This window comes from Mauremys mutica, chromosome 5, assembly GCF_020497125.1.
Source record: "Mauremys mutica isolate MM-2020 ecotype Southern chromosome 5, ASM2049712v1, whole genome shotgun sequence".
Classification (NCBI taxonomy): Eukaryota; Metazoa; Chordata; order Testudines; family Geoemydidae; genus Mauremys; species Mauremys mutica.
In genome coordinates, this window is record NC_059076.1 from 130,151,378 (window position 1) to 130,276,012 (window position 124,635).

Consider the following 124,635-nt stretch of genomic DNA (forward strand, 5'->3'; position numbering starts at 1 on the left):
CTCTCCTTCCATGATCATCTTGAGAAGGTAGCTGTAAAGATAAAAACGAGAGCCAACATAATCCAGAAACTAGCAGGTACAACATGGGATGCACCAGCATCAGTGCTGTGAACATCTGCAATAGCACTTGTATATTCAGTAGCTGAATATTGTGCGCTGGTATGGAGCAGATGCAGCCACACACGACTTGTGGATGCCCAACTGAATACAGTGATGTAGTGCGTCATGGGAACTCTTAAATCGACTCCAACACCATGGCTGCCTGTCCTAACATTGCTCCCCCTGCCCCGATACACCTAACTGCTGCAACATTTCATGAAGCGCAGTGAATCCAGGAAAATAGATGCCTTCCTATTCACCAAGACCTTGACAACGCACCCCACCCCCTCCCAGCAATGTCTTTAGTCCCACAAGCCTTTCTGGGAACATTCATTTAGCCTCATGCAATCAGGCTATGATCAGAAGGAGGCTTGGAAAGCAGATTGGGTTAAACAAGACAAAAAATAAACACCTTGTGCCAGATCCTATGAAGAAGGCTCCTGGGTTTGCCTTTCCATGACCATCTTGGTCAACTCTGAACCAAATTCAAACCAACCATGGTAAATGCAGATATCTAATGCAGAAATGGAAAATCAAGGACTCCCCAGTGTGCAAGTGTGGTCCCCCACAACAGGCCATCGAACATATCACTACTGCCCAATTTATAAATATGAAAGAGGCATTGCTGCAATAAATTCTGCTACTCCTGATGTAGCCATTTGGCTCAATCAACTTCAGGTGAAATTGTAGTTACTGCTCTACACCAACCATACGAAAGAAGAAGATTACAGAGCAGTGCTCTGTAATCACTGCCTCCCTGGGATTTTCTCCTACAAGGACCAGCTCCTCTCAAGCTGTTGACCTGCTCTGCTTCATCCCTGGAGTCCTACTTTTCTGTCTCTTCCCAGACTAGATCCTTACCCCCTTCTATATGACTGGGAGTCAGCCTTCTTCAGCATCCACCTCAGGGCCACCTCTTCCTCTTCAGCTGCCCTCTCCCTTCAGGGCTAGCCACAGGAGATGCCTTCCTTCTGGTACCTCCCCTGTCAACTGAGCCCTCAGCTGAGGTCTCTTCAACCTTTTAGGGAGATCACCCAGCTTCTTCCCAGCTGAGCCTACTAATTGCCTCAAGCTACTTAATCCCCAGCTGACCAGGACCAGCTGGAAAGAGCTTGCTGACCATCACAGGTGTGGCTGTGCCCGACTAGCCGTAATGGGCTAGCCAGCCTTGGACAGGCAGTTCATACCTCTCAGGTATGGTTGCAGACATCACTGCACCGGTTACATCTTGAAGGTATTCTTTGCAGCCATAGATGAGGGACTTGTTTTTAAATGGAAGCTGAGATTCTAGTGCACAAGATGGCAACATAAAGGAGGTGGGAGCACACTGTACGCCTATGTATTTTCTTATTTCAAGCCCTGCTTATACTGACCAGTGGGGACTCCTAGACTTCCTCCTGCTCCCATTTAAGTCTGAGTTTTGCTGTTGAGTTCAATGGAAGCAGGAATTGGCCTTAGATTGGCAACAATTCTTGGGTGTTTTCAAAGAAAGGCAAGAATTGCACATCTCTTATGCTACTCAGCTGCAAGTAAAGAATTACAGATTGGGGTAGAGACAATCGGAGTTATATATAGCCTGACTGTTCACAAAAATTCCTAGCTGAACACTCTGTTCTTGATTTTCCTTCTGTGAATGTGCCTGGCTTGGGAAATGCAATGATTTAGGGATGAGGATGACTTGATCAGTAGGAGCAAATGACCAAAACAAAGACATGATAACAGGGCTCGGAGATCAAAAGGTGGCTTTCTGCAAATGTAAGTGTGACATACCAGGATAGAGTCCAGACTGTGGGGGTCTGTGTCACCCCTGCCCTGCACCCTTGGGTGCCTTACAATGCCTTGCTGAAGTAGCTTCCACCTGGGCTGCTCACAAACAGCTGTCCAATGTGCAAGTCACCCTGAGTGTCTGTGTGTAACCACAGCCTGCTAGCCACACTTGGGTTACACTCTGACTCTCAGCAGCCTTGGTTATACTGCAGGGGGGCCCCAACACACCCCCAGATTTCCCCCAGAAATGTATGTCCTGTACTGCCCAGCCCTCTCCTAGATGATACAGACGTTTAAGTCCATTATTCCTGTAAGGGAATAATATGCCAATTTATTATCGCAGTTATTCAGACACTTCATTTTAAACACATTGTATTAGATAACAGTAAAACGAGTCGAACTATGAAGAGAGATTGAGTACAAGTAATGAGGCATAAGTCAGGAATGGTTACAAGACAATGCTTACTAAATGTCTAACAAACTATATCCGATTCAAGCAAAGTTCCTCACCACATGCTCCATCAGATGACTGACCAAACCCTGTAGTTCTGGACCCCTCCTCCAGAGTCCATCACCTGCTTCTTTTGTCTCTTCAGATGCAGTGAATGGGATAGGCAGGGAGAAACGGGGTTGCCTTGGTGTTTGTCCTTCCTTTTTATAGTTTCAGTACCCCTCTTGAAAGACATTTCCAGCTGGGCACTAGGAGATAAAGACTATGTAGAAAGGAGTTCCCAACTGCTTTTTTCACCTGTTTGAACGTCCTTTGTCTTCTCTTCCTGCTTGATGACTGTTTGCTGCTAAATGCAAATTAAGGAGCGCACATATTCCTTTGTTTAGGACAAACCCGTTTGCCAACTTCTGTTTAGGCAGGGCTGTGGGGTTTGGAACATGTGTTAACACCACCTACAGGGAAATCTTAACTTCACATACAATGTTTCCAGGCCTATTTTACCCGGATAATACTGACCAGCAAATTATGAGTTTTCAAAGACCACCTTACAAGGCATACTTTGTACAAAGAGTACTACCATTCTGTGTAGACTGTGAATACAGGGGTATATTCTGCCACAGTAATATTTTACATTTATATAGAACCTATCATTCCAAATGACCCTGAAGTATTTAACAAAGACCTTGTCGATATTCATAGTTTCACAAGTTTAATCTTAAATTGGTTTATCAAATCAAGTTAGTCAACTGGTACAAACAATAGATAATCTTAATTCTATTTAAACCAGTCTTAAATTGATGTAATGTGAATTAATATTTCATCAAATTAAACTAAACTGACAGAAGCCTGGTTTTAATCAAATAATATCTACTCTGTATTTTGCTTTGATTTAACTAAATAAGTTTATTCAAAGTTGCACCAATTTAACTAAAGGGCTGATTTTTATAGACAAGGCCTATTATCTCCCCTTAGAATAACCCAATGGATCTCATTATTTAAAGACCATTGAAATAAATGGAAAGATTCCCATTAACTTTAGTGAGTTTTGGATCAGGCCCATAGGCTGTAAGTTCTTTGGGGTAGGGACCAACTTTTTATTGCATATATGTACAGTGCCCTGCACAATGGGACCTTGATCCTTGATTGGGGCCCTGTAGTAACTACCACAGTACAGATTCTCAGTAATCAGACCTCACTGTCAAAACTCTGATCTAAGGGATTGCGAGAGTGACCATCATGAAGAAGTCAGAATATTGGGAACCCTGCCACTTTTGTTATGGAAGTGTCGATTGTGCCTCCATAATGAAAGAGGTGTTCCAATTTACACTTACAGTAATTCAACCACTTAAGTTTGAAAAATGTAATGTATTCTCCCTGTATTTACTGCATTACTCTGTTAGTACAGACTGAATTGTCTGAAAATGTGTCATTCACTAATATACTGACTCTCTGACATTTGTGTTGGAATGTAAGAATAGTTTTAACATCTAACAGCAATATCACATGCAAGTTTAGGACAGGAAGTGAAGAAGGGTACCCTATCCCCTTGGAACTACAGAGGATAATTTAGTCGGGTGGAATACTGTTATTCAAACTGGAATATTATGAGGATGCCAGAGCTGACATTCCTTTGAAAAATGTTATGAGATCTTTAGGGTCTGATCCAACATACACTGAAGGAAATGGGAAGAGTCCCATTGACTTCAGTGGGCATTGGATTGGTCCCTAACTGATTAATAGTCACTTATCTAATATAAGTGGTCTAGTTCTTGGTTTTATGCCTCAGCAATGTTGATGGCGCCTCTGGCAGCAAAGCTCCCCGAAAACCATTCTATGGTTTGGTGCTGGCTCAGAGAGAAGTGTCACCTACAATGGTTGGAAAAGGAGGGATTGAAGAAATGTGAAAACAAGGTGGTGGTATTCAGATCAACCCCATAGGTACAACTCCTGACACTAGCGAGATGATTGATGGAGACATGTCCCCATCGATGAAGCCATGTTTCATGTAGTTTCATTCCTGATTCCTTCCTACTCCAACTTTAATATGTTTTCTCTGGTAGAGGACAGAGATTGGACTAGATGTCCTTTTTCTTTTCCAAAAAAGCCATTTCCCAGTCCTTGGTAGATCATTATTTCCCTTTTCCATAGATGTCTCATCCCCTATATGGCATCTTGTAGATTATTACAGCCAACTAAAAACACCTACTACCTTGCCTACACCTTTGGAGAGCTAGAGTTTATGTACATAGGCATGTCCTTTGTAGCCACTTGAGAGATCTCTATGAAATTCTGTGGCGGTAACTCGACAAGCCTCTCCCCAATCCTCTCCTCCCCATGCCCGCTCACGCAACCAGGCCATACTCACTGTGACTGTGGCTGGACAGTGGTGTTGTGCAGAGGGATTCCAAAGCTGACATGTCAATAAGCATGTCTGATTTAACTTATGGGAATAAGGGAAGGGAGTTCTGCAATTTATCTTTCACTTTCTATTGTGACTGTAAATACAATGATACATCCATCTGTTTTATCTGTGGCTGCTGCCATTGTGGTTGAGGGGTGCCTCATTGTGACACAGTGATTCATTATTGTGTCAGCAGTTGTTCTCAGGCCTGACATTCATTACACCTAACACATGGTCATAACTGGAATCTAAAAGGCCGCATATAAGATAATTGGAAAACGAATAACTCACTGATCATTAATATTCTTGCATGATGTATGTACAGGGTGTGTATAAAAAGTAATGAATCTGCTAGAATTATATTCTTAATGTGTTTGGCAAGCCATGCATAAACCCAGTCTGCCCTAGATGTAAAAATGTGTATTTGTCAGTCCATATCATCATCAGGCAGAGACAAAGAAGGCCTATTTACATATAAGGTAAAAACAAAGCTATTAGGCAGGGGAAAAGGCAACATGACATCTGCACCATAGGAGAAGAGAAAAACTTTACTGGGCTATAAAGACAGTGGATCTGAACCTCAAATGATAAATAATCGAATCAACTGATTATATACAATATTACTGCATTATAAGATTATCAAGTAAGATCTTTTCTGAAAACTAATGACACATTGGTGATTAATATCATTGTGGAATGTATGTATTAACACTGGGAAATTATGGATACTCACTGATATTATGTTTTCAAGTCTGATCAAATACAGGGAGAAACAGGTTCCCTCCCAGGCAGGAGGCAAGGCAGCTATCTGTCTCCAATGAAATGAAGCAAAGTATGACCAAAAACAATGGAAAACCCATTTACACACAAGTCAGCAGAGGGGTGAGAAACCCACAGGAAAGGAAGAACAGCGTGAGGTCACCTTGAGTCTGGGGACCAAATAGTGAGTTTGGAAAGTTAATAAAAGGCAGGAGAAGTAGTCATCTTAGCAGCCCTCACTAGACAGCCACAAGAGGCCAGAGCTCTAGCAAGCTGAGAGAGATGGGTCCTTTAACCCAGACAGTTGAAGTCACTGTGAATTCAATATTGATGAAGAAACTACGTGGAACAAAGATTGTAGCTTTTTAAGTTCAGTCTTAGCCCTTAGAAAGCCATTTTTGTAACCCCTTCTAACTTTATTCCTTCTACTTGGTATCACTTAACCTATGTCCTTTTGTTAATACACTATTTTATTCCTACAATAAGCCAACTCAATGCTGTGCTCGAAGGGAAGGGTTTATTTACCCCAGTTAAGTTAATAAGCAATAATGTTCTTGTCTCTTTAAAGGAGCAAACAAACCTTATTATTTCTTAGTGTTCCAGGAGAGGACTGGACACTTCAGGGCAGATGGGTCTGGGGAAATTCAAGACTGGGATTGTATTGGGGTCATCTCTGCAAGTAGTAACCAAGGAGGGGTGGATACCAGAGTGGAGCTGTTGTATTATAGGCAAGCTGCTGGGATCAGAGTGCTGAACGAGAGCTGCATAGCACACAGACACTTGGGATTCTGCATGCTTGTCTGTTGGTGACCAGGCAGTGTGCCACAGCAGCAGAACATTTAAAGCATCCAGGATTACAGGCCAGGCAGTGACACCCCCTTACTGGTCTGAATGGCACCCAAGAATGTGACACCCTTCCACATCCATGAAACACCTGACTTGGAGGAGGAGGAGAAAGTGGACTAGGGAGGACTTGTTCACTGAGATCATGCAAGCCAGTGCTCCATTGAACCTTGAGCAGAGGGCCTAGAATGCTAATATAACAGACAACCTGGAGAAGGGAAGAGAAGATCGGAGAAGGAGAGGGAGATGCACCAGGACATAATGGAGCTTCTCTGGTATCAAACACAAAAGCTCCAGATTCTTGTTGACCTACAGAGATCCAATATTCATGTGCTCACCTCCCTTGTCAGTCAATGGCAAACTACACTTCAGCAGTTTCCCATGCTCCCCAGCATTCCACGTGGCATCATGGGCTGCATCCCGGCCCCTACCCCTCTGTGCCAGGGTGCAATAAGGAAAGCCACAGCTTCACATACACAGACCTTTGAGAACCATGGTTGGTGTAAGTTTGGCAGAAATGGCCTGAAATGGACACAAATGTTTTCTGGCATTCTAATTTTAAAGTTCTGTCCTGTCAATTTATTGTAAGGGTTTCTATTGTATTGTTTCTTTAATTGCACATTATTCTTTGCACTGTTTGTTATGCAATGTTTTGTTTTTTGGAAATGTAATCTTTATTACTTCATAACATATACAGAAGAATGGCTAGTGTTACCGAAAGCCCATATTGACGGTAACTAAACAGGACTCCAGAACTCAGGTTCAGCACAAAACACTTTGTAATGATTATAAAGTTACAGTAAATACTGCATCATTTAAGTTGATTAAAAGACAGTGGGATATTCATAAATGTACACCAAGCACTGCACAATTCCTAACAAACTCCAAAACCTCAGGGCCAGGTACAGAACAGCACCTTACTGACGCTGACCATTAAAATGACCTTCCACAGCATCCTTCAGCTGCATAGCTCTGTGTTGAGCTCTAATTGCCCTTGTGTCTGGCTGTTCAAAGTCAGCCAACAGCTGCTCCATCTGCACCTTCCAACCCAAGTGGCAACATTTCCCCTTTGCCTCACAGATATTATGCAGGATACAACAGGCAGCTATAACCACCGGGATGTTTTTCTTAGGGCTTGGCTACACTTACAAATTTGCAGCGCTGCAGCAGGGTGTGAAAACACACCCTCTCCAGCGCTGCAAATTGCGGCGCTGCAAAGCGCCAGTGTGGTCAAAGCCCCAGCGCGCTGTCCGTTATTCCCCACAGGGAGGTGGAGTACGGACAGCGCTGGGAGAGCTTTCTCCCAGCACTGGCGCTTTGACTACACTTAGCGCTTCAAAGCGCTACCGCGGCAGCGCTTTGAAGCGCTAAGTGTAGCCACAGCCTCACTGAGATCTAATCTAGTGATTAGATGCTGCTAGCATCCCTTTAATCTGCCAAAAGCACATTTAACTGTCATCCTGCACCTGCTGAGCTGGTAGTTGAACCTTTCCTTGGAGCTGTCAAGGTGGCCAGTGAATGGCTTAATGGACCAGGGCAGTAAGGTGTAGGCTGGGTGCTTTCTGGATCACTACTGGCATTTCACCAATGGTAATCTGCCAGTCAGGAAAGAATGTCCCTGACTGCAGCTTTCTGAATAGTCCTGTGGTCTTAAAGAAGTGAGAGTCATGCACCTGGCCAGCCCCCACTGACGTCAGTGAAGCATCCACATCACTTGCATAACCATAGAAAAGTAGTCCTTTTGTTGATTTATTCTGTGGCAAGGTGGTCTGGTGCCAATATAGAGATATGCATGCCATCTATTGCTCCACAGCATTTCAGTAACCCCATAGCTGCAAATTCATCCATGGAGCTGCACATGGCAAGAGTCATGGTCCTGCATAGCTGGAGACGATTAGTGGCCCTACACACTTGCATGACAATGGCCCTGTGTAGCAGGGTGGACCCTGCTCCGGGGTTTTAAGGGGTTTAAAATGTGGCCTGACAGAGCTGAGCTGATTGGGGAAGTGGCTGCAGCTGGGGGCCATGCCCCAAACTGAGGAGCAGGGCCTTATAAAAGGCAGGAAAGCTAGGAGCCCTGACAGTCTCTCTTCTGTCTTCAGAGAGAGATGGGCCTAGCTGCTGGGAAAGAGAGACCAGGTACCTGAGTGCAGCAGGGCTGGGAAAGGCTGAGGAGCCGGGGAGCTCCAGCCTAGAAAGCCCCAGGCTGCGGCCTAGCCATGGGCCAATAGGTACTGTGGGTCGCAGAGGGCGGCCCAGGGGTAGGACAAAGCAGCAGGTCTAAACCCTCCTTGCCAGGGATGAGTTGGCTGAGACTGCAGTCTGCCCAGAGTGTGGGGCTAGACAATGACTGGCAGTAGCCATACACTGAGGCAAGGTAGGGATAGAGGGTGAGGGTTCCCTAAGGAGGGGAGACCCAGAGAGACGGGGGTTATTGCCAGGGGGCAGCACCCCAGAGAAAGGGGCACCGGGTCCAGGGAGGGACACGGGGGCCAGATGAACAGGTGGATCACTGGCCTGCAGAGGGCGCTCCGGCGCTGGACGGAGCAAATTCCATGAGTCACCAGCAGGAGGCGCCGCAGGGGTGAGTACCGACCCGTTTACACCCTGATGTGGATTTTGCTAACCACTAGCAATTTGGCACTGCAAGCTTCCACTGTGCGATTGTCACTCGATTCTCAGCTGTCAATGCAGCTCTCATTCTGGTGTCCAAGCATTGGAGGGTTGGTGTGAGCTTGGCATGCAGATCCAGGAATGCAGCCTTTCACAACATCTGGAAGTTCTGCAGTTGCTGCTCCCAAACCAGTATTCTGATGCAATCTCAACAGTCAGTGCTTGTCTCTCCAGCCCAGAAGCAACACTCCATCTTCAGCTGCTCTGTAAATACCACCAATATGTTTGAATTGGTTTTCATATCTGGAGATATACTGATCTCAGAGCTGGAAGGGACCCTGAAACGTCATTGAGTCCAGCCCCCTGCCTTCACTAGGCAGGACCAAATACTGATTTTTGCCCCAGACCCCTCAGTGGCCATTAGCAAGCCAATGCTCAAACCACTGAGCTACCCTTAGCAATCTGTCTTCAGAGAAATCATGGTGTCCTTCATTGTTGTGGTACTTCCTGCAGTTCTGCAAATACTAGGGGATTGTTCGTCCTGTGTCTGCAACATTCAAGACAATAGTGCTTAGCTGTGCAGTCTCCATGCTTCTGTCAGAGTTGGTGGGCAGCAATAAGTGGACGCAGGTTTGTGGGATTTTAAAAGAGGCACAAAATTATAGGATAAAGGATATGGCATTATGGGATGGAGAAATTTGCATGATAGGAACTTGATTCCTAGCTCCCAGAGTTCCCTATGAGACTCATTTCAACCCCACCATAGGCATTGCTCCAAATGTGGTACATGGCACACCGGGATACCTCTCCATGTATAAGGATGAGGCCTTTTCTTGTAGCCATATTGTAAGGTCTGAGGCCTTTTTGCGCAGCCATATTAGAGCAGCAGCCATGAGCTAAGAAGCAGAACGTCACATCCTCACATTCCATCTAAATTACATTAAAAGAATGTAATATCAGGCTGTTAGGAAGGTGATCCTGTCGTAATAGTACCCATCACCACCAGAAAGAGAAACAGATCTTAAGATGGTTAAAGAAAACTTTGTTTGATAGCGTCTGTCTGGCAAGAAATCACTTATCAATGGTTGTGGTTGTGAAATCTATACTTCTATTGTCTTGTCTTTATGGTCCTCATTTCTCTATTGTTTATCTGTATGGCCTCTGTCTGGTTCTTTGATTGTTTCTTTCAGTTATATAACTAATTTTGCTAGGTGTAAATCAATTAAGGTGGCAGGGTATGACTGGTTAAAGAATTGTTTTACAATATGTCAGGATTGGTTAGAAAATTGATTAATAATATTTTAGTAAAATGATTGGTTAAGCTACAGCTAAGGAGGACTCAAGTTTCACTATATAAACTGAGATCCAAAAGGAAGTTCTTTAGAACCAACTCCAGAACACAGCCCCAAGCTCAGAGCTCCCAGACCTCAACACCCTGCCAGTCACAACGTGAAGAAGTTGACCTGACCCTGACTGGCCATCAAGAAAAGTTCATCTGCCTCATTGGCGGGGGTGAGCATTGTATGTTTAGCGTGTGCATTCGGTTTTGGTGATTGCTAATAAATAGAGGTTAAGTAGGATATTACCGTGTAAGGCTCTTTCACTGGTAAAACACCCCATAAACCCTCAAAAGATTATGCCCTGAGCCCTAGGAACTGGATAAGGGTAGGTGCCTTTCCCCTGGAGCCCTAGGAACTGGGAAAGGGTGGATGTGCCTACATTAACAGGGTTATGCCTTGGAGCCCATGGAAGGGTAAAGGTGGATGCCCTAGAGTGTGTGTAACAGAATTGTGTGCAGGTAACACATGGTGCATTGCTCTTTGCATCAACACAAGCATTCCTGGGGAGTATGTGCAGCACAGATGCAAGTAGCCAAGTATGCACACACATGAAGCAATATACTGACTGTGCTGGTTTTACGCTGACATAACTTGTGTTGACCAAAGTTTGTAGTGTTGACATGGTCATATAAAAGGTGTACAGGTCTAATTATAATGGTATAGTTAAGTAGTACAATCCTGCTAGTGTGGACACAGTTATGCTTATATCAGTATAGCTTATTCCCATAGAGGAAGGGGCATAAAATATGCCAGTAAAAGGCATATTATACTGATAATAACTGCGTTGACAGTAGGGTATGTATAGTATACCTATATTGGTAAAAAAAAACCTCTAACTGAAATAGTGATAGTGGTACAAAACCTGTGTTTAGGTCTTAGTGTTTATAAACATTGAGATCCTCAGATGAAAATAGATATTAAGGTGTAAAATATTAACATATCTTGGAGTTATCAGACAACTGCTGACTGGTACTGCTATGAATCACATCAGTAAACAAGTCTTTGGTCTCTGCTGGAATCTGGATGAAATGGCTCTGAGGTTATTTTTCCTGTGCACAGTTCTTTCATTATATTGTTGACATTACAGTGTGTTTAGATTTGTGGAGGTGTCATGTCTTCTCTCCTTCTCATCCCAAGTGGATAATGAGTTTGAATTCACATCATGTGAATGATCAGTTATAGGATATGAAATGATCTGTACAATTACTGCTAAAAATAAACCCTAATTAACTTGCTGAAATACAAAAGTGAAACCTGGTTTATTTATAGAAGGAACTACATCATCCCAGCATATCCTTGAAGGGCTGATATTTAGACTGTCTAGTGCAGCGTTACCAGCAGTTCAATGTGTATATTTCTCTCTTTTTTTCTGCCTCTTCCCTTCCAGTTTGAATATTTCTCTTTGATTTGTAGCTTTCTACTGTGACTCTTCCTTGAAGATCACGTAGGATTGTTCTGACGTCAGCGAGCAAGATAAACTCTGGTACCCATGGTGGGCACTGAGGCAAAGGCCAGCAGAGTGGAAAGGCAAATGTCACAGCTCAGGAGCCAAGTCTTTGATTCAAACTGTGCTGCAAGTGCTGTGCAAGTAAATGAGGCAAAGCATAGCGTATTGCCTCTGCAGGCTGGAATTTAAAGAGCTAGGACATGAATTTAAAGAGACTTGTAAAACATAAATGACTCCAGCTCTGTATCAACATACAGGTTCTGGCAACTGGGATTCATTTCAGCAAATCAACACAATTTGTCATGAGCTGAATTTGGGAGCAGCGTGTGTTATAAATTCATGCACACTCTCAGGAGTACCTCACTGAGCAGGGAAGTTGCTTCAGAACCACTCAGTATTTTTTGACGTGATGATATTTTTAGTGCGATTACAGAGCCAGTTAGGCCCACAATGAATCTGGCTAGAATGAGGCTTTTGTCTAGTGAAGGAGAGGCCAGTATTCATACCACAGTAGGGCACCCAATTAGGCGTCTCAATCCTGTGTTTTAGGCATAATAACTTAGACTTCAGTGCGGATTTGAGCTTCCAGATGTAGAACTGGGCGCACCAGCAGAAGCCAGACAGCACTGGATAGGAGCTCAAGCTAACTCCCTAATGCAAGGGTGGAAAGTACTGCTCCTCAGCATGCTCTAAGTGCTACCCAGGCCCAAAGCCTCAAGCCACAACCTCTTGGGCAATGTTTCTCTTCTCTAATTTGTTGCAGGCTCTATGAACTATAACAGAGCCCCGACAGTTTGCCTTTGGAATGCACCAGATTGTATCCTAATAGCTGATTTTTTCAAATGGTTTCCAGAATACAATAATCTCAGTCCTCCCTCAGCCCCGAGGCAAATTACTCAATCCAAAGCACTATTAAAAGGCAATCAAGCCAAGCAGCCTTGTGAGAAAGTAATGTGTTGTGTTGGAGGTTCCGCTTGCTTGCCAGCATTTATGACATTTGGAATTAGAGCCGTGAGTCAGGCCAGACAAATGGTAGTGCCACCTACTTATTTTCCACAGCTAGGTTTTGCTCTTGGAGAAAACAGCCCTAGTTCAGTTTGCCAGGTAAATAATGAAAGGAGAAAAGAAAAAATAACCTCCTTTGGCAGCTTTCTTGAACTTGACAAACAGTTTCCTGGATGACTTTTCCTTGATTCTTATTTTGAGAGGTGAAAACTGCAGAAAGGTGCTCCTGCTGGAAATGTAGAACGTCAGTGCTTCAACTTAGCATTGCCAGCAGCCAGGGAATAATGCAGGTTTATGATAATAAATAAACTATTAATGGGAGATGTAGTGCACCCTGACACATTATGCCGCACACCATTTCTTTTTTTTTGTCAGGGTGTGAGGCATGGGGAAAATGAGAATTCATTTCTCACTCGTCATTCAGTACAGTGCACTGTGAACTGTATTTCATTGTGTCCGCAGATCAGGTCTGGTCCACAGTCACTGGGAGCTGAATCATGCCCATAGTACCCAGACACTGGAATTTCAGTCTAAATTCCTCTTTGACGTACATTAGCAATATTTAATGGTTAATGCGCAGAACTGGAAGTCTATTCCAAATTCTGCCACTGACTCACTGTGCACCGTTGGGCAAGTCGTGGAAACTTACAGAAGAGTCCACTAATTTGATATCTTATTTTTGAGTGCCCTACTTGAGACATCTTGAGCCTGATTTTCCAGAGTGTTGAGTATTCAAAGTACCCATTTAATTCAGAGAAGAGTTGCTCTGTTCCTCTGATAATTTATCTCTAAAATTGGGCATTAAAAAAAAATGAGGCGCCCATAATTGGACAGTTGAGGAAATGTAGGGCTTAATCCATGCCTCAGTTTACTTATCTGTAAAATGGGGATAATACTTCCTTACTTCACAATGGTAATTTAGGTTTGCAAAGTGCATTGAAAGTCTCAGATTTCCAGAAGGCTTTGCATAAGTGTGAATAGGAGTTGGTGCATACCCTACAATATGATAGGTAGGATGTGCCTTTTATAGGCAAAATTATTTATTTTACAAGATAGAGAAGATTCTGTGATAAACACCCACCCAAATACAAGAAATCTACCCAGAGGCTAGACAGAGATTAGCAAACAAGCCACTTTACAGAAATTAACAAATAGAAATCAACTATTTTTATTCTTAGAATTTATACACACACACACATGCATACACAGAGTCAAACTCACAAAAGGTACGAGAGGCACACTTCATATGCAACACTTGGTCTTATTGTATGTGTCATTATGGCTGAAGATTTGGGTTAAGAACTCTTCCCTGCCATCTTTAGATGCTGCTGTTTGAATTATAGAGCATCTTATGGACAATTCTAGTTCCAGTGCTGGCTGTTGGTCAGTCAGTGAAAGTGGAGTGGCTCTATGCCTAACACTATCAATGAGACTCCTCTCTAATACAAACTACAGCCCCCTTGTAGCAGAGATATGTACAATAATAGTCAAAGACTGAATTGGGAAACAAAAATAGTTTTACTGTATTAAAATGAAGAGAAACTGCACAATGCAATTGTTAACAGTGTACAGCATGCGCTCCCACAGATGACAAGCTTTGAGCTCTCACCTCTCTCAGGGGAGAAGTACTCCATTTGCTCGTTCTTAGACCAGGACCTGGATTACCGATCCCTGTGCACTAACCATGTTTGCTTCAGCCGGCTTGGCTTAGGTTTAGCACCTGCAGTTCTGGCCTTTGGTCACTCTGTATATACACTGGTCACAGCTCCCATACAGACTTAGGTCCTCCTGAGGTCCCTTCCAACCCTGATATTCTCTGATTCTATGATATTCTATGATAACTTTTCAAAACAACGTATCATTTATTCTTAACAAGAAAACCCCTCATAGCATTGGAGAATGAGGATTTTAAAACAATAAAACAGGCCTATCTACCTAGAGCTACTAATCTCCCCCCCAGTGCTAGCCACAGGGGTCCAATTTATTCACACTCCCCCTGTGTGATCTGATCCCCCAGGCAGCTCCTGATAACTGCCCCCCTCACTCAAGAGTGACTTTAACTCTTTAGTGTCATTTTGATCTTGGTAAAACAGTTGTGCAACCTGGCTAGAGCTAAGGACAGTAGGCTCTTTACAGACATCCTGTCTTAACCACCCTGACATGGTTTACCCAGAGGAGTCCTGTCTCTAGTCACTGTTTCATTTCCTGTTTGTTTTTCCTAACAGACTAGATTAACAGCACATAGTCAGACAGGAGACACCCCTTACAGCAACTGGACAATCACACAGCACGTATCGTATTGCTTAATCCATGCATAGCAGCCCCACATCTTTCAGTGATCAAATAAAAACGTCCACATCAGACCAGACCAGTGACCTATCTAACCTGATATCCAGCCTCTAACAATGGCCAGTGCTGGATAGTTCAGAGGAAGGCACAATTCCAGCAGTGCAATACTCTCTACTAGGGAGGCCTATTTCTTACTGACACCAAGCTTAAGCCATAAAATGTGACACACACTGTGGGATAGATCCCGAGCCATTGTAAAATGCTCCATTGATTTTAATGAATTGATTCACCCCGCCTGAGGATCTGACTCTTCGTAGGCAAAATTCTGCTGTTAGAAATATGCAGCATTCCATCCTAAACAACCTTAAATGCTTTATAATAATGTTACTGAGGCCATTCGTTATAAGACACTGTAGAACACAACTGTCAATATAATAGCAGGCTAGTTTGCCTAGTTAGTGGTTTCTTCCTGCCACAGTAATAGCTTTAGTTATAATCGGTTGCTTTTTTCCTCACTATGCTTCCAGGCTATGAAAGCAGCTTCAGTATTTATGTTGTAGCCAATAATGCCACTAGCCTTGTTGTATGTTTAATTCTTTCAAGAATGACTGTGTCAATCATTTTTTCTATGATGCCTATATCTGGATACTGCTCAACACACAAAGCAAATGACAGCTACTTACTTGTCTGATTTTAGTGCATTTATATAGGAATACCACTGTGTCTGCAGGAGTTCCCTAAGATGTGGCAAGAGTATTGGTTATTATCTTACATCAACATTTTCCTCTCCCAACTGCATGGAGTTTCTTAATTAGCACAGAACTCGTGTACGCTGTACCTGTTTCACAAGTTGCATTCCCTCCGATATCAGATGTTTTGTTTTGTGGAACAAATGCAGACTCGGGCATAAAAATGCACAGAGCAGTAAACAGAAGAGGATTTTCCTCTTATTCTAAATGTCAATAAAATGTTAAATTTGGGGGCAGCCATGTTGTACTGTGATCCTTTGAGATTCCCCACACTAAGCAAAGATGGGCCAGGGTAGCACTTACGAGATCTTGAACGTGCTAGAGAAATTTGGATGTGGCTTGGTAGTGGCACTCCCCCCTCTACATCAACATTGAACCAATTGTCAGGATCCCACCAAGGGCAGTCATGGCCAAGGTCAGAGCAGGGGCAAACCTGAGGCTAGGAGTAGCCGAGGTGTTCATAGCCAGGTCCAGGCCAGAGTCAATATCAAGGGTCCAAATCAGAGTCAGGTTTCAGGGTCTGAATCAGGAGAAGTCCAGATAGGACTGGTTGTAGCAGCTACAGAAAATCCACACTTCCCCCAAACACTTCTCAGCATGTCCCAGGGTTTTATATAGGGCAGGGTGCCAATCAGGAGCCATGGCACTGCTGTCTGTCAAACCCTTGAGGTGGAACTTCCCTTGGGCTGTGTCCACAGCAGGTTATGGGAGGTGGACTGCAAGCTGGTTGCAGCTGCTGCTGTGTGGCAGCCTGAAGACATCAGCTACCTGGGAACTCTAAGGTCTGGGCTCTAGACCTGTGGGGCCTTACCCCAATGCCTTGTTATGATGCCAGGAGACGTTGAGTTGCTGACTGCTAGTCTTCCATAAACATCTCATGACACTTATTGTATGAATCCTGGTGTCAACCCTAGTGCCCTGAGCAAATTTCAGCTTAAGGCTTTTCTCCCTGCAGTTCCAATTGTATATGGTATTTCCTTTCATATCTTGAAGTAAACTGCTGTAGTTGATGTTAAACATCTGATGCACTTACCCAAAATGTAGCTCCACTAATCTCTGTGGTCTTCTCCTACTTCAGAGAGGGACACTTAGAGGCCTGATTTTCATCTGAGACTCAATCTAGCTTCTGGCTTCTATTTTGTTTTTCACCTGCAAATAGTTGTGCTCCTATTTTTGTGCTGACATTGAGTTGCCTGTGCAAACAGGTGGTTAGATGGCTAACAACCATTACTGTCAGTACACTGAGAGTATGCATATGCACGTGCAGTTCTTTGGAGGTACAAAATTGCTCCCACAAAAACAGAGACCATTACTGAAAATCAGACCCTAAGTGTGCACAGTGAGTTAAACACACCAATGCAGAATGCTGAAGGAAAACATCTGACAGGGAAGATATAAATGTGCTGGACTCTGGTGACTGAAGGTGGAGGAGAAAATAGTGTTAATCACAAATATTAAAGAAGTCATAACACAGATATCACTTCATTATAAGTGGGGTTGGTAGCACCACCTACCATTAAGGTTCCTCAACACTTCCCATTGTAAGACCCTGTTTTCAGTTATTTATAACTTTGGTAAACTTCAATCCTCTGGGCTGAAGTTTTCCAAGCTGGGTGTCTGTCTGAGGCTAAATTTTTTTGGAAAATTTCCGCCAAACTAGTTCACCTATTTCTGAAAATGATGCAAAGGAAAATGTTTTTAAATGTTTTTCAGTGTTAAAAAAATTGGCAACTTTTTCTTTGGCATTTCCTAACTGTTGAGTACGTGACTTCGCCAACTTCAGAAAGTTATTTTAAACGTAGTGTTTTTGTGTGTGTATAATGGAGTATATATTTAAACAGAACACTGAGTATGTCAAATCTCAGCAGGTTTCACATCTCACAGAAATCTAGTTTTTATTCCTAATGAATAACATTACGTTGTTTGAGCAGAAATTGAGTGATGTTGCAAATAGACATGAGCTGACAGGATGCTGCATCTTAGAACAAAATATGTTTCTTTCCTTTTGTAACAGAGAAAAAAATAATGTAATCAGTGAGTGTATCTTTTGTGGATTCCAGTTAGAATCTCTGTTTACTGCTCAGCTCTCCTCCGATTTTAATAGGCCTCTATCTCAGGACAGGTATGAGTGGAACTGCTGTCTCTCATTTCTTCCCTCTTATTCTTCTGCTGCTGCCACCCTATGAATAGCTTAGTGTTAAGAAATGGCATAGTAACATCAGAGGCAATTCACCACCTCAGGAATAAAAGAGAAAAGCTGGGAGAAATGTAATGGGAATACAAAACACCCGTTGGCCAGGGGATGAGTGGGCTCTGCTGCAAAATGACCACCTGAAGCCTGCAGCTACTTGTCTCTCCTGGAATTAATGGATCAGTTTAGTGGAAGAGCACATCAGAAAAGGCTCCTATAAGAAAGTTAATCCCCAGTAAAGAGTCCATTAGTGACCAGGCAGTTCCGGAGAAAGTATTACCTAGAGAATGACATTCACTGGCAAATTAGACATTGTGGTGGAAGGAGGGGAGTATTTCTTTTTCTTTTAAATTTGTTGCTTTTCAATTTCATTCTTCTTACATGATGAGACTGAGTCAATGGGAGCATCCAATTTACCATCTCTGTGCTATTCATTATTCTGTATACCTCAGCCAGCAACCTGTGGTGAATGGTGATGCAGAACTATGAAGCGCTATTATTACTCTAAGCATTGTGCACGTCAGTGTGAGAGTCTGTCTAGATTATGCTAGGCCAGAGCAAATCACAGCTATAGCACAACAATCATACCAGCCTGGAACCAGACTGAAAATTCTCCACTCATGACTGCATGTTGCCATTAAGATTTCAGTACCATGGACAGGTAATTGAGCATGTTACCAGACAGAATGACGTCTGAAGGGTGCTAGGGCCCTGATCCAGCAAAGCACTTAATCATAGATGTCAATGGGACTACTCACTTGGTTAAAATTAAGCCTGAGTGCTTTTTTGGATAGGAGCCTATAGTATTTGCAGCAGTAATCTGAATGATAATGTATTGGTACTAATAGAGTTTAATTGCCCGGTTTTTAACTGTCCCTGTGTTATACGGGTCTTGGAAACGAGACTAGGGGAAGAAAAAAGATAAAAAATATAGAAAGACTCTGCTAGTTACATGAGGCAAACTAGCTATTATTGAAATATCAAGTATTTGTTGCTTCTATACCTTGATTTGAGTTTCTGTTTTATTGATGGCTCCATGTATTGGAGTTAAGAGCTTGTTTTATGCCATTTTAAAAAGTTAATTCCTTAAATGAATTTCAGTACAATGGGCTAAAGTTTGCTTGTCTTAGTCACACATTTAGTCCCATTTAATTCAATGGGACTACCTACATGAGTATGGAGGTCAAGATTTGGCCTGATGACTAACTAAAGGAGAGGGAAGTCTGGTCTACTTGCCAGAGCACAGAACTGGGAGCCAGGAACTTCTGAGTACTAATTCTGGATCTGACAAATGGTCTCCAATATTCTACTGTTGTCTAGAAAATAGTTTGTAACCTACTGGAAAAGTCGGTGTTTCAGTGTCCTTCTAGTAGCTGGTTCATACTGACAATAACAATTACTCTTGTAGCTCAAGCGGTAGAGGTCTATGCTGGGGGTGTTACTGTCTGCAGATGGGCCATGCGAGAGGACCTTATGGTTGGTTGTGATAAAACTTTTTTTTCCAGTTTTCTTTAAAAAAAAAACCCAACCCATATGGTTATTTCATTCGCACAATGAGAAAGCATCCTTAAAAACAGATTTATAGTTCAACACATTATAACCTGTCACTTATGGGGCAATAAGCAACCAATTACAAGTGTTCCATATTTTGGTCATTTGTCACACATTTTGATTGCTGGTGTCAAATGCAGCTTTGAAGATTGAGAGAGGCACTGGGTCCAACAAGCAAAGATGGTATAGTAAATCTGGCTTCCTTCATTTTCTGGCAGTACGCAAAGCTGCTGCTTCCTGAGACTGAGTGTAAGGTTGCCATTCAGTCCAGCAAACAAATTATTATAGCAGCTGATTCTCTCGGGGTGAGAAATGCATGAGTCAGATGGAGTGCAATCTGCTAAGATTATGAGATGTTTTACCTCTCAGCGTTATGCAAGCAGCAAAAGGGAACATTAAATATTTCAAACCATGGGCTTGCAGAGACAGGCAGGATCAAAAAGGACATTGAGATTTCAGATGAGGGCTTCATCTAATGGCCAAAGGGATCTCCCTAGCAGGAACCTTCTGGGAAATCTGTTTTGAGAGCCCAGTGACAGATTGCATGCGTTTAGCTTTTTAATGGAAATAGCAACATAGTGCTTGAGAATGGTGCTGAATTTCTACAGGTCAGTCACAGGACAGGCAGCCACAGTGTAAACTGTGCCACAGGAGTCTGCTGTTGTGCCTCAGTCCTGTCTTGCCTCTAACTGTACGTCTACACTAAGAGCTAGGATTGTGATTCCCAGCTCCCAGACATATACTCGGACTAGCTGTCACCAAGCTAGCACAATCATAAATAGCAGTGTAGCCTCGGTAGCACAGGCGGCAGCAAGCAGCAGCACTGGCTAACCGCCCTGAGTACAAACCTGCCTGAAACTGGTGGGTATATTGACACTTTCTCAGGGTGCCCAGGACTGCAAGTCACCTTGTTACCCACCTGCCTTCATCAAGAAAGAGACTTGCTGGTGGTAAACTGAGTGTTGGCTCCCTGACACCTCCAGTCTGCTACCCACCCAAACAATCTCCTCTGGGCTATACTAGCTATGATTTTACCTTGTGGGTTTAATAATAGATGCCTTCCTGCCCCCAACCCCCTTTGAAGCATTCTGCTTTAGTGTCCAGCCCCTTATCCTCTGAACACTCACAGAAGCACCAGGTCTTCTGTGTCCCCCCCCACCCCCTCAAGGACGGCATGCGCACCAGCTTGAGTGGTTCAACCCAGGATCAGCTCTTTGTCTAATACCACAACACTGAGTTACATTTATAGTAAAACCAATCACACGTTTATTATCAAAGGTTACGATTTAAGAGCTAGCGAGTAAGGATAATGGAAACAGAAAGGTTATATATAAAAAAAATTCACAACATGCTTTCTAGAGACTAAACAGACTAACCTCCTGTCTGAGGAAGTTTATCTCACCCCAATGTGCTTTCCAGTGCTTCCAATCAGGGCAGGTTGGGATCCCTTTTTCATGAGTTTAATCGCATTGCTCAATTTCACCCTCAGGTGCAGGATAAAGTGGTGTCCTTTTGCCTTCCCCTTTTATTTCCCAAAGTCCATTGTTTGCCCCCAGAGAGAGGGCAACCTTCTGTGGTTCCTTTTCAGGTGTGCTCCTTTCCCGTTGATTCCGGGGCTATGTAAATGAGGCTTCCACTGTATTGGCTTACAATGCTTCATTTACATTTCAACAGAGCTAGACCTCTTACCTCCTGTCTGAAAGAACCCTGTTTTTCCCTTTGGTGCCAAACTTTAAAAACATATTTTCGGTACCTATACACAACTCCTTAAATGTCATCCATCCCTACAGTTCTGAGGATCAAGATGACACAAGCTTTCATTAGTAGAATGACCAGACAGCAAATGTGAAAAATTGGGAAGGAGGTGGGGGGTAATAGGAGCCTATATAAGAAAAAGACCCAAAAATCGGGACTGTTCCTATAAAATGGACATCTGGTCACTCTATTCATTAGCGACCTCACAGGACATCATTTATGGATGAATACCATGCAAGCAGTGTGCTAGATGTAGTGAGTTTGTCAGGCCTGTTTGGAGTTACTGCTGCATGACAGTGAACCCTTTCACAGTTGGCACTGAAGGGTTCTTCACATCACAGTATGTAGGTGGCCTGGCTAAGCTGGGCCTCCACTGACACCACTCACTGCTACTTGTACTCATGCTAGCTTGATGTGTACGCGAGCTGGGAGTCATGCCCCTGGCTCAGAGCGCAGATAGCGCCTAAGGGTATGGTTACAGTAGTGACTGTCATTGTGTGGTTTAGTGCATTGTCCATCCCCTATTGCCCACAATAAAACCCCTGAAACACGTTTCTCAAGTTGAGTAGAGGATGAGCAGCCCTAAATGCCTGAGAGATGGGAGGTAAATAAACACTTAAGGCTGCAACATGCCTCCGTAACCATGCCAGTTTGCAGTGTGGACAATGTTAAGGAGCTTGGATCTGGACTCGCTTCTCCGTAGCTCTCCACTTCCATTCCAGCAATGCACTGAACTCTTTTCTTCCTGACCCCTAACCTGATCTATAAAGGTCCCTGTCCCCTGTATGCACCCGGAGTAGCATGCTGCACTGACCACCTCCGAACAGCTTCCTGCTACACACTTTTTTCCCCACAGCAATACCAGCTTGCCATGGAGGAATTTCTGAGAGCAGCCGCTTGGCCCACCGACCATACCTGGGTGCTTATCAACATCTGGGCAAAGAACACTGATGTGTCATTCCACATTATTTATGAAAATATGCTTATGATATGAATATGACATAACTGAGATATACTTTATGCAAGATGGCTCACGTGAGATCTCATTGGAAAGGTTATGATTTACTGAATGTGATTATCCAATCTGTATGCCTGTATCAGTTCTGTACCTGAAGTTAGAAATATTGACTATATATCTGTATATCAACTATGCTACTTTGGGTGACACCCACTGCTAACATGTCAGATACAACAATGGAAAAGCCAGACAGGGTGGATGGCCCATCAGCAAGGACAATAGACTGAAAAGCTTGGCCTTCCTGTGAACCCTCCATACTGCCACTGACTCATGGATGCTGTGATACTACAGAGTCAGGTGGTCTTGTCACCTGATACTAAAACATTATCTGGGACTTCTTGTAACTTTCCACTGTAAGGGAAGGGGGGTCAAGTTTGGGAACCAAAGGATTCCTGCCTTATGTAAATCCCATTTAAGGGTGGGGAGGAAGGCAAACAGCACTCCTCCTCTCCATGGCCTGGCTGCCCAAGAAGAAAGACTGCAAAAGGGAAGGCAAGGGGGGAGTCCAGTCTGAAAAGGAATAGCACTGGAACTCTGAACCACAGAAACTTTGCAAACTGCCTGCAACAGTATCTAGGGGGAGAAATACTATTTGTAACCAATTTCTTTAGTGAAACTAGCTTAGTTTGCGTGTTTGATTTCATTTGCTTAGTAATCTGCTTTGTTCTGGTTTTTAGCCCTTTTACCACTTAAAATCTGCCTTTTATAGTTAATAAAATTTGTTTTGTTTATTATTAAACCCAGTTTCTGTAATTTCTAACTGGGGGAAGAGGTAAAAAGTGTGCACACCTCTCTCCACATTTAGGGAGTGGGCAAATTTTATAATATATCTTTGGGCCTGCACTCCAAGGGAGGTGGACATCAGAGTGCTGGAGCAAGTCCCTGAAGCTGAGCCTTCCCAGAGCTGATCTGCAGCTGGATGTGGCCTTCCTGTGGGTGTGTTAGAGGAGGTTTTAAGAGCCTGGCTCAGCAAGACAGGTTAAAGGGGGCCCGTGCTGGCAGAACGGGTAGACTCAGTGGTATCTCAGCACATCAGGTGGCTTCCCAAGGGGTCCAACCCCTCACAAACACCACTGTGATGACTCTGGGCAATGGAAGTAAGAGGAAAAGCTGACACTTTGCTACTTCCATCTCCCAGAGTCATCAGCATCATACTCCATTATTGGAGCAGTAGGAATATTCATATTTCCAGTGATATTTCAGAGAGGCTGATGTGGGCAGGCAACCACCAGGCATCAAAGCAGTGCAAGGAATGAAGGAAGCATCTGACGTTCCTACGCAGGAGGGCCAGGGACTCCAGCAATTGGTCTGGCATGGGATATTGTATGTCACCCTTCTATAAGGAACTGGATCAGGTGCTGTCCAACACCCCTGTATTAAGCCTGAAGAGGTTCACAATGTCCTTGTAAAAGCAACAGTATTTGCAGTATTTTCACTCCACTCTGCACTGTGTCTGTAGAGACCCATGCAGCAAACCCTGGCCAGAGCAGGGGGGTGAAATGGTCTCTTCTCTCTGTCTTAGAATGGCAGTCCAGGGTCTCTTTGAAGTTGCCTGAACCAAAAGATTCAGGTGCTGAGCTTTGTCCCTGCAACTTTTCCGAAGAAAGACTCTCTCCACTCTTTGCTCTGTCCCAGCTGAGACCGATGCCGGCTAAGCCTGGTGCGTGGGGTGGTTCAGTGGCCAGTTTTGTAGACACTGAAAATCGCTAAGTGCCCCTGTTAAGTTGCTTGAGTCAAAAGCATGTGCTGCTGCATGGAATTTTTCAAGGAAAGCTCATGCAGTGTCTTTCTCCATCCCTCTCCATTCCCCTGAAGTTTGGCAGGCACAGGGGACACGGCATTCTGGGTCAGCCAGGGTGTTGTGTGTGCTGGAGTAACAGGCTGGGCCTCCTTTCCCCGTCATAGCTGGGAATATAGACTATTTCCATGTTTGTGTGATCCCAGTACTCCAAGCATATTTCAGCAAATGTATCGTGCAATAGAAACCCCAGCTAGTTCTTGAGATTCACCAGCAGTGGAAATCTACTTGGGCTACCATCATAGCTTACCAAACCCCACCGTTCAGAAATATGTCAAGGGGTGATCATTAGCCAAAACATCTCTCTGGATCGCCTGCACAGTACTGGAAAGCCACCTGCTTTTTACATTTCGGTACTTTGAAAACCACAATGTTCTCAAGATATTGGCCAGTTTTTAAAGGAACTAAATAGAAAGCAGCAACATGGTCCCTAGAACAAATTCCCTACTTCACTACGAACGCTTCAGAAGTTACTAACATTGAAAATACATAAAATCCCTTGATATAATAGTAAGATTTTTAATAATTAAAAACTAATAATTTTTTCTCACCATTATTTGTGTCTGCTCCTTCCTCATGGGAGTGTAAAAGCTGGTTGAGAACAAAGGATGTGGAGGCAAGTTATATACCTGGAATGCTCAACAGCATCAACATTATGGCCTTCTACAGAAAAATCATGTTAAGTGGGAGGATTTCTCAGCTATTTCCCAAGGACTAAAATATAATGTTTTTTTCTCTTTGAATTGGCAGGACCTGCGGCTTCCAACAGCAAGCCCATTCCAACAGGAGGCCCGAAGCAGAACCCCAGAGAGGAGGGCATGGGCAGGGAATAGGGACAGGTCTATAGAGGACCCACCTGCTGGGATGAAGAGGAGGAACCAGAAGCACTTGGATTTCTTCTGGGCAAGACAGGACCATTCCCTTGCCCAGGAGAAGACTGGCTGGCTGATTTTTGAAGGAGGAAAGGCATAAAAAGGAATGGGAGCATTCCCTTAATGGAGTGGTTAGTAGAACTGGTGGCTGACAGAGTGCAGTGTCCACCTGCTGCCAAAGCCCCAGCTCCAACCTATCAGGTGCCTTCTCACGCTCCTCTGCCACTGGCTGCCACTATGGAGCACGTATGTCCTCCTACAGAAACCCCTCTGACTGGAAAGGAGGACAATGCTGGATCTTCTGGAATCCAGGAACAGCAGCTTGTACCAGACCCCAAAACTCCTTGGAGGAGATGTACCCGCATTTCCCCAAGAGACCTTTTCACCCCGTATTCACCCCTTCTGAGAAGGAGAAGAGGAAGGGGACCAAAGGCAATAAATGGTGAGTGGTGTTCACTGTGCTCAAGTTATTTTTACAAAATACATTGTTCTGTTTTGCACAATATTGCAGTGATAATAGTTTTCTAATAATTTTACTTTTGCAGTTTTGTTTATACCAGTTTATACATTCCCCCTATTTACTGTGGTTTACTGTTATTCAGAGGTGTTTTTCTCTGACAATAAAGCTCCATCTGCTATCGCTTAGTGTTAAAGTTTACAATTTGTCTGCTTCCCCTCTCATGAGTATGACCTTCCTTGTTGTTTGGGCCCCACACATGGACAGTAAAGGGTGGAATCAATGTCTTTCTTAGTTAGTGTGTTTATTGACCATCTAGACAAAACAGGAGAGAGAGAGCAGTGAGCGTATAAACAATACAGCCGCTAGCATCAAAAGCATCTAACCAACACCAACCTCATAACACAAAGTGGTTGCCCAGCAATAATTGCCTTACTTAATGTGTGCACTCTGACACCTGGGGATGGACAGTAAACAACATTAACAGCAACTCAAAATGGAACAAAACTGTCATAATGCTACGTAGGTCCCTAAATATTTCCCCTCGTTTACATGGACAGCAGGCAAAAGAAAAGGATGATAGGGCATCCCTTGGCATAAGCAAAAGGCTGCTATCATCTTCTCTCTTCCTGCTGTGCCATGATGCATGCACATATGGTGTCCCTAATTTCCTTTGCCTACTGGGACACAAGATCTGTATGCATGTATTTTGGATGTGGCTGCCTGGTAAACAGTTCTCAAACCAGATCTGTCCTGAGCTCACTCGGGACAAAAACACTCTGTTCTGTGCTCACAAATGCTGTGGAGGATGCAGCATGGACTATTATAACTGAGCTTTTCACATTAGCATCAAAACATGCCTGTAAGCATGTCCAATGAGCTTTCAGCCTACCAAAGGCTCATTCCATGACCATTCTGCAGCTACTTAGTTTGAACATGAAATCCCTTTTCCCAGGATCATAGACAACAGGGTATGGTTTCATAAGCCAAATCATGAGCAGGTGTGCAAGGTCCCCCAAAATAACAGTTGGTGCAGATAAAATATACAGGACAATTTTGTTTGTGGGGAATAAAGTCCCCATTTCCACTTTAATTTACATTCCTGATCTCCTCAGCACACTTGCGTCGTGAAGCTTACCAGTGCACCCCACTTCAGTGTTCATAAATCTGCCTCTGTGATCCACAAGGCCTTGCAGAACAATGGAACCTCAGAGTTATGAGTTATGAACACCTCAGGAATGGAGGTTGTTCATAACTCTGAAATGTTCATAACTCTGAATGAAATGTTATGGTTATTCTTTCAGATGTTTACAACTGAACATTGACTTAATACAGCTTTGAAACTTTACTATGCAGAAGAAAAATGCTGTTTTTAACAATCTTAATTTAAATTAAACAAGCACAGAAACAGTTTCCTTACTTTGTCAAATATTTTTTTAAACTTTTCCTGTATATTTTAGCCGTTTACATTTAACACAGTTCTGTACTGTATTTTTTTTTTTTGTCTCTGCTGCTTCCTGGTTGCAGACTTCCAGTTCCAAATGAGGAGTTTGTCTTGACTCTCGTGTTCGTAACTCTGAGGTTCTACTGTCGTACCCTTTCCTGTTCACTTATTCACTTGCCCCTTATGGTGGGACAAACTACTGGGACATGAGTTCCATCAGTGGCCCTGAGCAGTTTGGAAACCCATGCCCCTCAAAACTAGTTATTTTTTTGGGAATGTTACTTACACCAATTACCCATGGGCTAACCACAATGTTACCTGCCTCACAAACCACAACCACTACAGTGGACCTCCCACCCTCAGTTTGGTTTGGCATGGACCTATAGCTGTCCGAGATAGCTAGCGCCACAGGGCAATACCAACCCACTTCTCAAAAGGTATGGCTTCCTTGAATCAAGTGTTCTGGTGCTCAGGGGTTGGTGCAAGCTCCTCACACACCTCCAGGAAGGTCCTGTTTCTCACGAGTAAGACTATGATTCAGTCACGGGTATTTTTAGTAAAAGGCATGGACAGGTTATGGGCAATAAACAAAAATTCATGACCTGTGATGTGTCCATTACTTATATGAAAAATAACTGTTATTAAATCTTGGGGGAGAGGTGCTGGGGAAGCAGTGGGGGGAACAAATGGGGCTGCTGCGGAAGGGGGGGGAACCTGGGGCCAATGGCACCAGTTGCTGGGGGCCATGGACTGCGGTTGCTCCGGCTGACCACCCAGGGACCACTGCTAGGGCCAGCAGACTGTGGCTACTGCAGCCAGCTGGCCAGGGACTGCTGCATGGGGCCATGGACTACGGCTGCTCCGGATGGCCTCGGACCACTGGTGGGCACTGCTGGAGCAGCAGCTGGTGTGGCTGTCCCTGGGGCTGCTCCAGCAGTGGAGATTGTGGAATCTCCATCATTGGAGATCTTTAAGAGCAGGTTAGACAAAAACCTGTCAGGGATGGTCTAGAGAATACTTAGTCCTGCCATGAGAGCAGGGGACTGGACTAGGTGACCTGTCAGTGTCCTTCCAGTCATGTGATCCTATGACTCTATGATTCCCTGGGGCTGGCCAGTGACTGACCGGGGCCAGGGAATGGAGGGGGGAGGGAGATTCCCTGGGCTGGTCAGTAACTGACAGGGGCCAGGCAATGGATGGGGGAGGGAGGATTCCCTGGGACTGGTCAGTGACTGACAGGGGCCAGGGAATGGAGGGGGGAGGGGAATTCCCTGGGCTGGTCAGTGACTGACAGGGGCCAGGCAATGGATGGGGGAGGGGGAATTCCCTGGGGCTGGTCAGTGACTGACAGGGGCCAGGCAATGGACGGGGGAGGGGGATTCCCTGGGCTGGTCAGTGACTGACAGGGGCCAGGCAATGGATGGGGGAGGGAGATTCCCTGGGGCTGGCCAGTGACTGACAGGGGCCAGGCAATGGATGGGGGAGGGGAATTCCCTGGGGCTGCTCAGTGACTGACAGGGGTCAGGGAATGGAGGGGGGAGGAAGGATTCCCTGGGGCTGGTCAGTGTCTGACAGGGGCCAGGGAATGGATGGGGGAGGGGGAGTCCCTGGGGCTGGTCAGTGACTGAGGGGGCCAGGGAATTGAGGGGGGAGGGAGATTCCCTGGGGCTGGTCAGTGACTGACAGGGGCCAGGCAATGGATGGGGGTGGGGGGATTCCCTGGGGCTGGTCAGTGACTGACAGGGGCCAGGCAGTGGATGGGGGAGGGGGGAGTCCCTGGGGCTGGTCAGTGACTGACAGGGGCCAGGCAATGGAGGGGGGAGGGAGATTCCCTGGGGCTGGTCAGTGACTGACAGGGGCCAGGCAATGGATGGGGGAGGGGGATTCCCTGGGGCTGGTCAGTGACTGACAGGGGCCAGGCAGAGCATGGGGGAGGGGGGATTCCCTGGGGCTGGTCAGTGACTGATGGGGCCAGGGAATGGATGGGGGAGGGAGATTCCCTGGGGCTGGTCAGTGACTGACAGGGGCCAGGCAATGGATGGGGGAGGGAGGATTCCCTGGGGCTGGCCAGTGACTGACAGGGGCCAGGCAATGGATGGGGGAGGGGGATTCCCTGGGGCTGGTCAGTGACTGATGGGGCCAGGCAATGGATGGGGGAGGGAGGATTCCCTGGGGCTAGTCAATGACTGACAGGGGCCAGGCAATGGATGGGGGAGGGAGGAGTCCCTGGGGCTGGTCAGTGACTGACAGGGGCCAGGCAATGGATGGGGGAGGGAGGAGTCCCTGGGGCTGGTCACTGAGTAGCTGCCAGGGGCTGAGCGCTAGTGCTGCGGACGCGGAGGGGGCCCAGGGTACAGCCTGGGTGGGGCTGGGGAGAGAATTCCCTGGCTTCCCGCCCACGAAGCAATCCCTGCTTATTGCAAGCACAGAAGCCAATTGCAATGGCCTCCCCCACCGGACCCCACTGAGCAGCGAAGGGCAGGAAGCCCCAGCCCGGCCAGCGGCAGGAGACCGAAGCGCTCGGTGCTTTGGCGAAGACGCGCCCCCGGGTGGCCGTAGGTGTTAACGCCGCCACTTGGAGCAGGTGGGTGGGCGAGTCTCGCATTCTCTCCGTTTCTGCAGCCAGCCCGGGATGTGTAGGCAGAGCAGGTGCATTTTTAAAAGTGGGATTTGCTGAATCAGAGCCGTCCAGGACTGCGTGTGCCCATGTGCTGCAGAAGGGAGGCACCCCCTGGACGCACACTCACTGATGGAGAAGGAGATGCCGCTGTTCCACCTTGCCGCTCTCCTGGAAACAACACGGAAATAACTTCAAGCCAGGAGACTTAGGGAAGGAAAGGTGAGTGCACGTGCACTGACTCCCTTCATTGCCCGCTGTGTTTCACCAGTCACAGGCATTGCATTTCCTCTGGGTCTTGTGTTCTGATGTGTGTCTATCCATCCATTCACTGAACCATTTTCCCCCCAAATCCAATTGCATCAACTGGGATAACACATTCACCTAAACACTTTAATTGGCATGATATGAGGAGGAACAAGGAATTTATAATCTAGCAGTGTCAATATTACCTCATTATTTGTGGTTAGCATCTAAAAGCTGGATTACTACTATTATTTTTGAAAACTTGGAAGGTCAAATGGAGGAGGGAGGAAAGGATGTTAGAAAAGGGCAAAGTAGATTTTCTTTTCTCCAGTCTAAAAGGTACCACAATTAGCAAAAGCTGGCTACACATGGTTAGTTCCACTGTGTTTTATGTTGCAGAGGTCTTAATTAGAAACCAATTTATAGTTAGTACAAAGTTCAGTATGGAGAGAATACAGAATGTGGTGTGTGTGTGGTACATATGTACACAAGCACACATATTGAAAATGCATACAGAAGTGCCTGTTTCTTATGCATTTATTTTAACTATACAGTTGTGTTCATATCCAGATCAAAGACATGTGCACACTGTGCAACTACACTCATCCAAGAAAAAATATAGTATGGACACAGCAGTATGGTTAACAATAAATGTCTGAAATTTAGCCTCTTGAATGTGAAGGTGTAAATTAGAATATGCATATTTCTACCTTTTGGCTTTGGATTTGAAACCCATTTTATTGACACAGACATATTTCAGTGAGTGAAACTTCCTGGGAGCTGGTTATAGCTGAACATATTAAATATAAAATGTTGCATGCCTCACGGATATGAAAAATGTGCTGCTCATATACGATTATCAGGTTTTTTTCCCCATGAAAGGAAAAATATGGATTATGTCAGAAGCAAGCAAGCAAGCAAACAAAAGCTGGTAGTTGTGCTAGATACTGATAGCAAGGAAGGTTCTGATAATGGGAAACGGGGGGCATGGTGGGAAACCAGCTCCCAGGAAGTTTCACTCACTGAAATACGTCTGTGTCGATAAAGTGGATTACAAATCAAGAGCCAAAAGTAGGACTATGCATATTCTAATTTACACCTTCAAGTTTCAGTTGCTAAATTTCAGAGATTAACCTGCCCCGGGTATAGTATGAAGGATGTTTGAATGTCTGTGTGAACAGGGAATGTTTGGCTGTATGTATGAACAGTCACACATGACCCCCTGCTGGACTAGAAGCTGAAGGCTGTGCTATCTATGGAAAAGTAATTTTCCCCTGAGGTCTTGGATTTTGACGTACGAGTTCAGCTAACCTTCAGCTCCTCCTAGACTATTAGGAACTGAAGTGCCTGAAATTGGAAAGAACATCTGCTCTATAGTTCTATAAGAACTGAAAAATTGACTTAAATCTCAATGCCACGGTTATTTGGAGGTTCTTAATTCCTCAGAGAGATTCCTCCAGTAGCTATCAGTACATACACCGGCACAAGTTCCTCGTGACTTGCACTGACTGTCACTGGATTTGCAGGTGAGTTTTAAAGCATTGGCTTGAAGTGAAAAAAGCCTTAAATGGTTGGTGTCCTGCAATCTGAGGGACTGTCTTGCTCGTCTGGCATGTGATACTGTGACAGCAGTAATCGCGTGAGGCAGCTAAGCTAACAACCCTCTAGTCTGATAGAGAGGGTGCTTGGGGCAGGGCATTCTCACTGTAGGAGCCTATGTTTTGAAGAGTTAGTGATTTTGAGTGCAAAGTTTGAGACATCTTGAAAGAGGCTGATTTTCAGAAAGTATCCTTCATTTATTTGCTCTTTCAAAAATCAAGCCCCTTTGAAGCATCTCAAATGGGACACCTAAAATCACTAGTCACTTTAGAAAATATGGGCTCCAGGGTCTGGAAGTTGCTTCCCCGTGCGGTTTTGCCAGAGCATCAAAAGTCCTAGGCTTTGGAGTGTTTGATGGGAGGCAGGTGTCGGGAAGGAATTGACTTTGGTTTGTGGCTGGAGAGTTGTTTTGGCAGGTGGGCGAGGAAGCATTTCTGAGGGCCAGGCTTGATATTTTGCAGATGGGTTAATACTGTGTGGGGCTGGCTGGTGTTAGGTGGGCTTCATTTTGATTTAATGCATCACATTTTAGCAGGTGCCTCGTGTGACATGCCAGGGTATAATCCAGACTAATGAGCAGCTGTGTCACCCTGCCCTGCAATTTTGGGTGCCTCACAATGCCTTGCTGCAGCAGCTCCCAGCTGGGCCACTCACAAACAACCTCCAGTGTGCAAGTCACACCCTGAGTGTCTATGTGTAACTGCAGCCTGCCAGCCACACCTAGTCACACTCTTGCTCTCACCAGCCTGGGTTATGCTTCAGGGTGACCCCAACACACCCCCAGCCCTGAATTTCCCTCCAGAAATGTATGTCGTGTACTGCCCAGCCCTCTCCTAGACAGTACAGGATATTTTAAATCAATGTATTCCTAAAAAGGAATAAGATGCCAGCTTATTATCTCAAATAGTTATTCAGACATTTCAATATAAACACACTGGATTAGAAAAAAAAACAGTAGAACGGGTTTGTTAACTACAAAGAGAGATTTTGAGTACAAATAATGAGGCATAAAAGTCAGAAATGGTTATAAGAAAAATAAAGATAAGACATTTATTATTATCTTACTTAACAAACAATATAAGATTCAAGCAAAGTTTTTCACCACATGATTTCAGCATCTTACTGACCAAACCCTGTAGGTCAGGACCTTTACACCAAAGGCCAATGAACGCTTCCTTGGTCACTTTCAGATGCAGTGAATGTGATAGGAAGGAAGGGGGGGTTGGGTATTTGTCCCTCTTTTGTATAGTTTCAGCCCCCCTCTTGAAAAACATTTCCAGTTGGGCATTAGAACATAAAATATCTATGTGGAAGGATGTTCCCTGATGGCTTTTTCTCACCTGATTGAGCTTTCTCTGTTTCCCTTCCTGCTTGATGACTCTGTTTACTGGTTATGTGCAAATTAAGCAGAGCATATATTCCTTTGTTTAGGAGAGACCTGTTTGCCAACCTCAGTTTAGTCAGGAGTGTGGGGTTTGGAACATGTGTTAATAACATCATACAGTGAAATCTTATAATGTCACATAGAATGTTGCCTCACTTATTTTGTCAGGACAATATTGACCAGCAAATTATGAGTTTTCAAATGATACCTTGCAAGACATGCCTTGTACGAAACTGATTACAATAGTGTAGAGGGTGTGAACCCAGGGGTGTATTCTGTCACACCTAGAGCTTCTCCAAGAGCTCGGAAGGTTGGGTTTGGCTAGTTGAGTTTATGGAAGTGAATTCTAGCTGCTGTGACATATGTATGCTATTAGCTTGTGACTGCAATGTCAGCTATGGATAGTACCAGAGCAGCAGTACGTGTCTACTGACCCTCTTCAAATGTGTTTGCACTAACACTTTGACATGAAAATGGAGCAATTCAACATTATCAAACTGAAACGGTTTGATGTCTCCAAATCAAAATTTGTGGGAATTTCCATTTTGTGGTAAATTTCAGTTTTTCATTCTGAGTCAGAATGAAAATAATTGTCAAAATGTCAGACATTTTCCCCAAATGGAAATTCCATTTTCCAACTCTCTAGCCATGAATACATATTATACCACCATTCTGATCACAACTGGGAACCTCTACAGATAAGAGCATAAACCTCTACAGCTTGACCTCAAGGACCAAATTCCATGACTAGGAGCTGTAACAGACCCATATCATTGCGTGCGTGTGTGTGTGTGTGTGTGTGTGTGTGACATATCACATACTGAACAATGGGTTATGTATGTATCCAGCCTAGGCAAAAAAAAAATCTTCTCATCCACCTTGATAATGACCAAGATGATAATGAGAAAATATTTTACTTGCCCATCAAATAAGATTACTCAGTCCAGGTGAGCGGGATTAGCAAAACTGCTTTAATTCTAGATTCCCACTGCTTCTTTTTCCAGCGTTCAGTGCTTTTTCCCTGTATCAGGCTTCACCTAATGATGTGCTTTTCATTCACAGGAAGGCTTTTAATTTTCATGATGCCTTTCAGCCAGTGTGGCACATATATAACATTATCGTTGGGTACAAGCCCCCCCAGGAATCGGTAACAATGACACAGAGAGGGCAGATTGCTCAGGAGGGTGCGTGGGACTTTTTAAGTGAATGAGACATAATTATAGTTTTCATCTTTTCTTCCATAGACCTGGAATTAATTTGCTTCAAAGCCTGTGTTTTTTTCTTCTCTGCTTCAGCTCTGAACACTGGGGGAAGATGCTGATGGACAAAAATACATCATCGCTCGCCAACATCTCCTCCACTGCCCTGTCCTGGGTAAGAGGTGATGGCAACTGGACAGGGGCAGGCATTGGTCCCCGGGAGGTGGCTGTTGGACTAATACTAACCTTTATAGACTTGATCACTCTGTTTGGGAATACAGTGGTTTTTATCTGCCCTGTGGTGGAGAGGAGGCTGCGTACCGCAACGTACATGTTTATTATGTCCTTAGCCATGGCAGATCTCCTCGTTGCTTGTCTGGTCATGCCATTTAGGTAAGAACTGCTTGTAAGGTAAGACCTGCTAGTAATGCACTTATTTGATGGCAGTCAGTAGGGCTTAGTTCAGTGGCTACTATGTAGGAGGCAAGTCTAATGGTCTAATAAATGGTGCATAGAAAACAGGATGCCTGGGCTCCAGTCCCAGCACTGCTACAAACTCACCATGGGTCAATCACTTCACCTTCCTGTATCTCAGTTTCTCTACCTGTAAAATGGGAATAATGACGCATACATTCAGGGTACGTCTACACTGCAGCTAGGAGCCTGCTTCCCACATGAGTAGATGGACACATGCTAGCTCTGCTTGAGCTAGTGCCCTAAAACTAGCAGTGTAGCTATGGGTAGCGCTAGCAGCAGCTTGAGCTAGCTGCCTGAATACATACCCATAGGGTCCAGACAGGTCTGCTCTCAGCCGGCTTGTAGTGTAGATGTGTTCTCCCTCCCTCAGGGCCCAGTCTGGCATTCCTTGTGAGCCTGCGAAAACCACTAGAGGCAATGGGAGTTTTGCGTGCTCAAGGAATACAAGATCAGGCCCTCAGTTAGTTCCAGTCTTCAATTTAATAATTATAATGTTTCCATTAAGATAATCTCTTGGATCAGATTGTTCTCTTATTTACACTCGTGGAAATCAGGAGCAACTCCACTGAAGTCAATGTACCTAAACCAGTATAAAACCAGGGTGAGAAAAAGTCTGAGCTCATATATTCAAAAAATGTCCTAACCGTGTAGCACATAACACTTATATTATTAACTTGACATATTTTTAAAGATTAAATTATACATCCTATTTTTATCGCAGTAATACCCTCTTTAATATTTCTTCTAGCCCAATCCAAACACCAATGGAGGAGGGGAGTGGTGTTCTTGCAAAATAAATGTTTTACCTACATAAACAGAACAGGACAATTGCTGTCATTGTCAGCTGTCTGGATCTGCATGTGATTTATAAATTGAAGATTAAAAATTTTTGTTTTGTTTAAAGCTGTCTGCATTGAGAAGGCAAAAATGATCAGGATTGTTTCCCTTTATTATTGTACTTTGACAACAAATTCATGGCTCTAATTATTGACATGAGGCTAAAAAGACTAACGAGGGATTAGACCAATTGCTTTAGACCTTTTAGGCCAGATTCACCACTGTGCTCTGACTGCATTCCTCTCCTCTGGTGAAATGAAATGGCCATAAACCCACTTTAACCAGCTGGTTAAATAGAGTTTGCATCTGCTTTCAGACATCAGCAATGCAATGCAGCCAAAGCCCACAAGTGAATCTGGCCCTTTTATTTAAGTTTAAACCCTGATGTGTAAGAAGTAAGACAAAAATGTTAAAATAACGTGGAGAATGGATTTCCCAGCAAGGAGAGAGTTACAAATTGAGTGGAAGCCTGTTCAATAGCTTCAGAGGAAAATGAAAATGGTGTTAGAAGAGAGTTAAAGTTACCCTTTCCAAGCACATGAACAGACTGTCATAGTTTCAAACTCAGGAAATCTCAGTTCAGTTTCCAACTAGAGCGGCTTGAAATATTTTCTATATACTGTTTTACCCTCGCTGAAATGTTTAACGGAGATGCAGCAGTTGGTACAAAACTTTCATCAGGAAGGTTTTTGGGCACAGGGGAAGAGTGTGACTCTATACCTGGGAGGTTAGCATACCTGGGAATGGGAGGTGGGAGACCAATGGTCAGCTCCCTGCTCTAACTGATGTAGAGTGCGCTGGACTGAAAGACTGTGCTCTAAATCAGGCAGAGGAGGGACATGAACTCGGGGTTCCTGCATCCCAGGTCAATAACAGGATCCACATGCTTCTGTTTTCATGCAAACGTTCAACAGTTTGGGTTTCCTTCCAAAGCAGAACATAATCAAATTTCAAAAGCTTGAATATTGCCTCAAAATGCAATGGTCCGGTAAGCTCTTGTTCCAACATCATCACTGGCACCATGCTTCTATCTCCTCCCACTCTTACATCTGCTTTGTTGGGTGTATGAATTCCAACAGCTCCAGCTTTGGTTGCATGATGAAATAACCCACTCCCCTCCTTCAGGCCCATGGGAAGTCATTGGGAATATTGGCAGTGACTTCACTGGGAGTAAGGTTAGAGGCTCTGCATCGTTTACATTGGGGTCCTCATTATGTGCTGTGGTGGGGTTAGGGGAAGCATGTCAGAGCCCATGTTTGGTATACAGGCTCTGTACTGAAAAGGGCCCCCCAGATTTGTCACAAGGCAGTTCCTTGCAGATTGAGGCTGGCCAGGTGCACGTGACTAGGGCACGGTTCAGGATCAAGCCAAAATGGCACAAGAACAGGAAGTGGGGAGAGTGGGATCGTGATTTGCTGCCTGGCCTGAGAGGCAGGGTGGGTGGCGTCAGGCAGTAGCTGGCAGTTACATACTTGTTGCAGTGCGAGGAGGCTGCCAAGCTGGGCCTACACACCTGATGGCTCCCTCCAGAGAGGGGACTGGCTGTGATCAGTGCTCTGCTGTTGCAAGCTCCCCCTAGCAGTGGGAACACAAGTGAACTGGGGAATCCCTAAGGCCAGGGCTGAGCTGGTGCTTTCCTGATGGTGCCCATGACAAAAGGAGCCATGTTAACGCCAGCTGCCTGGAGCAGGGAAAGCAGCATGACAAATAAAGGATAACTAATAACAGCTGTTACAGTGTACCCAACAGGGGTGTGCTTCCAGCAGTCTCTCTGCCAACCCCCATTTCCTCAGGCTTGTTGGTACCTCCATGTCCCTGTTGGAGTCCAGAGCAGACTCTGCTACCTCGGCCAGTTTAGTCTCCCTCTCTCAAGACTCCACACTGGAAGGGAGGGCACTGCCTCCCCCTACCTTCTGCTCTGTGCTGAGGGCCTTTCTCCAGCATGTCTCCCTGCCAGTTTGCAGTAGGGACAAGTCATAAAACTATAAGGGACTTTGAAAGGTCATGAAGTCCAGTCCCCTGCCTTCACAGCAGGACCAAGTACTGTCCCTGGCAGATTTTTGCCCCAGATCCCTAAACAGCCTCCTTAAGGATTGAACTCCCAACCCTGGAATTAGCAGGCCAATGCACAAACCACTGAGCTATCCCTCCCCACTAACTCACCAGAGCTGGAAGTGGAACCTGGGTCTCCTGTGGTGGCGGGTTAACAAGCCCCACCTCCTCCAACAGATAAGTCAGGCTCCCTGCTCCCACCCAACTGACAGGTTCTTCCTCTCAATCCAGCCCTTCCTCCCCAGCAGATTTTCTTCCTCTCACTCTATGCATGACCCTTAAACACACTGCAGTCCTCTGGAGTTCCCACATTCTTCCTGCGGCCAGGGGGCTCCCTTCCTGGACCTTCAGGGCAATAAGAGCTCTCCCTGCAAGAGCTTCCCACTTACCAAACTACCCACATGTCCTCTCTGCCATCCACCTGCTGACACAGCCTTCCTGGTTAGGGTGAGAAGAAGTGCTAGAGCCAGCACTGCTGTGCAGCACCACGGGCAGGGGGGAGCATTTCCCAAGCAAAATGCTCCCCTCCCCGAACTAGGAGAGGCTTTCTTCCTGGCAAAGGAGGAGTGGAGAATTTGATGCCACATTTCCTCATGGGTCAGCAGCAGAGCTCAGAAGGGAGGGATGGAGGGGTTCTCACCTCCAAGGAAATGGAGGTAACAAAAAAGGCTGAGGAAACTGGTACTCGGCAAAGAGTAATCTGTCTGTGCTTATGTCTTGTAGGGAAGAGGAGCAGTAGAGGCTGAGGAAAAAAAAGGGGGAGGGGGTTGGTAGATGGCATTTCAAGAGGGGAAGTATTTCCATGACAACCAATGACTTAATTATACAGTTAGAGAGAAAATAACCCACTTAGGAGAGAGACACCATATTTATCAGGAAAACTATGAGGTGAACAAAAAATAGCCTGCTAGGCAAGGCACCATTTTAAGCACCGCAGGGGTCCAGCAGAAAGCTATTTTATGTCAGGGGACCACAGAACTACCGTGAGGCTCGGGGAGTTAGGAGGCTGCAGGTGCTCTGACATAGCACATCAAAGTGCTGCAGATAATAGGCATCACTGTTGTCAGCCAGCACAGAATCCAGCAACTTTTGCCTCCAAAATCCCATTTCAGCTAATAGAGACTCTCCATTAGCTCTCAGCAGTAGAAGGACTCAAGTTGCAGAGGGGGAGTAATGGTCTCAAGTTGCAGAGGGGGAGGTTTAGGTTGGATATTAGGAAAAACTTTTTCACTAGTAGGGTGGTGAAGCACTGGAATGGGTTACCTAGGGAGGTAGTGGAATCTCCTTCCTTAGAGGTTTTTAAGGTCAGGCTTGACAAAGCCCTGGCTGGGATGATTTAGTTGGGTTTGGTCCTGTTGCATCGCAGAGGAGCAGGGACAGAGTCTGACAACCCATGTGATCATAAGCAGAGAGAGTACTTTATTCATTTCCAGCATGCTCTTTATACTCTTAAAGCAGGCAAGCAAGCAGTTGCTAATTGGTTAACAAATTTAACACACCCGCAGCTGTAACTTCATAGAACTAGCCAAGGCCAACTTCTCAAAACAAAGCTCAAAGCCTAATTAACCCATCCTAAAAACCTAAACATCTTAGCTTCCCACACTACCAACTGCCAAGCTAGCAAAATATTCTCAACACCTCCCACCTCCACACAAATTCTAAAATGTTGTGTAAAAAAATAGGGATAAATTCTTTAGCAAAACATTTCCAACTTTTTAAAACATTACACCACAATCTATCACAAAACCAAAATTAAAACTTTATAAAGCCAACCTATATAACCATGCAATTCTTAACATAAACCCCAACAACACCAAACAAAAACAAAGCACAACAAATAAATGGTGTAAATTCTACAGAATTCCCCCCTACTCAATAGCACACCAACTTGTGGCAAACTTCTATTACCAAATTATCCCTCAGATGTCAGGCGATCAAACTGACACTGAGGGAGGGGGGGGTCCTAGAAAAAACACAACATAAACCACATAAAACACAAAAAACAATCCTGGCCAGAAAAAAACAAACAAACAAACACCACAAAACAAAACAAAAAACACATAACATAAATTCTCAGGGAGGATCAAACAAAAAGAATCCTGGCATAGCAAACAAGCAACTGTCCTCCAGGGGCCCAGGTTGTGTACATCGTGTGGCTCTTTCAGACATTCCATCCACCACTGCAGCAGACATCTCTGATACTAACACAGTTGCAATTTCTTCAGTCCTACTGTTTGCAGCCTCAAATCCCGAATGAGCAGTGGTAATATCTTGGACTAGTTCAGGAAATAGTTTTCCAGGCACTGCTTCTAAAGGCTTTAAAGTTTCAGCTGAGGTTTCCATAGATGTTACAGTTTCTGCAATGATTTGTTCTTCAATTGCTGCAGCTGTAACAGGCACAAATGTTTTTTGAGCCCCAGAGCTTTCAATACTAAAAATGGGGTGAGCCAGTATCTGCCAGCTGCACAGCTAAATTCCCTTGCTCCTCTTCGTCTCCCTTTCACACACAGGCAGTTCTTGAGGACACATGTCGCTCTGTAGAGGGGCCCATTTACAACTGCCCCTGGGCATTCTGATACTAGGTTAGATGGCGCATCTCCTACATCATTCTGCATGGGGGCCTCAGCTGCAACCGCTTCAGTGTGCTCTGATTCCAAGGTAAAACACAGTATCTTCTACCTCTGTCGTCCCAGGTGCCTCAGTTACCCACTCTGCATTGCATCCCCAATAAAAGCTTCCTGAGTGATTTGCCGCCCATCGGATCCCTGAAGCCGAGCAGTTCGGGTGGGCTTGCACAAAGTAATGTCCATAGCAAAGGCAGTTTGGGGAGGGCCAGTGGATCCAAACCCTCGAGACCCGCGGTCAAATCGGGGTCGGTCGGGGCACACATCCCTTGAAAGGTATTAACTGAGCAAGACGATGTACCAGCAGTTATAGTCACAGGGGGACAAAGGCTGCGTACCATTATCCCAATATTCCCCGTATGGTCGGCATCAATAAGGCCAGGCAAAACAAAAATACCTTGTTTCGATGTTGACGAACGGCCAATCAAAAGGGCACTCAGGCCAAATCCTAATGGGGACCATCGGTGTTGGAAGGAAGAACTTGAACCTCGTCAGTCTCTAAAAACTACATCTGTCGCTGTGGCCAAGTCCACTCCGGCACTGCCACGGGTTGCTCCGGTGAGGTGTTCCAGGCAGCCGGGTTGGCGGGTGGAGGCACGTGTGTCGTCGCGCTCCTCCGAGGGGCGCTCCGTGATCCGTTTCCCGGCAGCGGTGTTCCATCCTTTGTGTAACGCGCCCAACAGTCGACGGCGCGATGTCCAAACTTATCACATCGTGTGCAAGCGCCAGTTGCAGCTTCAGGTGACACATCAGAGGCCCGCTGCCCATTTTTGCATAGGGCAGTTCCGCCGGAAATGCCCGGGTTTTCCACAACCAAAACAGGGGCCGGCTGGCGGGTCGGTCTTCTAGCCCCCCGCTGTCCCCCGAGCAGGGGTTGTAACGCCACGGCCAGTGCAGAGGCCTGTGCCTTAGCATGAATTGCTGCCTTATCCGTCTCCTCAAGCATAGCGGCCCTACCACATGCCTCGATCATTTCCATCAGGGTCGCAGTCTTGGGCAAGGTGGCTAATATACGGCGGCAAGTGGGATTTGCATTCTGGGTTGCAAGATCAAGTCCAACTGCAGTTCTGGCCTCTGGGCGTCAGATTAGGAGATCTATCAATAGCCTCGAAGGCGATCCAAAAAGGTGGAATACGGTTCCGATGGGCCTTGTGTAATTTTAGCATAGGGAGGGAGGACCGGCTTTCCCATCTGGGGCACCGCTTTAAAGGCAGCCAAAGCTAGTTCCTGTGATTGCTGCAGGATCCGGGGCTCAAGGCGAGCTTGCAAGTGCGGGTCAACAAAGCGACCGGCTCCCAAAAACATATCAGCAGTGGCCAGGCGCCGAGGATCATCATCCGGTAAATCCAAATTGCGGACAAGAGCCAAGTCAACTCTCTTAGCCCAATCATCTTTCCACAAAAGTTTCTGTGTAGGTGTAAGAAGCATGTCAGCTAGCTTAATCGCATCGTACGGACACATTGCTTGGCCAACAAATACCTGTTCAATGATAGACTGTACATACGGATTATCTAGTCCATAAGCCATGATCGATTTCTGTGCCTCACGGATCAACTTCCAGTCCAAAGGGGCCCACCGTCTATGATTAGGGTGTTGAGGGTCTGGCGTAATCACCGGAAAGGCCTCAGGTGTTAGACCTTCAAGGATGGCTTCTCTTAAAACTCCATGCCAGCGCTGTACCGGATCGGAGGGTCCCCAGTTGGAGGGTCCCCGGGGCCAGGCGGGCGGGGGGGCGAGTTGAATGAAAGCACTTGTGAAGATGCGACCGCGATGATCCAGGTGGAAAACTTTCCAATTGGTCCAACTTATCACACATATGCTGCAGCTGTCGACCCTGGCGCTCCATCTCCTTATAGAAGGCATCAGGACTGAGTAAACTGAGGAAACGTAGTCAAATCGGGATATGGGTTCGATGGCACATGTTCCACCCGAGCCTCTTCTGTCCCCCCGCAATCGTGGCACCCCCCAGGCCCGTGAACACGGCATGGCTTTGGAGGGGGTGCATACGGCAAGGCTGTCTCCATAGGCTCGGGCGTATCGGGGGGGTAACGGGACCGTAGCAGGATCAATCATGTCGGGGCCGATAGCCACATTGGAGTGGTAGTGGGGCCGTAGCAGGGCAACATCATCCATAGGGTAGGGGTTGGAAGCCAAAGGTATCACCGTGTCCTCACCACCGAAAAACTCTCTGGCTCCAACCGGCAACACAGAAGGCATTCCGGGCGTTGGGCGGCAAAAGCTCAGAAAGGGCCGCCTGCACTCCTGCCTCGGCCGCGAGAGTTTCTACTATCTCCTTCGCCTTATTCCATACTGGACTCAGGGAGAAGGCCTCCTTATCGCCCCGAGCCAACCGACTTCCAAAGCTCGGAGCCTAGCCGCTCCCAAACAGTTTTATCAAAAATTGTACTTGGTTGAACAGAAAGTCCCCTTCTCCGTCCCCACCGCAGCAGACGGGATAACTTATCAGAGGGGAGCTTCTCTCCCTGCCGCTCCGCGATGCACATCAAATATTCATGCACCGTCCTTTCTTCCGCTGATGCAGCGGTTCCCATGTTAGCTGCTCACCTCTGGGTGGGGTGTGCCTCCCTTTTCAGACGCCCTGCGGCTTGCCGCTCGACACTGAGCTCAGGTGCGCCCCTCTTTTCGGACGCCCTGCGGCTCCTAGCCGCTCGACACTGAACTCAGGTGCGCCCTTCTTTTCGGACGCCCTGCGGCCGCGCTCGTCGACATGAGCTCAGGTGCGCCCCTCTTTTTCGGACGCCCTGCGGCTCCTAGCCGCTCGACACTGAGACTCAGGTGCGCCTCCTTTTCTTCTTTTCAGTTCAGGCCCACCAACACTGTCCTCATTCAATCACGTCGGGGTCACCATTTGTTGCATCGCAGAGGAGCAGGGACAGAGTCTGACAACCCATGTGATCATAAGCAGAGAGAGTACTTTATTCATTTCCAGCATGCTCTTTATACTCTTAAAGCAGGCAAGCAAGCAGTTGCTAATTGGTTAACAAATTTAACACACCCGCAGCTGTAACTTCATAGAACTAGCCAAGGCCAACTTCTCAAAACAAAGCTCAAAGCCTAATTAACCCATCCTAAAAACCTAAACATCTTAGCTTCCCACACTACCAACTGCCAAGCTAGCAAAATATTCTCAACATGGTCCTGCTTTGAGCAGAGGGTTGGACTAGATGACCTCCTGAGGTCCCTTCCAACCCTGAGATTCTATGATTCTATGATTCTATGACTCTTGTACTATGCAAGCCAGCCACTAGGGGGAGAAAGAGTTAGCTAGCCCATTGCACCGAGTAGCTCAGCACAACACTTCTAACTGGAAAAGGGAAGGTGAAAACAAACATCGGGCAGGAAAACATGCTCCTTAGTGGAGGAATTCATCCATGACCGAAGGATTCTAATCTGTTGTTTTAGCATTTAGCAATATTCCCCCTGCATTGTTAGCTGATACTTTACGGTGGGCTCAAATACCATGGTGAGGTGAATCATAGACGGCGCTCGATGGACATTTTGATTAAAGGCAACTAGCACTCCCAGCATGTTAAAATAAAATGCTCCCGTTTATCATTCTAAATGTGCTGCAGCGAATAGGGTTTCAGTTGTTTGCCATTGCCCCTGATGGGTTCCCACTGAAAGTTTTAGTATTGTGCAAGGCTAAACAATTGAGCCTGGCCTTGTATCACCAGCCAAGCAGGGCAGGGTGATGACTTCCCCTTGCCCACATGGACCGTCACCACAGCACATTAGTGGTTAATTTCTACTCCGAGTTCATAGAGCATACTTTCAATATAAAGATATTATTCCCCAAGTATTACCTGTACATTCATCTCGCAATGATTGTGAAGCTTGTGAATTATGAACTTCCTTGTAGATCCTCACATGCTACTCTTTATGGATAAATATTGATGAACCAATAATCCACACCGTGTAGAGTCAAGCACAGGAGTTCATTACGCACAGCGCTGGCGGAGTGTCACTTTGCATATCAGGCTCAGAGACACTGCAAAACAATTAATTACTATAGATTATATATGGTGCTCATTGGGCGGAGAGAAGCGACGGGGATGGGTTTTCCCAAGCCCCTGGATAGGTTCTAGCACCAAGACAAGATAAGCACAACAAGCCAATCGTCTAAAAGATTACCTAATGGCCCAAATTAACATATTGGTGACACACAGGTAATTGCCCCCAAACTATGTCTACTAAAGTATATAGGTTAAATCCTAATTTTGGGGTCCAGGGGAATGAGGTAGCAGCTCTCTTGGTTGACCACCAGGCACATTCCTAGAGATTTAAATTGAAAAAGCAGTAATTAGTACTTAACAATAACAATTGTTTATAAGTTTACTCTTGCATTTCTGTGGGCTAGGACTGGCATACATCTGTGAGGGGAGGGTGTCATAACTCATGTCAATCATATTAGGCCTCTCCCTGAACTTTGTCTAGGATCTGAGGAGTATTGTACCACTATCTCCTCCCTGCATTAGGGAGTAACCATGAGGCCTTTCTCATCGCTTCATGTGTCTATAACTCGCGATAAGGACGCCCAATTACATTTGGAGTTATGCTGACTCCGCTCACTGACTTGAAACACACAAGGTTATCTGTTTACCCCAGCTTCCTCTTAGCTATGTATTGTTCTGTTAGCCAGCCCCCATAGCCCAAGCCAAGCTGTGGACTCTGGGCCTATATGAAAAGTTCTCAGGAGAAACTAGTTAAAATCTTACATCCATAGCTAATGGATTCTGACCCTTCAATATCCTGTAAGACGTGTTTGGTGTAGTGACTTTGTCAGGTCTGAGGTGAGAGTTGTTTGCAAAGAACAGGGGAACCTTTGCCAAAGGGTCTCTGTGTCACAGACTCCCAGAATGGGGAAGTTCTTGGTATGCACTTAGCTCAGGTACTATGGACATCACATATGGGGACTTGAAGGTTATAGAGACCCTCTATCAAGCAGCATGACATCTTTGGAGTAGAACCAAGACTGCCATAGGCTGGCTAGCTGGCTAGCATATGCCACAAGTACAATAGGGGTGGATTTAGGTTCACAACTTTCCAGCTTGGCTGTTTCAGCTTTTACGCTGAATTGCAGCAGATCAGATATGCTGTGTTGTTTTGTTCATTAGCCACATGCCAAAAAGAACAAGCCTGTGTGATTCAATGGAAGGAACATTCAGTCCTTCCTTAGCCAGCTTTAGTGAAAGAAAAGAGATTTAGTTATAGAGACAAAGGGACCCTCATACAATGCTTCACTTGATTTCAGATGAGTGATGCAGCAAGAAGGTAAAAAAAGAGGTGTGATTCTGATGTTGAGATTTCTCTGATTTGTTCAGTATCTGTATTTTCCAAGCATTACAAAATAGTACTTGATATCACCACTAAGACGACATCAGGTCAGCTGGCAGTGTGTACTCAGATTGGCATCTATATTATGTCTCAAACTCTTTGGCCTTCCTACAGTGCACTGCTAACTAAGACCCTATTGCTACAAAGACTTACACAGGTGATTAACTGTACACACTCTGAGTAGTTACATCAACTTCAGTGGTTGACTAGAGCTACTCGCAGTGCCTAGAGTTAAGCATGTGCATAAGTCTTTGCAGTATTGGGGCTTAAAAGACAGGTTCTGCCATCCGTACATGGGGTTATACACTGTGAGGCGCTCAAATAGTACGGTAACGGGCCATATAAGACAACACACAGAGCTCCCACTCACTCCTCAGATAAATGTTTGTACAACATCCCCAACTGACTGGGGCCTCTAGCTCGTATTGTAGCACAGATGCTAATACAGTGAGTGCCATTACCATTCTGAAGAGGCAGAAAAACTGTAACCTGTAAAAGTAGTTTTAATTAATACTAATGAAATTAGTTAAACCAAACCCAAGCATTTAAAAAAAGCTTTATATATAGATTTTATTCCTTTCCTCTTTCTAGCCAGCAGAGCTGACAGAACTCCAGTCGGGTTAGAGCAACTGCTGTGGCTTTAGTGCTAAGAGACTATGAAGCTATAGTGTTGCAGGGAAGAAGGGAATTAATTCTCACAAAGGCAGTGACTTGTTCACTGTGTCACATAAAGTCCAAGAGAAAGTTACTGCAAAAGCTAAGGACTTATATAAAACTGGTAAAAGTAGGAAGAAGCAAATTGCAGCCAGGTAAATGTTATACCATCACAGCTTACACAGCCCGTTGTACTCCTGCCTCAAGCTTCCTGACTGGTTACTCATTTGTTACTGTTTCTCTGACTTTGTTGGTAATATTTTGGTACAGGTGAGTGGTTATCACTGGCTTAGTTGCCTCCGTGAGTCATTTATAGGCTAAACAACATGAGAACTGGGGTTCTCATATGAATCCCATTATCCAAAAGCTAAAATGCATGAGATCTGAAGAGGCAGACCAGATGGGAAGTACCAAAGATGCTTGGAACATTGGAGGAGGGAAGCTATTCCAAGCCCAGGAATTGAAATATCCTGAGGAGACTATGCAGTTCAATTTTATTAAATCACATGACATCTGTCTTTGTCAAATACAAAAACACAATCTAAAACAGCACCATCCAGATAATACATCAAAATGCCAGTTAGAACCGAATATAAACTCTCTTCTTCAGCATAGTGCAAAAAGGGCAAAATTTGCTATTGAGTTGATTACTGCCAGTGGCTGAGAAAAAATTAAGACATTATCTTTTGGGATGATGATAAAAAAAGTTAATACAAAAGAGGCAAAATCCACCATGCTGAAAAATTCTACAATGCAAAAGATGAGGTTGATCTTCCAATGCTGCAGATTTAGATGGGCAAAAATGAAGATGTGAAGGAAATTTTCTCCAGTTCTCACGTTATTTAGCCTATAAATGACTCACAGAGGCAAGTAAGCCAGTGAAAACCACTCACCTGTACCAAAATATTACCAACAAAGGCAGAGAAACAGTAACAAATGAGTAACCAGTCAGGAAGCTTGAGGCAGGAGTACAACGGGCTGTGTAAGCTGCGATGCTATAACATTTACCTGGCTGCAATTTGCTTCTTCCTACTTTTACCAGTTTTATATAAGTCCTTAGCTTCTGCAGTAACTTTCTCTTAGACTTTATGTTTCCATGGTTTGGAATCTTAAAATACACGCCTTACATAACTGAGGATTTGATCACTCATTCAAAAGGAGTTCAAAAATATGAGCTGTTGTGAAGACTAGCTCTCTTGTTTTGGTTCCATAAGTGTCTTCTTGAGGCACTGAAAAAGCCTGTGACAAACATAACAATATATGAAAATACTAATAAATTAGAGATGATCTGTACTAAAATTGCAACAATGCCAAGGGATACCATTAAAACAGTGTTCCAGCTGGTAGCATAAGTGCGACCGTAGCTATGTCCCATATCAGGCTAAAGCCTTGGGCATCAAACTTGGGGATTACTCCAATTTGCCTCCTAACAAAATTTCAATGTATCTCAATAGAAGTCGCCATATTTTCACTAATCTTGCCAACAGGGTACAACGTTAACTTGGGTTTTGGGTAAATAGGCTTCTCCATAGCAGAAAAATAATCACTCTTCAACTGTAACAATATATTGTGGTCTCTCTCTCTTTCCACCCCACAGCATAATTTATGAGGTGACGGGGATGTGGCTGTTCGGGAAGCAATTCTGTAAAGTGTGGATCTCTTTTGATGTCATGTTCTGCACAGCGTCCATTGTCACATTGTGCTTTATCAGTTTGGATAGATATTGCTCCGTGGTGACCCCCTATCATTATTCGATGAGGATGTCACGTCGAAGGCGAGTATACTTCTCAAAAGCTCGTGGAAATGGAGGGAGGTTTTAGGATCTGCCAGATGTTCCATCATCAGTCCCAATTCCAGGGTTTAACATTAAACATCCCTGGAGGGCTAACTTGGACAGATTGTCATCTCTGCTCTTACACCTCAAATTCAAATAGGAGCTAAGCACTGCACCCATTAAAAAAAAGAACAATTTAAGATCAAGAATTGAAAGTAAGACTTATCCAGTGGTTAGGGTGCTAGCAAGGGACTTGATTTCCTGCTCTGCCACATATTTCTTGTGTGACCTTGGGCAAGTCACTTAGTCTCTGTGTCGCAGTTCCGCCGTCTAGAAAATGGAGATCATAGCACTGCCCTGCCTTACAGATGTGTGTTGTGAGGCTAAATAAAGAGTGTGAGGCAGTCAAATACTACAGTAATGGAGACCATACAAGTACCTAGCCTATCGAGTCTCATATTCTAAAATAGTATCTATGTAATAAGATCCCAGGATTATCACTCTAAAGCCTAGAATGTCTGTACAGTGTGAAGCGATGGAAACAGCAACAGGCATGGCAGAGAGCTCTCTTCCTTTAGAATATCACCAGGTTCAGTCACCACTGGGGTTCACTGTCCATCACTGTCTAATTTTCAAGTTCTCAGACATTTTGATGTTATGAATTACACCCATGTCCAGCTACAGTCAGGCATGTATTCCATGCCAAGAGTCCTAAACCATTGTGATCTCAGAGGTACCCACCTATCACCACTCTTACTCTACAGCTAATTTGCATGCAACACTTTCATTGGTTGTGAGGGAGACTGCACAGATGGTGGATTAGTTGGGCCAAATGCCACACCTGTGTGACAGGACAGGCTTTCAGCTACTAGTTTATTTATATTTAACTCCCTATAGAGCTAATTTTTGAGTGCCCAAATCCTTCAGAGTTTTTACTCAGATGTGGAACACACCCTTACTATGTTCCAGATGAGCCATTCGCAGCCACCACCCAAAATCTGATCCGTATTTGATAAGCAGCCCTTTGCACCATTTAAAGAGCCCTACTTTTGTGCTTTTTTGGTGTGGAGGATGTAGTAAGGTATAGAGAACCTCATGGCTGACCTGGCCTGCATGCACTTCTATGAATGCACCTTTTGAATTAGGAACATGTTGCAAAATTATTTGGCTGGTTGTGAGTTTTAGGTAGTGCTACAGGCTTCATAAATACCTGCAGGCACAAGGAAGTCAGTGGGCCCACCTACATGTTTCAGGAGGTAGCTATGCCCGGGAAAATGTAGGTAGTGGGACCCTCTGAAAAACACAAGAATGGCCATTCTGGGTCAGTCCAATGGTCTATCAAGCCCAGCATCCTGTCTTCTGACAGTGGCCAGTGGCGGACATTTCAGAGGGAATGAACAGAACAGGGAAATTTAGAGTGATCCATCCTCCATGATGCAGTCCCAGTATCTGGCAATCAGAGGTTTAGGGACACCTGGAGCATGGAGTTCCCATCCCTGACCATCTTGGAGAATAGGTCCATCAATGGCTATTAGCCATGAAATTATCTAAGTCTTCTTTGAACTCAGTTATACTTTTGGCCTTCACTACATCCCCTGGCAAGGAGTTCCACAGGTTAACTGTGCAGTGTGTGAGGAAGTACTTATGTTTGTTGTAGACCTACTGCCTATAAATTTCATTGGGTGACCCCTGTTTCTGGTGTTATGTGAAAAGATAAACACTTCCTTATTCACTTTCTCCACTTCAGGCACAATTTTTTTAGCCCTCTGCCATATTCCCCCCTTGAATCATCTCTTTTCCAAGTTGAACCATCCCAGTCTTTTAAGTCTCTCCTCCTACACAAGCTTTTCCATTCCATTTTCATTGCCCTTCTCAGTACCTTTTGCAATTCTAACACATCTATTCTGAGATGGGATGACTAGAACTGGATGCAGTATTCAAGGTGTGGGCATGTCATGGATTTACCCTCACCATCCTAACCCAGGAGTTCCAGTGGTGAGGGCAGGTTTAAGCCCCTACCAGTGTTCCATAGGAAACCCACAGGAGAGGGCTGCTGGAACACTTTAGGTAAAGTGACTTTCCAGGTGCCCTGGCCTTGCCCTCTGCAGCCAGCAATCTAGTTGTATCACTCTCTAGCAAGATAAGAGCTCTAGCTAATAATATGGCTGCATGTGTCCATTTAAAAAGAAAAAAATCAAATCGAGATGGGAAATTAGGGAGTGGGCCTGAGAGCCCTGCTAAGCTGTGGCAAAGGGTTGCAAAGTTTGGGCATCACGTCTTAAACGCGTAAGCTGACTCACCTCCTGACCCTACATCTGGTTGGAAATTTTAAAACGTTTCAATATTCCAACAGAAGAGAAAATATTCCCTGAAACAATGTTTCCCCCTATTTTTCCAAACAGTTCTATCGGTCCCTGACACACAGACTGGCCTAAACCTAAACCTAATCCAAATAACCCAGACTTTGGAAATGTTCAAATTTGGACCAAAACATTGTGTCTCAGGCTTCTCTATACTTACCTCTTCAGAAGCATTGACTAATCTCCACCACACCCCTGTGGAGTATCATTACTGTCAGCTGTTTTCAAAGGAAGATCTCAGAATAACTTGTGCTCCCAAGTTTTTACCTTCCTGCTCTTCCATTTGCAGGTGCATCATAATGACCTGCATGGTCTGGGTATACTCCTCCCTCATTTCCTTTCTACCAGTCATGCAAGGCTGGAATGAGATACCTGGTGTAGACTTTGACGCTGGCAAAGAGTGCATCTTTGTCACCAACTGGACTTTTGCCATTGTAGCTTCTGCCCTGGCGTTTTTTGTCCCGTTCATGATTATGTGCAGCATGTATTTCTTCATCTACCGAGCATCACGACTCAAGGCCACCCGCATCATGTCTCAGTCCCTTGAAATTCATTACCATCCCAACAGCAAGAGGCAGAACAACCTGCATCTGGAAAACAAAGCCACTCGGACAATTAGCATCATCATCTCAGTCTTCATATTGTGCTGGTTACCTTACTTTGTTCTGAATGTATGGCTAGCTGCTAAAGGTACCAATTCCACCAGCGCAGTTCTGGTTGATGCTTTCAAGATCATAACTTGGTTAGGTTATTGCAATTCTACTATCAACCCCATGCTCTACGCCTTTCTGAATCGGGACTTCCAACGGGCTCTGAAGAAGCTGTTCATCTGCAGGCGCAGGTCTCAGGTGGATATTGGAGAAGATATGGTTTCAATAGCCACCTTTTCCAAGACTGCTCAAGACCCAGAATACAACATTAAAGTCCCAATGCCCACTGCAGGGCTGAAGAGCAAGCACAAACCAAGTTCTGGGTTACTTGTTGCAGGATGAGACAGATGCAGAGTGCATGGTGACTGGTGTGTATTTTTTTTTTGGCGGGAGGGGGGGGGGTCTATTAATTGAACTTTTTTTTGGAAGAGATTGGGTGCAAGATTACAAATGTATTTTTATTTTGGTTGTAATCTGTGTGAAATGTGAGCACAGCAGAGTGATGCCATATTGTCCTTTCATCTTCCTTTGTGCAGTGAACAAAATTAGTAGCACTTTCTGAAAGAACAGCAAAGGACCTTGATCCTGCAGCTGAGTTGTCATAACCAATTGGCTAGTTTCCCATTAAAAAAAATATTACACTATATATAAATAGCAGAAAAGTTTCTTGTGAATGATTCAGCCTTCATGTTGAAAAAGTAGGTGTGAAAACATGAATTGTGCTCACTGAGCTCCTTTTAGCTGGGTGTACTCTACAATTGTTCTGTCTCAAGGCAATTCAATACAGCCTTGGTGCTACAAAGGGCTCAACATTACTTGCACATTTTCACTGGGACTACTTGTGAATAAAGTTCATCATGCACAGAAGTGCTGGTAGGCTCTAGCCTATGAATGAAATTCACTCATGTGCAGAGAGACAGCACAAGACCCAGCCACCAGTGACCTCAGAGGTGCCTAGGTCTTGTGCTGGCTCTCTGCACCATGGTAGATTTCACCCCAGTTTTCTTCAGAAATAAGTGTGTAGTTGCAAAGCTTATAAACTTTCCAAACTAAGTCTGAGAGATTGAAAATAAGTGATTCATCAACAGCAAGTGCAGATGGACAGGAGAGGTGTTCGTGTACATGAAGTGTGTGTTCAGCTTGTAAAATCAAATAGTGCTGATTCCAGGCAGTGACGGTCTATGCTTTTTCCACAAGGAGTCTTGTCATTTCATGTATCAATGGAACTTGCTGTGTCCCAGGCCTTTGGAAGGCTGCCCAACCAAATACGACTGGCGGAAACAAGTATGGGAACCTTTATCATGCTATAGAATTTGTAGAGCCCCTGTTGTCCAAGATGTTCTAAGTGGTTTACAATGGTCTAAATAAGCCGCACAGGATACTGGAGAGGCAGGTAAGGGATGTAAAAAAAATCACTTATCCTACCACTACAATGCCACAGAAACCTCTGGTATGGAGTTCAGCAGCTGCTTAACAGTACAACATTAACAACTGTAGAAGGAGGTGGGGGGGATGGGAGGAGGAGGGATTCACCCGAGTTTGAATGTGACCAGACACTGTATAACAAAACCACCCTGCTGATGAGAGGTGAAGCATACTGGGGCTCAGGGGTGGCTGAGAGAAACTCCCCCTGTGCCTACTCAGTCTGAGTGTGAAGCTAGGAAAATCTCTCAAGGCAGGTAGTACGTGATCCCTCCTGTTTTGACTCTGCTATAGTCTGGCTCCAGAATACCCTGAATCTGATTGCATTTTTCAGCACAGCAACCTCCTGAAGGCAATCTGGCTTCATCAGGCAACCCACCATCCAGAACACTTCCACTGGCTAGAAGCCACGAAGAAGGACCTTTTAGGGTATGTCTACACTGCAATTAAACACCCGCAGCTGGCTTTGTCAGCTGACTCAGGCTCCCGGCGGCTTGGACTACGGGGCTGTTTAACTGAGGTGTAGATGCTCAGGCTGGAGCCTGGGCTCTGAGACCCTCCCTGCTTGCGAGGTCCCAGAGCCTGGGCTCCAGCCCAAGCCTGAATGTCTACACTGCAATTTTACAGCCCTGAAGCCCAAGCCCAACGAGCCCGAGTCAGCTGACATGGGCCAGCTGCAAATGTTTAATTGCTGTGAAGACACATCCTTAGAGCCTACTATTACCATGACATAAAATTTCACTTCAGTCAGATGCTGCAGTCAACTGGATTCAGTGACAGGCCTTTGACGCTCCTATGGTCTATAGTGTACCGACCTGACTCACTCAGAGGTCAGAACTAGAAGTGCATTTTGTGGAATAGGGAGGGGGGTTAAAGAGATGGCAAAAGTCCTCAAGGACTAGGACTTGAAAAGATATCAGACAAACCTCTGAGTTACTGGAGTGCAGAACAGAAGCACCAACACAAACACATTTTTAGTACTAAAATTATTTCTCCCCCCCACCACAAGAAAGCTAAAAATATTTCTTCAAACTTCCCCAATACACTCATCTCTAGACTAAGACCAGCCTTCAGAAGTTTCAGGACAAAGGTTAATTCTCCTAAGAGAAAGTCTCAGTGTCTGTCTCCTTCTCGTGTGGCCCCTCCATCAACCGGTATTTTAGCACAGTTGAAACTCCCACCTCAGTCTTATAAGTTAGTAAGAATCCAACTTGTCACAGTGCAAGACTATAAAACTGAACTTGGCACAAAAGTAAAACAAGTTGGAGGACTGGCTTTTCTATCCCCTTCAGCCCATGTAAACCTGCCATCAGGGTGGCTTATTGTGTAGTTTTTGTTTTTAAAGAAAAGCAACTATAAAGCTTTAAATAAAAAACTTTATTAAATCATTTAGACTTGAAAGAAGTCACAATTAATGCACTCCACAACTGTAGTAAGTGCATTCTGTACACCACCAACCCAAATGGATTGATTCTGCATTTTATAAATAAGAATGAACATATTTACAATGAACAATAAAAGCTTCATATTAGGCAGTTAAATTAGCAGATTACACTAACGCCTACAGTTGATTTAGAAAAGTACAAATCTACAGTATTACATAATATACCTATGACTTAATTAGGTTTAAAAATTCCAGAATTTCAAGATTTTGATATATGCTTAATTTCTTACTATGGCTCTTCATAACAGTATCTATAACCTTTTTCGGGAGCGGGGGACAAAAACCTCCTTTTGCCCTCTACAGGCTTGTTAGTACAAAACACATTCCCTAAAATCTACTATGGTGTAGAAATACAATCCACCAGTTCTTCTTCTTCAGGCTATGAATAGTGACCGTATGTACACCTGTGATACTTTTACTTTAAAAATAGTGCAGATTCCCAGTTTACCCACCAGGGACAAAAATGGAGTCATGATTTTTCAAAGTTTCAAGATCACCTTCATTTCTCCAGAGAGCAAGTGATCAGGGAATATATCCATCAGGTTTAGAGACTAATTTATTCTATAAAAATACAGCATTTTAATTCTATTTACATAAACAGATCTCTCCAGTTTCCCCCGACAGCTAACATTTACATTATCCAAACAAATGTAAGCAGTGTGCTGGACCAACCAACCTATGAGGATCAAGGTAGAAAGAGCAATGGAATGCAAAAAGTTTAGTTACTGGCTTTCATCGGGTCATCTAACAATAGCAAACAAGATTAACTGAGCTCCATCCAACATGTTTTCTACATAATCTGAGAAATAAAGAACTGTTTCAGAGATCAACATTATGTGACAGAGGTTCCGGCCTGCTGAATAACCATTTTGAGATGTGTTGAGTGTACTTAGGATAATTGTGCCCAATTATTTGCTTGGTTGTCTTGAATGCTTAATTCCAGAGGAACTCATTGTCCGTGACCTCTGCCTAAGCAGTGATTTTGCTGGGAGTTCTAAGTCTTCAAATAAAGGGTTTTCTATGATGTCTTCTGCCTCTGGTCTTTCAGTGGGACTTGGAGAAAGCATGTGCTTTACCATAGCGTACTAGAAGAAAACAAATGATGTGCTATGTGACATTTCAGACAGCAAAACTATTTTCAAATGGCTTTGTTATTTAATGTTCTAGCTTTAGGTTTAGACACATGAACAACTAGAAGACACCTCCAAAATGCTTTTCTAGTAATTTGTTCATTAATCCTTCGGCACAGTGGTTGGGAGTACATAAAAGGCCTGAAATCTGGATGCACAGTGGCATCAGATTGACCCTTATGTCTAAAGGATAAACGACCCACTTGTCTAGTCAAATCTGGCCCATAATAAAGCAAAAGGGGAAAAATAATAATTGCACATTTACAAACTCTACAAATCTCGGGCCAAGTTTCCCTTAAGCATGCACTCAATCCTTAGATTTAAGGAACTCCTGGTAGCTAGTCTTAAAGGGAAACTCCAACGTGTCAAAGCACAATATAGGCAGATACACATTCAATAAATATTTTAAATCGTTAAAACTAAATATTTATGGTACCTTCAGAGAAATAAAGCACCTTTAATCTCACTTCAGCTCAGTACTCAGAGCAGACCACACCTGTAGAAGCCAGGCTGAAGTGGTAGCAGGAGAAGGAGGCTGATCTAGTCTGAGTACAGGGCTGAAGCAGCCAGAAAAGAAACTGGAAATGAGACTCTCAATTTCTCATGAAGGGGTTTTGCAAATTAGGACCCTCTTCCTCTGAAATTATCTTACTTTAGAGGGGGACAGATTTGACAACCCCAAAATATGGCATGTCATGCCCCATGATATATTTTTGCTTACACAATTTTCCCCTTAAAGAGATCTAACTCTTATTGTTGGTTCCCAAGGGTATGTGTGTGTGTGTGAATTCACGTGCAGCCCCAGTTTCACTTATCTAGGACTGCTTCCTGCACTACGATATGGATTTAAAACACGAGGATGGGACGGATGGGAAAAGGGATCATGTAAAGTGCATGCTCCTACATTAGCAAAACCATATATTTTCAACTCATAGCAATTAGACTATGTGGGGCAAAAGGTATCTGTGTACAGGTTATAGCCGTGTGATTTTAAAATGACTATGTCTTATTTCAGAGACACAGTAAAGTACCTGAAATAGGAATTTGGTTTAAAAAACAGACCAGCTAACACTACTTCACTTGTCTTTGCCACTTGGCATTCCAGTTACTTTGTAATACAGAACTAAGATCAAATAGATTTACCTCCTGTGCATATTTTTGAGTAAACAATGGTGGAAACTTCAAACTTCTTACGTCACTTAATGTCTGTAACAATATTAAAAAGGTCATTAAACATCTTGCCCATTTAATTATTGTTCTCAAAGTTAAGATACTAACTTAACAAAAATGCACTATGCAAACAATACTTTTAATACTGCTGATGAACAAGAGAAAAGCGGTAGTGTTTATTAAGACTTGCATCATTGGTTAGAATTACTATGCACTTAAACAAACATGCAAGTCGTTGCTTCCCATGGGGCAGAGTTTGCACTCACAGACATGACAGAAGAGTTCGGGGTTTGTAACGCTAAGAAACCCAGCCACTTCCCCATAGTAATGCTTTTCTGGTCCTGCCTAATACTGCTCCATTGACAGTATTATGGACAGTGTACTGCTAGACACACTTGGAATTGTCAGTATTACACCTACGACACTCGAGGTTAAGATCACTGGCTACAGATGTTAGAAAGCCATATGGATACTCACACCTACTTCATATTGATAGACTAATGAACAGATTGATTACAAGTTTTATAATTCATTAGAATTCTAGTTATAATTCATTAGAAACTTAGTTGCCTTTGTGCAACATAACCCATCTCCATTACAGTCCATGTTCACTTCATACCAAATGTGTTGGCTCCCTCTACTGGAAATATTTTCCCTAGTCAATTATAGTTACAAATCACTACGCTGCTGCAGCTAATAATGAATTTGAAATTCCCTAATTTCCAGTACTGATCCATGACCCATTTGAGCATGCTTAGAAACAGGAGATGTTTTGCATTTGACTGTTAAAAGGGCTCCATCTGCAGCAATTTGAACACAAAATCTGAAGCTTAAAGTCAGTCAAATATTATCCGGGAACCGAGAACTCTACACCCCTGATGAGTCATACTGCTGGGTGGGGACTGCAGTTCGAACACGGCCAGGAAAAACAGGTTCAGGGGAAAAGGGCACTGAAATCTTGGGATTAAGCAGGGTGTTGTCTGAAGAATCCTGCTCTCTTTGTAGGACTAAATCGATCAGCATTTGGTGTTCTAATTTAGAAGGAACTTGCACTGCCACAGCCCCACATCTGCCTGAGCCCTGCTGCTTTGGTCTGAGCAAGGGGCAGACGTGACTCTCATGCTCTGAGTCCTAAGCTTCAGTTCCTTGTCTGTTGCCCAGGTTTTATTGGGGGTGAGTCACTGCTGACTAGCTACAAGTCAGGGAGAGGGCTCTTAGTTTTGGCTACTAGTGCTCAGTCATGGCCAGTTCAAAGAGCCAGTTGAACAGCCCTTCCTTACCAGCATGACAGGTGAGTGGGAGACAGATGATGGGGGAGGAAGTGAGCACAGGATTAGCTAAAATGCCCTCCTGTGCAGGATCAGCTGAAGTCAAGGGTCCCACACACACACACACACAAAACAACACTGAAGAAAATACAGTGAAAACAAAAACAAGGGAGAGTTCTCTTCTGGTTAGCCAGAGACTCATGGGGCTTGTCCAAACAGCCACTCACTGCATGGCAAGTTGGGGTGTAAATCTACAGCCCCCCAGCCTGACGTGCACAAGTGTCCACGTGGATCCTGCTGCAAATTCTGTAGGGTGCTTTGCTCTACTGCTGGTGCACTGCAGATTTACACCCTGGCTGAAATCGCTGTACAGACAAGCCCCTGGAGGAAGCACTCTTATGCAGTGTGATTTAGGGTCCTGTTCCCTTAACTGACAGGTTTGCTTCTGCATCCATGGCAAAAAGTGGACAGACAATGATCTTACTTATTTTATGGGCTTCTTGCCTGAGAATGAGAAGGAAAGTGTTCTGGGGGGAATGTGTCCCAGTACATTTAATGTTACTATTTCACAGTGGAAAAGCAGAATTAGAAGTGGTTTTGATAACAAGTGACTCAAGCGACCTTTGCTCTTCTGGGGGCATGTTCATATAGATTATAAAACCCACAGCTATTAGGACTCCTTACTCAGTGGAGTGCAATACTGTATTAGGAGAGATGCTTTCAGGCCAGACTTATGTTCACTGGCAGGGCTGAAAGACAAAATTTGAACTACGCCCAAACAGTCCACTTCACAAAGAAATTAAATCCACCATTCGTGTCAATAACTAACCTTGGTGGAAACACAACCACTTGTCCTCTCCTACACAAACCATTATTCACCACGTGCAGGCCAGGCTCCTTCCCTGGCCCTCATTCTTCTGCTGTGAATGAATTCTCAAGGAGCCAGGAAGGATCTATATGCATTTTTCTAAATCAGATTTTCCTAACAGAACACTGCTAAGTGGGAATTAGGATATAACGGACTGTAGCAGGAAAAACCATGAACCTCTCCCCAATTCCTGGCTAATGCAACATGTGACCAACAAGAGTCACCCAATTGCTGGAGAAGTAGGCAAGGCTGCTTTAAGGTCAGGAAGTCTACTCTGACTGTGCTTCAAAAGCAGGGAAAAGCAGCAGGGACCTTCCCTGGGTGTTTCGGAGGAAGAGGAGGAGAAGAAAAGAGAGAGAGGAGGAAGGGGTGAAAGGCAGAAGGGTGACGTATAGAAAATGGATCCAAGAATTGGGTTTCAACTCAAAAGCTGTAATGAGATTTTTGAGTTCTGGTAAATTCTAGTTCTACAGCTTCCCTTAGATGGCTTTAGAAATGAAGACATTATGGCCTCATAATTAAGTTGCCCATATTTGCTCTACTGTACAAGTCAGGCACGCTGCTCCATGTCACTGATTCGTGGGTGAGACAGAAACAATTCTTTATTACACTGCAACCAACTCTGGCATGTCTTACTGCTATATCATAACAATCTCATGCAAATATCTGGTAAGCCACTTTCATACAGTACATGATATACAGAAACGGTGGAATTGAGAATAGTATTTTTGCACAAGAGCATACCTACCCTAACCCGCTCCATCTGAGTATTAAAGGGGTAAAGCAGCTCAAACAGAATCAGTCCCAGAGAGAAGATATCCACTTTGTGTGAATACGTGTTCCCATAAATCTGGAAAATGCAAAATCAGGTTCATGTTACTTGCAGTGTTCAGACAGTATTGATCAGTGCATTTGAAATCACTATGGAACACACAAACCCTCGTTAAGTTAAATGCACACAATCAATTCTTTACAGGGCTGAAGAGGGTGATTCGTCAGGCACTATATTCAAGTGTTCAGGTTCTATCTTAATAGAGGAGAACAGTAATGGTCTTTCCTTAGAAGCATAACTGAACAAGTTTTACAAGTATTTTTTAAAAAGTAACACTGAAAATGCCAATATCAGATTTCAGTTCATACTCAAATTTTACTTTGATGGGCACAGCATAAGAACCCAAACAGAACTCTGATCACATCAAGTTATAATCCTCGAAACTTAAAAAAAAAAAAAACCACCAACAGATTACGGTCCTGCATCCTGGGAATCGGCTATATATTGGTCATTATTCCTTCAATTCCTAGGCTAGATTTTCAGTGGGGCCTCAACACGGCTTCCACGTGTACTCACCCAATTTCACATATGCACTTTTCCAGCACCAACACCTGCATATGCAGTTGGACTTTTTTTTTTTTTTTTAAAAGCTTGCGTGAACTCCATCACCTGGGTTCACATAAGTCAGTGCTGGAAAGATGTGTACAGAGGCAGGTATGTACACAAGTGGATACCGAACTCCAGTTCTTGATAACCCCAATATCTGAGTATACACATGCAAGGCATGAAGTTGATCCTGACCACTCAATACTTTTCTGGTAGGCAGAAATAAATTAAATCAACTTAAAAAAAATATTGCATCTTTCTTCAAGAAGAGAATTAAATCCATTCATGACACTGCATCATGCAAGAGAAACATCTCACCTGTTCTGGGCTCATATAAAGTTTGGTCCCAACTTGTCCCGTGTGTCTGGCATAAGCTGGCATTGGAGTAAGAACAGATTCTTCCTCCTCATCTTGGTCCATAGCAGTTACCAGGCCAAAGTCCCCAACCTTTACTATGTCATCCATTGTGAAAAATATATTGGAAGGCTGGAAAACCAATCAAATGAGAGAAAAAAAGAATTACAAAGATGAAACAAAAGCCTTCACCTCCATATTTACAGCAATTCATTCAGGCAGACTATATTAAAGGTGAACTGCAAAATAAAGATTAATTTACTTAACTGAGAATTCCAGCTGCCTAGGCAAAGAGAATTCAGCATTAATTGAAGTCTTACTTTCTTTAAATCCCTTTAACTGACAATGGCTGGCTACTGCCTCCCTGTAGAGGGTTGAACACACTTTACAAATATCTATTGTCAACACCCCTGAGGGAAACACTCCTGAGTAAGAGTGGGGACAACTCAAGGTGCATCTACACGGCACACTTCTTTCGGCAGCATGTAGTGTGCCTACATGGAAAGCCCCCCAGCAGGGGTGTGACTAGCAGTGTAGACAGATAAAGACATGCCTGAAGTCTGTGGGTATGTACCTGGGTATATACCCAATACGGTCTCTACTCACCCAAGCAGTGTCTCCCTGTCTACACTGCTCTTTTTAGCAGTGGAGTCTCCTGCTGCTGGAGCCTTTCCCCGCCACAGGGAAGTATTCTGGTGGTGGGGACAAGGCTCTGGCAGGTGGAATGCAGCAGGGGACTGCCAAACACTTTCCCTGCAGCCTCCTCCCTGCCAGAGCCTTTCACTGACATGTAGCTACATGCCACCGTGTGGACACAGCCTGCTTTTCACTGCAACATGTAGCATGACATACCCTAAACGCTGCCTACATTGCTGTGTAGACATAGCCTGAGTCACAGAGAGGTTCCTGATCCCCCCTTGATCACATGGCTGGGTTGGGAATTAAGTCACAAATCAGTGGCTGGGTCAGGAATGGACGTCTGTAGTGCTGACTCCCAGTCCCCTCATCTGACCTGTAGACCACACTGAGGAGTTTTGATCCAGACTGCAACACTACTCTTAATCACAAGATTATAAACATAACGGAAAACTGAGAATTAAGTCCTGCTTTCCTACTGATACTATGCTGATTTAACTGCTAGAAAGCCAGACCAGTATATCCACAATGGAACAAAAAGGTAATTCCTGATTTAAAATCTAATATTTTTATTGTTTATGAATGTAGTAGTGAACTAGTCTCAGCTTTGCCTCAGCCCCAGCTTACTACCTGCCAGAAAACACAAATCACTAGCAAGAGCCACTTCTGAATGATATAGAAATGGAATGATCTCACAAAGAGCAGCTCAGAAGTGCCTTACAGCTTCTGAGCCATAATGACCTTTATGGTGTGTGTCTATACACACAATACTGTACACAGAAAAGGGCATCTGTATAATGATGGTTATTTCTAAATGATGTAGTGCAAGTCTCTATTCTGTTTGGTCAATGCCCTCAGACTTCCTACTGACATGTCCACAGACACAGCTGTCTACCCTCCCACTACCCCAGGTATTAAACCCATGAGAGGAGTTAGTTTAGTGGAGGAAGGGTGGACTTTAAGAAGGGGTCAGAAGAAGCAGGGATGGATGAGATATTAGGAATGGGGCTAGGTGAAGAGATGGCTAGAGGGAGTTGAGGAAGTCTACTCCCCTCAGAATTCATCACCAGAGCACGGAGAGGTGCATGGCTGAGAGGACACAGGACACATTTATTGTCCGTTAACCATGGAGCATGGGAACAGAACTTTCTTGGCAGAGCTGGAGCTCTGGAATGCTTTTCCACAATAGTAAATCATGGTTACAAACCTGACCACCATCATCTCCAAAGCACACCTCACTACCTTGGCTTTTCCACCATTGCCACCTGCTCATGGGGTAGGGGAGAGCGATGAGTGAGAGCAAACAAAAGTCTGTTGAATTGTGTGTCAAAAGCTTAGATAGCTCTCAGAGGAACATAGTATAAATCTTTAGACAGGGAGTGCCTTCTTAATTCAGTAATAATCACTCCCAGGGCCGGTAAACTCAGCCTCAGGGTTTGTTTCCTACAATAATTTCCTAAAATGAATACCTTGGCCTTGAGAGTTTCAGTGCAGGATAATTACCACCTTGTAAATGCAGAACATCCTCAAAATGATCTATAAAAGGTATTTATATGGCCCTCATCACCAGTGTATGAACACCTCCCAACTGAAATGAATAAAAACTCTCCCTCCCCCAACCTTCTCTTCCTGTAGGTGAGTTATCAAAATACCTATTTGAGACTAGTATAGAACTAGTCTGCTGGGCACACAGATTCCTCCACTAGTGATTTAGATACCATAGCCCCAGTTTGTCTCCAGTTTACAGACAGGCAGGAAGTTGAAGACAAGATCACACTTCCTCCTCCAAGACAATGAAAAAGGAAGAAAGTGTTATGGATAGGGAGAGTGAAGGATTCTAAAAAGAAGGGGAACTGGACCCCCAAGAACAGATATTATTCTTTCAATCGTCTTTCCCTTTACCTAGCCTATAGCTTCAAGCAATCAAGGAGATCTGGAACTTGCAAACACTGCAAATGACAGCAAAAACAGGCCAATGAGTAAACAAGGAAGAATAACTTCCGTGAGAGGAAAAAAAAAAAATCAAGCAGTAGACTCTGATGAAAGGTAACAGGTCAAAAGGAAACTTCAGAGGCATGTGGCAATCACTCAGACAACTTGTCTAGAGCATTCTTTGACCAAGATGAAGTTCTCACTAGTTTGCTTTTTTCATGTCAGCAATGGAGCCAACTGCCTTTCTGGAAAACTATTGCCTGGCTAGGGAACTCTGTCTGCAATTTGCCCCATCCAATGGGCCTCTTTTCTCTTTTGGGGTCAGATAATGCCTTTTCAAGCGCATTCTGGCATTATAATGAAAACCAGACAGTTTTAGGTTCACGTTGCTCATTCCCTTCCAATGAAATCCAAGTGTGACATCTCATTGGTTGAGGAAATAGCATGAATTCCTTTTACCTTGAAATGAGGCCAGCTCTGATCAGTGAGAGCCTTAAATATCTGTATTTATAATGAACAATCCTGGAACTACACAGTTAATGAAGTGTGGTTACTTACTAAAACGGTACAAACAACTTCTTATTATATTGAACAAGCCACAGAATTAGGTAAAGATTTGTTCCAATAAGTTTCAAGAACCACAGAAATGTGAATGAACCAGCTTGTTGATTCTGCCAAGAAAACACAAATAAGCTTCCCTCCTAAAACAGCATCTGAATATCGTAGCTGCAAGATACAGATTTTAGACACTTCTTTTGGACACTCAATAAAGAATGTTGTTCATTCAAGGGAATACCCCTAATGCCGCTTATACTAAGCAAGAATTTAGAAAGGGGAGAGATTTAGATCTTATCCGCCTCCTGGCCAGTGTCTGTAAAACTTTTAGGAGGCCCTTGGTAAGATTCTAACTCACAACTGCTGGTTTAGAAGGTCAGAGCTCTAACTCAAGATCTATAGGAAAGACAGTTACCTGTTCTGCAACTGGTGTTCTTTGAGATGTGTTGCTCAGGTCCATTCTAGGACCCGCCCTCCTTCCCCACTGTTGGAGTTTCTGGCAAAAAGGAACTGAGGGTGGGGGGGAGCCGGCAGTGCCCCTTATACCGTGGCATATATGTGCCACTCTAGGGGGCCCCACAGCCGGTCCCCTATGGATAGCACTGAGGGAAAAGCTTCTGTCATCGGCATGTGGCGAGCACACACATCTACAATGGAACGGACATGAGCAAGCACTCAAAGAACCACCTCAGCACCCTTGTACTGGAGAACCAGGTTAAGCCACTGATCCCGATGAAAGGCAAAGCTGTAAGATACTTACCTATAGTATTATTATTACTATTGTGTTTTAACAACATTTTTTCCATGGGTGGGGCAAGGTACCAATATGTTTACAATTCAAGTACCTGAAAAGTATCCTTCTGTTCCGTTTCTCAGGGATTAAAATTTCTGATTCTTGGTTCAAAAAATCAATAGTAAAAGAAGTTTGCTGGTCCCAAAAATATCTGGACTGGTTCCCAGTGTTTCTAACTCTGGCATATTTTTGCTGTTGTAACTCATTTTGAACTCTGTAAAATGTTGTTAGTTTCACAAACCTTAAAATTCTGTGTACCTGTGATGGCTGCCTTCCCCAGCACAGCCTATGTGTTTCAGTCGATGTCAAAATAGTTACTGTTTCCATGTTTGAGGAGCTATAACAACATTTCAGATAAGTGGGGAAAAAGAGTGGACTTTATCTTGTTCTTCCAAGTTCAATATTTACTCCCATTAATTGGGCAATGACAGCTCCTCAACCAAACAGGAACTACCTCTGATGTCAGCAACAGCACGGGACTCAGTTTCTCAGAATTCGTTAGGAGAAGCAGCAACAGTGAAGTACAAATAGTATCTAAGTTTCGATATTCATCAGCACATACCGATGGTGTACAATAGTGATTCTAACGCTAGAAGTTCTAGAGGTAGCAGCCACTAACGTCAGGTCAGAATTTAAGTAAAGGGGGAAAAGGTACAATGACAATCAGAATGATGCAATTTTAATTTATGACCTCAATATCTCAAACCCATCAGAACTAGAAACAAACACTACCACAGCTTCCCCATGGCCAACAGCATTCACTTCTAGTCCGGATGTTTTAATAGATATCAGACATTATAAAGTCATTACAACCCTCAGACCAGTTGTACTTAGGTTTTGGCATTGGTCCAAGACTTCAACTGGGAGTAGTTTCGTTTTCAATTCTGGAGTGACAGCACTTTTTACCTTTGATAACCAGAGTACCTAGGCAGTATCACCACAGCAAAGGGAAGAAGAGAGATACCAGTATGAGCTGGTTCACTTTGAATTGTAGAACTGATTTCAGAATGGAAACCAACTATGGCTTTTAGCTCAACCACCTAAGGTGTACACTACCATAAAGTAACTCCACTGGAAACAGTGAATTAAAGGATGTCATAATGAATGCACCTTAACTGTGCCTGGTAGGAATAATCCTATAGCTGGGAAAGCTTCATAGCCATAATTAATGGTAATATTTACCCCACCTGGACAAGTGTATTTATAAAGCACTGCGCAAATATTAACTAACCCTCACAACACCCTGCCAAGATAGGAGATACGGTCTACTACCTCAATGTGGAAAAAAGACCGGGCTTGGCTTTACTGCAGCCTCAGTTCGAGTTCTAGTGCTATCCCTAGCTCTATCCCATACACACACCAAAAAACTCAAGCTAGATTAAAGTGGTGCTTTAAACTTGAGCTAACTGGCCTATCTGCGGGCATGGGTTGAAGCTCAAGAGGTGCTGAAGCTCAAGCTAACAATGCAGTGCGGACTCGGCTACTCCATGCTGTTAATACACTCTGCTACCCACGCGTTGTTTTGCAGTGTGACTGTTCTCACTTGAGCCAGGTTAAGTCAAGAGGAGGTAACTGGAATGCAAATAACTTGCACTAACACTGCCGCAAAAACAAGGCCACAGAAGGGGAGAAAGGCCACCTGCCCAAGGACACAGTGAGTTAGAGACACGACTAGGTTTACAATTCAGGAGCTCCAGGCTTCTAGTGATGCACACTGTTCACTAGATCATGCTGGATAGTCAAAGGGAATAAGATCTGATAGTGTTCCTTATCAATACAAACCTTGAGGTCCCTGTGCATTAGTCCTTTACCATGAAGAAACTGAACTGCCTCAGCTATCTGCAGGAATATCTGCAGACACTCTGCTCTTTCCCTCTCCTCTATCGTGCATCTTCTGTTCATCCAGTCTTTGAGGTTTTCCTTCCTGCACAGCTGCATCTGGATATAGAGGTACACTTTTGGCGAGGTGGGTTTGACTTTTTCTGCAGTATTTTTAGAAAGGTCCAGACTTAAACTTGTTGGTCTTGGTGGAGAAACAGACAGGGAGCTTCCTGAAGGAGATTTCCTATTCTCAAATCCTTTTGCACTTGTTGCTTTTTCCGCACAATGGCAGTAGTCATGTGAAGCATCACTTCTGTTACCTTCCTTACTGGAAGTATTATCACAGCCAGAATCCTCGAATACAATGGAGGAAGAGGTCCTCTCTCTCAGCCGTACACCAGGCACAGCTGGAGAACAAAGTTCAATGGAGTGGCCTGGATCAGTCTCATCAACAGTACTGTCCTCTATATCACAATCTGTAAGGACACTGTCTTGCAGGTTTAACATCAGATCTGCTGTCTGGTTCAAGTCCCGGTTGTCAGTGGCAGAGAACTCCACTGGAGAAAGTTGGCTCTCTGAGGAATCGGACTGGCCACAAGCTATCCCCACTGAGAAAGACTTAACGTTCTGTGATGAAGTAGCAATAACTTCAATGTGCTCCTTGGTAGAGAATGGCTCTGTTCTAATTTTGAATGATGGAACATCCATCGGACTGGGAGAACTGAGTGGCCAATCAGTACTAAAAAAAAAGGAAAGTCAGATTAATACTACAGAATTGTGTTTAATCCTAAATGCGTTGTCTGCAGATAATACAGATCATTTAAGGGGATCTAGCAAGATCTCTATTAGCTTTGCTAGTGCAAAGTAAAGCATATCATAGTAATAAGTTAGCAAACACAAGCAGAGTTATCATTAACAATCAGGATCCTTTATTATTTATACTTCTTACTAACAGCAGTGTTTTCCCCTCTATGCTTGTAATATACTATGACGTCCCTATTAATCAAAAATCCTGAAATGCACCTAATGAACACACAGAAGTCATATAATGAAACAAAAAACTTTAGCAGGCAGTATCTCAGTGTTCATTGTGCATAATTATGCTTTTACTGTAGCACAGAAGGGATTAAACTAAAGGCTATCTCTTGAAATGGTGATTAAAAGATGCTTTTGTATTCAGTTTGGAAACTGAAGCCAGGGTTATAAAAGTTTAAAATTACATTGTAGCAAAATAAGAAAATTCTAATCCCACAAAGGCCCAAGAGCAAAAGTCAAGCAAAGTGCTTTAGCATCTCCCATAGGCACAAAACGGAATATTATTAAAAGGCAGGTGGACACAGGCTAAGAGAAATATTTTAAAAACAAGATGTAACATATTTGTACATTGTTAATTAAGTCCATCAACTTTAGTTTAAAAGTGTATGAACCCTGTCTATACTGGCTGGTCTCTATACTTCTTGAATACATCAGCCTTCCCATCCCATCACCAAACACAGTATCGCTTTAAAAAGATACAGAAATTGTATGTTACCTTTCGTCTTTTATCCAGAGTTCATCCATTTTTTCCTGCCATCTCTCTGGTGGTGCTTCCAGCCATGCATTGAAATAACGAACAATACCTGGGTGCTCAAGTTTAGCTAATGCTTTAACTTCACGCATCACCTTTTCACGAGCCAATTCCCTAGGATTAAACAAAAAATATCACATAAAGCAGCAGTCTTACTCAGGCATTTCTGAAGAGGATTTAAGCACTGAAATTTAACCAAAGCCAGACTAGTATGAGTTGGCCTATTGGTATTACTCTGCACAGACTTCAGGAAGATCCATCTTAAATTCCTCAGCCTCTCTCCCTGCAGTTAAGAGTGCTACAGATATTGCAAGTTCAGCAGTAATGAGCACACTCAAGAGATTTCAGTTCAGAAGGAGCAACATAAAAGGCGAGACTTTGTGTCTCATTCTGTTCTCAGTCATTCTCTAGAGATGGGGAAAGGGTTAGAAGGAGTATCATCAGGTACGCAGAGGACCCTTAGATACACAAAAGCAAAAACCAGACAAAGGAAATTAAGGTTTTGCAGGATAAAATTCAATTCATTTTATGTCAAACTATTCCAGCACGAAGGACTTTAAACTGTAACATACAGAAGTGTCTGTGTTTAGAGTCATTGCCCCATTTAACTCCCACCGGAACAGCAGAAAAATACAACCCTTAATTACAGTAGAGAATCTAGAAAATTAGTTATGCTGCATAATACTTTAATTAGCATTTATAGAGCATCATTCACGGATTGAGCTTTACAAGAGAGTAGTTTATCCAGGTTTTACTGATGGGGAAAACACAGCAAATAGGGAATAGAACTCAGGCCTATGATTCCCTGACCAGTGTCCTAGTTACTGAGCCAAGTGCAAAATCTCTTTAAAAGACTAACTAACTAAAGTCAAGTTACAATTGTTTCATTCAACAGCTACCTGTAGGACAGGGTAAAACTCAGATACTTGCACAAATTTTCTGAACAAAACCTTAACCTACAAGTGAAAATAACTCACTTAACGTTTACGAAGAAAACAGGTTTAATAGCTTAGCTCCTTCTCCCTTCCGGCAGGGCTGCTTCTGTTCTAGGCCTGGTATACACTGCAACGTTAGTGTGACGTAAGTTGACTTATTTGAGCATGCATCTACTTTCAAATTGGTTTCCCACCAATGTAAGCGACCTGTTACAGTAGATGCAGTCAAACCATTTCTCCAAATGGCATGGAGCTAGGCCAACCTGCTGAGGTCGACACAGTGCAAGTGTAGACACTGTGTGACCTATGTTGAGCCTAACAGTTCTCCAGTTGCTGTCCCACAATGCCCTGAAAGAGCAACTGCTAAGATCGCAATGGTAAACGTGACTGCCCAGGGATCAGATACCAGAAGCCCTCTTTAAAACTCGCCACATATATTTGAAATGCCTTTTCTGATATCCCACTTGGACAAGCACACCCGGCAGCTCTCCCTTGTTGAGTGCAACTGCCCAAACAACCATGCCAACTACGCACACTAGACATGCTCCTGCCTGGAGTAGCAAGAGGTGCTGGATCTCCTGAGCCTGTGGGGAGAAAAGGCTGTATCTACAAAAAAAATATTCCAAGGGGATGCAGCCAAAGGGTTACAGCAGCGATCAGCAGTGCTCCAGGAAAGCAAAGGACCATGCCAGGTGTCCTACAAAGCCAGGGAGAACAACGATCAATCTGTGCTGAGCTGCAGACCTGTCATTTTTACAGTGAGCTGCATGCCATACCCATCAGAATCCTCACCAGCACCCTGCAGACCACCCCAAGACAGATACCCTGGCCATGAACTGTGAGGAGGAGGATGGGAGAGACTGGGCAGGAGGCTCCAGCGATGCCACGAGCCAGGACCTATTTGAGACTCCACCACAGTCTATCCAGTCCCATCAGGCGAGTGCAGATAAGTGTGACAATGGGGAAGAGAACTCAGGTAGACGTGTGCATGCATTTTTCCTTATAATGTTTAAATTAAAGATGGTACCTGGCCCTTCCCCAAGTTAACAAGACACAGATATCGACTTGTCATTGGTTTTACTCATATGAGAAAAAGCAGAGGTACAACAAAGAGAGCCAGAGTTGGCACCCGCTTTTCATTCCCCCATTGGGTTAGGAGGGAAGGCCAGGCGGAGCACTCTGTTTATGTACACAGGGATGTCTCTAATTCATAGGTTCAGGAAAACACCCAGTTGTATTTATAAACGTACAGCAAGCACTGTGTAATTCTTAGCAGCACCCAACGCTCCAGGTTGAGAACAGTCCAGCAGAGAATACAACTGCGTCTGACCATTAAAGTGCTCTTTCAAAGCCTCCCTCAAGCACACAGTTCCAGTCGGGTTCTTTTAGTGGCCTTTGGTCTGGCTGCTCAAAGTCAGTGCCCAGCCACTCCATCTCAGCTCTCCACCTTGGCAACAGTTTTCCTCCCTTTTCCTCACGGATATAATCATAACCAGTGGGATATTTTTCTCATGGAGATCCAAATTAGCAAGTAAACATTGCCGGAGTCTCTTCCATCTACCAAAAAGCACATTGAGTGATTCTACACCTGCTGAGCTAGTAGATAAATCTTTCCTTGGAGCTGTTGAGGTGGCCGGCATACAGCTTCTTGAGCAAGGTGTAAGTTGGGTCCCCCAGGATCACTACTGGCACTTCAAAATCTCTAAAGGTCTTAAAGATGTGAGCATCAAGCACCCTCCCTGGCCAGCCCACACTGATATCGGTGAAGCATCCCTGATGATCCACCAACAGAAAACCACAGAAAAGCAGCCCCGTGTGTTGATGTACTCCGTGGCAAGGCGGGCTGGTGCCCAACTAGGGATATGTGCGCTATCGCCCCACTGTAGTTTGGGAACCTCACTGCTGCAAATCCATCCACTATGGCTCTGAGCAATGTGCAGGACACAGTGATGTGTAGTAGAAGACGATTAATGGCCCTGCACACTTGCATGACAACACCCCTCATTGTGAGTTTTCCCCAATTCCAAAACGGTAGCAATCCAGCATTGCAAGCGTTCAGTGTCTGATTGCCACCTGCTTCTCCATGGTCAATGCAGTGCTCATTCTGGTGTCTGTGTACACAAGGGTGGGGGCCTGCTCAGCACACAGATCCAGGAATGTGGCCTTCTGCATCCAAAAGTTTTGCAGCCACAGCTCATTGTGCCAACCCTGGATTTTGATGTAATCCCATCAGTCTGTGCTGGTTTCTCAGGCCCATAAGTGGCACTTCAATGTCTGCAGCTGCTCCATGAACTCCAACAACCTTGAATTGTTTTTCACTATATCCCTCAGCAAATCATCCTTGAAGAAATCTTCATGTCCCCCATCGTTGCAAAACTTCCCAAGGATGTGCAAATACAGGAGAATCATGTCCTCTGTATTTGAAACTTTCAAGAGAATAATGCAGAGCTCTTCAGGCTTCTGTCAGAGATTGCAGACCCCAAACAGTGCTGCAAGGGTTTGTGGATTTTATTTATTTATTTTTTTTTTTAAAAAAGGCATGAAAATTATGATAAGGATGACATTATGGGATGCAGAAAGATGCATGCTGGGAACTTGATTCCTTACTCCAGAGATCCCTGGGTGACATTATGTTAGGCCTGAATAAAGATGTAGCACAAAACCAGTTATGCCAACCTGACTAAAGTCAGGCTAACAGAGGTTTCTGGGTAATCCCAGAGTGGAAAAATACTGAGAAGCAGCATTGTCTCTCAAAGCCCTGGGAAAGAGTGAGATAAGTGAGGGATTGGTACCAGCTGTGTTGTGTTAGGAACAGTGTTTGAAGAACTGATAAGAAACACTAACATCCCACAGTTCTGACTAACTCCCTGGTTTAGTTTTCGGTGTGTTTAACTCCCTTACATTCCTAAGTTTTGGCGCTTGTTAAGATATTAACAATTTAATACTGTAGAGACTAGGCATGCGTATATATTAAAAGGTGTCTAATTTCTAGTTGTTAGACAAAGGGGGGTGGGTTGCTCAAGTGAATGATCTATGACGTAATAAAACTGTCTATATAGGCTAATACTAAGCTGTAAAAGGGGGGGCTGGTTCTCTCTGGAGACGAGCTGCTCTCTATTGACGCGTGCACTTGTCAATAAAGAGCTTTTGATCGGACCTTGCTGGTGTTGCCTGTCTCTCTGCGGTCAGACAACGAACTTTGCTGTCGGGGTTCGAGTCCCTGACAATTATTATCTCACAAAATAGTGCAAAAATGTCTCAAAAGGCATTGCGCTAGATGGCGGAGCATGGCACACTGGGATACCTACCTGTGATGCATAGCACATTACATCGACACAAGCACTCCTGGTGAGTATGAGCAGCACTGCTGCAAGCAGTCAGGAACGCATGTGCCCAAGTGACACACAAACTTTGGCAGCTGTACGCCAACGTAAGATGCATCGACCACAGTTTGTAGTGTAGACATAAGCCCTAATTCGAGATTTCCAGAAGCAGAGTCTCTCATCTCACACTAAAAGGAAGTGCTGCAAGCTCTGTGTAAGGCAATTCAGAAACTTGGCTTGACCACCTAAGGCTGAAAGAAAGGCAAGGGTTGTGGAACTAGAAAATGAAAAGGTTGGACAAAACAAAGTGAGAGAGTGAGGGAAGAAAAGAGAAGGAAAAGGGGTAGCAAAAGAGGTAGGAGTGGAGGGAGAAAGGCAAATTAATAGTGCTGCAAATAATAAGAGGTCCAGTTTCCACTCCTCATGGAACCTAAGAGAATTCCTACTCAGCACTGGCATCTTCTTCAGCATCCCATTGCAAAATTATGCCCTGACAGCTTTTCACATAAGCTGTTTAAAGGGGCCACCACTTTGCTATGGTTAAGTTTGTCAACCACTTGACACCAGGAAAACCTCAAAATAAAAAAAAAAAAGTGCATCACTCATCCTAACCTACTGATGCTAAGGTATCAGTTCAACAGCAAATAATTAACTGCAAGACCGCACCCCATAATAAATTATCTTTTTAACTATAAATAAACTCATTCATTACCTATTAGGTAGACGGATCCTTTTGATAGCATAGTTGCAGTCATCTACTTTGTTTCTGGCTTCGAAAACAACTCCAAATCCTCCTCGACCCATACACTGAATTGGTTCAAAATCTGTTAGATACCTGGACAAAAAATTGTACTAATTATTAACATTTTGAATGTCAATTATTTCTGTCTAAACTATGACCTGCTGTGCACCCTTGGGCAAGTCATTTCACCTCTGTTTCTCCATTTCCCCGGTCACATTTTGCCTTGTCTATTTAGATTATAAATTCTTTTCAGACGGGGGACTGTTATGGGCTTCTACAGTACCTAGCACAATCCCAATGTCAGCTACAGCCTCTAGGTGTGACTGTAACACAAATTATACAAACTTTACACAATAAGGCATGTGTGCTTAATATAAAGATTATGGCCATTAAAAGGTGTCTTCACAGTAAAAAACAAACAACACAACACAACACAACACAAGGTGTTCTTAATCCATGTTTGCTAACCCAGGTTACAACAGCAGTGAAGATATGTAAACTCATTTTTTTAACCTGGGGTAGCAGCTCAAATTCAATTCCAGAATCCTATATAAGCTTTAACTTGAGCTGCTAAATCAAGTTAAAAGCCACATTGCTGTCTTCACTATATTTTAATCCAAGTTAGCAACATTTTTTTAGTTTTGGAGTGAAGACTTAAACTAAGGGTAAGTTTTCATCCCAATAAACACAGCTTTACCACCTTGTCATATAACCAAGGCGGTATTTTTCATTTTTAACTCCTACAGGCTAGTCTCTCTCAAGGGCAGCCCATTTCCTCAAAACCTCTTTTGCTTCAGGTCCTCCTCAAACTATCCATTTATTATGCCATTTTTCCTAAAAGTATCTCCTTTTAGATACAATCATTCCCTTTACTCCATTGCTCGTATTATTTTAAAAATACTTCAATTCCTACCTTTACTAGGTTATGACTGAACTGGAGGTATTCCAGTAATAATATCTCTTATTTCCCTTTCTCTATATTTTCTCCAGTCTACAGATGACATGATCCCATATGCATCCCCTTTCCAAACACCCCTTCTCATGTCAACAGCAGAATTGCTTATAGCATTAAACACTCTCTCCCCTTCTTCCACATGTGAAGGGTCATCTTCAGTTCTCCCCCAACTTTATTCAAACACAGCAATAGAGGAGGTAAACACTGAGGATCTCAAGGGTTATTTTATCACTCCACATGACAACAGATAACATTAATTCAACAAACACATGCAACTGGTCACATGATCTCCCAAAGATTGTTTAGAGTGACTTTATCTGCAGTCTGATAATGTAGAGATAAGGCCTTAGAGTATTAGTTGTCAATTTTCATGCCTAACAAAAAAATTCAAGTCGTTAATAACCAAGCTTTTAAAAGTAGTTAAGAATCACTAGCCTGCTTTTCTAGCTAAAACTAGTTCTCACACTAAGACATTACGTATTTTGTTGAACTGAGGATACTTTGATTTCTCACCTTGACACATATCCAGAGCACTTGATGTCATTCCAGCTGTTATCTTTAACCTCTCCACTAACCGATTCATATTTGCTGTCAGTCGGACACTGTGTTTCAGATTCCTTCCGCTGCTGACAAGGATCACAGAAAACAAAAAAATCTTGTACAAAACTAAAGAAAGTTGAAACTAGTTGATATTGTCAAATTAGGAGACAAAATAATTTCAATATAAAGATTTCCAAAGATCAAAAAACAGGTAAAGCAATGTAATTTACTTTCCCCAGCAGCTACGTAAATCCCACATAGCAGTCAACAGCTTTCAAAAATCAGTTCAAAATCAATGCAGGTTTTCATTCCCACAATTTCTTTAATAATTTAAAGGTTTGTCAACTACTTATATTTGCACATGAGAGTCTGGAAACCAACAGAAAAAACCCTGAATAGGCTTTTAATACTTTTCGAACTGATTTAAGCAACAGGATTAAACAAGATACTTACTCTGTTGTGAGGATGGGGATGGAAGAGCTTGCGGACGATGTAAGTTGTTGCTACAATGCAGAATAAGATGGTGCCAACTATTTCTTTCCACCAATGCAAAAGCAGAACCGGATCCTTTTTGCGGATATTCTTGTAGTTCATATTGTCAACAAACCTAACACTGATCTGGGTGCTGCGTTTGTTCCTCTCTCTTTTGTAGTATGGTAAATAGTAACCATTGTCTTTGTTTTAAAAAAAAAAAAAGAAAAAGAAAAAAAAAAGGTAAGTTTGCTTATCCCAACCTATCAAGCAGTTCTATTTTTGGACAAATGTGTCTGTCCTAACAGATGTGAAATACTGCACCAGAAGTTGATCTTTCAAGAGATGTGGCTACTTACTAAAGACAGCACACTGACTGCTTCCACATAGTTAAACTTTAACAGATTTTTGTAATACTGATCAAATTTAAGCAATCAGACTTCTACACAAATTCAATTATCCAAAGTCAAACTCCACAGCAAGCAGAGCCTCTCCTACAGAGTTAATGAACTACAGAAGCAAACGAGGGATAGCCGTGTTAGTCTGGATCTGTAAAAGCAGCAAAGAATCCTGTGGCACCTTATAGACTAACAGACGTTTTGCAGCATGAGCTTTCGTGGGTGAATACCCACTTCTTCAGATGCAAGACTTGCATCTGAAGAAGTGGGTATTCACCCATGAAAGCTCATGCTGCAAAACGTCTGTTAGTCTATAAGGTGCCACAGGATTCTTTGCTGCTTTTACAGAAGCAAACGTGCTTAAAGACTTCAGTGCATGACGTTTTTCCACATACAAAACTTTATATGCCAACATCACACCTCCAAAGACATAACCAACGTTTGGACAATAGAGTTTTCTGGTTTACTTAGGGTCAATAAATCAAGTAGCTATCTAATGCATTTACTGAGCTTTACTGGTAAACACTGTTCCAAGTTCTGAACAGTGTGCTTCAAGTGGCAAGAGTTACCAGTTAATGAACAAAAAACACATCACTGTTGCCACATACCATATGGATACTGCAGAACTGAAAGTGCTCCGTTACTGTACTCTTCATGAGAAAACTTGTCATTGCTGAGACATTTATCAAATTCATCAGATCCCACCAACACAGGAGTCCTGGAAGGAGAATCTAGGCAGAGACATGGAATTCCTTTTTAAAAGTTAGAAGTATTATAACAACCCACTACACTCCCATCATTTCCTGACTAGAACTCATTCTGTGACAATTCCCTTTGTTCAGTAATAGAAAATATAAATACTTTAAAGAACTGACTGATTTTCATGCAAGTAAAATATTAAGGATGAAACAAATCTTTAAAAAAAGACACCACTTCACACAAAAAACCCAACCAAACACCCTCCCCTCCCCCTGCAAACCCACCATCAATTCTTAAACAAGTCTAGTAAGTGCCATTCATGTCACTAATAATTTCTTTCTTTTCTGATAGGACCAGAATGACTATTTGATTTACAGGCAGTGGAAGTTTTGATTATTAAAATAAGTCTGTCAATCACTATGACAAACCAAAGGCAGTTCACCTTCAACATTAAGATTAAAAATTTTAAAGCGCAGAACAGAATCAGTTTTCAAAGGAGAATACAATCTTCCACTTAGAGACAGTCTAATTCTGCAGTTAATGGAAGTCACAAGAATGGTCTTGTCACCTTCTGCTTTGAAAAAGACAAATTCGCAAAACTCTGGATCGTGACTTACGAATTAAAGGTTTCCACTTGATTGTGGGCAGCGGGATAACTGCATTGTCGTTTCGGGATTCCAGAGCCTTTGGGTTGGTTGGGAACTTCTCAGAAATTCTGACTGATGACTGAAGGTAAAGCTGGCCTCTGTACATTCCTGAGTAATAAACCAGAGAGCATATTTGACTTCAGATTTAGTTCACCTCACCCCCCAGCACAAAGTTGCACAACTAGGAACATGGTTTCAAGACTCCTAGCGTTTCAAGAGAAAATGAAGGATTTAAGATCAACTTTTTAAGTACTGCATAATTGACTCTTCTCTTCAGAATCAGTGAAGAATGTTTTAGCCATTTATGGCTCATTCCTTGCTCTCCACACCAAGAGAGTCTGGGAGTCATGCAGAGCCAATGACCAGAGTGCCACTGAGGATGAGGGTTCCTTTTAAGTATACTCCTGGGAGAATTCTGCACCAAAAAATTAAAAATTATGCAAAACTTGTCAACACAAATATAATCATTCCAGTTTCAATTATTTTGATATTTTAAAATAAATTATCTGTCTGCAAGTTTGCCTGTAACAATACAGACCAAAAAAAGATTGTGGTTTTTTTTGGACAAATTCCTTATTAGGCACATTACTCAAAAGTTCTGTACTAATTAATTTAAATGAGAATACAGAACTGTATTTCCTGCACCCTTCAGAAGCTTCAGAAGGGAGAGGCTTGAGGGAGTCGGGGTATCAGAGGAGCTGAAGGAGAGGGAAGGAGCCTGGAGTGAACCCAGAGGGTTATTAGGTGTGCATGGGAGAAGTATGGAACAGGTTGTTTATTTGGGGGGGCGGGGGAGGAGGAGGAGAAGAGTTCGGAAACCTCCCTCATCCAGACCCTTGCTGACTCCAAGCCTCTCCCATTCAGTCAGGCACATCTGCTCCTCTCCAAGCACTCCACATCCCCATGGGTCGATGCAGCCTCCTTCCCCATCCTCATGTGTTCCTGCAGCCCTCCTCCCTGTTCACCGTGTGGCCTTGCACCCCCACTCTCATTCGGCTCCGGGCTCAATGTTTTCACCCCACCAGCTCCTGAGCCCACACTCCAGTCTTCTCCTACCCCCCCCCTCCACTAGCCATTCTGAATCCCAGTCTGTTAACCCCCCAGCAGCCCTCTGTGCCCCACTGTCTGTCCTAACCTGGCTCCGCAGGCAGGGTGCTGTAATGAACTTCTACTCCTGGGGGAATTCTATGCCAATGTGCATGAACACAATTCCTCCACAAGTGCTGCAGTTCTGCCTTTTGTCCAACAGAGGCCGTTGTGGCACCAGAACAGCCAACAGCATGAACACAGCCAGCTGTTCTGGTGCCACAGTGGCCTCTCGTGGGCAAATGGTGGAACTGCAGCACTTGTGGAGCAGAAAAAAATAAAATTTGGTGGGACACATGAATTCTGTGTGTGCGCATTTCAGAGAGTTCCCACCCAAACTAAAAATAAATATCACACTTAACCCTCAGAGACTGCAATCAACACCGTATTGTTGGGAGCATAGGTGCTGACTTTTGTTTTTGCAGGTAGGGGCTTTTGAAGAGGTGTGTGTTTGGGGTGGCACTCTGCCAGTTTTCGGCGGGTGGCTATTTTCAGCATATTTATACACTTTTCACATTCTAGTTACTGAATGTGTGTCTATCACTGGTCTCCTTACTATTTTAATAATGATTCAATTGTTATGAACTACATAATTACATTCTCCTGAATTACAGTATATTAAAATCATTGCAGTCATCTAAAAGCTGTCTTCACTAATGTCCCAGTTTAAAAACATTAAAGTCTCATTGTAGCTTTCTGGATTAAACTGTCAGTAATCTTATTTACATGTAGGGTCCCTGGTACTGTTTTGATGCATGTTAAAGACAGCTACATTATTCAGTTGCATCTGTACCATTGATGACTGGAGATAATTTTTAAAGTCTTCTGAAGCTGGAGAATGAATTCAGGATGACACAGGCACAGTGAGAAGGATTCCTATGAATTTGCAGTTCTCCGGAAACACGGTGCTTCCAAAGTACTGCAAATGACTCCAGGATCTCTTTCTTGATAGGTAACAGCTAATTTAGGCACCATCATTTTGTAGGTATAGTTGGGATTATATTTTGCTATGTGCATTACTTTGCATTTAACATTGACTTTCATCTGCCATTTTGTTGCCAAGTCACCAAGTTCAAAACCTTTGCAATTCTTTGCAGTCTGTTTGGGACTTAACTATTTTGAGTAATTTTTGTATCATCTGCAAACTTTGCCACCTCACTGTTCATCCCTTTTTGCAGATCATTTGTTAACATGTTGAACAGCACTGGTCCCAGACCAGTACAAGCTCCTTGGGGGACACCACAATTTACTTCTTTCCATTCTGAAAATGGACCGTTTATTCCTATTCTTTGTTTCCTAACTTTTAGGAGTGCCTGGGAACGCTTTCAGGATCATATAACAATCCTTAATTCAATTTAATGACAAGCCTTTTGTTATCTTAATTATAAGATGCCTCTGATTATAAACAAACTTCCTGCCCCAAGGGCAGAAGTTGTTAGCAGCAAAGAAATCAGATTCCACACTCAATCTCTGACTCCTGGGTGTTGAGCACCCCCTATTTTTTTCCCCGTGGGTGCTTGAGCCTTGGATCACCCACAGAGTCAGTGCCTATGGTTCGGAGAAACATTTGGATCTACAGCCAGGGAAGTCAGGCCATCATCACAACTAAGCATTATTTAATGTGGGACAGCATAGTGTCCATCGCCGCAGCACCATTATTACCTCTAACAGGTGCAGAAGAGAATAAGCAGCAAATGGCAGAGTGATGCAAAGGACTCCTCCTTACCCTAAATCAGGGGTCTCAAACTCAAATGACCCCGAGGGCCGCATGAGGACTAGTGCATTGGCCCGAGGGCCGCATCACTGACACGCCCCCTTGCTGCCCCTGGCCCCACCCCCAATCCACCCCTTCCCTGAGGCCCCACCCCTGCCCTGTCTCTTCTCCACCCCTCCTCCCCTAAGCGCGCGCAACCGCAGTTTTTAATAAATATATACACTCAGTAATGCACCTCACTCAAAGGACAAAACACGCACTTAGATTTACTGCCTAAGGCTCTGGGAGGGAGTTTGGGTGGGGGAGGGGGTCCTGGATGCAGGCTCTGTGCTCGATGCAGCTCCAGGCTGTCGGCAGGGGGTGGGGGTGCAGGCTTTGGGACGGAGTTTGGGGATAGGAGGGCTGTGGGGCTGAGAGCGAGGGGTACATGATGCAGGAGGGGCTCAGGGCTAGGGAAGAGGGTTGGGCTGTGGGTGAGGCTGTGGATGAGGGGTTCATGATGCGAGGGTGCTCAGGGCAAGGGAAGAGGGTTGGGCTGTGGGGTGAGGGCTGTTGATGAGGGTTTCATGATGCGAGGGGGCTCAGGGCTAGGGAAGAGGTTTGGAGTGTGGGGTGAGGTCTGTGGATGAGGGGTTCATGATTTGGGGGCGCTCAGGGCTGGGCAGAGGTTTGGGGTGCGGGGGGATGAGGGGTTCATGATGTGGGGGCGCTCAGGGCTGGGGCAGAGGATTAGGGTGCGGGGGATGAGGCTCTGGCTGGGGCTGAGGATTAGGGTGCAGGGGGAAGAGGGGTTCATGATGTGGGGTGCTCAGGGCTGGGGCTGAGGATTAGGGTGCGGGGGGAATGAGGGCTCTGGCTGGGGCTGAGGGTTTTGGGGTGGAGAGGCTCAGGGTAAGGGAAGCCAGCCATGCCAGTACTGGCGGAGGGCAGGCACTATGACCCAGCACCCAAAACCACATCCCCAGCCAGATGCCCTCATTCCCCCGCACCCTAATCCTCTGCCCCAGCCCTGAGCGCCCCCACATCATGAACCCCACCTCCCCCCCCCACCCTAAATCCTCTGCCCCAGCCAGAGCCGCTCATCCCCCCGCACCCCGCACCCTAATCCTCTGCCCAGCTCTGAGCGCTTCCCTTCCCCCCCCCCGCCCGGCCGCGGCGGGTCCCGCTTCCCTTCCCCCGGCCCGGCCCCGGCGGGTCCCGCTTTCCCCCCCCCCCTTACCCGAGCGCGTCTCCGGCGGTCCCGCTCAGAGCCGCGTGTGAGGGGGCGGGGCTGGGAGCTCCACGCCGAGCGCAGCGCTCAGCCCCAGAGCTCCAGCCCCCGCCCCCTCCCCACGCGGCTCGGATCGGGGCGGGGCTCAGGGGCTCAGCCGGAGACTCGGCGCTCTATGCGCCGAGGCTCCAGGAGAGGGGCGGAGGCGGTAGCCTCCGCTTTTCTCTTGGGGGCCCCTGCGGAGCTCCCCTGGGGAGCTCCGCGGGCCGCAGGGAAGAGCTCCGCGGGCCGCATGCGGCCCGCGGGCCGCATGTTTGAGACCCCTGCCCTAAATCAAGAGACAGTGCAAAATTCCAGACCCTGGTAGTCCAAGAAGTTTGAGAAACTCTTTGGTGCTTGTAAACCAAGCAGCTTAGATGAAGGAACCAGAAATCCATACTAGCAAGGGTTAAGTAATAGATTATAGACTTTACAGTTTGTGCTGTTTTGAAGAGAAAGTGTTTGAAAATAGGTTTCTTCATACGCATGGTAACTAGCCTAGATGAATTTTAAGAATATGTTCACTGTTCTCTTCATTCTAAAACACAGGCCATCAGAACCACCCTTTAACTGTTCTGGGCTCTCGGAGTTACTAACCCACTACACATACTTTCCCTTTTAGAAATATTCATCATATTTGCTTTTTGTCCAAAAGCCAGCAACACAAGCTGACAAAGCCCCAGCAAGAATAATAATAAGAACATTGCTGTTGCATGCTAAAATGTGGGTGAGGGGGGATGCAAAATCACAGTCAACCTCAGATTTACATTTGTCTTTTTAGTACATGTTGCAAGATGGCATGGTAGTTAAAACGCCATTGGTTTGTCCATGGAAATGCTCTCACTATAGACTACCATTAGAACAATACTGGAGTTATCCCTGCCGAGAAAAGAGAAGGAAAATAAAAAGGTCTAATATGAACAGCTTCAGGAGGCCACAGTGCATTTACCTTGAGCAAAAAGTCCGTGTTAAGAAATGTAATGGCATTAAGGGGAAGGACAGCTGATGGCACAATACTCAAGGCTGTTACAAACCACAAACAAATTCTGACCACTGGATGAGACTTAATTTACAGTAATTCCAGCCAAAATTTCATATATGGTAACTAAGTCTCAGTAGTCAATGCAGAAAAAAATCTTAATGTGACTAAAACCAATGGTCTGAAAGAAGACAAGTCTGTATCAGGCAATAAAACTGTCTCCCATTAACTAAATCACAGTTTAAAAAAGCTTTAGAACTCGATTAGTCCAAAAATACCAAGACTATCCACATGGGTCAAAATGGAAAGAGCATTTTATAGATGAATAGACTTAAATAAATAAAAATAATAATAATTAAGAAAAAACAAACAAAAAACTCCCCACACAATTACCCTGTTAAATTTGGTCAAAATGATCAGATGAGTTATTCATGTGACCACTGGGGGCATACTGCAGCTTGTAGTTAGAACAGGGTAAACACAGCAACTCCTTCAACCACAAAAGGTTTTTTTTTTTGTTTTTTTTTCAAAGTTCTAACCACGTTTGATATGATTGTGTTTATGCCCTTTGGTGTTCAGTTTCCATAAACGTGCTAGCCAAAGGAATTATTGACAAGGATGACACAAAAAGCACAGAATATTCATGGAATACACATTTCAAATTTGGAACAGTATTTTTGCCCTGAGAACCAGCAGGCACCAGCACGCGGGCAAGCCACGGGGGGCGCTCTGCCGGTCGCCGCGAGGGCGGCAGGCAGGTTGCCTTCGGTGGCATGCCTGCGGAGGGTCCGCTGGTCCCGTGGCTTCGGCGGACCTCCCGCAGGCATGCCGCCAAATTCACAGGACTGGGAACCTCTCGCAGGCAAGCCACCGAAGGAAACCGCCTGCCATGCTTGGGGCAGCACAATACCTAGAGCCGCCCCTGGGAACCAGATTTATCCAGTCAAGGCAAAAAAGGTAGCATGGTAGCTTCTTGGAAAGTTTATAGGGCAGGGATTCAATTATCCAATCAAAACAAGGGGGCAGGTGACAAGAAAGGCATAACAAGAATCAACAGCTGGAAGTTAAATGCAGAAAATTTGAACTTTGAAATAAGGCCCACACTTGCAACAGCGAGAATGATGAACCACTAGAACAAACTACTAGTCTCCTAAAGTCTTTAGATCAAGACTGGATGCCTTTCTGGACAATATTCTTTAGTCAAACACAAGGTATTGGGTTGAACACAGGAGTAACTGGGTGAAGTTCTCTGGCCTGTATTATACAGTGGGTTAGATTTGATGATCTGATAGTACGGTCTGGCCTTGAACTCTATAATTTGAAATTACCTGGTTTACCGAGGTTTTTAGAAGAAGGTTGAGAGAAGGATAAATGTTAAACAGAAGGCATCGCAGTAGACATCTCACCTAAATAGACACTAGACTCTGTGGCTCCTCTGGCAGCTTCCACAAGATCCTCTTCATCTTCTAGGATCTCGCTGTTAGCAGTGTAACTTGTATCATCAAAAAGACTGATGGGAAAGACTTTCCCATCTCTAACCAGCCAAGCGGAAGCAATTGGAGTGCAAAACTGAAGAGTAAGGAAGGAAAGGGCAATTTAATATAACTTGATAGCTTTAACAGAGATTTGTTCTAAATAACTCTTATGCTTGAAAATCCCTGGTTCAGTTTGTAGCCGCTCAGTAACTCAAAATATAAAACTTCAATACAAAATACTACAGGGAGATGTACAGTTTTTTCACCTCAGCAGATGTGCACTAAATCAAAATGCATGACATTCTCCTGTAATGCTGTAAAACTTCAATTTCCATAACATTTAATACTTTCCCATGTCCAGTACCTGGTATTCCCATTCCAGATGTCCTCCCTGCTTATTAAAAGCCATAACCTTCCAGTCGGCTACTGAGACCTTTATCACTGTATCCTTCACCACCGCCTCCTGCTCCTCCACATCCGAAATGATTTTAGACTCTTCTTTGTTTATACTTGATTTAAAATTGCTCTCAATAAATCCCACGCTAGTTTCGACGTCTGGGATATAACGCAGTTCAAAGTGACCAACACTAAAATTCCACCTTAAAGTTAAAAAGAAAAAGGGTTTCTAGAAAAGAGGTTTAAAAGGAAACCCCAACCACCCATCTTAGAAATCTGTAAATGAAACTTGATATGACATGTGTCTAGCATTTTTGCAGTAAATTCAGTGATAGTCCACTGAACTTAACTGCACCTCTAGAGGGAGTGTTAACACACTTAACTGTGCTATTTCCAGAATGCAAGACACAAAACAAGTGTACAGTTCTTTCCACCAAAACTGACTTCTTATGAGTTGAGAAGTTGAAATAATTAAAAGAGACATCAAAGTTTGATGAGGGAGAGAGGAATGGGAGGCAAGCATTAAGGACTATATAAGTCAGTTAAATACCAGTGTAGCTGTTTACCCAGGAAGCCCTTATCAGATAATAGCAACAAATACATTAGAATTTAAGAAGGTCCTGGTATTTTCAAGTACTGTATTTTAAAGTACCCTACAATACTTTAAAATAAACTCTTTAGGCATATAGCAGCTTTTCTTAACTATTAAGCAATTTACAACTTGTGAAATTTTATGCTAGTTGTAGAGATGGGATTCTGGGGACAAAGCAAACTACAACTGCAATTTACTGATAAGGACATCAGTGTAACTAGAACTGATCATCCCCTAATCTAACCTACCTAGAAAGAAGGCTGATTTTTTGTAGACAGACTACATCAGCATTGTGGGTCAGGATAGTTCTGTATCCTGGATGCCAGAGATCCATTAACTTTATGGTACAAATAAACCAAAGCAGAAATATTGAGAACTATCATCGTGAATAGAAAGACTACGCAGAACAATGCTCAAACTGTCAAGACACTCATAGTTTTGACAGCAGTTCACATTGAATGACAAAGGGGCAAAATACTTATTCATAAGTAACAATAGGTTTGGATGCCCAAAGATATATATGACCATATTGTAAACTTACCAGGACCCAGAGACTGCCAATTTAAAATTGTAAATTTAAAACGGTAGCCCACAAAAGCTTATGCTCAAATAAATTTGTTAGTCTCTAAGGTGCCACAAGTACTCCTGTTCTTTTTGCAGATACAGACTAACACGGCTGCTATTCTGAAACCAATTTAAAATGTGTATATTAATATATAAAAAAAATGTTCAACTTTTATCTTTTTCTACTGAAATTTATAAAATAAAAGCTACTATCCTGGACCAAGATCAAAGCTACCATATAAACACCCCCCACAATGCTGCCAGGGAAAGAACCGCGTTTGATCTCTCACTCACACACAGAGGGACCTAGATGGATCAGATGTCACAATGACTCCAGGGAGCAATGAAAGAGGAAATGTGGCAGCTGCCTTACACTTTAGCACTATCCCTATCCTGGCCAATGCTAATCACAAAAAAGCCAGAGAATCCCAACTTCCAAATCAGAGTTATGGGGCTGCAAAGCTGCTCAGATTCAGAATGGGTTCTCTATTGCCAGACCCTAGAACTGCTAACTTCCTGGGCATGCTGCAAAGTCCATTCTCCAATTTAGGCTTCTGAGTTGGACTTGGGCGTAGAGGGGTTTTATTATCCTCACGTTAGTTAGTGGATTTTTACTGTGTTGATAGTATAAAGGACTGGTCATCTCCTATATTTTGTACTATGTTTTTTAACCGTAAGGAATAGGTGCCTATAGAAGTTTTTTTAAGTTTAAATATAGAAAGTGTAGGTGAGGAGGGCAGACAGACATTTTTTACTTGATTCTGATCAATGGGGAGGAATTGGTAGAGTATCTGAAGGCGAAAATGATCAAGAAGTGATAGATTTCATTATTCTAAGGAAAGGAAGGAGAGAAAGTAGCAGAATAAGGACACTGGACTTCAAAAAAGCAGACTTGAACAAAGAGAACTGGTAAATAAGGTCCAACAGGAAGGAAACCTAAGGGAAAGGGTTCAGGAGAACTCACCGTTTCTGAAAGCAACAGTATTAGAGACACAACTACAAACTATACTGAGGTGAAGGAAGATAGGAAGAATAGTAAGAGGCCAAGATGGCTCCAGCAGGAACTCTTTAATGACCTGAAAAATCAAAGAATCCTACAAAATGTGAAAATATGGACAAATTGCTCAGAGGAGTACAAAGAATAGCACAAGTAGGGACAAATTCAGGAATGCTAAGGCACAAAATGAGTTACATCTAGCAAGGGACATAAAAAGGTAACAAGAGGGTCAATAAATATATTAGGCGCAAGAGAAAGACGAAGGAAAGTTCTCTACTTAACAAGGAAGAAAAGCTAATAAATGACGACATCAAGAAGGCTAAAGTGTTTAATGCCTGTTGGCTTCATTCTTCACTAAAAATGTTAATTGTGACCAGATGCTTAACACAATTAATATTAACAAAAAGGTAGAAGGAACACAAGCCAAAATATGGAAAGAACAGGTGAAAAAAAATATTTAGATAGATAAGTGGGGCCTGATGAAAGTCATTCTAAGCCAGGGGTCGGCAACCTTTCAGAAGTGGTGTGCCGAGTCTTCATTTATTCACTCTAATTTAAGGTTTCACGTGCCAGTAATACATTTTAACGTTTTTAGAAGGTCTCTTTCTATACATCTACAATATATAGCTAAACTATTGTTGTCTGTAAAGTAAATAAGGTTTTTAAAATGTTTAAGAAGCTCCATTTAAAATTAAATTAAAATGCAGAGCCCCCCGGACCAGTGGTCAGGACCGGGGCAGTGAGAGTGCCATTCAAAATCAGCTCGCGTGCCGAATGCCTACCCCTGTTCTACGGCAATGGTTTTCAAATTGTGGGTCACGACCCAGTAGTGGGTCGCGGAATGTAAGGCACTGGGTCACAGCGGCTCTGGTCAGCACTGCCAACCAGGCCGTTAAAAGTCCCGTCAGCGGTGCTGCCTGGCTAAGGCAGGCTAGTCCCTACCTATTCTGACATAGTGCTGCACCCAGGAAGGGACCAGCAGCAGGTCTGGCTCCCAGGCGGGGGGGGGGGGGGAGAGGGGGTCACAGGGCTCTGTGCGCTGCCCCGCCCCAAGTACCGGCTCTGCACTCCCATTGGCCAGGAGCTGGGAAGTGTGGTGCCTGCGGGCGAGAGGCATGCTGAGCCACTTGCTTGCCTCCACCTAGGAGCCGGACCTGCTGCTGGCCACTTCCGTGGAGTAGTGCGGTCTGCAGTGCCAGGACAGGCAGGAAGCCTGCCGTAGCACCCCCGCTGACCGGGAGCCGCCTGAGGTAAGCCCTCACCCCAACCCCCCTGCCCCAGACCTGAGCCCCCCCCAAACCCAGAGCCCCCTCCTGCAACCAAACCTCCATCCCTACCCCCAGAGCCTGCACCCCCAGCCCAGAGCTCTGACTCCCTCCTGCACCCCAGGCCTCTATCCCAGCCCTGAACCCCTCCCACACCCAAATCCCTCACCCCCAGCTCTGTCCACAACTAGTTGAAATACCATTCTCAAAAAGTTATTGATGGTTCGCTTTCCAACTAGGAGGGCATATCAAGTGGGGTCCTGCACTTTTCAGTATTTATTAATAACGTGGATAATGAAGTGGAGAATATGCTTATAAAATCTGTAGATAACACCAAACTGGGAGGGGTTGCAAGCACTTTGGAGGACAAGATTAAAATTCAGTGTGATCTTGACAAATTGGTGAACTGATCTGAATTCAACAAGATGATATTCAATGAAGCCACATGCAAAGTACTTCACTTAGGAAGTTAAAAATCTATGATTCTGTGATACAGGATCCCATATAAAATAAAGTAAGTGATCAGCCAAAATAAAGGGATTTGAGAATAGGGTTTAAAGAACTAAAGGAATAAGTGTTTTTATTTTTAGAAGAGTTACATTGAAAAGGACAAGTGTAAACATTGAGTATAAAATATACAAAAGGTTATTAAGGTAAAGAGGTGGGGAAAAGAACACTGAAAAATAGCAATCAAACCAGGAGCAACTTGCTTAAGTTGGAAAAGGACATTTCAATTTGTATATTTGGAAATACTTGTAACAGTTAGGATGAGCAGAGTGGCAATGTTTCCATAGTTTGGCATCTTTGACAAACTCATTAGACGTATTCAAGCCCAAGGAAAAGTCATTCCCATTTGATATAGGAAGGGTAGACTAAATGTCCAGGTACCTTCTTACTTCATTTATGACACAACTGGAGACAGAGCCCTGGTCTACATGGGTGGGGTGGGGAAGGGGGGGGGTAAATAACGTAGCTGAATTAGTCGACATACTTAGACCTACTCACCATGTGTCTTTACTGCTGCCGCTCCCCCGTCAACTACACCTGCGCCTCTCATGGTGGTGGTGTACAGGAGTCGACGGGAGAGCGCTCAGGGGTCGATTTATCGTGTCTAGACTAAAGGCAATAAACCAACCCCCGCTGGATCGATCACTAACTGCCAATCCAGCAGGTAGTGTAGACATACCCTGAGGTATGAGAGATTTCCTCAAAATGTTAGAAAGCACAGGGTAAGAATCCAAATGACAGAAGTCTGGCAGGTCTCTAGTGGGAAGGCTAAAACCCCATAAATTCCCCAATTCAACAGGGGTAAAAGAATGTCAAATCCTGAAGCAATAAGAATTAAAAGACATGTGTGTTTGCTCCCACTCACTACTGTCACACTATCTTAAGAACAGCTCTAAGACCAGTGGTGAGCCTGAGCTCCTGCCAGTCGGCCCAGAGCTATCAGCCACGCCCCCTTACCAGGTGGCTCCAAGCGGGGAGGAGCTCAGGTCCCGCTGGAGCCACGCCGCTGCAGTGCTGTCCAGGGCCGCTCCTGGATGCAGCACGCTGAGGCTCCGGGAGAGGGGGGAGGCGGGGGTAAGTAGCATGGTAAGGGGCCGGGGCCGTTTGATAAGGGGTGGGGGGGGAGGGTTGGATGGGGCAGAGGTTCTGGAGGGGCAGTCAGGGGATGGGGAACGGGGGGGTGAAGGACCCGCCACCAAAATGCCGCCGAAAACCCAGAGCGAGTGAGGACCCCATCCCCGCTGCTGAAGACCTGGTAGGGAACTGGTTCTTAGGATTTTGGGAGCTCATCACTCTCTAAGACCACAAACTGTACTCATACATACTTCTCATTGCCGCTACGTGGCCCGACAGCACGGACTGTTTTCTGGGTTCGATGCAGGAGAAGAATATCTTCTTGTTCTGTTTCATCATCATCCCAACGGCGACAGCCTATAGCTGAACATATGTACTTCACCTAAGGGAGAAGAAAAGAAATTCACATAAGCTTGGAACATCAAACATCAACATGAATGCAAACTAGGTAGCTCAATGATGACATTCAAAGTCAACAAATCTTTGGAGAATTTTTCGGCTCCTTATGAGCAAAATGATTTAGAGACATAGGCCAACATTTAGAAAACTAGTAGTCGTTCTGGGGTACTTAAATTTTGGGTGGCCAATCTGATTCAACCTGAAACACCTTATAGAGGCCTTGTTTTCAGGTGATGGGTACTCAGAGCTGTGATTTTCAGAAAGTGCTAATAAGTCTCTGACTGGGGACCTAAGAATCACTAGTCACTTTTGGAAATCTTGGTCTTAAAATTCTTAGCAAATTCTTATGTGACTTATACAGAAGAAGTCACAACTCCACCATGATCAATACTTCTCCATTTCTCCTATCATATGCTGACAAATAGAAAGATTCAGAAAACCCCTTCCATAAGACTCCCAGCGCCCAATTCTGATGTCACACTACTTTCACATTAATGTAGCTCCAATGACTTCAAACCAGCTACGCCTGATTTATACCAGTGTAACGGATCAAATGTTGAGACGACAATTTTCTTGTCTACAGAATAGATAACACTCCTTCAGTGCTGCCTAGTCAGCCTGGAGAGTGATTAAGAGTATCACAATCTCCCTGCTGCAGTAGGGCACTGACTTTAGCATTCCTAATCCTACGGGAGCTAGACTGGAATTATTTTCCTAATTCAGGTCTTCCAAGTGGGCAATTTTAATTTAGGAAGGTGGGTGGAAATCTCCCCTTTAGGAAACCTCAATCCCTTCTTCAGTACCATCCTGTAAAACGCTATACAGTAACTCCTCACTTAATGTTGTAGTTAGGTTCCTGAAAAATGCGACTTTAAGTGAAAGGATGTTAAGCGAATCCAATTTCCCCATAAGAATTAATGTAAATGGTGGGGGGGGTTAGGTTCCAGGGCAGCTTCCCCTATTCTGCAAGCACAAGGGCCAGGAGGCTCAACCCTCAGCCCACCCACTCCACTCCTTTCCCCAAGCCCTCACCCCCACCCCCATCTCCTCCCCCTTTACTTCACACTGCATCCTGGCTCCTCCCCCTGCCTTCCTCCCCACCCTTCTAACCGCTGCAAGCCAGCTGATTGCTGGATTCTGGAGGCAGGGGAAGGAGGGGGGAGGCACACCGAGTCCTCGCTCCTCCCCCCTCCCTCCAAAATGCCGCAAGCCAGCTGATTTCCGTAGGCAGGAGGAGGAGGGGGAAGGCGCTGATCTGCAAGGTCTGCCTGGCAGGCGGGAGGCGCTGGGGGGTGGCGTAGGGAGGCTGCCAGCTGTAGAGAAAGCAGGCAGCCAAACAATGAAAGAGTGGAGCATTGCACAACTTTAAATGAGTATGTTCCCTAATTGATCAGCAACGTAACAACGAAACAACGTTAAGCGGGACGACTTTAAGTGAGGAGTTACTGTAAGTCACTAACTCCGTGGCCAAGGAAGGCTGGGCACTCTTCCCTGTTCAGAGCAACTCTGTTTCTCTGAATCTAGCCAGAAGTCAAAGAAGAAACCCAAACAGCTCCTTCCCCTCTTCCCTGCCCCCCCCCCCCCCGCCCCGAGAAGGAGGCAAACATCATCTGCAGCATATACAGTGCAACTGTCAACCAGAGATTCAAGGGGAACCCATGCACTCCTCTACTGTGCAGTCCCAGGTCTTCAACATCATTATCTTTAGTGACTGCTGTATACCATTCCCCAAAGGTGTAGTACATTCAGCCTGGTGCACTAAAGCACGTGGTTGATTTAAAGAGAGCTGCCCCCCTCCCCCAAAAAACACTAGTTTATTGAAAAATTCACAAAATGTAGAAGGTTCAGTTCAAAATAGAACCACTTTATTTTTTTCCAATTCTCTATCCAGCTTTTTTACCCCACAAGAAGACTCTCAAGATTGCTTTTAGCAAAAATTTGGTTGCTAAGCAAACTTTAGACAATCATTTGACCAATATTCAATCAAAATTTTGAAGACACATAAAGGCACACTTTTTTTCATAAAAAAAATATTTCAATGTGGACAATTTTCTGAATTTTTTTAAAAGTTGTTTTTTGATAAATAAAATAAAATCTCTTCTGCAGGCAGTCAGTGAGTAGTTCTACCTGTTATCTTATATGATTTTAGAAAGTGTAAATAATAGTTCTTATAACAACAAGTACTAAAATAAACTTGCCAGAAATAAGCACAGGTCGAGCCAGATATTGCTCTCTCACACACATCCCTCCCCCAAACCCCCACCCACCTTAGCTTTTCAGCTTGCTCTAAATTGTTTGGGTTTTTTGATTACAGAATAGAAAATCTAACTTGAAATTCATGTACCATCTAATTCTTTCTTGAAAATTTGGGAGGCTGAATGACAGAATATCAAAGATAAGTTTATTCCAAACCCAGGCACCAACGAGTTTTGTTGACCAAAGAAGTTGCAAAGCTAATCAAATCTTGTGTGCGCCATGCAGTTTTACACTAGAATCAGATCTCAAGTTCTAAACCCTCCTGCCCCCGCTCCCTCCTCCCCCACCCCAATTCCATTTTTAGAAACAGTTCTCAAAAATACATACACAAACACACCGCTTTCCCCACTGACAAATGTTTACCTTCCCCGAGTATGAGCTCAGCCCATATGTGGTCAGGGACTTTCCCCCAACCAAAACCACGTCATCTCCAAATTTGTAGGACGACTCTAGCAGCGATTCAACTGTGAAAGGAACAGCTTCCATGCTCTCTCGATCACGATCCCACTGGAAAAGATCTCCATCCAAGGAAGGAATGATCATCTTATTCCCAAATACCTAAAAGCATTAAATAAAACTGAGTACACAACACACACAATGCCACAGAGCCAGAAATGTTTTTCTCAGAATCAAGTATGGTGTTAGATGACAGCATACCTTAATTTTTTTCCCCAACTATCAGAAAGGCAAACTGTCAGAAAAAGTTGGCTGAGCATTTGCATGTACATTTAGACCAAAAACAATCAAACCTGCCCTGTTCAATTTTTAAAAGAAAAAAAATGAGTTAGTGCTTTGTGCCAGGTTTTAAGGGATTGCTAAATTTATTATAAAGTTCAGTCAGTTGATGGGATAGCGTTCACCTAGTTGTGTAAAATATGATGCTAATGGAAAGCAATGATGATCTTTCTATAGGAGGGTGAACAGCCATTACTACATGCATTTTGTGATGCTTTCAAAAGAGTTCTGTTATGTTATAGATATCACTTTGCCTTTGCCCTCTGTTCTTTTAAGAGCCCACTGGCTGATACCTATGAACCCTACCTTTCCTTGCAGTATAGATAGGAGACTGAATGCCATGAAAGGGAAAATTGTGAAGCAATATGGGAACCCTCTCTAATTTACACCATTGTGCCTTCATATTTATTGAGCTCCTGTCCTATACACCAGTCACAGCAATGTTTAGGCCCAGCAGGGTTAAATTCAGAGTTTGGGTTTTATTTCTGAATTTCTTGCTTCCTACACCTGTAGGTCTAACCCCTCCCCCTGAAAACACACACCACCACCACACACAATATGTACTTTTCAAAATAAAAACATTGTTCAACTACATGTTAAGTATTTCATTTTCAACATACAGCAGGTCAAATAATCCTCAAAGGAGTAGAGAATTCAGTCTCCAGTACATTCAGATTTTCATGGAGATCACAGGTCGGAAGTATGACTCACTGTCAATGAGTACTTGGGAACTTATTAACAAATCTTAACATCCTGATCAATCTCAACTAATTCTATGGAGCCGCAATGGCTCTGCTGTGCCAAGAATAGCTGGAAACTAATCTTCAAATTCTTAACTCTTCAGTATGTGGATTAACATGACAAACCTCAATGCTATTTCAGAACAGTTGTCTCTTTTGTCAATGCCCAACAACATAATCTCATTGAATTCACATACTATGAAGTGCAAGTGCAAAGAAAACATCTGGCATACTAGATTAGTGATCTTCCAACAGAGCCAAGGAAGACCATACTTTACAGTTCATATTTCCAAGTACATAAAAAAAAATTTACAGAACAAATCTAATAAAATACTTTTCATGGCTTCTTATACACTGTAAAGCTGCGAAAAAACAAGCCTAATATATTTAAATATCACTCCTTTGCAGGTCACCCCTAAGGGATTTGTCCAAGACTATAATGCAATTTAGTTACAGAGCCTGAAGTCCTACCTCCATAGCCACTAGACAGAACAGCATCTAAGACAACTTCTACAATAGAAATTTTTTGCAGAAACTTCCACTTGTGCTACCACCAGTTCAGCTACAGACAAGACTTTGGTAGTTTCTAGCATTTACTATACATCAATTAAACCGGCAAGCTAAAATTACCAGGTGTAAACAAAGCCTTAGCAAAATTAAAAATATGAATAAAAATCAACTCAGCAATAATAAACTGATCTTATTCTCAGTAAAAATGAAATAGCATGATGCCAGCCAGCATTTTATATTGTCTCACTGTGCTTTAATGATTTTCTTCATTTATATCTGGGTCCCCAGTTCAAATTCTAGCATGACCAGAACTTGTGAAATTTAACCAAAGTGAAATTCACAGTAGGTTTTCCCATTCATAACCAGCACAGCAACTAACGCTCACACTGATAAAGCAAGTCCTAAACAAAAAATACCCCATTTGAGAGTTTAGGTCTTTAGAACTGAGCAAACCAGAGAAGCTTTACTTTGTGTCTCAACTCCCAAGCATCTAAAAAGACACTCCAGCAAGAAAAATAATATTTAAAAAAAAAATGCAGAAGTTCGCCCAAACCTAGACACTGCAGTTCATGACATCTTACCTGGGCATATTTATTTACTAAAAAACATTTAATTGGCAGAGGTAATTAAAATAAAATCCTGCTAGTAGGTACACTACAAAGCAGAGTAAAATATGTTCCCAAATTCAAGAGTTTACAATATAAAACAGGAAAGACAAAAATGGGATATCCAGTCAGGTATGGAGGAGTAAGATAAATGAAAAATGTTGCATTTTGATTTACTGCTTGTATATAATTAAAAAACCCTATATAGTAACTAAAGAAAACAAGTACTTACATAATACAGATCTATAGCAACATGGTAATTTTTTGGTGAAGGATTCCAAACATTATTTGATGGCATAAAGCCTTCCAAACGTACAGTTTATAAGAACGGAGTGAATCAAGTGGTCCATCACTATTTGAGCATTTATGACATTCCACTTTCACCTATCCAACTAATTACAGCACTGAAGAGTTCTCTTGGGTTGATGTTACTCTTTTTTGCACATGCAGACTTGAATACTAAGGCATTTAAACCACTTTCTCCCAGAATGTACAAGTCTAAGGACATTGATAAAGAGCAGGTGTGAGACTGTCAGGTCAGGTCAGCAGGTGCCGGATTAAAAAAAAAAAACAAATCAGTTGGCCAGACTGTGGAGCCATTATGCTGGTGAGCTCTTACTCATGCACTTACAGTCAATGGGACTACTCACAAGTAAGTGCTCAACAGCACGTTTGTCCTTATGTATATTTCCATTGGTATGAAACAGTTTATGGAATAAGAAATATGAAGACTGAATGACAGATATTATGTTGCAAGTTCTCCTTTTTCATCAGTTATTCAACTGAACTAATGCCAAAAAAGCTTCTGTACTGTCATTTCAACTAACTTCAGAGACCAAAACAGATTTATAATACACCATCTGTTTAACAGAGGTAAATCTGAACATAGAAGGTTTCAGAGTAGCAGCCGTGTTAGTCTGTATCTGCAAAAAGAACAGGAGTACTTGTGGCACCTTAGAGACTAACAAATTTATTTCAGCATATTTCAGCATAAGCTTTCGTGTGTTCCATTCTATGCATCTGAAGAAGTGAGCTGTAGCCCATGAAAGCTTATGCTGAAATAAATTTGTCTCTAAGGTGCCACAAGTACTCCTGTTCTTTTTTTGAATATAGGACACTTGTCTTTTGTTAGGTGTTTTCAGTGTATCTATACTCAGCAGTTCTGAAGCAGGTTTGAAAGAAATCTTTTGAATTTCTCAGTTTAGGTATATTATATATTTAAAAGAGAGAAAATGTAAGCCATTTTACTTGCAAGGTCTCTACAGAGATAGAGAATTAGTACCAGAATTCATAAGAGTTATCTGAACTGTTACCCAGTATATCTGAGGAAGCAGAAGGGAACTAATTCCTTGAGAGCAACAGAAATCAGCATCGGCATGCAACTCAGGTAAAGAAATGACATCACCCTCTATCTCAAAAGCATTACCTCACCTCCTAATCCAAGGAGTGAGTCACACAGGCAGTCAGCTGCAAATCTCTTGGCACAGCAAATGTAGGTTACCATGATGCACTTATGCATTCCTCTCATCTGTCAATGTAAATAGCTATTTGTTCAGCTTCACTGGTCAGCAATATGGCACATAATTGTTAAGTGGCGTGTCTTTCAGAAGTAACACTTTAAATACACACTTGAGTTCAAATGAGAGTTTTTAAGCTGAAATTCATACATTGGCTGGCAGTATCATACCAAGCAGCCAATTGGAATCAGTCTCTGCACAATCACCAAGCAGGCTGGTGAGGTAATGCAATTTCTAAAAGCCTTAACAAAAGCAAAAAGGCATAACAACAAGAAATGGCACATGCTACCAGGGAATTCATTGTCTAGACTGTTGACTGGAAAGGAGGGCATCACATGTGAGATTCCAGTACAGGCTGGGACAGGAAAGGGTAAAGCTACCATTTCATTTTAGAAACAGGCTCAAATGAACAGACGTAAAAGGCATCTAAAGTGCTAAAGCTTCCGTAAGTTATTTAATAGAAACAATATTCCTACATTTCATTCTAGGACCAAAGTCTTGTTGCAGAAAGCAAGTATCATGACATGTTCATGTTCAAACACTAGAGCTGGGTGAAATCTGGTGCCAAAAAAATGTCAACTTTTCCTGTTGCAGAGTTGCTGAGCTTCCATATGATAGGAAAAATATGGAAGACATTTAAAGTAAAATGTCTTCATTAGGGTAATTTTGATGATTGTACACCAATTTTTTAATGTATATTTTTTGATTTTCAAGCATATTTTGTTGTGATCAGTAACAATTCCTAGGGGGACAACTTCCAGCTCCTAATTGGCTGAGCTTAATCCCTATGGTCAATGTTAAAAATGTTGAATGATGTCTCTCTGCCACAGAGAAAGGTGAATGAGGTAATGTCTTTCACTGGACCAACTTCTGCTGGTGAACGAGACAAGGATGAGGTCTACACTACAGACTTATATTGGCATAATTACGCCGCTCAAGGGTGTGAAAAATCCACACCCCTGAGTGATGTAGTTACACTGACCTAACCCCCAGCGCACAGAGCGCTATGTCAGCAGGAGAGCTTACTTGTCAACATAATCTACCTCTGCAAGAAGCGGTAGATAACTACTCTCCTGTTGGAGCAGGAGCATCATCAATTAAGCCAATGGTCCCCAAACTTTTCACATCACGGCTGCCCCATTAACCCCTCTCCGCCCTCCCCTCCCCCACAGCCAGAGCTGGGAGTGGAGTACGGACAGAGGTATAGGGGCCGAGGCTGGGCCTGGAGCAGGCTGCAGGCGGGGGCTGAGGGCCAGGAATGGAGCCATGGCCTGGGTTGGGAGCTGGGCAGGGGGCAGAGCAGGGCTGGGTGGGGGCTGGCCTGTGTAGCCTGATTTGGGGAGGGTTAGTAGGGACAGTGGAATTTATTTACTTAATTTAGTTTTATTTAATAATTAATTTTCTAATTAATTAATAATATTAATAATAATTAATAGATATTAATAATATGGGTATGGCTCGCCAATATGTGTGATTAGAAGATAAAGTTCGTCTTGAATCAGGCTTTACAGAATTTATACAAGGAGATTGGGATATATTTGACAGGAAATTTATACTGAGACAAAATTAGTTAATTAAGACCTTTTATTTAAAATTAATAAAACAAGAAGTAAATGTAAAATGTTAAAAGCAGTTTGAGATTACAAAGTTACAAAATATTACAGTTCTTTAAGAGATATGAATTTATAATACACAGTTCTAAATGCACTTTGTAGCAAATAGGGTGTTGTTTACACCTTTGATAGAGGAAGTTATAAAGAAACTGGTTATAAGTTAAACCCTTTTTTAAACTAGATGTTTTAAAGTAAAACAGAAATAAGAATTATTTCATACTTACAGCTGTGAAAAGACTTAATACTACGACTTAGTATTGACAGCTTTCAGAGGAGAAAGAGGCATCGAAGTAGGTTGAGACGATAAGAAAATAGATAGGTGTATCGCCTGCCTAATGGTGGATTGTCACCCTTTTTATAGGGAGAAATCCTTCCTCCTATGCCCAAATTTGTCTTTCCCCCATGGAAAGGTGAGGGTACCTGTTTTTATAGGCTGACCTTTTGTGTACATATTAATGACAGCTATGTACCTGTACTTGTTAGATTTGTGGGCAGAAATACCCTCCTTTTCACCCTAACTAGGTGAAAGGTTAGCAGACATTGAAAAAGTCCCTAGACATTTTGCGTAGGTTTGTATCCTATCATTACTTTTCTGAGTAAGGGTCTTAAAGGTTGCTTTTAGAGTCACAGAGGAAATTGGCCAGGATGTCTGGCCTAGAAGTTTCTAGGTATTTTGCATTACAGCTATTGCAAATTCTATTAATCTATGCAGCCTACACACTTTTATTACAAAGACATTTTATACAGACCAACAGATTAATCCTTAGGGCTACACCTGGGCCCTGATGCACCCCCGGAATGTTCCTCCCTGCCCCCTAGGGGGGCATGCCCCACAGTTTGTGCTGCAGCTGTGCTAATGCAGCATTTTAAGTGTAGATTTCGAGCTTACACAGAGCTCTTCTTCAGGTCTGGGAAAGGTATGCAGAGTGTCACAGCTATATACAAGATGGAACATAAGGAATTAAGACATGCTGTAAGAGACCACTCAGAATGAAGTGGGCAGTTAACACCTCTGCAGTCACAGGACAAAGGAGGGTGAGTGGGTTACAGATTGTTATAACGAGCCATATATCCAGTGTCTTTATTGAGTCCATGATTTTTAGTGCCAAGCAAAGCTCTGAATTTAAGACCCCAGCTCATGCTGTGCAGATTTCTTTAGGAGACAAGGACCAAGAGGTCAGATATGGAATGATCACTTTGTGAAAAGTATTCACCCATATGTGACAGGGCATTTTTGGATTATTTCTCTGAGAGATTTCATTCAGGCACAAACAATGGAAGATATCAAATTGTCTCTATGGCGGAGTCTACAGTAGGGTTTTCTAGCAAAAAGTTTCCCATATTTGCTAACAATGGAGCAGCTTCACTAGTGGAGCAGCTTCACTACACTAGATCTAGTGTAGATAAAAACTCCATTGGCTACAGGAGCCTTAACATTGAGCATAGGCCTGCTAAACCCAGGGTTGTGAGTTCAATCCTTGAGGGAGGAACTTGGGTAAGAGTCTGTCTGGGGATTAGTCCTGCTTTGATAAGAGGGTTGGACTAGATGACCTCCTGAGGTCCCTTCCAATCCTGATGTCCTAGGACATGACCATGTCTAAACTAGTTCAGAGCAATTCCAAATAACATTGCTACTCATGGCTCAAACAATCAGCATTTTCTGTATTAGCATTAACGCTGTCTACATGGGACTTTTGTTGAAACAACCCCATAAGGAAGAGAGTGTAGCTACAACTTCCCAGAGTTTTTATCATCAGAACACTGATTCTGCGTGGTCTCCTTTTTATTTACATTCATATAGTGTACTGACATTCTCCTCAGGAAAACCAGAACCATAAAACACCGCATTACCCCTCTGCCTCAGCAAGTAGGAGCTTTGCTGCTGCTAAACTGCTCTCTGATGCTTGAGGCTGTCTGCCTTCCCAGCAAACTCTTTGAGACCACCAGTCAAAACCTTGCCTTGCAGATAACAGTCAGCAAACCACAGTTTCTGAGGTCCCCAGAGATGTCACTTTACAATGTCCAATCCCACTCACTGGAAAAACACAGAAGTTTGCTCCCTCCAAAGAGGCAACGTACACACCAGCTAGTTAGGATAGTGAATGAGTCACTCTGTACTTCAATAGGACAGCACAGATGGTTTATAATAATGCTAAGAATAAAGTATATTAGTAAAGAACAGAGATTTAAACAAGACAAAAAGACAGGTATGGTTACAAACAAAAAAACAACATACTTTCTAGTGACTAAAATTTAACGTTGACAAGCTATAATCTTTGCCTAAGCAGCTCTCTCACATCAGGGTACCAGCATCCCTAGCCCTCCATGCCAGAGTAGCCAACGTTCACAAGCTCAGAGGTTGCTGTTCCCTATGGCCCCTAAGTGACGTAACTAGAATCTTTTTTGCTCCCCCTTACATTTTCATAACTTCGTTGTCTTTGTCTCAAGAGCCAGGAAGGCTTCCTGAGGGTGCAGATTCTCACCCTCAGTGCACTTATTAAACTGTTTCTTCTGTTGTTTGTTAGCTTGATTGCTGTGTTTACCTTATGTAAATATACTTTCATTGTCCTCTGCCTTCAATCAAGCCAGTCAGACAAGTAATTCCACATTCCTTTGTCCGGAGAAAACTTGATTTGTGCACTGCCTTCAAAATAAATTTCCAGCACACCTACATAATTCTTTATACACAATCCGTACAAACATCATGCAATGACCAATGCATCACCAATTTACAAAAGATACCTTACAAAATACTTTTTGGATACCTATTTTGATAACAAGTGTGTTGGGGGTAGTGAGTATGTCAGGCCTGATATGAATTACAGCATAGTGGGCATTGAGGGCTCTTCCTGTACCACTGCTATATACCTTCTAGCTTTGTGAGGCCTATTTCATAATGGGCCTGACACTGAAAAGTGTTAAGCAAGTCCCAGAAGTGCTCAGCACTTTGCAGGACTAAGCCCAATCAGAAGTGCAGGTCTATCCTGACATTCATTTGCTGCATGCTATTTTCGGCACATGTGCCAAGTACATTCTCTGTGAACGTATCTGTGCTAGGGACAAATTTCCCACTGAGCAGAGTTGATTACACCACCATTGTTTCATATTTTCCTGCCTGTAACACATTAAGAACATTGCATCAAATATCCTCCTGCCTCCTATAAATGTACTAGGTCAATCAGGAAATAGCTGGGTTTCTATATTCATCAAGATCCACTGGTTACCATAACTAGTTTGGAAGGAGAGAGGGTTCCCACCCAACTGTTAACCCCAAAAACAGACTCCGGGTTTGTAACCATCTTGCTCAGTTTTCTGTTTTTTTCCATGCATCACCAGTAAGAGGTTCCACAACCCAAACTACTCTCTACTTTATACCCATAGTAATCTGAAGGAAGTTGGGTTCTACCTCAGTGACACTTGGGCAAACCCAATGGCTGTCTCCCTCCTCTAACGCCAACTTCTCAGTTTCAGTAGGCTTAGGCATACCATGTAAACAGAAGAAGTCAGAAAAAGGCACAAGTTCAAATTGTCAGGGATGTCACATTAAGCTCTGCAGGCTTATCATCACCTCTACATTAATATGATCCCGCCATTAGCTTTCATGACCTTGCCCCGCTCCCCACCCCCCTGAATACTTGGAAACACAAGGTTATAGTGTACAAACTTTAGATGGAGGTCATTGTTTCTTTCCATCACCACCTTACGCATCAATTGTTAATAACTGCCACTGAGGGTATAAAACCAATACACTAAGTTAAATATGCACAAATATAATTACCCAGAAAGTTCTTAATCCACCTAAATTTAGAGCAACTGACCTCCCCTTTCTAAGACTTGAATGCAAAAACAGGATTTATGGTTGTAATATTATGTCACAAAATTCCAGGACATCTGTTTACAATATAATTTTTTCACAGTTATTCTTCATTTGTTGGGGTATACGGTCTCTATATTCCGTTGGACAACACATACCTGAGACCAGAGGAAGCAACCCTTGCCTTTCTATCTGGCAAAATCAGAACCAAGCTCACAGCACGCCCTCCTGTAATAAGGCTACAAAGTGCAAGCAGATGCCACAGCGTGTCAAGTAGGAGCTGCTTGTGTAGTAGATGTATTCTATCCCTTCACAGAGGCTTTAAGATGCACATATGCATAAAAACAAATAGTGCAACACTAATGACAATTAGTCACCTGTATTGTTTTGCCCTATTTCTTCTCCTTTTGCTAAAAACCGAGATAAGAGAATGGAAGGCCGTGCTTTATGTGGCAGTACAGTACAATAAGTTTACTGCATGGCATGCCTGTGTGCTTGGTTAAAATAAATCCATTTCTAGGTTCTCTTCAATATATTTTAAAATAATAAAAATCAGTCTAAAAACAAAATCATGCGGGTTGATGGTTGCATTAGTATTCAGCAGATACAACAGTAAAGTGCTGATGCTCACAATCAACATGAATGACAGCTTTAAGTGCTCTGTTTTTCAAAACAAATATATCGCATAGTCCTTTGTTGAAGGCTGTTTGCAAATAGTGACAGGAGTCTGAATAACTGGGGGGGTGGGAGGGAAACAAACTTTACCCGGAATTTCAGTGAGCATCTTTAGGCTTGAAGTATCTAGAAGGGATACTGTCAAATCTGCTGAGACTCAACATTTAAGTATATGAAAAGTAGGTTTTACAAAACGCGACAGAGAAACAGGTCAAACTTTTAAAAATTCTAATAAAAAAAGTTGAGTGTAAAACCATTCTGGTGAAGTATTTGCAACTGAAACATGCTAGAGCATGTGAGCAAGAAAGTGAAATTCACTCATTTTAATTATTCACAGGGCACATAATACAAGTTTAACATCTTTTCAGTTTTAATAATCTGAGCCACTTGCACCACAAGCAAGGCCTATTTTTAACATGGCATTGATTTTTATGGAGAACAGCATGTGAAATATTTGAAAAAAATTCAACAACTACAATGTTTGAAGATGTGTCGGCTAGTTTTGCTACTGTGCTATTTGAGTTTAACTTGAATAATTTTGTACATTCATAAAATCATAGAAATGTTGGGCTGGAAGGAACAGCCCTCTGTGCTGACACAGGTCCGAATAAACCTAGACCAGGGATCGGCAACCTACGGCACGTGCGAGCCAATTTTTGACGGCACGTGGGGCGGGCTGAGGCACTCAGCCTGCCACCGCTCTGGGGTTCCCACTGCTGGCCCCTTGCCAGCCGGGGTCCCACTGCCGGTCCCACTCAGTGCCTGCTGCTGGCCTGGGGGAAGGAACCCCAGGCTGGTAGTGGGCTCTGAGCCCAGCTGGCAGGAGCCGGGGGCTGAAACCCCAGAGGGGGGCTGGTGGAGATGCTCAGCCCTCCCCTGAAACCCCAGGGCTGGGTGGGCTGACCCACTGAGCCCACTGCCACTCTGGGGTTCCGGCTGCTGGCCCCTTACCAGCCGGGGTCCCCACCGCAGCCCCACTCACCTTGCTTCCAGCGCAGGCCCCTGCCAGACAGGGTCCAGGCTTCCGGACCTGCTCAGCCCTACCAGCCGCCAGCTCCACTCACCTCAGTTGCCGATCTGGGGTTCCAGCCGCTGACCTCCTGCCAGACGGTTATCAACTGATAACTCAGAAGCCTGTGTGCAGCTTAAAGTATCCAAATACGTGCCAGCAGACATTGGAAAGCTCAGCAGGGGCAAGGATCACACTAAATTAATAAGATCCCCATTTTAATTTAATTTTAAATAAAGCTTCTGAAACGTTTTGAAAACCTTGTTTACTTTACATATAACAGTAGTTTGGTTATATAGTATAGACTTATAGAGAGAGCTTCTAAAAAATGTTAAAATGTATTACCGGCATGCGACGCCTTAAATTAGAGTGTATACATGACGACTCAGCACACCACTGCTGAAAGGCTGCCGACCCCTGACCTAGACCATCCCTGACAGGTGTTTGTCCAACCTGTTCTTAAAAACCTCCAATGAAGGGAATTCCACAACCTCCCTTAGACGGAAAAAGTTTTTAATAATATCTAACCTAAATCTCCCTTGCTGCAGATTAAGCCCATTACTCCTGGTCCTAACTTGAGTGGACATGGAGAACAATTGATCACCATTCTCTTTATAAAGTCCTTAACATATTTGAAGACTTATCAGATCCCTCCTCAGCCTTTTCTGAGACCCAGGTTTTTTTAAACCCTAACTCAAAGGTCAGGGCTTTTAAACTTGTATCATTCTTGTAGCTCTCCTCTGGACTCTATCCAATTTGTCCACATCTTTCCTAAGGTGTGTCACCCAGAATTGGACACTCTATTCCAGACAGGGCGCTGCCAGTGCCAAGCAGAGTGGAACAATTACCTCCTATGTCTTACATACCACACTCCTGTTAATACACCCCAGAATGATAGCATTCTTTGCAAGTGCATCGCCTTGTTGGCTATTCCTTATTACCCTATTATCCTCTAGGTCAGTGGTTTTCAGACTGGAGAACGTGAGAAAAATCCTGTAATGGGGGACAATGCATTTTGTTTAGTAAGACTTGGCAATCTAATCATACGTCTATTATGATCCTATCTTGGGGGTACACAGTAGACTACATTATTCAGAAAGCGGTACTCAGCCTTAAGAAGTGTGAAAACCACTGTTCTAGGTGCTTACACACTGTTTAATAATTTGTTGCACTATCTTTTCAGGTATTAAAGTCGATGTTTTAAGTTTAAGGTTTTACACTGAGATGAATTTAAACTATTTATTAAGGCAATTTAGTTTTCCTTTGTCCAGAATACTTTAAAAAACCCAGACTTCCTCACTCAGAAGCAGCAGAACAATCTATTAGTTCCAGACTTTTGCACCAGGTACAAGGGTTAACAACTACTTCCCTCTGTACTCTACCCTGACATAGTAAACATGAGAATCAGCCAGGCGGAAGTCACATTTGAAAGTGATCTATCAAATGAGCAGAAAGAGCAGTTCCTTATTTTTAATACACACCAGTTTCATAAGATTCACATAATCCTTTCAAGGGCAGTTTCACACCTGACGTTTCATGCAAGAAGTTTTAGGTTAATACAGTATATAGCTTGCCTCGCTATTGGCATGCTTACTACTGCAAAGTGTAATACACATTCAGTATTACCTTCTAGATTAAGCTACTGTAATCATCTTCTATCAAAGGAGTCTCAGTAGAGAAAATGAAAAAAACCAAGAACTAACTATAAAAAGGTTATCAGAAAGTGTTTATTTAAAAGTAAGAGTTTATTAGGAGATTACCTTCTTTGGGGGACAGAGCGAGAAAACACTTCCAGAGTGAAATCTCAGCGCCATTAAAGTCAATGGAAGTTTTAACAACATCTTCATTGGGGCCAGGATTTTACCCCAGGAATTTTTAGAATCCAAAGTAACTGACTGAAAAGGAGAGGCTTATATTAATTTCAGTGGGAACCAGACCAGTCTTTAAGTCACTGGTGTCCTTAAATGTCTCGCTGTGTTACTTATTTGGGGTGGTTAGCACTAACTGCCATTCTGACAAACTAGAAATTGAAGTTTTTGTTTTAAAAAAATAAATGTTATGTACCATCTTTAAACCCTGAAAGTCCTATTTTAGAAAGTATATGTCACACCCTTAAAGGTCTCTAAAAAGTAAAATGAAGAGTTTTACCTACCAACACCCCATTAGAATATTCTATTTCTTCAGCAGTTGTTGACATTACTGATATTTTGAGAGGAGAGGAGAGATTTATGATCCCCACTGTATTGTAGCTGTCAGTAAGTGTCCTTAATTACAGCAAAAGAAATACAAAAGTGTGATCATCTATTTTGGCAGGTAAGCAAAAGAATAAAATTATTTTCAAGCAGGATATTTTGAAGTGCCCCACGGTATACTGAATTAATTTCTAATTCTGGAGGGGAATGAAATGTTGGACCTTAAAAATCATGGCACCTATTATCATATTTTCAAGCACAAACTCTGTGCTATTTTAGCTGCTAAAAATCATACCAGCATTGGAAAGGGGACAAGATACAAGTTGGTAAGTAAGCCAATTTTTAATGCCTGGGCATCTTAACTCATTAGTTGTTTTGTTGTGTAATACTGACTTCATAAAACTTCAGACGTTCCACAGATGCATTTAAAGTACAGCAGCCCTGTTGACAGTAGTCAGCACATACAGTTCATCTGGAGCAATAAAATTCAGATAGACAATTAATACTTTAGATATCTGGCATTTGAAGTCAATTAGAACCTGTCACAGTTTCAAGGTTAACTCCACCTTTGACCACCCTGCCCCCAACCTCCTACCATTCAGTCTTCCTTAAGGGTACCCATATCTCTCTGCCTCCAGATTGGGGGTTTAGGCTTCCAGTTCCTCTGCATCTCACTGATTTCCCCAGCAGGGGTCCAGCACCTATGTTAACCCGTCTCCTGGTGCTACAACAGTGTATACCAGTTACCAGCCAGCTTTCACATAGCAAAATACGTTTATTCTTAAGGTAAAAGCATTACAGAGAAAACAATATAAAACAAAATTTAAACACTAACCATACCAGGAGTCATGCATCAGTCTTATTGGGTCCTAGTAGGCCAAACGTCTTTGCAACCCTTCCATGAGAGTTGAGTGGTCCCTTTGGACAGAAGGTACTGTACATTTGATGGATCAGAAAGAAGGCCCCATGTCAATTCAAACCAGAGAGCTCTCCCGTCAACTTAACTTCTTTTTCTCTGCAAGAGGCAGTAGCTATGTCGGCGGGAGAAGCTCTCCAACCAATATAGCATCATCTACAACTGGTGCAGAGGTCGGTATAACTTATGTCGCTCGGAGGCATGGATTATTCACCCCGAGCGACATGAGTTATACTGAAATAATTTATAATGTAGACAGACTTAGCTGCTTAACTTTCATTCCTGGACTCTTATGGTATCAAAATTGCATTAGTCATCTCGTTTGGAAGAGTATGACAGCTGGTGAAGCCCTGAACTCCTTGTGTAAAAACAAGATTTTGTTTTCTGAAACCCTCTAAGCCTCTTTTATTATAATGGTGTGATAGCACTACTACAGTTAAGGTTACGGCACAGCTTCTGCTTAAACCTTTGCTTAACTGGATTCATATGAAATTTGGTGTGCCTCGGATGGTGCAGTATAGGGTTAGCAACTCAAATTTGGAGTCAGTTGAGCGAGGAACATGGAGATACAAGTCCTGAAAAACAGCCATTTTTTAAAAGGTTCCTGGGGCCAGAGGTGGCGTGGGGTGCGCAGAGCTAGAGGTAAGACTACTGATGTAATGCAAGTCAAAATGGTCTCAAGGTAATGTATGGCACCCACTAAATCTTTGGGGGACCTAAACGGATAACGGTAAAGAAAACACACATTTTTTACAGTGTGCATGTGTCAATACAGAAAAACAGCTAGAGGATTTCCATTCCCACCATTTTATATGCTTTAAATCTCAATTATTGCGAATGTTCTAAAACCAGTTACTCGTATTACTTTGAAATTTGATGTGCCTCATGGGTGATCCAGATTTGGGGTCATTTGACCAAGGGAATCCTGAGTTACAGAACCCCCGATAAAATCAGTTTCCTTCTGCTGCCTTGTACTGTTACACTGAGAGATACTAATGAAGGGATGACCTTATTGAGACTGATGGCTGTGAACTTGCCCTTCAGTTGACCTACCCCAAGGTAAAGCTAATCACAAGTCCCACCTAAGTTAAAAAAAGTTTTGACTGGGTGGCCTGAGATTGCAACAATTTGAGAGTCATGGGTGGAAATTTATTTGGGGGGAAGGAGGAGATGTAATCAAACTCTTTTAGGAAAAACAGACATGTGAGTGCTTCCTGAAAGGGGTTTGGGGCTGCAGAGAGGGGAATAAATGGGGATGGAGGGTAGAGGAGGAGAGACAGGTTGGGGGCTCAGGTGAGGGAAGCGGAACAGTAGGAAGGGGGAGGGAGAACTGTGGAGAATAGAGGGGCAGGACATCTTTCAGCCTCACATTCTCCCCTTCCATGTGTACACCCAGATCTGGGAGGACTCTTGCCCCTCTAGGTGGGTCTAATCCCCCCCTCCCTGCCCTCTCATGATCTAGGATATGGGGGGGCCTTGCCCTTCTGGGTGGTGTCTGAGGCACTCTCACTGCTCCCATCTACAGGGGTTGGATCCCCCACGTATCCCCCTCATGAGAGCCAGGTCCTGGGACAGCTTGCCCTTCTGGGACGTTCTGAGACCCCCCACTCCCTGCCTCCCATGTGAGGCAGGAGCTGGGCAAGTCCTGCCTCTCTGAGTGAATACTTCATGTATACCACAGTCTCCAAAGCACTCCGAGGGGGATGAGAATATCCCCTGAGATGAATGGAGCAGTTCACATGTCTCAGGGCTACTGTTTCCAGTTGTATTTCTTCTTGGGGTGGTCTTATTAAGGGCTTGTCTGCACTTACAATGCTGCAACGCTTCAGTGAAGACACTACCTATGCCAACAGGAGGTCTTCTCCTGTCGTCATAAGTAATCCAACTCCCTAAGAGGCGGTAGCTAGGTCGACAGGAGAATTCTCCCGAACACTATCTACACCGGGGGTTAGGTTGGTTTAACTATGTTGTTCAGAAATGTGGATTTTTCACTGATTTCCTAGCATAGACCCAAGTCTCAGTTGAGAGGAGCCTTTTCCCTCCATCGTATCTTTATCCTTCCTATTTAAAAGGATGGTGCTTTTAAGTGTTCTAAAATCTGCACACTTGCATGGATTTTCTTGACATTTGCAATACCTCATGGTAGTGCAGAGTAGGGTTAATAACCTAAACTTGAGTCACCAAGTCAGGGTTCTGGATATATAAGCCCGGGGCAGGGGGGGAGGTGGCGGGAGAGAAGAAGCAGCTTTTTGCTAAAAGGCTTCTAAGAGTGGTAGCATTTGATTTCTTTCCCCTTGCAGAGTTAGAGATGAAATTCTTGCTGTGGGTCAAAATGATCAAAATTAGTCAATGTTTACCCAAGGTAGCGCAGGGCACCTACTAAGTCTTTGGGGGACCCAAACTGTGAATGGTATTTAAGAACATATTCATATCGTGCAGATGTGCAGTCTGGAAGGATTACAGTGCACACGCACCAAAACAGAAAAGCCCATTTTATCCTTGCCTGGGTATTTCAAGGGAATGTGCCAATGCTGTTGCCTCGGCGAATACTCTGCCACTGTCATTTCTAGGCTGAACCTTTGTAAACCTGTGCAATAAAAATTGAATAACTCCTGTTGCTTGCTACAAGTTGTCTCTGTTATAACATGTTTTTATTTTATGGAGATGTTTCTGTAAGCACAGCAGAATAGTCAGCAGCCAGTCTGACAAAAAAAAAAAAATCGTTATACCAGATGAGGAGGAGTCGGAGACAGAGGAATTTTGTGGAGGGGGGAAGGAGTAATGGGTTGGGAAAATGAGGGTGGGTGGTAGGCAGGCAAGCCTTGAATTAGTTGTTTGAGAAAATCTGTATTTTACTAGCTCCTGATAGAATGGTGTGGGGAGGGCTGTGGGGGGCAAGTGGCTACTTCTTGATCTCATGGCAGATTACTGTGGTGTTTACAAAAAGAGCCATACCACAGAGGTTTGGAACTGACAGCACAGGTACCTTGATCGCTGAGGGAAAAGATATGTGCGCTTGCCAGGGTTGCCAGTGTGTGGATTCTGGGCAAATCCTGGATTACAAGGTTGCAAAAGTTTGTGGGAGAGCAAGGAATACATCATGACATGGGGAATGCTGACTATGGACTGATTTGGCTCAGTATGCAAATTGCAGAACATGAAAAGTACAACTGCCTAAAGGCCTACTAATATGTACCAACACCACACCTTTTCCTGTTCTAAAAGGAAATTCCATGGCAAGAAATTCCATTAATGTAGAGTTAAGATTGGTTGCTGGTATGTTGTTCCCTTGCAGAACACTGAGTAGAGCCAAACTCAAACGTCTGAAAACCAAGAAATGCACAATTCATGCTGTCTGTGCACCATTAACTCTGCCTTCTTTCAGCAATATCCCAATACACCCCAATACCACACCTTTACTGCGTCAACACCAAGGTTCCTGAAACATACAAGTTCTTCACCTCCTACAACCCATTCACTCTCACCCACCAGATTCCGTTTAACACTATTAAAGAACAAAAAGAAAACAAAAGGATTGCCCACGTCACCTTCCCTCTCCCCTCCACAAGCAAAGCCTCAATACGCATATAGCATACACTCATACTGGCCCTGCTGGTATTACATGTTGTCCACAAGAGGATAACATAGTACCAAGAAATCTTAACCGTGTGTTACTATAGTTTTTTGCCACTGAAACGATATTAAAACAGCGAGAGATGGTAAAAGCCCTTCCTTCCATCCACAGGTCACCTTTAATGCTCCACTTTATTGCTAGGCCAGCCTTCTGACAGAATAGAATGTTTGTAGCATGTGCACAAAAGATTACGTAGTGTCTTAGAGGAAAAAAAGGACTTCTGCTGCTGCTCCCAGCAGAAAAGTATACATCATTTGTTACAATGAGCAAAATTACTTTTTTCTTTTTAGGTAGATTCATAGGCCACTTTGAACTATACATAACTGCATACAATTCCTAATAACCTATAGATCTCATAGCTATCAAGCCATACAATATATCTGAAGGGATGTGTTTATACTAATTTTCTCCCCCCTTTAAAAATTCCCACTATCGCCATGGTGGAGCTATTAAAAAAAAAAGGTTTAGTGCAGACAAAGCCTAACAAAACAAAAACAAACAAAAAAAAATCAGGTAACAGATATAAAGTCTTACCTCTGGTTTACTGAGGCTGGATGACACAAGAGAACCAGATCCCACATCCAGATCCCACTGCTTTTTGCCACTATTCTCAGGGTCCAGAGCAGCAATTCGTCCATCCAAAGTGCTGATAATTACTAAGGACCTGCCAATCACAGAAACATTCAAATTCAGAACTATATTTTCTGACTTCAGATTACATTTTAAATAAACCATAGTGTTTACATTTTGCATTGTATCATTTAACTGGGCAGGTCTAGAACAGCTGTATGTTTGTTGTTGGAGCTCACAAACTTGTTTTATATGTCACGAAGCAACTTCTAATCATTTCAAGAGGTCACTTGGAAGCAAAATAAGTTTGTCACTGTTAAGATTGGTGAAAACATAAATCAATCTTCCTATTTGAAGTTCATATGATTTGTGTACCCTAACCAAAAAACACCAAAAAACCATCATATGGTTTTCAAAAACAAATAACCCACTAGGTCAGCATGCAAGGAATATTGCAACACAGACTGAGTAAATCTGCAAAAAGCTTGAGCGAAGCATGGAAACAAATTTGGATGTCAGGAAATGTCTTATAAGAAAGCAATAGTTATAAGACAACATAGCAGAGCAAAAGCATTCATTCATGTGGAAACAAAGGTTATGCCTACACAGCAAACAGGCTAGCCTGTTCTAGCTAGCCTAAATCAAACAATAACTGTAAAGATGGCACAGCATTGGTATCACTGCAAGTAGTACAATTTAGCAGGGTTAAAAACAAACAAAAGAAGGATTTCTTCACACAACGCACAGTCAACCTGTGGAACTCTTTGCCAGAGGATGTTGTTAAGGCCAAGACTATAAAAGGGTTAAAAAACAAACTAGATAAATTCATGGAGGACAGGTCCATCAATGGCTATTAGCCAGGCTAGGCAGGGATGGTATCCCTAGCCTCTGTTTGCCAGAAGCTGCGAATGGGCAACAGGGGATGGATCACTTGATGATTACCTGTCTGTTCATTCCCTCTGAGGCACCTGGCATTGGCCACTGTCGGTAGACAGGATACTGGGCTAAATGCACCTTTGGTCTGACCCAGTTTGGCCGTTCTTATGTTCTTAGGCACTGACCCTGAGTATGCACTCTGCTCACTAGCCCTCTCTGAAGTTCACAATGTGATGTATTTACTGCTATTGATACCAGTGTTATCTGGATTCAAGATAGCTTGAATTTAAGCACTGGTCATAGATTCACAGATTATTAACCACTGTGATCAACCAGTCTGTCCTCCTAAATTAATTCCTTGTCTAGTGGCCAACGCACTGACCTGGGACACCAGGAAATCTGGTTCAATTCTCTTCTTTGCTACAGAACTCCTGTGTTACTTTTGGCTCACATTCTCAAATGCAGGCTAGGCAGTGCATAATTTCTGCTGTGTAGACATACCCTAATGCTAAGGCAGCCTGCCTGCTTGTTAAGTGGTGTATCTAACTGACAGCACATGATAGCAGTGGGTGGGCTGTTGGTTTCTAGAATATAAGCTCTAAATGGCCTGGGACCTGCCAACTGGAGAGGGTGTAGCCACATGAGACAGTACCACAGTTAAAAATCAGAAGTGGTGTTTGGGCTACAATTCGTTTATTAAAAAAAAAAGGAGATGGCTGAAATCTGTTGACCTTTTGGACATGCTGAAAAGCTTGCCTATTTTCACAGGCTTTTGGGGAGTCGAGAGCATAGATAAAGGGGGTGTTTGTTGAGAAGATGCACTATTTTTCTTAGTTTTCTGGCTGGCTACTCTCAAAAGTGGATGTGAAAGGCGGTTGCTGGATTTAAAGATATTTTCATGACTAGCTGTAAAAATGCAATTAAAGACCACCTAAATTTGATGTATTAACTGCAGTCCAAAAATGAAAATTCAGACTCAGATCAACTGACACCACACAATTTTGGAGTTCAGAGAGGAATATAATGCATTTTAAGGGATGTCAGTATTCTTTTAAAAATTTCCCTAAAAAATATAAAGCATTGTTAGGATATAGATATTCAGGCCTGTCTGCAAAGGCCTATACTTTAAGAATTTAGGTGCATTCTTATCACTTAGCTAGTTATAGAGGTATAAAAGAAAGAATCAAAATCACTGTCTGTGTCATTGCCTTCTTTTACTGTGACAGTCTGAGGCCTGGTTCTTCGGCTAAGCAGCAAAGGCAGCCATAAGCTGGGAAGTATATGGTCACATCCTCACACTGCAAACTAGTCACATTGAAATAAGGTGCTATTGGGCTATTAGGAATACAATCCTGTCCAGGTATTTTTATCACCTCCAGAGAAAGGGAAGAGCCTAGAAGATGTAAAAGGAAACTTAGTTTGATAGCATCCTGTCTGGCAAGAACTCATTTATCAATAGATACAGCTGGAAAACCCTTATGTCTGTATAGATGTAGTTGTGAAATCCTCACTTCTGTATTGTTTTGTATGTTTATTTGCATGGTCTGTCTGGTTCTGTAATTGTTTTTGTCTGCTGTATAATTAATTTTGTTGGGTGTAAACCAATGAAGGTGGTGGAATATAATTGGTTAAATAACCATGTTACAATATGTTAGGATTGGTTAGTTAAATTTCAGTAAAGTGATTGGTTAAGGTATAGCTAAGCAAAACTCAGGTTTTACTATAGTCTGCAGTCAATCAGGAAGTAAAGGGAGGGAATGGGAACAGGGACTGGGGATGGGGGAATGAAATCATGTTTTGCTAAAGGGGAAAATGGGAACAGGGGATGGGAACAGGGACATAGGCAAGGTTCTGTGGTGTCAGAGCTGGGAAGGGGGACACTAAGGAAGGAAACTGGAATCATGCTTGCTGGAAGTTCACCCCAATAAATATTGAGTTGTTTGCATCTTTGGACTTCAGGTATTGTTGCTCTCTGTTCATGCGAGAAGGACCAGGCAAGTGAGAGGGTGAAGGAATAAGCCCCCTAACAAGCATGATTCTAAGAGATATGCACAAGGGCAGTGTCTTATACAGTACTGGTAAAACATCCACCACAGTAAGAGACCACGTGCAGTGCTGCAATTTTCAATTTAAACACATTCCACCACTGAAGAAACCAAATCCTTGTAAAGAATTTATCACACTGTTATTAATAAATCTGAACATTGTGACAAGTATATACACACACAGACACACCCCTATTCCAACAAAATAGCACCACATTTTTCAAGTGTATTACTTGTTTTTTGAATCAAGAAATGTAGATTTTAATGTACTAGGAAAGGTATCAATTCTTTTGCCAAATATTTTGAGTACTACAGCTTCACTCAAACTTACTAGCAGTTTTATAAGCGGAATATGATAATTACTGCTATAAAGATACAGGAATCACAAGCAGGCTAATAATGTAGTACAGTGTCTCTATACTCAAGCACTCTAATGCTCACACAATTGTACTTTATATTGGAGCTCTCAGTGTAACTGGGTTCTACTAATGACTGTGCTTATTCAAAAGCCAAAAGCTCAAACACACTTAAGAATAAAACAAACACAAATGACTATTCAAAGTGTATCTATTTAAATTAGGACTGTCAAGTGATTAAAAACTTAATCATGATTAATAGTGCAATTAATATTTAATATTTTTATTGTTTTCTACATTTTCAAATATTGATTTTAATTGCCACACAGAACACAAAATGTACAGTGCTCACTTTATATATATTTATTACAAATATTTGCACTGTAAAACAACAAGAAATAGTATTTTTTAATTCCCCCATTATAAGTAATGTAGTGCAATCTCTATGGTGAAAGTTGAACAATCATGAAAGCAGAATTATGTACAAAAAAACTGCATTCAAAAATAAAACAAAGTAAAACTTAAGAGCCTCCAAGTCCACTCAGTCCTACTTCTTGTTCAGCCAACCACTAAGACAAACAAGTTTGTTTATATTTGCAGGAGATAAATAATAATAATAATAATAATAGGAGATATACCTATCTCCTAGAACTAGAAGGGACCTTGAAAGGTCATTGAGTCCAGCCTTCACTAGCAGGACCAAGTACTGATTTTGCCCCAGATTCCTAAGTGGCCCCCTCAAGGATTGAACTCAGAACCCTGGGTTTAGCAGGCCAATGCTCAAACCACTGAGCTATCCCTTCCCCCACCCTAAATTATAATGCTTCCCACTTCTTGTTTCTGTCACCTGAAAGTGAGAACAGGAGTTCACATGGCACTGTTGTAGCTGACATTGCACGATATTTACATGCCAGATGCACTAAAGATTCATATGCCCCTTCATGCACCAGCCACCATTCCAAAGGACATGCATCCATGCTGATGACGGGTTCTGCTCGATAATTCAAAGCAGCGTGGACCAATGCATGTCCATTTTTATCATCTGAGTCAGATGCCAACCAGCGGAAGGTTGATTATCTTTTTTGGTGGTTCATGTTCTGTAGTTTCCACATCTGAGTGTTGCTCTTTTAAGACTTCTGAAAGCAAGCTCCACACCTCGCCCCTCTCAGATTTTGGAAAGCACTTCAGACTCTTAAACCTTGGGTCAAGTGCTGTAGCTATCTTTAGAAATCTCACATTGGTACCTTCTTTGTGTTTTGTCAAATCTGCTATGAAAGTGCTCTTAAAATGAACGTGTGCTGAGTCATCATCAGATACTACTATATAATAAAATATATGGCAGAATGTGGGTAAAACACAGAGGAAGAGACATACAATTCTCCCCCAAGGAGTTCAGTCACAAATTGAATTAACGCATTTTTTTAAACATCATCAGCATGGAAGCATGTCCTCTGGAATCTTGTCCAAAGCATGAAGGGGCATATGCATATTTAGCATATCTGGCAGGTAAATACCTTGCAATGTCGGCTACAGAAGTGCCATGCAAACGCATGGCCTTACTTTCAGGTGACATTGTAAATAAGAAGCGGACAGCATTATCACCTGTAAATGTAAACAAACTTGTTTGTCTTAGTGGTTGGCTGAACAAGAAGTAGGACTGAGTGGACTTGGAGGCTCTAAAGTTTTACACTATTTTGTTTTCGAGTGCAGGTATGTAACAAACAAACATTTGTAAGTTGCCCTTTCACAATAAAGAAATTACACTATAGTACCTGTATGAGGTAAATTGAAAAATACTATTTCCTTTATCACTTTTACAGTGCAAATATTTGTAATAAAAAATATAGAGTGAGCACTGAACACTGCACACTTTGTATTCTGTGTTGTAATTGAAGTCCGTGTATATGAAAACGTAGAAAAACCATCCAAAAACATTTAATAAATTTCAATTGGGATTCTATTGTTTAACAGTATGATTAAAACTGCGATTAATTGCAATTATTGTGTTAAAACATGATTATTTTTTGAGTTAATTATGCAAGTTAACTGTGATTAAATCAACAGCCCTAATTTAAATTTCACCTTGATCAAATCAACACCAAAGAAAGAAGATTAAACAATAATTGGCACCTAGTCAGTGCCAAACACTGCCTCCCCACCTAAATCATTGCTTTTGCTAATCATTTCCCATGCCCAACTTGCTTTGTCTCTATATAAGCAGCATTTTATCTTTCTGCATTTTACATACATACCCACACTACCTTCCTCCCCAGATACAAACTTCAGCCTTTCCAAAATTATCTGGCTATGAAGCATTTTTACCAGCTTTATTGGGTTCACATGTCTACCTATATATCATGAACTCAAGCCTCTTCACTAGAAAGAAGTAACTATAGCTGAGAAGATGCACCATCATGGGTTTTCCGTTTAGTGTGTTAAAAGAGAGAATTCATTCAAGTCTTCACTGAAAACAAACAAAAATACTCTGACCAGTTACATATGTTTGTTTTAAAACTGTTTTTTTTAAAACCACCTATTTGCTGCCCCAAAACTCTTTTGAATGCCATTGTACATAATCACAATGTTTCCCACTAAGTAGCTACAATATAGTGGACTTTACATCACAAGCCTTACCTACTAAGCAAATACTTCCTTCCAAACCATGATTACTTTGTTTGAACAGACCATAGTCACAAGACAAGATCAGCTCAGCCATATCCAAGTCTTACAGCTAGCTACATTTAGAGCTAGAATCAAAGGATTGGCTACAGGAGAAGTGACTACTCCTGTACTAGACTATAACAGTCAATAGGTGTACCGTGGACCAAATCCAGACCGCCAGACGCTTTTGAACGGACCGCAAAATCTTTATTTCCTTATTATTGTCATTATTTTTTCTGAAATCTGGACCTTGACTATACCTTCACCAAGAAATTTGGACCTTGACAAAAATAACTGATTACCCCTGGTAGTCTCTGGGGGATTGTTTCACTTTGAACTAAAATACTGCACACCACATTCACAGTCTTGTAATTACGGTATTTGAGATACTTCTGGTCCAAATCTTTAGCTTGCTGTCAAACAGTAATCTTGGGGGACTTTATAGATTTTTAAATTCAAGACCAGTAGACATTTGCTAGGATATTTTCCTAGTTCTGATATTAAGATTAGATTTAAATTTACTATTTCAAATATTTTCTCTGTTACACAATCTTACTATATTTGCCCACCCTTTGGTGGTTGTCAGGTTGAAGTGACACTGTCAACTTAACATCTAAATCAGTTTCTGAAAAGGTTTCAGGTACTACACACCTGCCCTAAGAACCCATCATTTTTTGTTGTTTCTTAATCACATTTGTGTGTTTTTTAAATATTTCTCTCTCCTTTTTCTGTGTGAAAGACACTTATAATTAGTATTACATCAACATACTATGCCAAATTCTTAAAGCAATGATCACACTTAAGAGCAGAACATACTTAGTGAAAAGCAGAATTGTTAAGGAATAAGATGACTATATTTAGCCGTCTCTCTTCACAAGTCTTGTGTTGACTGAAGATGCTTCAAATAAAACTGTTACTCAGTTACATGAGCAGACTTGAGAGGATGCGGGTATTCTGTACGCATCATATATACATCTGATCAAGTATGTTAAATGATGGAGGATCCACTGTGACTGCATTCTCCCTTTAGTTTGTATTTTTGTTAAGTCTGAGAACTTTAGAAATAAATGTGTTCTAGAAACACCATACCCTATCACTTGCAACATCGGCAGCACAAAGTGACATGTCAATACCACCTTCCATCTGCTGGATACAGTCAAGTACCCTAAAAAACAACTAAGGACTGCACTGATGAGAAATATTATACAAGTACATTTGAAATTTAATAAACTATGTCCACATGTTTCTCATAATTTTAAACTTGTTCCATCCAGGTGTTTGTAATAATCCATTTGGAATTACTAATTTTCTGTCCTTCATTCACAGATACTGGTATGATACTTAAGTGCTGCTAGCATTGATTTCGCCTTTTAAATTAATACAGAAAAATCCACAGACAGATTTTTCACACAAATAAAAAATGCTGGTCAAATCTGGAGACTAACACCTCTAGCAGTATCTATTTATGGATAGAGTGCACTACATCTACCACCATTGTATCAGGTAACCCCATTACAACTCTATTCCATTAGCAAAATAAGTAGGACCTCACCTGTCCAGTTACAGAAACCAGATTAAGGTTCTGATTACAACACAATATAGACCCATGCAAAGGGACATGTAACCAGGACAGGAAACAATTGTATTGTCACTGGGTCCACAGCAGTTGTATTTGCAGTAAAGACAAGCTTCAATGTTTTTGTTTAAGGAAACTCAAAACAAAAACAACCAGTCTCTACACTGAACAGTCACGTCAGTCCAACACCTGAGAATTAGCATCCCTTCTGCTCTTTATACAAATAAATCAAGCCATATTTGGAACTGCTAAGAGTATCTTCCCAGGCACAATATAGAAAAGATACAGCAAACTGACTTTAGAATACCAAGTCCGCAAATAGCAAAGTGCTCCTCCAATTTTATAACCCATGCACCTAAACATGTATAACAACATTTTTCAGCACTTGAGTCATTGAACTTTACAACTTATTAACCCTCCGAATATTTACTGTATCTTGGGAGGAGGAGGAAAACCCCCTCACAAACTACAATACAGGATGCTCATTGTATTGATTTAACAGTTAGTGCAACACCAATTTATTTTAGCAATTAATGCCCCAAGTACAGCTACCCTCAGCAGTGCCATCCTATATTCTATTGCTCAAGAGCAACTGAACAAGTGTGATTCCAGATAAGAGTCTGCGTCTTTCAAGTACAGGCAACTAACACAAAGAATTAACATTTACGGTAGTCCCCCATTTCTACTACAGCTACATAGTAATTCTACCTGTCATCCAGCAATAGCCTGTTCTACTGCACTCATCATATGGCTTCAAATTATTAGGTTGAATATTTTATACAGACAGATCATCCAAGATTTCTTCTAGTAGTTCAGCGTAAAATGTATTTTGCAAATTTTAAATTGAAGAAAAGAAGGCTCCTTTTTTCCCCAGCCAGAATGAGAAGTGCAGCAAGCCAGGTTATAATTTTTAATGAGCCAATGCACAAAAGAATGACTCTTCACTGTTTAAGAGGGAGGAAAATCTTTAACTGGCACAGGATGTGGGTTAACCAGACAGTTACTTGTAGAAACTGAATTATTCTGGAGTCTATGAACTCAAGGCTTCAAATCTCTCACTTCAAAACAAAGTCTGGAAGTGTACTTTGCTTCAGTAGCAGAAAAAAGTAATACTTGATCATATTCTTTCCCCTTTAGCTCCTGCAATGACATAATTCCTGATTTCTTCACGGAGATGGGGGGGGGAACAAACCAGTGGAAAAGGTAGTTTGCCTTTCATCTTTTTCTCACACCAAGCTATATTATTACTCATGAATGGAAAAAAGCTAATTAAACTCTAATTAGAATCCTTCTTTTCTTCTCCAGTATATAGCAGGATGACAGAAAGGTACATAACACACTTTATACGGTGTTTGGGAGAGGACATAGGATAGTAAACTACATATCCAAAAGTCCAGACACTTTAAACAAGGCACAAGAAGGAGCTACTTCCCAGTAATAAACTAGGGAAGGAGCCAGACCCACCCACAGCTATCACTTTCCTACCCGCAATGACAAGGGGGACTACTCCTATCATGTGATGAAACGAAGGTTAGGGCAACACCACCCTTCTCCCCTACAGGGCATGAGGGGAGAGAACACTAAACCTACTTGTGGGTTCTACCAAGAAACTTCCCCGCAGCACCATGTCTGCACCCCCACAATCCCCCTCCCTCCCTGCACCCCCCCTCCTAGTCCCCCTTCCTCCCTGCACCCCCCCTCCTAGTCCCCCTCCCTCCCTGCACCCCCTCCCACCCAACACCCCCTCGTACAGTCCCTTCCCCTCCACCCCCCCATCCTTTTCTGCTCTGCGTCCCCTCCACCTCTCCAGCCTCCCTGCATCCCCCCCGGTGCCCCTGCCGCGCCACCCCCTCACCTGCCGCCGGGCCGGGTCTCCTCCTCCTCCTCGGGCTCCTGCTCCCCGGGCCCCGCAGCCGCCACCCCGGCCTCATCGTCCTCCACGATCACGTCGGGCCCAGCGGGGAGAGCGGCGGGAGCCGCGGCCGCCCCGAGCCCGAACCCGACCTCGCCTCCGCGGGCATCGCCGCGGGCCGGCTCGGGGGCCGCCGCCCCCAGCAGCACCAGCACAGCCAGGGCAGCCAGCGCGCTCCGGCACCGCGGCGCCCGCATGGAGCGGCCCCCTCAGCCCGGCCGCGCCGCGCCGCGCCCCGCCGGCCGCTAGAACATGAACACTCGCTCCCGCCACCAGGAGAACGGGGCTCCGCCGCGCCGCGCCGCAACCAACCCTGCTCACCCCGCCCCCTCCCGCCTGCCCGCGGCCACGTACCGGCGTCCTGCGTACAACCGTACCTGCTGGTTTTCACCGAGGTAGGAAGCCCATTTGACAGACTTGGTGTCATTCGAACCAGTACCTGTTTCTGATTGGTCTAGCTGGCTTCAGTGGGCGGGCACAGTGACGATATTTGTCAACACACCTGCTGACCAATGAGATTTATGCGTAGTCCCGCCTCCTAAATCAGACTGGCCAATGGAAAGAAGTCACTTCCCTCCCTTCTCAGTGATTGGTTAGTCCCCTTAAAACCTGTTTCTGATTGGATAATTCGGAGGTGTCGGCTGTAGCGCGACGATTGGGGTCCGCTAATCTCCGCCTCTTCCTGATTGGGCAACGCTAGTGTTTCATACGTGGCCGATTCTGAGTGTCGAAAGGGGATGTCTCAATGGAGGCAACTGGGGCAAACCAAGCGGATGGTAAAATAGGGGGGGCGTCTTAAAGGGACTGGGGCGAAATGGACTCGCTCGCTCTCTCTTGTGTTTTTGGCTTCCCACACTGCCTGGGTCCTGGCCATCGGTCTGGGGGGCTCTGCATTTTCATTTAATTTTAAATGAAGCTTCTTAAACATTTTAAAAACCTTATTTACTTTACATACAACAATAGTTTAGTTATATATTATAGACACAGAGAAAGAGACCTTCTAAAAATGTTAAAATGTATTACTGGCAGGCGAAACCTTAAATCAGAGTGAATAAATGAACATAAGAACATAAGAAAGGCCGTACCGGGTCAGACCAAAGGTCCATCTAGCCCAGTATCTGTCTACCGACAGTGGCCAATGCCAGGTGCCCCTGAGGGAGTGAACCTAACAGGCAATGATCAAGTGATCTCTCTCCTGCCATCCATCTCCATCCTCTGACGAACAGAGGCTAGGGACACCATTCTTACCCATCCTGGCTAATAGCCATTTATGGACTTAGCCACCATGAATTTATCCAGTCCCCTTTTAAACATTGTTATAGTCCTAGCCTTCACAACCTCCTCAGGTAAGGAGTTCCACAAGTTGACTGTGCGCTGCGTGAAGAAGAACTTCCTTTTATTTGTTTTAAACCTGCTGCCCATTAAGTTCTTTTGGTGACCACTACTTCTTGTATTCTGGGAATAAGTAAATATCTTTGCCTTATCCACTTTCTCAACATCACTCATGATTTTATATACCTCTATCTTGTCCCCCCTTAGTCTTCTCTTTTCCAAGCTGAAGAGTCCTAGCCTCTTTAATCTTTCCTCATATGGGACCCTCTCTAAACCCCTAATCATTTTAGTTGCTCTTTTCTGAACCTTTTCTAGTGCTAGAATATCTTTTTTGAGGTGAGGAGGACCACATCTGTACACAGTATTCGAGATGTGGGCGTACCATGGATTTATATAAGGGCAATAATATATTCTCAGTCTTATTCTCTATCCCCTTTTTAATGATTCCTAACATCCTGTTTGCTTTTTTGACCACCTCTGCACACTGCGTGGACATCTTCAGAGAACTATCCACGATAACTCCAAGATCTTTTTCCTGACTCGTTGTAGCTAAATTAGCCCCCATCATTTTGTAGGTATAGTTGGGGTTATTTTTTCCAATGTGCATTACTTTACATTTATCCACATTAAATTTCATTTGCCATTTTGTTGCCCAATCACTTAGTTTTGTGAGATCTTTTTGAAGTTCTTCACAATCTGCTTTGGTCTTGACTATCTTGAGTAGTTTAGTATCATCTGCAAACTTTGCCACCTCACTGTTTACCCCTTTCTCCAGATCATTTATGAATAAATTGAATAGGATTGGTCCTAGGACTGACCCTTGGGGAACACCACTAGTTACCCCTCTCCATTCTGAGAATTTACCATTAATTCCTACCCTTTGTTCCCTGTCCTTTAACCAGTTCTCAATCCATGAAAGGACCCTTTCCTTTTATCCCATGACAGCTTAATTTACGTAAGAGCCTTTGGTGAGGGACCTTGTCAAAGGCTTTCTGGAAATCCAGGTACACTATGTCCACCGGATCCCCCTTGTCCACATGTTTGTTAACCCCTTCAAAGAACTCTAATAGATTAGTAAGACACGATTTCCCTTTACAGAAACCATGTTGACTATTGCTCAACAGTTTATGTTTTTCTATGTGTCTGACAATTTTATTCTTTACTATTGTTTCAACTAATTTGCCCGGTACCGACGTTAGACTTACCGGTCTGTAATTGCCGGGATCACCCCTAGAGCCCTTTTTAAATATTGGCATTACATTAGCTAACTTCCAGTCATTGGGTACTGAAGCCGATTTAAAGGACAGGTTACAAACCTTAGTTAATAGTTCCGCAATTTCACATTTGAGTTCTTTCAGAACTCTTGGGTGAATGCCATCTGGTCCCGGTGACTTGTTAATGTTGAGTTTATCAATTAATTCCAAAACCTCCTCTAGTGATACTTCAATCTGTGACAGTTCCTCAGATTTGTCACCTACAAAAGCCAACTCAGGTTTGGGAATCTCCCTAACATCCTCAGCCGTGAAGACTGAAGCAAAGAATCCATTTAGTTTCTCCGCAATGATTTTATCATCTTTAAGCGCTCCTTTTGTATTTTCATCGTCAAGGGGCCCCACTGGTTGTTTAGCAGGCTTCCTGCTTCTGATGTACTTAAAAAACATTTTGTTATTACCTTTGGAGTTTTTGGCTAGCTGTTCTTCAAACTCCTCTTTGGCTTTTCTTATTACACTCTTGCACTTAAGTTGGCAGTGTTTGTGCTCCTTTCTATTTGCCTCACTAGGATTTGACTTCCACTTTTTAAAGGAAGTCTGTTTATCTCTCACGGCTTCTTTTCAGGGGTTGTTAAGCCACGGTGGCTCTTTTTTAGTTCTTTTACTGTTTTTCTTAATTTGGGGGTATACATTGAAGTTGGGCCTCTATTATGGTGTCTTTAAAAAGGGGCCCACGCAACTTGCAGGGATTTCACATTAGTCACTGTACCTTTTTAACTTTTGTCTAACTAACCCCCCTCATTTTTGTATAGTTCCCCCTTTTGAAATTAAAGGCCACAGTGTTGGGCAGTTGAGATTGTTCTTCCACCACAGGGATGTTGAATGCTATTGTATTATGGTCACTATTTCCAAGCGGTCCTCCTATAGTTACCTCTTGGACCAGCTCCTGCACTCCACTCAGGATTAAATCTAGAGTCGCCTCTCCCCTTGTGGGTTCCCGTACCAGCTGCTCCATGAAGCAGTCATTTAAAGTATCGAGAAATTTTATCTCTGCATTTCGTCCTGAAGTGAAATGTTCCCAGTCAATATGGGGATAATTGAAATCCCCCACTATTATTGGGTTCTTAATTTTGATAGCCTCTCTAATTTCCCTTAGCATTTCATCATCACTATTACTGTCCTGGTCAGGTGGTCGATAATAGATCCCTACTGTTATATTTTTACTAGAGCATGAAATTTCTATCCATAGAGACTCTATGGAACCTGTGGATTCGCTTAAGATTTTTACTTCATTTGAATCTACACTTTCTTTAACATATAGTGCCACTCCTCCCCCTGCACGGCCTGTTCTGTCCTTCCGATATATTTTGTACCCCGGAATGATTGTGTCCCATTGATTGCTCTCAGTCCACCAGACTTCGGCACACCACTTCTGAAAGGTTGCTGACCCCTGGTCCACCGTGTGCAGCTGCTTCGTGAATTCCAAAAGTAATCTGGTGTTATTTCTTTCCATGGCACACAGCAGCTCAGGCAATTCTGATTCCTGTTCACATTGGGAGCTCATGATATACTGCATGAACATCCACCATATGTTAATGACAGCTACAGCAACAGTAGAGAGCAGTGCGGGATCCACCCTTTCACATAGAGATGGCGGGTTCACAGTACACAGGGCTGGGCCATTGAAAAATGCCACAAAATGCGGTCAGAAGACCACAGAATGCTGGGACAGAAAACAGAATACCCATGCTGTGCTGCGATCCACTCCACCTTCTCATAAGTCTTAGCTGCAAAGGTGGTGAGTAGCACAGTGGGTTAGCTACCCACATTGCACTGCTCTCAATGTTGATGCTAAAGCACCAAGCATGAATGTGCTCTGCCAACACAGGGAGCATAGTGTGAACATGTAATAGTGATGTTATTATAGTGCTTTTTGATCATCAACATAACTTTTGTCAACAAAATTCTGTAGTGTAGGCAAGGTGTTACCAGATTTGCCCATTACTTTGGGGTACGCTCATTTATTAGGGTTACTCTTCTGGGGTGGGTAATTCTATCAATGTACTGCTTGTGTCACTTGTGTTCTCATACAGAGCTCTACTTCTCCCTGCTGCAAGTTCCCTCCCAGTGGAGCTATCCTGCAGGACCTTGGTTCCCCAGGGCTGGGTTCCTCCAGCCCCAGAATCAGATGAACACACACACACACACTCTAACAGAGAGCGTCTGAGAGGACCGGGTCAATCAGCACTCCCAAGCTGACCCCTTATATGTCTCTGGATTCAGAAGGCTGGGTCAAGCAGCACTTCCAAGCTGCCATCCTCATATGCCATGGGCACTGCACTGGAATAGAGTACGCCTGAGCAGGCTGGGTTGAGCACCACTTTCAAGCTGCCACCCTTATATGCCCCTGGACTCAGCAGGCTGGTTCGAGCAGCACTTCCAAGTTGCCACCTTCCTATGCCACAGGTTCAGCATGGATCTATCCTCACTTTCACGTTACAATTGTTCTGGTAGTAACCCACTTGATGAGCAAACCCTACAGATTTGGGTGCTGCGGGGGTCTTTAGCTTAGGTAAGAGGAGCGTTGCTGCAGAGCAAATTGGGAAGCCAAAAACACAAAAGAGAGAGCGCGAGAGAGGGAGGGAAGCAACCAGCTTAACCATAAAAGTTATTTATTGCTGGGTAATAACCATACAAAGGGAGCAAAACAAACAAAACAGTTACAATATTAAATCTAGCTTAAATTTTATTACAAAAGTCAGGTTTAGAAAACACTACCTGATCACACAAGTCAGGGTTAGAAAGCTAAACCTAGAGTAGGGAAAAAAAACAGAGAGAGTTGGGTTCTCAGTACTCCATGAAGCTTAAACCAGTTGGGGTTCCCAGGTGGTGGTGGTGGTAGCTGAGTGCTGGAGACAGGCAGAGCCCCCAGCACAATCAGTCAGGGGAAGATGAAATCCCAATGGAACTGATGCAGATTTTGGATCCAGGCATCAGAATACTTGAGAGTAGTTAGGGGTTTTTTTGTAGGGAAACAATAAGGGTTCAAGGGAGAACATTAGATTTGTTTATGGGTAAACTGATGGCTCAAGGGAGTATATCAAAGTTGTTTTGTTCAGGCTAGACAATAGGAACTGCTCATTCCTGGCTCTGGGTTGTGTTCCTTCAAGAGAGCTCACAATGCAATTAGGCAGCTTCAGTATTTTCGATACCAATAAAGGATTTATTACTAGAATTGGTCTGATAAGCACTGAGCTGCGTGGGTGCAGGTGGGTTCATTAACATCTGGAGCAGAGATCCCCCATCATGCAGTGCTTCCCAGCTTTTCTGGTCCCAGAGTTCCATGCGGTTCTTGCCTTGGAATCTCTCTTCTCCATTCTGTAGCTAATGTAGATGCCTCCCTGTCCCATCTTCGATGCAAATGAGGCTAGGGGAGTTGCCTTAATCCTGTCACCCTTGTCCAGAGTGGTTTAGGTGTGTCTCCCACTGCCTTTTCATTGCTTTTTGTAAGTCTTTCTTCTGATCCGTTTTGGTTCAAGCAGAGGCTGTGGGGGGTGTCCTTCGTGAGTCAGACAGGCTGGATACTGCGCCCTGGTTCCCCAAGAACACAGAGCTGACAGGTAACAAAGGCTTTAGACATAGGGTCATGGTAAGATGACATTTACAAACACTGGTGCAACACAGCCTTGTGGCATGAAAATATTTAGACACAACGTGAGCACAAGGTATTAAACAAAACACAATGCTAAAGGGCAATGCTATGAACTGCCATGTCCAAAGTTAACTCCATTACACTTAAAAATTAGTACTGTCTCTGCAAAAATATAGTGCTATCCCACCTGAATTGTAGTAACATCT

General features: G+C 43.4%; 2 protein-coding genes and 1 long non-coding RNA gene across 6 annotated transcripts in view; 2 read left to right on the plus strand and 1 right to left on the minus strand.

Annotated features, from left to right (window-relative positions):
• Positions 1 to 6,814, plus strand: part of LOC123370763 — a 17,861-nt gene extending 11,047 nt beyond the window's left edge. Inside the window, exon 3 of the long non-coding RNA XR_006579531.1 lies at positions 5,470 to 6,814. This is a non-coding gene — a long non-coding RNA (uncharacterized LOC123370763). The remainder of the gene's footprint in view (positions 1 to 5,469) is intronic.
• A 22,326-nt stretch (positions 6,815 to 29,140) lies between these two features.
• LOC123371747 (histamine H2 receptor-like) lies at positions 29,141 to 51,295 on the plus strand. Of its 4 annotated transcripts, none has more exons than XM_045019596.1 (5): positions 29,141 to 29,688; positions 33,758 to 33,879; positions 33,991 to 34,287; positions 47,491 to 47,667; positions 50,317 to 51,295. In XM_045019596.1, exons 3-5 carry the CDS (start codon positions 34,010 to 34,012, stop codon positions 51,017 to 51,019), a joined length of 1,158 nt encoding a protein of 385 aa, XP_044875531.1. In that variant the 5' UTR covers positions 29,141 to 29,688; positions 33,758 to 33,879; positions 33,991 to 34,009; the 3' UTR covers positions 51,020 to 51,295. The 4 variants fall into 4 exon arrangements, with proteins under 4 accessions (XP_044875531.1, XP_044875530.1, XP_044875529.1 ...); XM_045019595.1 differs by lacking the exon at positions 33,758 to 33,879 and having other exon boundaries at positions 29,141 to 29,433; positions 29,532 to 29,688; XM_045019594.1 differs by lacking the exon at positions 33,758 to 33,879.
• A 2,162-nt stretch (positions 51,296 to 53,457) lies between these two features.
• On the minus strand, positions 53,458 to 118,508 carry EIF2AK3 (eukaryotic translation initiation factor 2 alpha kinase 3). Its single transcript, XM_045019169.1, has 17 exons — positions 118,178 to 118,508; positions 108,773 to 108,902; positions 90,642 to 90,836; positions 87,875 to 88,005; positions 82,593 to 82,827; positions 82,160 to 82,322; positions 75,696 to 75,833; positions 74,988 to 75,110; positions 73,964 to 74,184; positions 73,484 to 73,596; positions 71,986 to 72,108; positions 66,980 to 67,129; positions 65,410 to 66,187; positions 59,676 to 59,843; positions 58,728 to 58,829; positions 55,817 to 55,879; positions 53,458 to 54,628 (listed from the first exon to the last, which is right to left on the minus strand). The coding sequence occupies exons 1-17, from the start codon at positions 118,429 to 118,431 to the stop codon at positions 54,452 to 54,454; spliced, it is 3,264 nt and encodes a 1,087-aa protein (XP_044875104.1). The 5' UTR covers positions 118,432 to 118,508; the 3' UTR covers positions 53,458 to 54,451.
• Positions 118,509 to 124,635: the final 6,127 nt, after the last annotated feature.

What these genes read in the sequence shown, in the direction of transcription:
- LOC123371747 (XM_045019593.1), top strand. Translation starts at nt 33,596, where the DNA reads ATGAGAAAATATTTTACTTGCCCATCAAATAAGATTACTCAGTCCAG. An exon ending in AATAAGATTACTCAGTCCAG is followed by an intron (nt 33,643 to 33,990) that starts GTGAGCGGGATT and finishes TCTCTGCTTCAG; the next exon opens with CTCTGAACACTGGGGGAAGA. An exon ending in TGTCTGGTCATGCCATTTAG is followed by an intron (nt 34,288 to 47,490) that starts GTAAGAACTGCT and finishes TCCACCCCACAG; the next exon opens with CATAATTTATGAGGTGACGG.
- EIF2AK3 (XM_045019169.1), bottom strand. Translation starts at nt 118,431, where the DNA reads ATGCGGGCGCCGCGGTGCCGGAGCGCGCTGGCTGCCCTGGCTGTGCTG. An exon ending in ATCTGGAATGGGAATACCAG is followed by an intron (nt 82,323 to 82,592) that starts GTACTGGACATG and finishes CTTACTCTTCAG; the next exon opens with TTTTGCACTCCAATTGCTTC. An exon ending in TAATGCACAGGGACCTCAAG is followed by an intron (nt 59,844 to 65,409) that starts GTTTGTATTGAT and finishes TTGGTTTTCCAG; the next exon opens with CCTTCCAATATATTTTTCAC.